The 144179-nt window shown below is 41.2% G+C and overlaps 2 protein-coding genes across 3 annotated transcripts; one reads left to right on the top strand and one right to left on the bottom strand.

The window, feature by feature from the left end:
- Positions 1-23720: 23720 nt before the first annotated feature.
- On the bottom strand, positions 23721-48029 carry gprc5ba (G protein-coupled receptor, class C, group 5, member Ba). Of its 2 annotated transcripts, none has more exons than XM_079455555.1 (5): positions 47599-48029; positions 43470-43518; positions 41742-42759; positions 40503-40615; positions 23721-25680 (listed from the first exon to the last, which is right to left on the bottom strand). In XM_079455555.1, exons 3-5 carry the CDS (start codon positions 42757-42759, stop codon positions 25636-25638), a joined length of 1176 nt encoding a protein of 391 aa, XP_079311681.1. In that variant the 5' UTR covers positions 43470-43518; positions 47599-48029; the 3' UTR covers positions 23721-25635. The 2 variants fall into 2 exon arrangements, with proteins under 2 accessions (XP_079311681.1, XP_079311682.1); XM_079455556.1 differs by lacking the exon at positions 23721-25680 and adding an exon at positions 39675-39904 and having other exon boundaries at positions 47599-47999.
- A 12742-nt stretch (positions 48030-60771) lies between these two features.
- Positions 60772-71524, top strand: LOC306894029 (uncharacterized protein; the record flags this gene model as incomplete). Its single annotated transcript, XM_079456248.1, has 5 exons — positions 60772-60838; positions 61909-62024; positions 70488-70641; positions 71049-71176; positions 71486-71524. 5 exons carry the CDS (start codon positions 60772-60774, stop codon positions 71522-71524), a joined length of 504 nt encoding a protein of 167 aa, XP_079312374.1.
- Between the last annotated feature and the right edge of the window lie 72655 nt (positions 71525-144179).

Genomic DNA, 144179 nt, shown 5'->3' with positions numbered 1-144179 from the left:
GTGTTTTATAGATGTGTGTGTGTGTGCAGAGTTTGTATGTATGTGCGAGTGTTTTATAGATGTGTGTGAGCAGAGTTTGTATGTATGTGCGAGTGTTTTATAGATGTGTGTGTGTGCAGAGTTTGTATGTATGTGCGAGTGTTTTATAGATGTGTGTGAGCAGAGTTTGTATGAATGTGCGAGTGTTTTATAGATGTGTGTGTGTGCAGAGTTTGTATGTATGTGCGAGTGTTTTATAGATGTGTGTGTGCAGAGTTTGTATGTATGTGCGAGTGTTTTATAGATGTGTGTGAGCAGAGTTTGTATGTATGTGCGAGTGTTTTATAGATGTGTGTGAGCAGAGTTTGTATGTATGTGCGAGTGTTTTATAGATGTGTGTGTGAGCAGAGTTTGTATGTATGTGCGAGTGTTTTATAGATGTGTGTGTGTGCAGAGTTTGTATGTATGTGCGAGTGTTTTATAGATGTGTGTGTGTGCAGAGTTTGTACGTATGTGGGAGTGTTTTATAGATGTGTGTGTTCAGAGTTTGTATGTATGTGCGAGTGTTTTATAGATGTGTGTGTGCAGAGTTTGTATGTATGTGCGAGTGTTTTATAGATGTGTGTGTGCAGAGTTTGTATGTATGTGCGAGTGTTTTATAGATGTGTGTGTGTGCAGAGTTTGTATGTATTTGCGAGTGTTTTATAGATGTGTGTGTGTGCAGAGTTTGTATGTATGTGCGAGTGTTTTATAGATGTGTGTGTGTGCAGAGTTTGTACGTATGTGGGAGTGTTTTATAGATGTGTGTGTTCAGAGTTTGTATGTATGTGCGAGTGTTTTATAGATGTGTGTGCGCAGAGTTTGTATGTATGTGCGAGTGTTTTATAGATGTGTGTGCGCAGAGTTTGTATGTATGTGCGAGTGTTTTATAGATGTGTGTGCGCAGAGTTTGTATGTATGTGCGAGTGTTTTATAGATGTGTGTGTTCAGAGTTTGTATGTATGTGCGAGTGTTTTATAGATGTGTGTGAGCAGAGTTTGTATGTATGTGCGAGTGTTTTATAGATGTGTGTGTGCAGAGTTTGTACGTATGTGGGAGTGTTTTATAGATGTGTGTGTTCAGAGTTTGTATGTATGTGCGAGTGTTTTATAGATGTGTGTGTGTGCAGAGTTTGTATGTATGTGCTAGTGTTTTATAGATGTGTGTGTGCAGAGTTTGTATGTATGTGCGAGTGTTTTATAGATGTGTGTGTGTGCAGAGTTTGTATGTATGTGCGAGTGTTTTATAGATGTGTGTGTGTGCAGAGTTTGTACGTATGTGGGAGTGTTTTATAGATGTGTGTGTGCAGAGTTTGTATGTATGTGCGAGTGTTTTATAGATGTGTGTGTGTGCAGAGTTTGTATGTATGTGCGAGTGTTTTATAGACGTGTGTGTGCAGAGTTTGTATGTATGTGCGAGTGTTTTATAGATGTGTGTGAGCAGAGTTTGTATGTATGTGCGAGTGTTTTATAGATGTGCGTGTGCAGAGTTTGTATGTATGTGCGAGTGTTTTATAGATGTGTGTGTGTGCAGAGTTTGTATGTATGTGCGAGTGTTTTATAGATGTGTGTGTGCAGAGTTTGTATGTATGTGCGAGTGTTTTATAGATGTGTGTGCGCAGAGTTTGTATGTATGTGCGAGTGTTTTATAGATGTGTGTGCGCAGAGTTTGTATGTATGTGCGAGTGTTTTATAGATGTGTGTGCGCAGAGTTTGTATGTATGTGCGAGTGTTTTATAGACGTGTGTGTGCAGAGTTTGTATGTATGTGCGAGTGTTTTATAGATGTGTGTGTTCAGAGTTTGTATGTATGTGCGAGTGTTTTATAGATGTGTGTGTGTGCAGAGTTTGTATGGATGTGCGAGTGTTTTTTAGATGTGTGTGTTCAGAGTTTGTATGTATGTGCGAGTGTTTTATAGATGTGTGTGTGTGCAGAGTTTGTATGTATGTGCGAATGTTTTATAGATGTGTGTGTGTGCAGAGTTTGTATGTATGTGCGAATGTTTTATAGATGTGTGTGTGCAGAGTTTGTATGTATGTGCGAGTGTTTTATAGATGTGTGTGTGTGCAGAGTTTGTATGTATGTGCGAATGTTTTATAGATGTGTGTGTGCAGAGTTTGTATGTATGTGCGAATGTTTTATAGATGTGTGTGTGTGCAGAGTTTGTATGTGTGTGCAGAGTTTGTATGTATGTGCGAGTGTTTTATAGATGTGTGTGTGCAGAGTTTGTATGGATGTGCGAGTGTTTTTTAGATGTGTGTGTTCAGAGTTTGTATGTATGTGCGTGTGTTTTATAGATGTGTGTGTGTGCAGAGTTTGTATGGATGTGCGAGTGTTTTATAGATGTGTGTGTTCAGAGTTTGTATGTATGTGCGAGTGTTTTATAGATGTGTGTGAGCAGAGTTTGTATGTATGTGCGAGTGTTTTATAGATGTGTGTGTGTGCAGAGTTTGTATGGATGTGCGAGTGTTTTATAGATGTGTGTGTGCAGAGTTTGTATGTATGTGCGAGTGTTTTATAGATGTGTGTGTGTGCAGAGTTTGTATGTATGTGCGAGTGTTTTATAGATGTGTGTGTGTGCAGAGTTTGTATGTATGTGCGAGTGTTTTATAGATGTGTGTGTGTGCAGAGTTTGTGTGTATGTGCGAGTGTTTTATAGATGTGTGTGTTCAGAGTTTGTATGTATGTGCGAGTGTTTTATAGATGTGTGTGAGCAGAGTTTGTATGTATGTGCGAGTGTTTTTTAGATGTGTGTGTTCAGAGTTTGTATGTATGTGCGAGTGTTTTATAGATGTGTGTGTGCAGAGTTTGTTTGTATGTGCGAGTGTTTTATAGATGTGTGTGTGTGCAGAGTTTGTATGTATGTGCGAGTGTTTTTTAGATGTGTGTGTTCAGAGTTTGTATGTATGTGCGAGTGTTTTATAGATGTGTGTGTGTGCAGAGTTTGTATGTATGTGCAAGTGTTTTATAGATGTGTGTGTGTGCAGAGTTTGTATGTATGTGCGAGTGTTTTATAGATGTGTGTGTGCAGAGTTTGTATGTATGTGCGAGTGTTTTATAGATGTGTGTGTGTGTGCAGAGTTTGTATGTATGTGCGAGTGTTTTATAGATGTGTGTGTTCAGAGTTTGCATGTATGTGCGAGTATTTTATAGATGTGTGTGTGCAGAGTTTGTATGTATGTGCGAGTGTTTTATAGATGTGTGTGTGTGTGCAGAGTTTGTATGTATGTGCGAGTGTTTTATAGATGTGTGTGTGCAGAGTTTGTATGTATGTGCGAGTGTTTTATAGATGTGTGTGTGTTTAGAGTTTGTATGTATGTGCGAGTGATTTATAGACGTGTGTGTGCAGAGTTTGTATGGATGTGCGAGTGTTTTTTAGATGTATGTGTTCAGACTTTGTATGTATGTGCGAGTGTTTTATAGATGTGTGTGTGTGCAGAGTTTGTATGTATGTGCGAGTGTTTTATAGATGTGTGTGAGCAGAGTTTGTATGTATGTGCGAGTGTTTTATAGATGTGTGTGTTCAGAGTTTGTATGTATGTGCGAGTGTTTTTTAGATGTGTGTGTTCAGAGTTTGTATGTATGTGCGAGTGTTTTATAGATGTGTGTGTGCAGAGTTTGTATGTATGTGCGAGTGTTTTATAGATGTGTGTGTGTGCAGAGTTTGTATGTATGTGCGAGTGTTTTATAGATGTGTGTGTGCAGAGTTTGTATGTATGTGCGAGTGTTTTATAGATGTGTGTGTGTGCAGAGTTTGTATGTATGTGCGAGTGTTTTATAGATGTGTGTGTGTGCAGAGTTTGTATGTATGTGCGAGTGTTTTATATATGTGTGTGTGCAGAGTTTGTATGTATGTGCGAGTGTTTTATAGATGTGTGTGTGTGCAGAGTTTGTATGTATGTGCGAGTGTTTTATAGATGTGTGTGTGTGCAGAGTTTGTATGTATGTGCGAGTGTTTTATAGATGTGTGTGTGCAGAGTTTGTATGTATGTGTGAGTGTTTTATAGATGTGTGTGCAGAGTTTGTATGTATGTGCGAGTGTTTTATAGATGTGTGTGTGTTCAGAGTTTGTATGTATGTGCGAGTGTTTTATAGATGTGTGTGTGTTCAGAGTTTGTATGTATGTGCGAGTGTTTTGTAGATGTGTGTGAGCAGAGTTTGTATGTATGTGCGAGTGTTTTATAGATGTGTGTGTGCAGAGTTTGTATGTATGTGCAAGTGTTTTATAGATGTGTGTGTGTGCAGAGTTTGTATGTATGTGCGAGTGTTTTATAGATGTGTGTGTGCAGAGTTTGTATGTATGTGCGAGTGTTTTATAGATGTGTGTGTGCAGAATTTGTATGTATGTGCGAGTGTTTTATAGATGTGTGTGTGTGCAGAGTTTGTATGTGTGTGCAGAGTTTGTATGTATGTGCGAGTGTTTTTAGATGTGTGTGTTCAGAGTTTGTATGTATGTGCGAGTGTTTTTTAGATGTGTGTGTTCAGAGTTTGTATGTATGTGCGAGTGTTTTATAGATGTGTGTGTGTTCAGAGTTTGTATGTATGTGCGAGTGTTTTATAGATGTGTGTGTGTGTGCAGAGTTCGTATGTATGTGCGAGTGTTTTATAGATGTGTGTGCAGAGTTTGTATGTATGTGCGAGTGTTTTATAGATGTGTGTGCAGAGTTTGTATGTATGTGCGAGTGTTTTATAGATGTGTGTGAGCAGAGTTTGTATGTATGTGCGAGTGTTTTATAGATGTGTGTGTGCAGAGTTTGTATGTATGTGCGAGTGTTTTATAGATGTGTGTGTTCAGAGTTTGTATGTATGTGCGAGTGTTTTATAGATGTGTGTGAGCAGAGTTTGTATGTATGTGCGAGTGTTTTATAGACGTGTGTGTGCAGAGTTTGTATGTATGTGCGACTGTTTTATAGATGTGTGTGTGCAGAGTTTGTATGTATGTGCGAGTGTTTTATAGATGTGTGTGAGCAGAGTTTGTATGTATGTGCGAGTGTTTTATAGATGTGTGTGTGCAGAGTTTGTATGTATGTGCGACTGTTTTATAGATGTGTGTGTGCAGAGTTTGTATGTATGTTCGAGTGTTTTATAGATGTGTGTGTGCAGAGTTTGTATGTATGTGCGACTGTTTTATAGATGTGTGTTTGCAGAGTTTGTATGTATGTGCGAGTGTTTTATAGATGTGTGTGTGTGCAGAGTTTGTATGTATGTGCGAGTGTTTTATAGATGTGTGTGTGCAGAGTTTGTATGTATGTGCGAGTGTTTTGTAGATGTGTGTGTGTGCAGAGTTTGTATGTATGTGCGAGTGTTTTGTAGATGTGTGTGAGCAGAGTTTGTATGTATGTGCGAGTGTTTTGTAGATGTGTGTGTGTGCAGAGTTTGTATGTATGTGCGAGTGTTTTATAGATGTGTGTGTGTGCAGAGTTTGTATGGATGTGCGAGTGTTTTATAGATGTGTGTGTGCAGAGTTTGTATGTATGTGCGAGTGTTTTATAGATGTGTGTGTGTGCAGAGTTTGTATGTATGTGCGAGTGTTTTATAGATGTGTGTGTGTGCAGAGTTTGTATGTATGTGCGAGTGTTTTGAAGATGTGTGTGTGTGCAGAGTTTGTGTGTATGTGCGAGTGTTTTATAGATGTGTGTGTTCAGAGTTTGTATGTATGTGCGAGTGTTTTATAGATGTGTGTGAGCAGAGTTTGTATGTATGTGCGAGTGTTTTTTAGATGTGTGTGTTCAGAGTTTGTATGTATGTGCGAGTGTTTTATAGATGTGTGTGTGCAGAGTTTGTTTGTATGTGCGAGTGTTTTATAGATGTGTGTGTGTGCAGAGTTTGTATGTATGTGCGAGTGTTTTTTAGATGTGTGTGTTCAGAGTTTGTATGTATGTGCGAGTGTTTTATAGATGTGTGTGTGTGCAGAGTTTGTATGTATGTGCAAGTGTTTTATAGATGTGTGTGTGTGCAGAGTTTGTATGTATGTGCGAGTGTTTTATAGATGTGTGTGTGCAGAGTTTGTATGTATGTGCGAGTGTTTTATAGATGTGTGTGTGTGTGCAGAGTTTGTATGTATTTGCGAGTGTTTTATAGATGTGTGTGTTCAGAGTTTGTACGTATGTGCGAGTGTTTTTTAGATGTGTGTGTTCAGAGTTTGCATGTATGTGCGAGTGTTTTATAGACGTGTGTGTGCAGAGTTTGTATGGATGTGCGAGTGTTTTATAGATGTGTGTGTGCAGAGTTTGCATGTATGTGCGAGTGTTTTATAGATGTGTGTGTGCAGAGTTTGTATGTATGTGCGAGTGTTTTATAGATGTGTGTGTGTGTGCAGAGTTTGTATGTATGTGCGAGTGTTTTATAGATGTGTGTGTGCAGAGTTTGTATGTATGTGCGAGTGTTTTATAGATGTGTGTGTGTGCAGAGTTTGTATGTATGTGCGAGTGTTTTATAGACGTGTGTGTGCAGAGTTTGTATGGATGTGCGAGTGTTTTTTAGATGTATGTGTTCAGAGTTTGTATGTATGTGCGAGTGTTTTATAGATGTGTGTGTGTGCAGAGTTTGTATGTATGTGCGAGTGTTTTATAGATGTGTGTGAGCAGAGTTTGTATGTATGTGCGAGTGTTTTATAGATGTGTGTGTTCAGAGTTTGTATGTATGTGCGAGTGTTTTTTAGATGTGTGTGTTCAGAGTTTGTATGTATGTGCGAGTGTTTTATAGATGTGTGTGTGCAGAGTTTGTATGTATGTGCGAGTGTTTTATAGATGTGTGTGTGTGCAGAGTTTGTATGTATGTGCGAGTGTTTTATAGATGTGTGTGTGCAGAGTTTGTATGTATGTGCGAGTGTTTTATAGATGTGTGTGTGTGCAGAGTTTGTATGTATGTGCGAGTGTTTTATAGATGTGTGTGTGCAGAGTTTGTATGTATGTGCGAGTGTTTTATATATGTGTGTGAGCAGAGTTTGTATGTATGTGCGAGTGTTTTATAGATGTGTGTGTGCAGAGTTTGTATGTATGTGCGAGTGTTTTATAGATGTGTGTGCAGAGTTTGTATGTATGTGCGAGTGTTTTATAGATGTGTGTGTGTTCAGAGTTTGTATGTATGTGCGAGTGTTTTATAGATGTGTGTGTGTTCAGAGTTTGTATGTATGTGCGAGTGTTTTGTAGATGTGTGTGAGCAGAGTTTGTATGTATGTGCGAGTGTTTTATAGATGTGTGTGTGCAGAGTTTGTATGTATGTGCAAGTGTTTTATAGATGTGTGTGTGTGCAGAGTTTGTATGTATGTGCGAGTGTTTTATAGATGTGTGTGTGCAGAGTTTGTATGTATGTGCGAGTGTTTTATAGATGTGTGTGTGTGCAGAGTTTGTATGTGTGTGCAGAGTTTGTATGTATGTGCGAGTGTTTTTAGATGTGTGTGTTCAGAGTTTGTATGTATGTGCGAGTGTTTTTTAGATGTGTGTGTTCAGAGTTTGTATGTATGTGCGAGTGTTTTATAGATGTGTGTGTGTGTGCAGAGTTCGTATGTATGTGCGAGTGTTTTATAGATGTGTGTGCAGAGTTTGTATGTATGTGCGAGTGTTTTATAGATGTGTGTGCAGAGTTTGTATGTATGTGCGAGTGTTTTATAGATGTGTGTGAGCAGAGTTTGTATGTATGTGCGAGTGTTTTATAGATGTGTGTGTGCAGAGTTTGTATGTATGTGCGAGTGTTTTATAGATGTGTGTGTTCAGAGTTTGTATGTATGTGCGAGTGTTTTATAGATGTGTGTGAGCAGAGTTTGTATGTATGTGCGAGTGTTTTATAGACGTGTGTGTTCAGAGTTTGTATGTATGTGCGAGTGTTTTATAGATGTGTGTGTGTGCAGAGTTTGCATGGATGTGCGAGTGTTTTATAGATGTGTGTGTTCAGAGTTTGTATGCATGTGCGAGTGTTTTATAGATGTGTGTGTGTGCAGAGTTTGTATGGATGTGCGAGTGTTTTATAGATGTGTGTGTTCAGAGTTTGTATGTATGTGCGAGTGTTTTATAGATGTGTGTGTGTGCAGAGTTTGTATGTATGTGCGAGTGTTTTATAGATGTGTGTGTGTGCAGAGTTTGTATGTATGTGCGAGTGTTTTATAGATGTGTGTGTGCAGAGTTTGTATGTATGTGCGAGTGTTTTTTAGATGTGTGTGTTCAGAGTTTGTATGTATGTGCGAGTGTTTTATAGATGTGTGTGTGTGCAGAGTTTGTATGTATGTGCGAGTGTTTTATAGATGTGTGTGTGAACAGAGTTTGTATGTATGTGCGAGTGTTTTATAGATGTGTGTGCGTGCAGAGTTTGTATGTATGTGCGAGTGTTTTATAGATGTGTGTGAGCAGAGTTTGTATGTATGTGCGAGTGTTTTATAGATGTGTGTGTGCAGAGTTTGTATGTATGTGCGAGTGTTTTATAGATGTGTGTGCGTGCAGAGTTTGTATGTATGTGCGAGTGTTTTATAGATGTGTGTGTGTGTGTGCAGAGTTTGTATGTATGTGCGAGTGTTTTATAGATGTGTGTGTGAGCAGAGTTTGTATGTATGTGCGAGTGTTTTATAGATGTGTGTGCGTGCAGAGTTTGTATGTATGTGCGAGTGTTTTATAGATGTGTGTGAGCAGAGTTTGTATGTATGTGCGAGTGTTTTATAGATGTGTGTGTGCAGAGTTTGTATGTATGTGCGAGTGTTTTATAGATGTGTGTGCGTGCAGAGTTTGTATGTATGTGCGAGTGTTTTATAGATGTGTGTGTGTGTGTGCAGAGTTTGTATGTATGTGTGAGTGTTTTATAGATGTGTGTGTGAGCAGAGTTTGTATGTATGTGCGAGTGTTTTATAGATGTGTGTGTGTGCAGGGTTTGTATGTATGTGCGAGTGTTTTATAGATGTGTGTGTGCAGAGTTTGTATGTATGTGCGAGTGTTTTATAGATGTGTGTGTGCAGAGTTTGTATGTATGTGCGAGTGTTTTATAGATGTGTGTGTGAACAGAGTTTGTATGTATGTGCGAGTGTTTTATAGATGTGTGTGCGTGCAGAGTTTGTATGTATGTGCGAGTGTTTTATAGATGTGTGTGTGCAGAGTTTGTATGTATGTGCGAGTGTTTTATAGATGTGTGTGTGTGCAGAGTTTGTATGTATGTGCGAGTGTTTTGTAGATGTGTGTGAGCAGAGTTTGTATGTATGTGCGAGTGTTTTATAGATGTGTGTGTGCAGAGTTTGTATGTATGTGCGAGTGTTTTATAGATGTGTGTGTTCAGAGTTTGTATGTATGTGCGAGTGTTTTATAGATGTGTGTGTGTGCAGAGTTTGTATGTATGTGCGAGTGTTTTATAGATGTGTGTGTGCAGAGTTTGTATGTATGTGCGAGTGTTTTATAGATGCGTGTGTGTGCAGAGTTTGTATGTATGTGCGAGTGTTTTATAGATGTGTGTGTGCAGAGTTTGTATGTATGTGCGAGTGTTTTATAGACGTGTGTGTGCAGAGTTTGTATGTATGTGCGAGTGTTTTATAGACGTGTGTGTGCAGAGTTTGTATGTATGTGCGAGTGTTTTATAGATGTGTGTGAGCAGAGTTTGTATGTATGTGCGAGTGTTTTATAGATGTGTGTGTTCAGAGTTTGTATGTATGTGCGAGTGTTTTATAGATGTGTGTGTGCAGAGTTTGTATGTATGTGCGAGTGTTTTATAGATGTGTGTGTGCAGAGTTTGTACGTATGTGCGAGTGTTTTATAGATGTGTGTGTGCAGAGTTTGTATGTATGTGCGAGTGTTTTATAGATGTGTGTGTGTGCAGAGTTTGTATGTATGTGCGAGTGTTTTATAGATGTGTTTGTGTGTGCAGATTTTGTATGTATGTGCGAGTGTTTTATAGACGTGTGTGTGCAGAGTTTGTATGTATGTGCGAGTGTTTTATAGATGTGTGTGTGTGCAGAGTTTGTATGTATGTGCGAGTGTTTTATAGATGTGTGTGTGCAGAGTTTGTATGTATGTGCGAGTGTTTTATAGACGTGTGTGTGCAGAGTTTGTATGTATGTGCGAGTGTTTTTTAGATGTGTGTGTGCAGAGTTTGTATGTATGTGCGAGTGTTTTATAGATGTGTGTGTGAACAGAGTTTGTATGTATGTGCGAGTGTTTTATAGATGTGTGTGCGTGCAGAGTTTGTATGTATGTGCGAGTGTTTTATAGATGTGTGTGTGCAGAGTTTGTATGTATGTGCGAGTGTTTTATAGATGTGTGTGTGAGCAGAGTTTGTATGTATGTGCGAGTGTTTTATAGATGTGTGTGTGAGCAGAGTTTGTATGTATGTGCGAGTGTTTTATAGATGTGTGTGTGTGCAGGGTTTGTATGTATGTGCGAGTGTTTTATAGATGTGTGTGTGCAGAGTTTGTATGTATGTGCGAGTGTTTTATAGATGTGTGTGTGCAGAGTTTGTATGTATGTGCGAGTGTTTTATAGATGTGTGTGTGAACAGAGTTTGTATGTATGTGCGAGTGTTTTATAGATGTGTGTGCGTGCAGAGTTTGTATGTATGTGCGAGTGTTTTATAGATGTGTGTGTGCAGAGTTTGTATGTATGTGCGAGTGTTTTATAGATGTGTGTGTGTGCAGAGTTTGTATGTATGTGCGAGTGTTTTGTAGATGTGTGTGAGCAGAGTTTGTATGTATGTGCGAGTGTTTTATAGATGTGTGTGTGCAGAGTTTGTATGTATGTGCGAGTGTTTTATAGATGTGTGTGTTCAGAGTTTGTATGTATGTGCGAGTGTTTTATAGATGTGTGTGTGTGCAGAGTTTGTATGTATGTGCGAGTGTTTTATAGATGTGTGTGTGCAGAGTTTGTATGTATGTGCGAGTGTTTTATAGATGCGTGTGTGTGCAGAGTTTGTATGTATGTGCGAGTGTTTTATAGATGTGTGTGTGCAGAGTTTGTATGTATGTGCGAGTGTTTTATAGACGTGTGTGTGCAGAGTTTGTATGTATGTGCGAGTGTTTTATAGATGTGTGTGAGCAGAGTTTGTATGTATGTGCGAGTGTTTTATAGATGTGTGTGTTCAGAGTTTGTATGTATGTGCGAGTGTTTTATAGATGTGTGTGTGCAGAGTTTGTATGTATGTGCGAGTGTTTTATAGATGTGTGTGTGCAGAGTTTGTACGTATGTGCGAGTGTTTTATAGATGTGTGTGTGCAGAGTTTGTATGTATGTGCGAGTGTTTTATAGATGTGTGTGTGTGCAGAGTTTGTATGTATGTGCGAGTGTTTTATAGATGTGTGTGTGTGTGCAGATTTTGTATGTATGTGCGAGTGTTTTATAGACGTGTGTGTGCAGAGTTTGTATGTATGTGCGAGTGTTTTATAGATGTGTGTGTGTGCAGAGTTTGTATGTATGTATGAGTGTTTTATAGATGTGTGTGTGCAGAGTTTGTATGTATGTGCGAGTGTTTTATAGACGTGTGTGTGCAGAGTTTGTATGTATGTGCGAGTGTTTTATAGATGTGTGTGTGCAGAGTTTGTATGTATGTGCGAGTGTTTTATAGATGTGTGTGTGAGCAGAGTTTGTATGTATGTGCGAGTGTTTTATAGATGTGTGTGAGCAGAGTTTGTATGTATGTGCGAGTGTTTTATAGATGTGTGTGTGTGCAGAGTTTGTATGTATGTGCGAGTGTTTTATAGACGTGTGTGAGCAGAGTTTGTATGAATGTGCGAGTGTTTTATAGACGTGTGTTTGCAGAGTTTGTATGTATGTGCGAGTGTTTTATAGATGTGTGTGTGCAGAGTTTGTATGTATGTGCAAGTGTTTTATAGATGTGTGTGTGTGCAGAGTTTGTATGTATGTGCGAGTGTTTTATAGATGTGTGTGTGCAGAGTTTGTATGTATGTGCGAGTGTTTTATAGATGTGTGTGTGCAGAATTTGTATGTATGTGCGAGTGTTTTATAGATGTGTGTGTGTGCAGAGTTTGTATGTGTGTGCAGAGTTTGTATGTATGTGCGAGTGTTTTATAGATGTGTGTGTGTGCAGAGTTTGTATGTATGTGCGAGTGTTTTATAGATGTGTGTGTGTGCAGAGTTTGTATGTATGTGCGAGTGTTTTATAGATGTGTGTGTGTGCAGAGTTTGTATGTATGTGCGAGTGTTTTATAGATGTGTGTGTGTGCAGAGTTTGTATGTATGTGCGAGTGTTTTATAGATGTGTGTGTGGAGAGTTTGTATGGATGTGCGAGTGTTTTTTAGATGTGTGTGTTCAGAGTTTGTATGTATGTGCGAGTGTTTTATAGATGTGTGTGTGTGCAGAGTTTGCATGGATGTGCGAGTGTTTTATAGATGTGTGTGTGTGCAGAGTTTGTATGTATGTGCGAGTGTTTTATAGATGTGTGTGTGCAGAGTTTGTATGGATGTGCGAGTGTTTTTTAGATGTGTGTGTTCAGAGTTTGTATGTATGTGCGAGTGTTTTATAGATGTGTGTGTGTGCAGAGTTTGCATGGATGTGCGAGTGTTTTATAGATGTGTGTGTTCAGAGTTTGTATGCATGTGCGAGTGTTTTATAGATGTGTGTGTGTGCAGAGTTTGTATGGATGTGCGAGTGTTTTATAGATGTGTGTGTTCAGAGTTTGTATGTATGTGCGAGTGTTTTATAGATGTGTGTGTGCAGAGTTTGTATGTATGTGCGAGTGTTTTATAGATGTGTGTGTGTGCAGAGTTTGTATGTATGTGCGAGTGTTTTATAGATGTGTGTGTGCAGAGTTTGTATGTATGTGCGAGTGTTTTTTAGATGTGTGTGTTCAGAGTTTGTATGTATGTGCGAGTGTTTTATAGATGTGTGTGTGTGCAGAGTTTGTATGTATGTGCGAGTGTTTTATAGATGTGTGTGTGAACAGAGTTTGTATGTATGTGCGAGTGTTTTATAGATGTGTGTGCGTGCAGAGTTTGTATGTATGTGCGAGTGTTTTATAGATGTGTGTGTGCAGAGTTTGTATGTATGTGCGAGTGTTTTATAGATGTGTGTGCGTGCAGAGTTTGTATGTATGTGCGAGTGTTTTATAGATGTGTGTGTGTGTGCAGAGTTTGTATGTATGTGCGAGTGTTTTATAGATGTGTGTGTTCAGAGTTTGTATGTATGTGCGAGTGTTTTATAGATGTGTGTGTGTGCAGAGTTTGTATGTATGTGCGAGTGTTTTATAGATGTGTGTGTGAACAGAGTTTGTATGTATGTGCGAGTGTTTTATAGATGTGTGTGCGTGCAGAGTTTGTATGTATGTGCGAGTGTTTTATAGATGTGTGTGTGCAGAGTTTGTATGTATGTGCGAGTGTTTTATAGATGTGTGTGTGAGCAGAGTTTGTATGTATGTGCGAGTGTTTTATAGATGTGTGTGAGCAGAGTTTGTATGTATGTGCGAGTGTTTTATAGATGTGTGTGTGTGCAGAGTTTGTATGTATGTGCGAGTGTTTTATAGATGTGTGTGTGCAGAGTTTGTATGTATGTGCGAGTGTTTTATAGATGTGTGTGTGAACAGAGTTTGTATGTATGTGTGAGAGTTGTTTAGGTGTGTGTGTGTGCAGAGTTTGTATGTATGTGCGAGTGTTTTATAGACGTGTGTGTGTTTTATAGATGTGAGCGTGCAGAGTTTGTATGTATGTGCGAGTGTTTTATAGATGTGTGTGTGCAGAGTTTGTATGTATGTGCGAGTGTTTTATAGATGTGTGTGTGCAGAGTTTGTATGTATGTGCGAGTGTTTTATAGATGTGTGTGTGTGCAGAGTTTGTATGTATGTGCGAGTGTTTTATAGATGTGTGTGAGCAGAGTTTGTATGTATGTGCGAGTATTTATATAGATGTGTGTGTGTGCAGAGTTTGTATGTATGTGCGAGTGTTTTATAGATGTGTGTGTGCAGAGTTTGTATGTATGTGCGAGTGTTTTATAGATGTGTGTGTGCAGAGTTTGTATGTATGTGCGAGTGTTTTATAGATGTGTGTGTGTGCAGAGTTTGTATGTATGTGCGAGTGTTTTGTAGATGTGTGTGAGCAGAGTTTGTATGTATGTGCGAGTGTTTTATAGATGTGTGTGTGTGCAGAGTTTGTATGTATGTGCGAGTGTTTTATAGATGTGTGTGTGTGCAGAGTTTGTATGTATGTGCGAGTGTTTTATAGATGTGTGTGTGTGCAGAGTTTGTATGTATGTGCGAGTGTTTTCTAGATGTGTGTGCAGAGTTTGTATGTATGTGCGAGTGTTTTATAGATGTGTGTGAGCAGAGTTTGTATGTATGTGCGAGTGTTTTATAGATGTGTGTGTGTGCAGAGTTTGTATGGATGTGCGAGTGTTTTTTAGATGTGTGTGTTCAGAGTTTGTATGTATGTGCGAGTGTTTTATAGATGTGTGTGTGTGCAGAGTTTGTATGTATGTGCGAGTGTTTTATAGATGTGTGTGCGTGCAGAGTTTGTATGTATGTGCGAGTGTTTTTTAGATGTGTGTGTTCAGAGTTTGTATATATGTGCGAGTGTTTTATAGATATGTGTGTGTGTGCAGAGTTTGTATGTATGTGCGAGTGTTTTATAGATGTGTGTGTTCAGAGTTTGTATGTATGTGCGAGTGTTTTTTAGATATGTGTGTTCAGAGTTTGTATGTATGTGCGAGTGTTTTATAGATGTGTGTGTGTGCAGAGTTTGTATGTATGTGCGAGTGTTTTATAGATGTGTGTGTTCAGAGTTTGTATGTATGTGCGAGTGTTTTTTAGATGTGTGTGTTCAGAGTTTGTATGTATGTGCGAGTGTTTTATAGATGTGTGTGTGCAGAGTTTGTATGTATGTGCGAGTGTTTTATAGATGTGTGTGTGTGCAGAGTTTGTATGTATGTGCGAGTGTTTTATAGATGTGTGTGTGTGCAGAGTTTGTATGTATGTGCGAATGTTTTATAGATGTGTGTGTGTGCAGAGTTTGTATGTATGTGCGAATGTTTTATAGATGTGTGTGTGCAGAGTTTGTATGTATGTGCGAGTGTTTTATAGATGTGTGTGTGTGCAGAGTTTGTATGTATGTGCGAATGTTTTATAGATGTGTGTGTGCAGAGTTTGTATGTATGTGCGAATGTTTTATAGATGTGTGTGTGTGTGCAGAGTTTGTATGTGTGTGCAGAGTTTGTATGTATGTGCGAGTGTTTTATAGATGTGTGTGTGTGCAGAGTTTGTACGTATGTGCGAGTGTTTTATAGATGTGTGTGTGTGCAGAGTTTGTATGTATGTGCGAGTGTTTTGTAGATGTGTGTGTGTGCAGAGTTTGTTTGTATGTGTGAGTGTTTTATAGATGTGTGTGTGCAGAGTTTGTATGTATGTGCGAGTGTTTTATAGATGTGTGTGTGTGCAGAGTTTGTATGTATGTGCGAGTGTTTTATAGATGTGTGTGTTCAGAGTTTGTATGTATGTGCGAGTGTTTTATAGATGTGTGTGTGTGTGTGCAGAGTTTGTATGTATGTGCGAGTGTTTTATAGACGTGTGTGTGCAGAGTTTGTATGTATGTGCGAGTGTTTTATAGATGTGTGTGTGTGCAGAGTTTGTATGTATGTGCGAGTGTTTTTTAGATGTGTGTGTTCTGAGTTTGTATGTATGTGCGAGTGTTTTATAGATGTGTGTGTGTGCAGAGTTTGTATGTATGTGCGAGTGTTTTATAGATGTGTGTGAGCAGAGTTTGTATGTATGTGCGAGTGTTTTATAGATGTGTGTGTGTGCAGAGTTTGTATGTATGTGCGAGTGTTTTATAGATGTGTGTGAGCAGAGTTTGTATGAATGTGCGAGTGTTTTATAGATGTGTGTGTGCAGAGTTTGTATGTATGTGCGAGTGTTTTATAGATGTGTGTGAGCAGAGTTTGTATGTATGTGCGAGTGTTTTATAGATGTGTGTGAGCAGAGTTTGTATGTATGTGCGAGTGTTTTATAGATGTGTGTGTGAGCAGAGTTTGTATGTATGTGCGAGTGTTTTATAGATGTGTGTGTGTGCAGAGTTTGTATGTATGTGCGAGTGTTTTATAGATGTGTGTGTGTGCAGAGTTTGCATGGATGTGCGAGTGTTTTATAGATGTGTGTGTGTGCAGAGTTTGTATGTATGTGCGAGTGTTTTATAGATGTGTGTGTGCAGAGTTTGTATGGATGTGCGAGTGTTTTTTAGATGTGTGTGTTCAGAGTTTGTATGTATGTGCGAGTGTTTTATAGATGTGTGTGTGTGCAGAGTTTGCATGGATGTGCGAGTGTTTTATAGATGTGTGTGTTCAGAGTTTGTATGCATGTGCGAGTGTTTTATAGATGTGTGTGTGTGCAGAGTTTGTATGGATGTGCGAGTGTTTTATAGATGTGTGTGTTCAGAGTTTGTATGTATGTGCGAGTGTTTTATAGATGTGTGTGTGCAGAGTTTGTATGTATGTGCGAGTGTTTTATAGATGTGTGTGTGTGCAGAGTTTGTATGTATGTGCGAGTGTTTTATAGATGTGTGTGTGCAGAGTTTGTATGTATGTGCGAGTGTTTTTTAGATGTGTGTGTTCAGAGTTTGTATGTATGTGCGAGTGTTTTATAGATGTGTGTGTGTGCAGAGTTTGTATGTATGTGCGAGTGTTTTATAGATGTGTGTGTGAACAGAGTTTGTATGTATGTGCGAGTGTTTTATAGATGTGTGTGCGTGCAGAGTTTGTATGTATGTGCGAGTGTTTTATAGATGTGTGTGTGCAGAGTTTGTATGTATGTGCGAGTGTTTTATAGATGTGTGTGCGTGCAGAGTTTGTATGTATGTGCGAGTGTTTTATAGATGTGTGTGTGTGTGCAGAGTTTGTATGTATGTGCGAGTGTTTTATAGATGTGTGTGTGAGCAGAGTTTGTATGTATGTGCGAGTGTTTTATAGATGTGTGTGTGTGCAGGGTTTGTATGTATGTGCGAGTGTTTTATAGATGTGTGTGTGCAGAGTTTGTATGTATGTGCGAGTGTTTTATAGATGTGTGTGTGCAGAGTTTGTATGTATGTGCGAGTGTTTTATAGATGTGTGTGTGAACAGAGTTTGTATGTATGTGCGAGTGTTTTATAGATGTGTGTGCGTGCAGAGTTTGTATGTATGTGCGAGTGTTTTATAGATGTGTGTGTGCAGAGTTTGTATGTATGTGCGAGTGTTTTATAGATGTGTGTGTGTGCAGAGTTTGTATGTATGTGCGAGTGTTTTGTAGATGTGTGTGAGCAGAGTTTGTATGTATGTGCGAGTGTTTTATAGATGTGTGTGAGCAGAGTTTGTATGTATGTGCGAGTGTTTTATAGATGTGTGTGTTCAGAGTTTGTATGTATGTGCGAGTGTTTTATAGATGTGTGTGTTCAGAGTTTGTATGGATGTGCGAGTGTTTTATAGATGTGTGTGTGCAGAGTTTGTATGTATGTGCGAGTGTTTTATAGATGTGTGTGTTCAGAGTTTGTATGTATGTGCGAGTGTTTTATAGATGTGTGTGTGTGCAGAGTTTGTATGTATGTGCGAGTGTTTTATAGATGTGTGTGTGCAGAGTTTGTATGTATGTGCGAGTGTTTTATAGATGCGTGTGTGTGCAGAGTTTGTATGTATGTGCGAGTGTTTTATAGATGTGTGTGTGCAGAGTTTGTATGTATGTGCGAGTGTTTTATAGACGTGTGTGTGCAGAGTTTGTATGTATGTGCGAGTGTTTTATAGATGTGTGTGAGCAGAGTTTGTATGTATGTGCGAGTGTTTTATAGATGTGTGTGTTCAGAGTTTGTATGTATGTGCGAGTGTTTTATAGATGTGTGTGTGCAGAGTTTGTATGTATGTGCGAGTGTTTTATAGATGTGTGTGTGCAGAGTTTGTACGTATGTGCGAGTGTTTTATAGATGTGTGTGTGCAGAGTTTGTATGTATGTGCGAGTGTTTTATAGATGTGTGTGTGTGCAGAGTTTGTATGTATGTGCGAGTGTTTTATAGATGTGTGTGTGCAGAGTTTGTATGTATGTGCGAGTGTTTTATAGATGTGTGTGTGCAGAGTTTGTACGTATGTGCGAGTGTTTTATAGATGTGTGTGTGCAGAGTTTGTATGTATGTGCGAGTGTTTTATAGATGTGTGTGTGTGTGCAGATTTTGTATGTATGTGCGAGTGTTTTATAGACGTGTGTGTGCAGAGTTTGTATGTATGTGCGAGTGTTTTATAGATGTGTGTGTGTGCAGAGTTTGTATGTATGTATGAGTGTTTTATAGATGTGTGTGTGCAGAGTTTGTATGTATGTGCGAGTGTTTTATAGACGTGTGTGTGCAGAGTTTGTATGTATGTGCGAGTGTTTTATAGATGTGTGTGTGCAGAGTTTGTATGTATGTGCGAGTGTTTTATAGATGTGTGTGTGAGCAGAGTTTGTATGTATGTGCGAGTGTTTTATAGATGTGTGTGAGCAGAGTTTGTATGTATGTGCGAGTGTTTTATAGATGTGTGTGTGAGCAGAGTTTGTATGAATGTGCGAGTGTTTTATAGACGTGTGTTTGCAGAGTTTGTATGTATGTGCGAGTGTTTTATAGATGTGTGTGTGCAGAGTTTGTATGTATGTGCAAGTGTTTTATAGATGTGTGTGTGTGCAGAGTTTGTATGTATGTGCGAGTGTTTTATAGATGTGTGTGTGCAGAGTTTGTATGTATGTGCGAGTGTTTTATAGATGTGTGTGTGCAGAATTTGTATGTATGTGCGAGTGTTTTATAGATGTGTGTGTGTGCAGAGTTTGTATGTGTGTGCAGAGTTTGTATGTATGTGCGAGTGTTTTATAGATGTGTGTGTGTGCAGAGTTTGTATGTATGTGCGAGTGTTTTATAGATGTGTGTGTGTGCAGAGTTTGTATGTATGTGCGAGTGTTTTATAGATGTGTGTGTGTGCAGAGTTTGTATGTATGTGCGAGTGTTTTATAGATGTGTGTGTGTGCAGAGTTTGTATGTATTAGCGAGTGTTTTATAGATGTGTGTGTGCAGAGTTTGTATGGATGTGCGAGTGTTTTTTAGATGTGTGTGTTCAGAGTTTGTATGTATGTGCGAGTGTTTTATAGATGTGTGTGTGTGCAGAGTTTGCATGGATGTGCGAGTGTTTTATAGATGTGTGTGTGTGCAGAGTTTGTATGTATGTGCGAGTGTTTTATAGATGTGTGTGTGCAGAGTTTGTATGGATGTGCGAGTGTTTTTTAGATGTGTGTGTTCAGAGTTTGTATGTATGTGCGAGTGTTTTATAGATGTGTGTGTGTGCAGAGTTTGCATGGATGTGCGAGTGTTTTATAGATGTGTGTGTTCAGAGTTTGTATGCATGTGCGAGTGTTTTATAGATGTGTGTGTGTGCAGAGTTTGTATGGATGTGCGAGTGTTTTATAGATGTGTGTGTTCAGAGTTTGTATGTATGTGCGAGTGTTTTATAGATGTGTGTGTGCAGAGTTTGTATGTATGTGCGAGTGTTTTATAGATGTGTGTGTGTGCAGAGTTTGTATGTATGTGCGAGTGTTTTATAGATGTGTGTGTGCAGAGTTTGTATGTATGTGCGAGTGTTTTTTAGATGTGTGTGTTCAGAGTTTGTATGTATGTGCGAGTGTTTTATAGATGTGTGTGTGTGCAGAGTTTGTATGTATGTGCGAGTGTTTTATAGATGTGTGTGTGAACAGAGTTTGTATGTATGTGCGAGTGTTTTATAGATGTGTGTGCGTGCAGAGTTTGTATGTATGTGCGAGTGTTTTATAGATGTGTGTGTGCAGAGTTTGTATGTATGTGCGAGTGTTTTATAGATGTGTGTGCGTGCAGAGTTTGTATGTATGTGCAAGTGTTTTATAGATGTGTGTGTGTGTGCAGAGTTTGTATGTATGTGCGAGTGTTTTATAGATGTGTGTGTGAGCAGAGTTTGTATGTATGTGCGAGTGTTTTATAGATGTGTGTGTGTGCAGGGTTTGTATGTATGTGCGAGTGTTTTATAGATGTGTGTGTGCAGAGTTTGTATGTATGTGCGAGTGTTTTATAGATGTGTGTGTGCAGAGTTTGTATGTATGTGCGAGTGTTTTATAGATGTGTGTGTGAACAGAGTTTGTATGTATGTGCGAGTGTTTTATAGATGTGTGTGCGTGCAGAGTTTGTATGTATGTGCGAGTGTTTTATAGATGTGTGTGTGCAGAGTTTGTATGTATGTGCGAGTGTTTTATAGATGTGTGTGTGTGCAGAGTTTGTATGTATGTGCGAGTGTTTTGTAGATGTGTGTGAGCAGAGTTTGTATGTATGTGCGAGTGTTTTATAGATGTGTGTGTGCAGAGTTTGTATGTATGTGCGAGTGTTTTATAGATGTGTGTGTTCAGAGTTTGTATGTATGTGCGAGTGTTTTATAGATGTGTGTGCAGAGTTTGTATGTATGTGCGAGTGTTTTATAGATGTGTGTGAGCAGAGTTTGTATGTATGTGCGAGTGTTTTATAGATGTGTGTGTGCAGAGTTTGTATGTATGTGCGAGTGTTTTATAGATGTGTGTGTTCAGAGTTTGTATGTATGTGCGAGTGTTTTATAGATGTGTGTGTGTGCAGAGTTTGTATGTATGTGCGAGTGTTTTATAGATGTGTGTGAGCAGAGTTTGTATGTATGTGCGAGTGTTTTATAGATGTGTGTGCAGAGTTTGTATGTATGTATGTGCGAGTGTTTTATAGATGTGTGTGCAGAGTTTGTATGTATGTATGTGCGAGTGTTTTATAGATGTATGCGTGCAGAGTTTGTATGTATGTATGTGCGAGTGTTTTATAGATGTGTGTGAGCAGAGTTTGTATGTATGTGCGAGTGTTTTATAGATGTGTGTGCAGAGTTTGTATGTATGTATGTGCGAGTGTTTTATAGATGTGTGTGCAGAGTTTGTATGTATGTATGTGCGAGTGTTTTATAGATGTATGCGTGCAGAGTTTGTATGTATGTATGTGCGAGTGTTTTATAGATGTGTGCGTGCAGAGTTTGTATGTATGTATGTGCGAGTGTTTTATAGATGTGTGTGCGTGCAGAGTTTGTATGTATGTGCGAGTGTTTTATAGATGTGTGCGTGCAGAGTTTGTATGTATGTATGTGCGAGTGTTTTATAGATGTATGCGTGCAGAGTTTGTATGTATGTGCGAGTGTTTTATAGATGTGTGTGTGCAGAGTTTGTATGTATGTGCGAGTGTTTTATAGATGTGTGTGTGCAGAGTTTGTATGTATGTGCGAGTGTTTTATAGATGTGTGTGTGTGCAGAGTTTGTATGTATGTGCAAGTGTTTTATAGATGTATGCGTGCAGAGTTTGTATGTATGTATGTGCGAGTGTTTTATAGATGTATGCGTGCAGAGTTTGTATGTATGTGCGAGTGTTTTATAGATGTGTGTGTTTAGAGTTTGTATGTATGTGCGAGTGTTTTATAGATGTGTGTGTGCAGAGTTTGTATGTATGTGCGAGTGTTTTATAGATGTGTGTGTGTGCAGAGTTTGTATGTATGTGCGAGTGTTTTATAGATGTGTGTGTGAGCAGAGTTTGTATGTATGTGCGAGTGTTTTATAGATGTGTGTGTGTGTGCAGAGTTTGTATGTATGTGCGAGTGTTTTATAGATGTGTGCGTGCAGAGTTTGTATGTATGTGCAAGTGTTGTTTAGGTTTGTTTACACGCATCGAGTGTAAATGTATGCGAGAAAAAGTGTACATGTATGCATTACTTACATAATATGTATTGGTAGGATTTCACATTAGTGCGCACATGTTTTTTATATGTGTTTGCTTGAACATCCAATACTATACATGTATATGTGAGCAATGTATATGTGTGTATGCACGCTTTTATATATGTATTCATAAGCGCAGTTTGATATAAACCCTATATGGCGCCTCATATCGTCGCTCCAGCCACTCACTCGCTCTGTTTGGTTTCATTACAGTGTGCTCCTTAGCACTGGGAGCTCCCTCTGCTGTCCATAAGGTGCTTTTGCGCACCAGCCATTTCAAACCCATCCTCCAGTATTTGGGCCACGCCTCCTAATTTGCATACACTCCTCAATCCTCAAATCCTCAGTCCTAAATGATTAAATGCCCAATCCTACACACAAAATACCCAATCCTATATACCAAATGCCCAATCATATATACCAAATTCATTTTCAACTTCGACTTTTAGTTTCAAATTTAGACTTTTAGTTTTGGTTTAAAACTTTTAGATTTAGACTTTTAGTTTATATTCTGACTGAAAAATCCCTCCATATCTGTTCAATCTGGTAGGATTTTCATCTTGCGGCCGTGATCAGGGAGGTTGATTACAATTCCATGAACCTTAAACTTCTTATTTTAGTATTTGTAACGGTTGTCACGGGAACATCAAGCTGTTTGTAGATGGTCTTGTATTCTTTACCTTTACCATGCTTGTCTATTATTTCCTCTCGGAGCTTCTCAGACAACTCTATCCTTTGCTTTCTCTGGTCCATATTCAGTGTGGGGCAACACAATGACACCAAACAGCAGTGTCTGCTTTTCTCCATTTGAATCAGCTGAATAACTGATTACAAGACTGGATCCATGTGTGATTCTAATTAAAGAAACTAATTAGTTTGAAATATCACTATACTCAATGATGTTTTATCTTTTCCAAGGGGTACCAACAAATGTGTCTAGGCCATTTTAGAATCTCTTTGTAGAATAAGTAATAATTCATCTCTTTTCATAGCTTCTTTGCTTTTCACACTTTAACAAATGTTTTGTACAGTTATTACATGTAACCACAAATTAATGTTTTGCTTCTTTACTTTTTTCTTATCTCTTTTGTGACTTTTTCTGTTTATTCCATTTCATAATTTCCTGTGTTTTATTATACATCACTACTTTTTGTATTTTGCTTTGCAACAATGGAAAATAACGAAAGTTGCTATAGCAATCAATTTGTATAAAATGTATTAATTGTGATAGTTTAGCTTGCTTACTAATCTTTTCTTAATATTTTCCTGGTAAGGTGAACACTAACTGTATATGTACAGGTGACTCAAAATCATTAAGTAGTTTAAAGTTAAAGTTGTATTACAAGTATTTCAAATGCAAAAACCAACCATGAGCAAAGTGACTATCTGACCATCCCAGATCAGGCAATTCCATCCCTGACCAAGAGCAAAGATGAACTACTTTTTTACGTCACATTTATGCTACATTTACAATACTCTGTTTTGAATGCTAAACTTACATCACATGACAGCAGTTTGAAGTTATAGCTGCACTCAGTGACATTATGCCATTACTATTTCCCTGCTAAAAACATTCATCTGTTGTCTGATATTGATCACAAAATCAGATCTAAACAGTTTCTACAAATGAAATTTCCTCAATCAAAACTAACAAGCTCTCCATGTTCCTCATAAACATTTACTCAGTAACTTTCAATCAAAGTCTCTGAGTGCAGCTTTCTTTATTAACACCATGCACTGTGCTGTGTTTGACCTTTCTGTTTTTGTTTTCATTTCTCCTGTAAAGCTGCATTGAAACAATGCTCATTGTGAAAAGCGCTCACAAACAGAAAAAGTCATTTCTGCTTAATCTGACTTTTACAAGTTTTTCCTGCTTTCAACATATTGAATCTGCTTCCATTGAGCATTAATGATCAGGTTTAAAACAACCCAAAACCTTTAAGCATGTGTTGAAAGACGGTATGTGTTATGTGTTAGGCCGGTGTGCACCTAAATCTGAGATTTAAAAAGAGAGTAAGAAAATCAGACAATTTTCAAGTAATTTACTATAGAAATACAGTGTTTTGAACATTTATCACTTTTATAGCACCACCTGTTGCCTCATCTCCAGAATATGATGCATGCAATGGGCTTGAGAATCATTGATGTGAAGATGTCCTGCTGCTGCTGAAGAATGATTGGTTGAAATGTTTTTTTATATTTTTAAGGAACAAAAAATAAACATATTCCTCAAATGTCTGGACTGGTTTCTTATTTTGAGACAATATTAAGTTATATATGTTATAGCCACTACATGGCTAAACTCTGCAATTTTGTGCATGTGACTTCAGATTAAAGTGTCAAGTTTGGTAAATGACAGACCCAGTTTAAAACTTCATTATGGCAAAAGATGTTTCTTTCAAATAAAGAAAACAAATCTGACCCAGTGAGCTCCCAGAAGCCTTCAGCTCCTCTCGTCTTTACAGTTGTCTACAGGTGCCATTAGGCATACTACAGGTGGTACAAATGTTGATGACACAAACCTATTGTGATTCTAAGCCAAAGAAAAGTCCAATGTGCAAATCATGGCTCGGACAAAAACAAACAAAAAATCACATTTGGTTGCATGAAAGCTACTGTTAAACTGTGTAATGTTTTTAGCACGATGCAAGTTCTACAAACATGAAATGTTAAATCACTTTTAGCTTTAGTACGTTGTCTCTTTCAGAAATTTACAGTGTTAGACAGGTCAAACAGCAACCACACACATTTTCACTTCATTTTAAAGAACACAACCGGCTAACAGCATCCCTCTCAAGAGAGAAAAAATGATATTTACATGTGTGTGAACTCTTTTCACTCTCTGACACAAATCCATGTACAGAAATAGTTCTGAATGTAATGAACACTAGACATGTGTGTCTGTTCTCCATGTGCCTCGTGTATAAAGCGGGAACGTTCATATTTATAAAAACGGTCTTTGACATGGAAAAGTGCTTGGCACCACGTCAGGCTCTGAGTTGATCTGTTCAGAAGAGCACAAATTCAAGATCATTTGCGATTTATAGATTTCACAATAGGCATTTAACCTTTATGGGGCGTAAGTTTGTTCTAGGAATCACACCTACGCACTTTGAGAAAGTTTTGCTAAATCTTTCTACGCAACATTTTAGAAATGAACCTCCAAACCCTAAAGACAGATGACTAAGAATTGTCAGAAAAGTTCCCTTAACGTTTGGCTGGTAACAAGTTAATGGATCCATCAAATCATTTTCAGCTGGCAATAGTGAGTGAATGTAGAAAACCTCTCTTGGCCTTATGTAGCACCTCCCAGAATGCGTCTCTCTAGGAAACACTTTAATCCATGTTTTAGATGAACACGTTAAATCATGATGTTTAAAACATTCGGGGGGGGGGGGGGTCCTGAGGACTGGGCAACACTGATATAGAGTTTTGCGCCTTTCGTCCTAACGTTCTTTATTTACTTGTTATGTAGATGTTTATTCTTTATATTTGTGACAAATAAACAGTAGATTAACAACTGTTTAAGTACCAGTTGTTTAAAGACACAATGTTTACTGTACTGACTATCATTGTCTTTCTATTTATGTTGCATTTTGTTATTAAGTTATAGTAGCAGCCAGCGATGAAATAAAGCACTGTTTCCATGAGGGATTTGACCTGTTATAGCATCCTCCTGTGACACAAGTCATATCTCGCTCGCTCACTCACTCACTCACTCACTCACTCACTCACTCACTCACTCACTCACTCACTCACTCACTCACTCACTCACTCACACACACAAACACACACACACACACAGAGAGAGAGAGAGAGAGCAGCATTCCTTTGAGTCACACTGCAGTGCTGGTGGACGATGACATTGTGCCTCAGTCCTCAATCACTTTTCTTCAGGATCCTGCAGCATGTTTCCATTCATCCTCTTTCAACTGTTTCTCTACCAGAGTTGTCGTCCTGTGTATGTGGGAGGGGCAGATGGAACCTGTAACAATGACATCATCATTAGATATGATTAATTTAAATACACCGTCTCTGTGATCCATGACAGCACTTTGACTCTGTTGAAACATAAGGTTTGACCTGAATCGCTTTCATTTTTACATCACAGACACCTGCTGGTTTATCACTGATGTGGATAAACTGTCTCAGTTTTTACATTAACACTAATGAAACACTTACACGAGTGTGTCTGACCCTGGTATAGTGAAGGCCATTCCAGAGTTTAGGTGCTACGTACTGTAGGAGATAGCTCGACCCCCTATGGTGGATTTATTTATTCTTCTTTCCCAAAGAATTCTAGGTGTTATCCAGAGTTTTAAGAGCATGATGGATTGTAGTGTGATAGAAGCTCTGTTAGGTAGGTAGGGGCTAAACCCTTTAAGGCTTTATGAGTGATTAAAAGAACTTTAAAGTCAATACGATACTTAATGGGTAGCCAGTGAAGGTTTGAAAACATTGGGGTTATGTGATGGTATTTTCTGGACCTGGTTAGAACTCTGGCAGCTGCGTTCTGAACTAACTGTAGTTTGTTTATTGATGATGCAGGACAAACACTAAGTAGCGCATTACAGTAGTCAAGTCTTGAGGTCATAAATGCATGAATAAGTTTCTCCGCATCAGCAACACACAGAATATTTCATCATTTCGTAACATTTTCTATGGAAAAAGGCTGTTTTTGTGACATTTGAGATATGATTTCGAAATGACAGGTTGCTGTCTAATATAACGCCTAGATATTTTACTGTATTTGTTGGAGTAACGGTACATCCTTCAACTTGCAGTTTATAATCAGAAATATTTGGTTTACGTGTCTTTGGTCCGATAAGTAATATTTCTGTTTTATTCGAATTGAACATTTTACATTTACATTTAGTCATTCGGCAGACTCTTTTATCCAAAGCGACTTACAGACGAGGATCCAGAGTATGGGAGAGTGACTTTTTTCCTTTTTGGGATGGTACCACTAGTCGTTGTTCCTTTGCAGACCGCAGGGATCTGGGAGGAACATAGGTCTGCATTAGCGAGTGAAGAAACGATGGTGCAGACCTGGTGGTGGTCTTGTAGGCCAGGAGCATAAAAGAAGGAAATTACAAGTCATCCAATGTTTTTTATCTTCGATGCGATCTGCTCATCTGGATAGCTGGAAGGAATCATCTGGTCTTGATGAGATATATAGCTGGGTAGCATCTGCATAGTAGTGGAAGCCAATTCCATGATTTTTAATAATGTTTTCGAGGGGCAGCATGTATATGGAGAATAGTAAGGGTCCTAGAACCGATCCCTGAGGTAATCCATAATTTACTTGCGTTAGATTTGATGATTCCCTGTTTAAATGGACAAATTGATGTCTGTCTGATAAGTAAGATCTGAACCATTGTAGTGCCTGTCCCTCAATACAGGTATAATTGTGTAAGCGATCTAGAAGTTTGTTATGGTCTACGGTATCAAACGCAGCACTAAGGTCAAGCAGGACCAGGAGTGAGATGTTACCTTTATCTGATGCTATAAGCAGGTCGTTTGTAATTTTAACGAGCGCAGTTTCAGTGCTATGATGCGATCTAAAGCCTGACTGAAATTTTTTGTGTATGTTGTTATTTTGTAAGAAAGAGCACAACTGAGTGCACACTACTTTTTCTAGTATTTCTGACAGGTAAGGGAGATTTGAAATCGCTCTATAGTTTCAAAGTTCATCGGGGTCTAAGTTTGGTTTCTTGATTAGAGGCTTAATGACGGCCATCTTTAAGTGTCCTGGGTCATGGCCTAGATTAATTGACGAGTTGATAATGTTATAAATGGGCTCAATTGCAACAGGTAGTAACTCTTTTAATAATTTAGTTGGTATGGGGTCTTATAAGCAAGTTGTAGGTTTAGATGTTGCAATAAGTTTAATTAAATCTTCCTGTTTTATAGGTGAAAAAGCTTTTCTTTTGGGGCGATGGTTGGTACTAATTCATAGGACAGACTTGGAGGTTGAGTTTTTACTATTTTGTCTCGTATGTTTTCGATTTTCTCTGTAAAGAATTTCATGAATTCATTGCTACCAATGGTGGAATAACCAGGTCAGGTGATGCTAAATAAAATCCTTGGATTGTTTATGTTATTTTGTATCATGTAACGGAGGTGCTCAGCCCTTTTAGTGACTTTGCTTTTAGTGACTTTTTTTATAACAGTTTGCACTCACTTTTCACACAATTTTAAAGACCTCTAATTTGGTTTGTTTCCATTTGCACTCCAGTTTACATGTTTTTCTTTTAAGGGCGCGAGCGGTGCTATTGTACCATGGTGCTATGTTTTTCTCATTAATCTTTTTTTACTTCATAGGAGCGACAGCTTTTAATGTGTTAGAGAAAATAGGAATCTGCTGATCGGGTTGTGCTGCACTTATACGTGGTTGGTGCTCTTGCCCAAATGACCATGCTCACAGGAGTGGGAGACAGGTCACTTCGGATCTCCTCGTCCCGTCCATAGTCCAGACATGGGGGTTTTGCCCCAACGAGGGTCGGGTCGTGACGGAGAGGCTGACGGCCTCCGTCTGCTACTTTGTCAAAAGACTCAAAAGTCTTCGGCGGTGTCACCAAGCAGCCCAAGCTGTGCTATGGGTGCATCAAGGAAGTGGACCCCAATCTGCGCAGAATTCAGCCAAAGGTGTTTCTTTCGGACAAGAGTGGACATCGTCGGACCCAGTGTGAGTGTCGTCACTTTGGTCGCCCGGAGAGAGAGGGCTGTGGCCGTGCGTAACCACTCCAACACCTAAGCCTGGTGGATCTGCAGGATGGCCATGGCGTGAAGGGTGTAGGCAGTGGACCCGCTGCAATGTAAGCCCTCGACATCAGTGATGGCGAGGACTAACACGCTTTGGAAGGGAGCCTTGGTCGGTGCCTCCAGGTGGCACGTCTGTGGACACAAGTGCACTTCTGCCACGAGAGCATGCTCTACCTGGGGTACCGACATAGCCAGAATCAATGGAAGTCACTTCGACCAAGCCCTTCTGCCAAAAACGCGCCAAAGGGGCGTTTTCGTGAGCTCGTCATGCACTGCCGGGAAATTGACACCGGGGCGGAACGCCGTCCCCCTGTGTTCCGTGTCCAGGTACCAGGAATCCGGCCGTGAACTACGGGGAAGGCACTGCACTGGGTCCATGTCGGCCTCATCCTGGGCTCGGCCGAGCTGCAGGGAGACCTCAGCATTTGCAACCAAAAATCATGTGACCGCAATGCCAGCTGTAGTCCTCATAAATATCTGATTGTGATTTACAGTGCTGTGTTGAGTTCCCTTTCTGTCGGTCTCTCGACGTTGTGTCGACAGAATGGGGTTTGACTTGAGAACCTACCTTCTCTGACTGACTTGAACAGGCCAATGAAAATTGGCGAATGAAATTTGCATGCCGGACTCCGCCCCCGGATATCCGGGTATAAAAGGGAGCCGGCGTGCCGCATTCATTCACCTTTTGTTCTTCGGAGCCTTCGCATCCTGATGCTGAAGACTCTGCAGATACTATCTACGTGTTGCTGGTCTTACGACGTGGTGCAGCGGACTGTCCCTTCTCCTGTGACTTCCCCTGGGCGTCTCGGCAACTGCCAAAGCGTCTCTCTAAAGAGCGAGCCCTTTTCAGGGCTTAATATATTCTTCAGCGCGGCATGTCCCGCTGTGCTCGTGGGTGCGGCGCACTCATCGAGGAAGGGGACGGACACGATGTCTGCCTCAGGTGTCTGGGATCCCAGCATGCTGAGGCAGCATTTGTGGATTCATCTTGCCCGCACTGCGGGCAGATGGTGATTCAGACGTTGCGGTCACGGGTAGCTGTGTTCTTGCGAGAATCAGCCGCCACCTCGAGTGCTTCCCGTTCTGCGGCAGCAGCGGCATCAGCCCTGCCGTCCGCTTCGGCGAGCACCGAGGGTGATCGGGGAATTACCGTGAGCCTCAATCCGTCAGCCACCGGCTCGCGGACCGTTCAAGCCCCGCCTCGCTCATCTGACCGTCCCGGAAAAGGCGGTATGCCGCCTTGTTCCTCCATCACGTACTCGGACATGGGGCGTGACGACGATGAGATGTCGCTCGCAGCATCGGAGGGCGACCTCCTGGCATCCGACCTCGACGATTCCTTGGAGCTTCCTCCCCCGGGGGGTCGAGCTCAGGATGAAGCGGACGTCGAGATGTCAGCCATGCTTTCCCGGGCCGCCGCGAGTATTAGGCTGCCAACGCTCGCGGTTGGATACGTGGTATCTTGGGGCCGGCCGTGACTCTAAGCCACGGTCAGCACCGGTACCATTCTTCCCGGAAGTGCATGAGGAGCTCAGTCGGACCTGGAACGCCCCCTTTTCGGTGCGTGCACGTCAGACTAGCTCGGTCGCCCTGACTTCCCTCGATGACGGGGCAGCTAAGGGCTATGTCGGCATCCCTCAGGTGGAACGTGCAGTCACGGTGCACCTGTGCCCGCAGACAGCTGCCACCTGGAGGGATCGACCAAGGCTCCCTTCCAAGGCTTGTGAGTTTTCGGCATCGCTGGTGTCGAAGGCTTACAACGCTGGGGGTCAAGCTGCCTCGGCTCTTCACGCCATGGCCATCAGGCCAAGGCGTTGAAGGAGTTGCACGAGGGAAAGTCCGACCCGGGGCTAATGCAGGAGCTCCGCACTGCCACTGACCGCGCTCTTCGGGCGACGAAGGTGACGGCGCGAGCCCTGGGTCGTACGATGTCCACACTGGTGGTCTAGGAGAGACACCTTTGGCTGAACCTTGCGCAGATGCGGGACGCTGAGAAGGTTCGCTTTCTCGATGCTCCCATCGCGCAGGTTGGGCTGTTTGGTGATACGGTCGAGGGCAGCAGTTCTCGACTGTACAGAAGCAGACGGAGGCGATCCTGCCCCGCCGCGACCCGGCCGCCTATCGTCCGTCGAGGTCCCGCGCGGCGTCTGCTTCCCAGCAGCCCCGCCCCTCTCCGACTCAGACTCCGGCTCCAGCGCCCCCTGCACAGGCGGCCCCCCGGGAAAGGATGTCGAAGAGGCGAGCACCATCCCGTCACCAACCTCCGCGGAAGCAGAAGTGTTCTGACGGGGTAAACCCAGGGAGATCGAGTTCACCGGGCCCGACGCAAGCAACTACATCGCTAGAGGGTCGGACTGGGACGGTGCCTGCCCCGTCCCAGCAACACCAGCCGGGCCCCTTTCAGGGCCTGGTGCCCACATTCTCGCAGAAAGAGCTTTCTCTCTCTCTGGGTCTTTCTCACAGCCGCTCTCACCCTCCGCAGGACGGTGCTCGGCAACCCCACGTTGTGCTCCGGCGAGACACATGGTTGGGTGTAACTCTCAGTGGCCACCAGCACCCTCAGTCAGACGGTGCGGTGTGCCGCGATATCGCCCGACAGGCACCTCGGCAGAGCCGCTCTCCTCCCCGGGGTCCCCCACGACGAGGGAGCCATACTGCCAGCCATCGAACCATCCCCCACGGGGGCAATGAATCAGATCGAACCTCTGGTCCCCCTGTCTCGGTACCTGGGAGCCTGGTTGGCTCTTCCCAGACCAGCGCGGTGGCTAGAGTGAACGATCTGTCTCAGCTATGCGATTCAGTTCGCCAAGCGCCCACCCAAGTTTCGGGGCATCCTCTTCACCTGAAGGGCAGATGCTCCCGTGCTTCGGGCCGAGGTCGCTACCCTTCTGGCGAAGGGGGCGATCGAGCTCGTCCCTCTGGCCGAGATGTACTCCGGGTTTTACAGCCCGTATTTCATTGTCCCCAAGAAAAGTGGCGGGCTGCGCCCCATCTTGGACCTGCGTACCCTGAACAAGCACCTACACAAGCTGCCGTTCAGGATGCTAACGCAGAAGCGCATTCTGATGTCCGTCAGGCGTCAGGATTGGTTCATGGCGATCGACCTGAAGGACGCATACTTCCATGTGTCCATCCTCCCTCGTCACCGGCCGTTCCTACGGTTCGCTTTCGAGGGACAGGCATATCAGTATCGCGTCCTCCCATTTGGTCTGTCCCTGTCTCCTCGAGTCTTTACGAAGGTCGTGGAGGCCGCCCTCACTCCCCTCAGGGAGCAGGGGGTGCGCATACTCAACTATCTCGACGGCTGGCTCATCTTGGCGCACTCGCGAGATCTGTTGTGTACACACAGGGACCTGGTGCTCCGGCACCTAGACCATTTGGGGTTACAGGTCAACTGAGAGAAGAGCAAGCTCTCCCCTGTGCAGAGCATCCTCTTCCTCGGTATGGAACTCGACTCTGTCTCCATGACTGCACGTCTTTCTTCCGAGCGTGCCCAGTCAGTGCTGACCTGCCGGTGGAACTTCAGGCAGCAGCCAGCGGTCCCGCTGAAACTTTTTCAGAGGCTCCTGGGACACATGGCGTCCTCGGCGGGGGTGGTCCCCCTCGGGTTGATGCACATGAGACTGCTACAGCACTGGCTACAGAGCAGAGTTCCTTGGAGTGCGTGGCACACCGGCAACAGGCGCGTCGCGATCACGCCCTTCTGCCGGCGCACCCTAACCCCGTGGTCTTCAATGACCTTTCTGCGGACAGGGGTCCCTCTTGGGCAGGTTTCGAGGCGCGTCGTGGTGACGACAGACGCCTCCCTGCAGGGTTGGGGTGCGGTGTGCAACGGGCACGCAGTGTCGGGTCTCTGGACGGGCCCTCGCCTGCGCTGGCATATCAATCGCCTAGAGTTGTTGGCGGTGCTGCTTGCACTGAGGAGGTTCCTTCCCCTCGTGCAGGACAAGCACGTGCTGGTCCGGTCGGACAGCATGACTGCCGTGGCATATATCAACCGACAGGGTGGTATTCGTTCACGGCAGCTATCGCAACTCGCCCGACGCCTCCTCCTGTGGAGCCAGCAGGTGACGAAGTCTCTGTTAGCCACTCACATCCCGGGCGATCTGAACCAGACAGCCGATGCGCTCTCTCGTCAGTCGACGCCCCGCGGAGAGTGGCGGCTCCACCCCCGCGCAGTCCAGCTCATTTGGGTGCAGTTCGGGCAGGCACAGGTGGACCTGTTCGCCTCCCTGGACACCACCCATTGCCCGCTTTGGTACTCCCTGACCGAGGCCCCCCTCGGCACGGATGCCTTGGCGCACAGCTGGCCGCGGGACAAGCGGAAGTACGCCTTCCCCCCAGTGAGCCTCATTGCACACGTCTTGTGCAAAGTCAGGGAAGAGGAGCATCAAGTGCTACTAGTTGCGCCTTACTGGCCCAACCGGACTTGGTTCTCGGAGCTAATGCTCCTGACGACAACTCCCCCCTGGCCGATTCCCCTGACGAACGACCTTCTTTCTCAGGGGAAGGGCGCGTTATGGCATCCGAGACCAGACCTCTGGAACCTCCATGTCTGGCTCCTGGACGGGACGAGGAGACCCTGAGTGGTCTACCCCCAGCGGTGGTGGAAACCATTACTCAGGCTAGGGCCCTGGCCACGAGGCGGTTATACGCATTGAAGTGGCCCCTCTTCTCGTCCTGGTGTTCTTCTCGTGGAGAAGACCCACGGATATGCTTGATCGGGAGCGTGCTGTCCTTCCGGCAGTCGAGACTCGAGAGCAATCTCTCCCCTTCCACGCTGAAGGTGTATGTAGCCGCTATTGCCGCTCATCACGGACCAGTTAGTGGGAAGTCTCTGGGACAGCACGACCTGGTCATTAGGTTCCTGAGGGGCGCGAGGAGGCTGAATTCAGCCCGTCCGCGCTCCGTTCCCTCTTGGGACCTCAATGTGGTCCTGGCGGGCCTCCAGAGGCCCCCCTTCGAGCCCCTCGGAGATGCCGCTCTTTCTCGTCTCTCGATGAAGACGGCTCTCCTAGTGGCGCTCCCATCAAGAGGGTAGGGGACCTACATGCATTTTTCGTGGCCACGGATTGCCTAGAGTTCGGGCCTGATCAATCTCACGTTATCCTGAGACCCCGGCCTGGCGACGTGCCCGAAGTTCCCACCACTCCCTTTCGGGACCAGGTGGTGAACCTGCAGGCGCTCCCTTCTGGGGAGGAAGACCCAACCCCTTCCGTGTTGTGTCCAGTGCGCGCGCTGCGCCTCTGCTTGGACCGCACGCAGAGCTTCAGGAGCTCTGAGCAGCTTTTTTGTCTGTTTTGGGAGGTCAGCACAAGGGGAGGGCTGTCTCCAAACAGAGGTTGGCGCACTGGATCGTGGACGCCATCAATGGCTTACTGATCACAGGATCTCCCGTGCCCGCTTGCAGTGAGGGCACACTCCACCAGCGGTGTGGCCTCCTCGTGGGCACTGGCTCAGAGCGCCCCTCTGGCAGACGTATGTAGAGCTGCGGGTTGGGCTACGCCCAGCACCTTCGCGAGGTTCTACAGCCTCCGCGTGGATCCGGTATCAGCCAGAGTCTTACGAAGCACCGCCAGGTAAGTCCGGCAGCCGGTGGGCGTACGCCTGCGATAGCGCCCCTCCATAGGTGAGATGCGGCGCTATCTAGCCTCCCCTCTTCCCCCCACGTGGGTGAAGAGTAGGCATTCCATCCATCACTAAGCACTCCTCGGCGGCGGGCCCGGCGGAGCGGCCCTGCCTCCCTTGGCCTGTTTCTGAGCTCTAGCAGTGACTCAAACAAGGCCTAGTGCTCCACACGTAGTAACCCCCCCACAGGGCGGTTCCGTCTGTTGTCTTTTCATGAATGGCTCTCAATCGATGGCCCATGACCTCTCCCAGGTGTACTTCACCTGCTCGCGACACCCTCTCGTGTCTGCATGTCTCCCGAGTGCTCTCCCCTATCCGGTGAGACCGTGTGTGAATCTCCACTAAAGCTCCTCCCTGTAGGAAGTGGTCTCCGTAGCGCGTTTTCCTCAGGGGGGAATGACGCTTCCCAGTGGCCCTTACGGTGCCGGGCGGCTTCTCGCTGTTTAGAGAACTAGGCCGCCGTCCGTGACGGCCGGTGGAAGGGGCTCCCATCTTTTTAGGAAAGCTCTGGACTCCTTCCCTTCCACTGGAAGGTTGCAATTCATGCTAAAGCGCTCACGTCTGACACGCCCAGGCCAGTCAGCGTCGCTTTGCGAGGAATTTTGACGCGGCACAGCGCTGTGGCGTTTTCCGAGGAACCCCATACTGTCGACACAACGTAGAGAGACCGACAGAAAGGGAACGTCTCGGTTACGTATGTAACCTCCGTTCCCTGATGGAGGGAACGAGACGTTGTGTCCTTCATGCCACAACACTGGCCGCCCGCTGCAGCAGTCGGGGCAAGATCCTCAGGCTCCTCAGCACAAAAGGTGAATGAATGCGGCACGCCGGCTCCCTTTTATACCCGGATATCCGGGGGCGGAGTCCGGCATGCAAATTTCATTCGCCAATTTTCATTGGCCTGTTCAAGTCAGTCAGAGAAGGTAGGTTCTCAAGTCAAACCCCATTCTGTCGACACAACGTCTCGTTCCCTCCATCAGGGAATGGAGGTTACATACGTAACCGAGACGTTTTATAATGGTTATACTGTGCATTATACTTATTTTAATGGAGAATTGCTCCAATCATGCATAAAATGTAATCATTAACGCACAGATTAAATCACAAATTAATTTAATCCTGCATGTGAGGGATGATTTTTTAAATAAATAACACGATTTGGTCATTAGGACGTGCTCATCTCGTCCCTGAAACGGTAATTGGCACGTCGTGGCAATGAATAAGGTCCGGTCCAGACACGTCATCACAACATAACTGTTAGCTGGGTATCTGGTTCGGGATCGCGTGTCTCAAATGCTGATAGGTACGGTCATTATACAGCATCTAACTATAGGCTATACAAACTATACACAAAGCCTTATCATCATGTCCGGAAAAGAAGTCGGTAAATTGGCGTAAAATCACAGGTTGTGCACCACATGAAATACAGATGTGGGGAGATCATTTCTTTTTTTTTTGTAATATATTTTATTGATTTTACATAACCAACAACCAAACAAACCCAGCTATTACCAACATACAAAACATGGGGAAATTATTCACACACACAAATTTCACAACACATGTTACATCACATAATCTACATTATTGTTTACAACAAAACACATACATGAAGAAAAATAAATAAAAATAAAATAAATAAAGGGGGAAATTGAACCAACTCGACTCTGAGCCCATTTAAATTCTCATGCAAACTGTTTTAGTTTGCTGTAGTAATAGTTTTAGAATATACAGTCTTCTGTATATGTATAATAAAACTTACTCAGTCCTTAGCGAACCGGCAGATGAGAATCACAGACCGGAGTCATCTTCTGACTCTATTTCAGCGTATTGAGAAAGTTTTCTGCACCTTTCTGCGTTTCAAATTTGTGCTGCGTGCCGTTGTGGTTCACGGTGAGTGTAGCCGGGAATCGCATGCTGAAACGGATACCCTTGTCAATAAGGGCTTGACATACGCTATTGAAGGCGCGTTGTCTCTCTCGAACCGCAGTAGACAGGTCCTGGTGAATAAGGATCTTCCTGCCTTCGTACTCCAGGTTCGGCTTCGCCCTCAGTGCTGCCATTATCCTGGGTTTGTCTCTGGAGTTGTGAAGCTTAATAATCACCGGACGTGGACGCGTGCCCGGTCGATCTTAATACGGCATTTAGTACCGGGGCTAGCCTCTAAGCCGAGTACAGTCGGGAGCCAAGATTCAAAGAACTGTATAGGACGTTTCCCCTCCGTGCCCACTTCCAGATTGAGGATACGGATATTGTCCCGCCTGTACCGGTTCTCCATATCATCCTGTTATCTGCCATTAACTTAATTTTCTTTTCTACTTCAGCGACTCTTAGCTCCAGCCCGGCCACTGTATCTTCCACATCCAAAACTCGCTGCTCCGCCGCGGTGATGCGTTTGGACTGGCTCTCCAAAGTTGAGGAATTTTTTTCTAGAGTCTTTGAGAATTTAGAGAGCTTTTCGTCCATGGCATTAGTAAAACTTTGAGTTACCTCGCGGATCAAAGTCGCGGTGTCCGCAATAGGCAGAGGCCCATCGTCTTGCAATGGAGAGTCGCTAGCTAAGCTAGCATTAGCAGCTGAAGTATTTGTCAACTTCCGTGACTGAATTTTCGTCTGTTTCGACATGGTTAATCGTCAGCAAAGTTCACTTTCCATCTTGGACTTTCCAAAAATCTTTTTGGACTTTCCAAAAATCACCTTGCTATTTTAAGCTAAAATGAGTGTAGTAAGTTGCAGGAAATCTAGTTAATATTGTGTGGGAGCGGGAGCTCAGCGAAAATACGTCCTCAGCCAGTCACAGTCACGTGCCCTCCTCGGGAGATCATTTCTAATCACCCCAGATAATACTAATCCCGTGTGAAATGGATTTATGCTGTGTGAACAGACTAAAGTCCGCGATTGGTCTCATCAGCAACAACGATGAGACTGCATACAGGGAGGAGGTCCGGCACCTGGCCACATGGTGCTCAGACAACAACCTGCTCCTAAACACCTCCAAGACAAAGGACATCATCGTGGACTTCAGGAAGGCGAAAGGAGGCACACACGACCCCATCCACATTAATGGGATGGCTGTTGAACGTGTTTCCAGTTTTAAGTTCCTGGGGACTCATATTCCGGAGGACCTGTCCTGGACCACCAACACCTCATGCCTGGTCAAGAAGGCTCACCAGCGTCTCTTCTTTCTGAGGACACTGAAGAAGAACCAACTGTCTTCAACTATCCTGGTGAACTTCTATCGCTGGACGATAGAGAGCATCCTGACCAACTGTGTCACAGTCTGGTACGGGATCTGTTCTGTTGCTGAGCGCAAGGCACTGCAGCGGGTGGTGAAAACAGCCCAGTGCATCACAGGGACTACACTTTCTCCCATTGAGGACATCCAGAAGAAACGCTGTTTGCGTCGAGCTCGCAGCATTCTCAAGGACTCCTCTCACCCCGCTCATAGACTGTTTACTCTCCTGCCTTCCTGTAGGCGCTTCCGGTGCCTCCGGACAAGAACCAGCAGACTAAGAAACAGCTTTTTTTCCCAGAGCTGTTTCATTATTGAAATCTGCCCCCCACTGATTCCACTACCTCTCTTATCTTTAACTACAATGCTGCTATAACATTGCCATGCATGACTGAACTGTACACACCAGTACTTCATGTTATCTGCTCTACCGGACTGTTTACACACACACAGCATCATAGCACTCTATACTGCTCACTTGCACACCAGAAATATTATACTGAATGCTCATTTGCACTAATGGTCCAATTTCATAACTGCATCTACTCATCTACTGCACTGTAACTTCAATTACTGCATTAACTAATCTACTGCACTGTAACCTTATTAACTGCATTAACTCACCCATTGCGCTGCAACTTTAATAGCTAATGTCTATAATGTATGCACACTTAAGTCACTTACACTATTGTTTAGTCTAAATTATTATCTGTTCATAGCCAACTGTAAAATATTTTCATAGTCCATGCCCACTGTATAATATTTTCCTAATATTGTCAGCTGTGGCCTGGTGGTTAGAGAGTTGGGCTTGTGATCAGAAGGTTGGAATCTCAGTGCCAGCAGGTCATGACAGAAGTGCCCTTGAGCAAGACACCTTACCCCTGATTGCTCTGCAGTAATGTGCCACTGTAAAAAACTACTTGTAAACCGCTTCGGATAAAAACGTCTGCCAAATGAATAAATGTAAATATTGTATTCTGTATTTATTCTAACTGTATATCCTGCACTTGCTAACTGCACTTCTGGTTAGACCTAAACTACATTTCGTTACACTGTACTTGTATATGTGTAATGACAATAAAGTTGAATCTAATCTAATCTAAAAATATCGACTGTATGACCAACATGATTAAGTGCCAAAAGCCAGAATTAAAGTCTTGTGTCAGACGTATGCCGTAGCCTGTTAACGTAGGTCGTTATACGATTTATACTATTGTCCCCATTAACAAGCAATGACCACTAGTCGTCAGTGTCCACATGTTGTAACCAAGACGAGAGCCGGAGGAGAAGCAGCTTGTTGTGTATGTTGACAGAGAAGCATTAGGAGTGATTAGTGACTTTTGTTGCGGCTTTGAGTTGTTAAATATCGAAGAACAAAGAATTGATTTAATTCATTCGGAAATACGTATGATTAAACTCAACACTTTTACAGTTTTTTGACGTGAGGGAGAAGTAAAAGCAGACCAATCACAGTGCTTGCAGCCCGTATAGAATTGGGTACTGCTTTGTTGAACTTGGGAGATCTTGTGCGTTAAGTTTTATGGAAAATCACAAAAACGTGAAAAAAAAATAAAAAAAGAAGACAGCCCACAGATGTTCCTTGGTTGTGCACAGTTTGTCATATTATTAAGTTGCCATTTTCTCACTGTCAGACGAAATCTGTACCCACAATGTGTTTGTGTCGCCCTCTATTGGCCAGCAATCACTGGAAAAATTCCTTTACAAAAAACAAAGCAAGTTGTTATTTTAACTGAAGAGTCGTGTTAAAAGGTGTATGAAAACAATGAAAAAATATGCAAGAAAAAACCAAGACGAGGCAGAAACATACTGAAACATATTTGATAGCAGAGTTGAGGAGAGATTCCTCATTGACAACATTTAGCTGTTTTGAAAGTGTACTGTAGCAAATCACGCCGTTAAAGTGACTTTTTTCATGTTCTGACTTGTTTGATTCTTGACCAACAGTTACTGAATTCCCATTGTAACTGCACTAAAGGCAAAAAAGATTGCGGTCTTCGATTAAACCTGGACACAGCACATGATCAAATAATAGACTTTATATAACTTGGACGTAGTGTCTGTGATGTCACCCATAGGTTTCTGAGGAGCTGTTTTGAAGCTTAAAGTGGGCGGAGCCGGCTGTCACCATCTTAGCACCGTGTCACTCTTAGATAATCGAAAATGGGCAAAGAGGTGGGGGACGTGGTTGGAGCTGAGGCGCCTGTTTGGCTGAAACACACTTGTCACTCAGGTGGCCACGCACCTAATTTTAAGGCTTAATATAAGCTTTTTATTCCTCCTCCTCAAAGTTGTCATGAAGGGTCAAATAACCTATATAGATTCAAATCATGTTTGTATCAGGCTGTAAACATGTTTATTTTTTTGCTGTAAGGTTAACCATTCTAACATGGGGCTCAATGAGATTGTGCTCTGTTTTGGAGCGGCCAGTCGATGAATTGCAGTTTCAGTCACTTCCTCTTCACGAGAGAGATATGACGGTTGCCGCTGGATTCAAGTGTGAGACCACAACAAGACAGAATTCACACTCCTCTTATTTCCACTGAACATCCTGAAGTTTCTGTCTCTGAAAGGTGAGGAAGTGAAGTAAAGAAGCATTTGTGTAGATGTACACTTTTGGACTAATAATAACTAGGCTAATATTGGATGTTGATTAGTGATGTGAATATGAATTCACACACAGTATAGTGTTTCACACCTGCTGCTCGATGAAACGCAAACCTCAAACAATGTCAACTGCTCTGTCAAGTGAACATACAAAATGTGAGCAATGTTTTAACTTACTGAAAGGCCCAACGCTTCTGAAGGAGCCAGTGAGGAAAGCACAGGTCAGGTCACACAACACACACTGTAACTGTGTTTTCGGTGGTTTTGCGCTGTGCTAAGCGTTACAGAAACACAAAGTGCAGTGAGACGGGCTGAAATATCGCTCTTGTTTGCGTGAACGTGAGCTGAGCTTTTTAAAGCCTCTGGCTGCAGAGCTGCATCGTTGACATGTTTTCTTCTATTTATAGATGAGGTCAAAGCAAAGATCTCATCTGTATGACATCATACAATTGGATTTCAGTGGAATGTTATGTTCTTGGGACATTTCTCTGGCGGTGAGCTAATGATCCACACAGAAGGCAGTACGCTTTCTTCATTAGGGCGGTTGATATACTCACTGCTCCTCCATTGAGTATCATGGTCATCTCAGTGGGCTGGTAGACATTACTTCTGAACGGGGCGCTGGGTCTGGCTCCTGTGCTGCCGTTATGATGACTGCCACTTCTCAACCCTACAGCACACAACACAGGTTACAGCATCTCATCTCAACTTATACATTTACATTCTAGTAAACTGGTCAGGAAACACAGCATGTTCTGAAGTTGTAACGGATACGGACCATCCGCAAGAATGTTGATGTGTGTGTGTGTGTGCGTGTGTGTGTGTGTGTGTGTGTGTGTGTGTGCTTTTAACAAAATAAACAAGCAATCTTTTGAATTATAATCTCATATGTTATTTATTTATTCGTAAGGGAGTAATGGTTTTAAGGCAAACCGGCCGCATGAGTCACAGACCTTCAAATTTTCAATAGATTCCAGACAGCTGTGTAATAACATACATTTTTATTTGGGAAAATTATTAGCACAATAATAATTAGAAAAATCAGACTTTTCGCAGCTAGAAAAATATTAAATTGGAGTTAAATAGGTTGTTTTTTCTAGTCCTTGAGTAAGATATGTGCACGCTCACCGCCATCACACACTTCCTGCTCTCCTGTTTAATCAGTGGCGCATCATTTAAAAATTAATGCTTGTTTTCTCACTGACTTCCAATAGTATTTATTCTCTTTCTTGATTTAAATGAGAAAATTAATCCAATAATGGAAATTAACAAAATAAATAAATTACAAATATGATTTCAATCATCCATATTGTGTGGGACGATGTGTTTAACTTATTTCAATTAAATTAGATAAACCATTATTTAGTGTGTCGCTGCAACAAATGTGGTCCAGTCCAGATGTGTTTTCAAAACATGCCAGTTTGGTCATTCCATCAATGTTCAATGTCACATCACCACGACAAATGTGTGACCCTGTCTGTGAAATCCCAGCTAAAGTCTTATAACTAACATATACTTATAATAATGCTGAGACAGCAAGCGTCAAAGTTTGATTTTAACAATTCCTTTCACTATAATTTCAATCTTTGAAGTGTCCTTACTCAGTCAATATTAAAGAAATCAAGATTATATTTACACAGGATGTTCTTTACATTGTATAGATGATGATGATTTTAGGTAGAAAACAGTCAATTTTCAGATGGGTTTTCACAAGCAGACTCGTAACGCTGCGATTGTTCAGTTCAGATACATCATCACCACCTAACTGTGTTAACTGGAATTGTGCCTGTGTTTACCTGCAGTGTTTTCATCAAAAGCGTATCCCTGGTTGTCCACAAACTGCCTGTGTGAAAGTGGGATGTCTTCTTCAAGATTGACCTCCCTCATGCGTGACGAATTCTGGGACGTGTCGAAATAATCTGGAGCCAGAGGTTGAGGTGGTGATCGCAGACAGGCATGGGCTTCAGGAGCAGCGTGACACAACAACAACAGCCATCCCTGTGCCACCAGCGCCACAGCCAGTGCTGGTTCATCCCAGTCCGGAGACTTGCCGAGCGCTTTGTTTCCATAGACGTAGAAGCCGACCCAAGCCACCCACAGTAGAATGGACATTAGGCAGGAGACCAGAAGCCACACAGCATTACACTGCCACTTTCGCGTTTTCCCGCACAGTGCTAATCCAGCACTTATTAGAGCGGCCAGCAGCAGTGCCAGCACGTAGGAACAGGCGAGCGTAAAGTCCAGAGGCTGGTATTGACATGCTGGGTGACCCTCCTGCTGCACCGTTAGGAGGAGCCACTCGGCAGCGATGATGCCCTGAACTGCTGTCAAGCCGAGAACTAATCCAGCCAAAGCGCACCCACCCGGGGTACGAGATTCACGAGCGAGCCTGCGCAGCCTAATACCTTGTGCCAACATGCAGGAGAAACAGAGGGAAAAAAGAATGCCCCACAGTATGCGCCGCACCACGCAAAGGCTCTCGTCGGGCTCAATAAGGTATCCGAAGCTTAGTCCAAACAGGCCGATGATGCCAAACAACAGCAGGAGAATCGAACCGATGCCGCTCCGCTTCTGTGCCTCACTCACAGAGTGCAGGCGACACAGCAACACCAACACCAGCAAAACAGCAGCTAACACACCAGACGCTGCTACGGCCTCCACCACCACGCCCCACATGACATCTAGGTCACATAAGAGAGTGTAGGGTCGTGTAAGACCAAGCCCACAGCCCCACGGAACAGACGGCTTCTCATCTTGAGACAAACTCATCTCCAGCCCAGCGAGGAGCATGAACAGCACATAAAATAATGACATCTAAATGAGAAAAAAAACAGCAAAAGAAAGTCATGTAATACACTCTGATGATTAATATAGATAATGAAAAGTAAAGGCCCCAAAACAGATCCCTGAGGAACAGCCCTTCTGCAATCTGAAAAGGTCCTATCCATTAACATCCGTTGTAAACTAAATGTACTGTTTAGCGTGTTGACAAAATGTTATATGCTCCCCTACTTCTTGTAAGTTGCTTTGGATAAAAGCATCTGCCAAATGAATAAATGTAAACATCCAGATACACACAGTCCCCCCAAAAACATTCAGACCCTTTAGTATACACACTGATGGTCACTGTTTTAGATCTAATGATGCATCTATTTTTGAATACTCAACATATTGTGCCATCTTTTCCGACCTTGAAAATTACGAGTCAAATGTTTAACAATCTTTCTATAATATAAATAACTATTGCTCTGATATTTTACTTTCCTAGTACAATGACTTTGAGATCATTTTTAAGTGTGATTTCAGTGACCCTTACAGTTTTGGGGGTAAAACATCCTTGTTAATCATAGCTGAAAAACTCCAATCCATTTGCACGCTACATGCAATATATTTTGGATTAGCCTGTTAATACAACATTTTCAATGGGGGATCAACTAGAACTCAGAAAAATGCTTCTTTTTAGGAAACTGTGTCCAATGTGATTTCTGTGCATGCAAAGTCAGAGTGCTAGGTTTACATCTTACCTTAGTGAGATATGTCCAGTGAAGGCAGCTGCTGTGTTCAATGTGGATTCTGCAGAGAAAATGTTAAATTCATGGTACATATCCAAGTCTGTAAACCTATGCTATACTTTTCATGCTACTGGTTAAATATGAAAAATCAAACAGATAGTGTTACGTGTTTTTATTTGTGACACATGTCAACACTTTAGAAAACGTTAGTTTTCTATGAATGCCAGCAAAAATGATTTTAATTCAAATGCAGACACAAGGGCTGAATGATATCCCATGAAATGTAATATCGCAATTTGATCAAATTCGATCAGCGTTTGACATCAAAGTACAATGAGGGCAATTCAAAAGCAGTCGGCTCTCTAAAACTGGAACTGTATCATTTCCATTTCCTGAATGAGTGATTCGGTGGCTTGACGTCAATGTGTCATGAAAATGTAACTTTTTAGAGTGAAGACAACATTTGTTTTGTTTTCTTTCTTTAGAGACTGGTCAGGATAAATTGAATAATCCAGTCAGGGCAGCCTGTTGAGTATTTTAACGTCAAACAGATTGGCTGTGTAATATTGCATCTTCAAATATCACATCATTTTCTATATTAGACAGTTGGCTTTATGTGCTTATTATTTGTAACATGTTGAACTGCAGGTTTTCTTAAATATTTCAGTTGTTTCACTACATGCTGTTAGGCCTGTCGCGATAACTACTTTTTGTTGTGCGATATATTGCAGCAAAATTTATTGCGATATGCGATATTATTGCCATTTTAAGATGTTTAATGCTACTGATTATATAATGACAGTATTACAATATAATAGCATACAAATGCAAGTACTCTTTCAAAGAACAAAGAACTTTTATTCTTAAGAATAAAACATTGAGTCTAGACATTGTCTAAAAATATTAATTAAAGAAACACAAATAAATAATAATAAATACACCCTTGTTTAAAAAAAGTGCAGTGCAGTTAACAAAAACTAGAACAAAACAGTGTTAAATGTTTAACAAAGTCAGTTTAGACTTTAAAGTGTCTCACAGAGGCAGAGATGCCTCAACAGGCCATATCTGCACATTTATTTATTATTGTCAGGCAGATTCTGAGAAAGAAATGGAGAGTTACGCTATCCGTGATTGTGCACAATTTCGCGCTGTCACGTTTGTATTTGCACTGACGGGAAAAGGCTGAAGATTGCGGCTTAGGCTTAGGGACTTGTTCTTCTTAACTGTCTGTAGTTGCCATGAAACATTTTACAACACAGTGGCTTCACTACTCTTCACCTGTCGCTTTCCGCTGACTCCGCCTCTCACGTGTGTGTGTGTTGATAGACGCGCGGCCTGAAGCCCCGCCTCCGCCACAGAGAGCAGCCGATGCAGCGCATTTGAGTAAAATGCTTGTGACATTTATGTAAAGAATAATATAATTATTATTTTAAAAATCAATCGCAATATATCGGAGCAACAAAAATTATCGCACTCATTTCCATATATTGTGGATACATTCGATATGTTGATATATTGACTATCACGACAGGCCTACATACTATTATTATTTTTTTTGTTATTTGACACAATTTGTATTTAAATGCACTTTCACTGTGCTTTACTTTTTCTACTACTAATGACATATTTGACGGTTGTCCGTGTTAACATTGTACATCAATATTTTGTCTAATTAACCTGCAGGAAAAAGTGACATGGATTGTTGATCCACAATAGTTTAAAAACAGGACTTGACATTAACACTTTTCCATTTATTCGGAACAAGTGACTATTCTGAACGAGAAAGTTTTGCATGGAAAAAGAGTCTGAAAATGTCAATGTAAAAAAATAAATCTAAATGCTTTATTTGTGTTTTAGCCTTTGTGAGATATAATCACACAGAGTCCAACACAGATTATGGAAAAATCAGAGAACATTTATCATTAAATTGGTCTGGTTGGGATATGAAAAAAGGATTGAGACAAGGGGATTTTTAGAAGGTTTTATAACTCTGTTAATGTAAACGTATAATGTCACATACATTTTCTAATTTCTGTCAGTACAACACATTAGTAAAGCAAAAATCTACCTCATAGTTCTAGACTACATCTAGACTAAAGACGCATCTTTTTAATCTCGCATACACTACACTATCATAATATATATATTTCAAAGGTTTAGGCTGCACTAGTTGCCCAGACATGACAAATGCTGTGATGATAGAGCTGGACAAAGGACGTGGCCACTCTACAAAATTTCAGCCGCAATTAGCTTTCTTGTAGCTCAGTGGTAAGAGCATTCCGTTAATAACACATACCTATGTATAAATGTATAGGATAATGCTATGTAAGTCACTTTGGATAAAAGCGTCTGCCAAATGCCTAAATTTAAATGTATATTATTAATGATAATCTGGAAAAAAAAGAAAAAAATTGTTGTTGTGCAAGCACTGTCGAGCTTGTGCAGAGGCAGCAGCTTTTGCCAGAGGGGAACTGGAATCCCCTGGTTAGGCCTGGTCTCCCTCTGAGGTTTATTTTCTCCTCCAATGGAGTTTTGGGTTCCTCGCCACCATTTGCCTGGCCGGGGGGGCTGCTAGAATTTTATAGTTTTATTCTATTAACACTTCATATAGGAATTTATTGTGTGTCTGATATTTGACCTGTGTTTTCACTTCCATAACCTTTTATGTTTTGCATATAGTTAATATTTTCAGTACAGCTGCTTTGTAACAATGAAAATTGTTAAAAGCGCTATATCAATAAAGCTGACTTGACTAGTTATAACGACACCCATACAGTGCTTCTGTGGGTCTATTTATACAAATATATAAGAATGGTTAGTCAAAGTGTTTAATTATCAAAATATCACAGCGTAAGAGCTTTAACAAACAGTGAATGACAAATTTACAAGTATATTATGACAACGTGTAATGCCCTGAACAAGTAATGTTGGCTATGGCTAGGCAGATTTCCAGCCTTATCAATATTTTTCAGTTACTCAGAATGTTGTTTTTATTTTTTTTCAGTTCTCTCAAACACAAGAGTGGATGTGTTGATAACAAGAGTTTCTGTCAAGTTCTTTTGTGGTGATGTTTTCCACACCGTGTGAAAGAGGCTAAAGCCAATGCCAAGCTTCATTGTGCACTCATTACCATGGTAACAGCACTAAAAAGCAACCAGACAGAATGAGGTTGGGGTGGTCTTTGGATGCCTGTTCACAGCACATCAACAACAACACATCCTCTACACAAATATTGTGTGTTTGATAGTGTCATGTCATGACAGAAAATGGATCCGATCATGTGATCTTGTGAGGACGACCCCCCCCCCCCCACCACCACGACCCCCGTCAGTGTGTTCCCACTCTTTTGTGCTGCTTCACTCTCTTTCTCTTACATAAGAAGATTCCAGCTCTTACCAGTTCTGCTGTGTGTGTGAGACAAGAACGAGAAGCTCTTTACTGTGGGAATCTTTGCTGTTTTATGCACGCAATCCTGTGAGATCAGGTTTAGATGTTTATGAATATTACATGAAAATGATTTTTGGGCTCTTTTTTATGTTGAGTCTAGTGAAAGTGTGCTGCTCTGTTTCACACAAACAAAACGTAAATGGCTGACAGTGTCCAGGTCATTTCGCTCATACGGCCTGTCTGCGCCCTCAGCGATGGGTTTAAGCTTAATATTTGAATGCTGCACGTGTAACGTTATACTGTGCTGATATCCGCAATAACTCACGCTGTGTATCTTCCCTTCATATCTGTCTGCTGCAGGAATGATTTACAAACACACATGAAGCAGATCTCATAATGACTGATGGAATACACTGAACGAACACGATCTCAAGACAAATGACTTCATGTGTGTCAGAGAATATGATCTCCTGTCACTGAAAATAAACATTTCATTTGATGCCCTGCCCTGTCCAACAATGCAAATCCCATGTGTATGACAAATGAAATGAAGCACAAATGTGTAGAGTTTAGTCCTGAATCACACCGTTTGGTGGTGATATGTGATCATTTGTGTTTTGGTCGATCTGTTCGTCAATCTAAACGCTACACACGTTTAAACACAATAAAGCAAAGGAGAGATCTTTTCATGAACGCATTGCATCATGTGTGATTTTGGCGTGTTTATCTAATGTTATGTGGTGCGAGCACGTACCGTGATGAGAGATCCGAGCGTCTGCTGTGCGCGTTCTTTCAATGCGCGTGTCTGAAATGTCACATTTCGTTTCGTCTCGTGCGGTCGCTGCAGGATTGTGGTGTCGAGCTGCTTGTAAGCGATTATTTCATTTGCTCCCAATTCTTCAGGTCAATGGAGCTGTGGCCAGATTTTCTCTTCATTTGAGTAGGAATGAGACCATCGTAGACAATAAGAAGAGTTATGAAGACAGTGTCAGTCTTCATCAAACCGTCATATCTCTTGTGATGATATATCTCTTCTTTGTTTTAACGGGTTTCTTCTGTCAGACAATCCGCTGCGTTATAATCCCTTCAGCCGCTCGCGCTCATTCTCAGCTGTTCGATTCCATCTATCTGCGCTCAGACCCCGCCCCCACTGTCACTCACACACAAGCCCCACCCACCCTAACTGTCTCTCACACACAAGCACCGCCCCTCACTGTCACTCAGCTCAGGCACGTTTTCTGCAGTGTTCGCTGCACTATGGTGGTCTCTACGGGTATATGACGGTTTCTATTGTTGGGATAGTAAATCTAAATGCCCAAAACGAACAACAAAAAATCATTTTAATGGAAAAAGATGATGGTTCCAGTATAACTTTTGTGATGGTTTCTGCTATTGTTTCAGAGCTGGCGCTGTGGTGGGGCATTAGAGGGCCGTGCCCCCCCCCTAGCGGTCATTGATGCCCCTCTTACAGGCCATGGCGTGGCCCAAAAAGAAATATCCGTTTCAGTTATTATTTTAATATGAAACTTTCAAACTGTAACTTAAATTCAATAAAGTAAAAAGAAAGGGGAAAATGCATAATTCTGGTTGTTCATGGCACGTTAGGCTTCGTCATGGTGAATGCTTATTGGTCGCCGGTTTGATTTGCAGCAAATCCATTTCAAGTTGAAGCACAGACGCACAATGCTACACGAGAGAAAGATCAGGTTTACTGCAGCTTGCATTCGAGAAAGACTTGACACGCAAATGCACAAGCGAATGGAAGGACACACAGTTCTTCAGTAGCAACACTCGTCGCCTGCAACTCTTCTGAGGGAAACTCCTTTAATTCACTTATTGAAGCCAGCCCTGGCTTTCACTGGCCTACTAAACAGGTGGATTGTTGATGAATGTTTGTGGGTTCTAACTGCATTTGTGTTTTATACTTGGCTGTCTGTAAAGATATATGGGCTTATGTCATTTCTGCTTGGTGCGTGCATAAACTGCTGGGAGGTGCGTAACCCAGGTTAAAAACAAGTATTAGCATAAAGTAATCACAGAATATACATGTATTTTTGTCCTTTATTTATTTTGTTTAGAAAATTAGTCCTTTAGAGTATTTAAAGTCCTTGAAACCCTGAGAAAAAACGGTGTTTAAAGAATTTATTTTATTTGTTGAAGCACATTTTGTATTTTCTGTATTTAATTTTTTCAATTTCATGCGTTTTATTTTATCTTAATTTATTTCTCAAGTTCTACTTAATTAGCATTCTACACACTAAAAAATGCTGGGTTATTTAATCTACCCAACCGCTGGGTTATGAAATGGTTTACCCAGATATAACCCAGATATAACATTTGGGTTATATTTATATAATATTGGGTTATTTTGTGCAACTCATGCGTTGAGTTAAAATCAATCAACCCAACATACATCGGTTGACCGGGACATTCTAAAACGCTTAACGTGAAAAACGCTTAATGTGTCTTAATGTACCTAAACCGCGATGAAGGAAAGCCAAATTATTGACAAACCTTCCTTGTAATAAACACTTGCTGCTGTCAAAAGAATGAGCGATTATTTTGCGGATAAAGTAAATAATATCACATTAAGCGTTTTCTCCCCCATAGAAGTCCATTATAAGGAAACAGCTTAATGTGTCTTAACGTACCTAAACCGCCATGAAGAAAAGCCAAATTCCGGTCAAACCTTCCTTGTAATAAACACTTGATGCTGTCAGAAGAACGAGCGATTATTTTTCCATTATAAGGAAACAGCTTAATGTGGACGCATCAACAAACTGAGAACATTTCTTTAGTGCAGTTGCATTTATTATAACCATGAAAGACAGGTTATTTCCTTAATATTTCATTATATCAGGCCTTTTCATAACAAAAAGGTGTCCTTCAAAAGTTGAATCACTGTTGTTTTATGTGAATTAGTAGAATGGTTTTCACATGTTTTATATCAAACTTTCTAGTCTACAACATTGACTACTCAAGTCTCATTCATTAATGTAGGATAGGCTAATTTACATATTGCATTGCAAATGTTTGTGCATAACACCATGATGACACTTTATCTCTAAAGAGGTTATGTCACATGACTACATTAAACCAATCAGCAACAAGTATGTAAATGGTTTAATTGCAAAAGGGTGTAATCATCTGAAATGTGTTAACTGATTGTTTTGAACATCACTATAAATTGACACACTACCAGGCAGCTTTTTAAGCACCATTTATTTTGTTGCTTGGCTTTAACAGCAGCTTGTTAATTAAGAACATTTACCTAAACATCCTTAAACGCAAACTGTGTACTACAACTATACATATAGCCTACTTTATATTATATACTGCTGAGTTTTATTTTTTATTTTAAACAGCAGGGCTGCAAAGTAGCCTATACACAAAGAAATTGCATTGGTGTTTGTGATGAAAGCAAAATGGCTTTAATGAAAAAAACACTGAGTTTACACTAAAGGAAGCAGAAGCAATTCTCAGTAATACTGAAGGCTACAAAGATTTTTTTTCTACAGAACCACCACTGCATCCAAAAGGTGGTGATGTCTTTCTTTTTAAAAGTGTTAAGGCTGATGACTGTAACATGGACTTTCGGTTTGACCAAATGCTGTGGAAACAAAAGGGTTCTAATCATTGCAATTTAAAAAAATATGGAGGAAAGGTTCTGAAGCGATACTACCAGATCAGAACTCCCCAATGTGATAAAGGGTCCCCAGTTTTCAAAAAGAGCATTTTAGGGATGACAAACCGTTAGCTGCAGATTTCTATTTAATCCATTACATTGGGGATGAAACTGCATATGTTCCACGTAAGCATGGAAATGCTAAAACAAATAGAACATTTATTCCAACCAAAAAACAGGTGATCTCAGACATACTCTTCCAGGACCAAGGGCAAGCTCCTTCTAACATTTATAAGGCTGTCCTTGCTAAAGCAAGCACCAATAATCAGGAGCAAATGTCAGTAAACTGCCCACGAAACTTAAAGCAAGTCCAAAACACTGTATATGCCCAGAGACGCAAAGAAAGAATTTCACACGATGAAATATTCAGTCTCCATGAATTGGCATACCAGTTGCCAGGTTTCATTTGGCATATTACAACTTTCCCGGACCTTCTTGTTTATGCAGGCATGCCAGAGATTGTTGATTTAGCATGTACCAATTTGGAGGAATCTGTGAAATTTGGATACCCTCAAATCATCAGCTATGACACAACATTTGAGATGGGGGATTTTTATGTGTCTGTTCTTGCTATGAGAAACACTGCACTGGTCAACAACCCTGTGTATCCAGTTGGCTTCATGCTACATGGACGCAAATTTATGCGAAATCACGAGATGTTTTTGATTGACATCTTAGGAAAGCTTGGAATGGACTCCACCAAATTAAAAAAAATACCAGTTACAGTTGACAGGGAAAAAGGAATTGTGGCTGCATTGAAGAAAAACTTTACCAGACTAAGCTTAGTGTTTTGCCACAACCACATCTTGCGAGATGTTGAACACTGGGTAAAGGCACATGGGGGGAAAAGGGATGATATAAAGGTCCTGAAAGACCATGTTGAACGGCTCATTGATTCCACCTCTCCAGGGGTATTTGAGGCCTGTTGCCTTTTCCCAAGGATGGTCGGAGGAATTCCTGTACTACTTTGATCAGCATCTGAAAGCAGATATTTGTAACAACACAGCTGCATATTACACAAAAGAGTTCATTGCATTCAAAGAGAAGACTCCAACAAACAACATAAGTGAGAGCATTAACAAAAAACCAAAATGAATGGAAGGAACTTCCAGTGGACGCCATGGTTCTCTCACTGTACTACTTGCAGTCATACTTCCTCTTTGAATTTCAAAGAGCTTGGGCAATTATGTGTCCAAGCTAAATGTATGTTCAGCAGTGACAGATTTACAAATGCCCTCTTTTCTTCCACTGGAGGATATTATCAAGAGGGTCAAGACTACAAAAGAAAATGACCCATGTAAGGTTGAAGGAGCTAAACTCCTGTTATCTCAGACATCGTTGGCCAAAACAGTTACTGAAATGGGTCTTGTAAGTCTGAATGCCCCATTAAGAGTTTTTGTTGTAAAAAGTCCCTCAGATGAAACAGTTCAGGTTGTTAGGAATACCTCAAATGGTGCATTATGCTCTTGTCCCAGCACTGGAAAATGCTACCACATACTTGCAGTAGAAATGGCCACTGGGCTTTATTTATCTACAAAACAAACATACAGCCTCTCAGTGATGAGAAAGAGAGGGAGAAGCAATGAGAGAAAATCTGGACGGAAAAAAGCACGAACAAAAGATTATGATTACTTGGTGACTCCGGCACCAGATTCCTACCTCTCCTCTATGCCTGACTGTTTGATGGACAACATTCCATCACTTTCCATAGATCTGGAAAAGGGGGTAGATAAAGAGAACAGTGACAGCTGTGATGTAATGGATCTGTATAAGTCTGACACTCACCTGTTTGACTATTCTGTTTGTGACACTCTATCACTTTCTATGGATCCTGAAAAGGAAGGGGACATAGAGGACAATGACTGCAATGATGTAATCGATCTGTCTAAGCCTAGTGCTACAAAAGATGATTACACTCACCAGTTTTCAAATACAGGTGGCCTGTCTGAAACATCACCACATCTTTCTGAAGGATCCACGGCAAACAAATCAGAGGTTCCATTTGCTCCTTGGATGAATACCCAAAGTATCATCCCTGACTGGTCTAAAGTCCCAACCAGAAGCCAGTGTCTGTCTCCAAAGATGTGGCTTGAAGGTGAAACAATTGAGCAGGCAGTTCTAGCTTTCATTCAGCAAGAAAATACATCAGACTCAATTTTATGTGTGCCCACATACCTTTATCAATTAGCTGCACTTGGAGACTTTGTTCCAGTTTTGCAGTTTTGTGCAGCAAACAGGGCTCTAAATTATGATGCAGTCATAATTCCTTTCAACACAGATATTTCAGGCTCTGGTTATCACTGGCTTCTAGCCATTGCAAATTTTAGAGAGCAAGAGATCTCTGTATTTAATTCTAATTATAGTCTTGAACATGTGAAACTTGCTGCCCCAACACTAATGCAGGTCATATCATGCATATATGTCTCAGCAGGAGAAAAATTTCTGGCTACAGGCTGGAGAGTTACCGATGTTGTTAATGCTCCACAGCAAGATAACGGATATGACTGTGGTGTATTTGTTGTTGGAAATGCATGTGCAGTCATTAGCCACTCACCATTGGGTCCAGTCAACAGCTTAAAGGCAAGACTGTGGATTCATTGCCTTATTTTGAAATATGAGCCACCAAAAAGGAAAAGGTCATGCCTTTCACAGGAAAAACTGCTAAGCTATAGTAAAAACGTTCAAACATATGAGACAATCATACAAAAAGTACCTGTAGACACAGAAGATTACACCACTATCCTGCAACGACTACAGATGATACGTACACACAGTAAGGAGTGGACACTCTGCTCCACAACTACATGTAAGGGTGACCCACAGTACAAGGATGAATATATCTTGTGTGTTATTTGCAGGTGTTGGTTCCACCTTAAGTGCACAAAGTCAGCTGTTCGGTTAGTTATTGCTTGCACTAATTATCATAAATGTTTTAAATGTTCTCACTAATCCAGGTAATATGGAATTGGCTGACAAATGTAATGAAATTAAAAGACAAAATAAGCATTTTCTTTAAGTATAAAAAAGGTGATTTTTTTGCGAAAAAGTTTTACTTTCCAGAAAAAAGGAAAAAAGAAAAGGAAAAATCAGGCCTATATCAGGCTGCTCACGCATGTTGTACCAGTCACTTGCTTACAATATTTTCATCCCAAGGCAAGATTTCTTAGTTTTACAAATAAGCAGTGACAGACTGAAGATTTGCTAGATTACATTTACATTATATTATATTACGTTTATTCATTTTGCAGATGCTTTTATCCAAAGCGACTTACAAGTAGTAGAGCATAAAACATTTTGTCAACAAGCTAAACCGATTCTAAGTAACATAACATTTACTTAAACTCCTCCTGACCGTACATTAAGATTGAATAAGTTTAAGTTGAATAATGCTTAAGACATTGAGTTAGCACTAGGTTTGATTCAGTTTATATAGGCTATATATTTTCAAGTGAGCCACCTTTCCAGTCAGACGATCTACAGTCAGGAACCTCAAAGACTTTACAGACTACCATACATACTGATTTAACCATACTCACTGTTGTGTGTGTCAGATTAAAGAATGTTCTACACTCATCGATGGTTGAACAAAACCTGAGGGCAAATGTTATTCCATTAAAAATATCGCAGTATAGGCTAGGTCCAAACCTAAAGCTATTGGCAACGCAGTTAGCCTACTGTTCTAAGTCCATATAGCCACGGGTCACGCGGCCATTCGTGCCACAAGAGCGTGCTGTATCATGTAATTTATATTTCTGTATACTTTTTTTCAGAGCAGTAACATTTGTGCTGTTTTGTTCTAGTTTGCTCCAGCTTGATGTAACACTGAAACCAGGACTTCCGTTCAGCTTCTTAATATTGGTTTCAGACAGGCTACGAGACTTTTTAATGCACGGCGGGGTTTCTTTTTACGGAAGGAATACAAATGACAGAAATTAGTTTAAGCCACGTTATGGACTTCTATGGGGAAGAAATCTCTTTATTATTCACTTCATAATCACAGAATAATCGCTCGTTCTTTTGACAGCAGCAAGTGTTTATTACAAGGAAGGTTTGTCAATAATTCGGCTTTCCTTCATCGCGGTTTAGGTACGTTAAGACACATTAAGCTGTTTCCTTATAATGGACTTCTATGGGGGAGAAAACGCTTAATGTCATATTATTTACTTTATCCGCAAAATAATCGCTCATTCTTTTGACAGCAGCAAGTGTTTATTACAAGGAAGGTTTGTCAATAATTTGGCTTTCCTTCATCTCGGTTTAGGTACGTTAAGACACATTAAGCTGTTTCCTTATAATGGACTTCTATGGGGGAGAAAACGCTTAATGTGATATTATTTACTTTATCCGCAAAATAATCGCTCATTCTTTTGACAGCAGCAAGTGTTTATTACAAGGAAGGTTTGTCAATAATTTGGCTTTCCTTCATCTCGGTTTAGGTACGTTAAGACACATTAAGCTGTTTCCTTATAATGGACTTCTATGGGGGAGAAAACGCTTAATGTGATATTATTTACTTTATCCGCAAAATAATCGCTCATTCTTTTGACAGCAGCAAGTGTTTATTACAAGGAAGGTTTGTCAATAATTTGGCTTTCCTTCATCTCGGTTTAGGTACATTAGGACACATTAAGCGTTTTTCACGTTAAGCGTTTTAGAATGTCCCTCGGTTGACCCAGCACTTGGGTTGTTTGTACTTCGAACATCATCACATCGTCTCCAGAGTCCTCACAGCAGACTGATCATCCAGCGAGGCAAATAAATAATAAAAGGTTTGTGTAACTTATACTATTCACATTGTCTGTGTTGCGTTACCTGTTAAAGTAGTATCTGTATATTGTCGAGGCTTTGGTTTGGCTAAAAACGTAGCCATTTAGCCGTTATCATGGATAGCCTAACGTTACAGCTTATCCGTTTGCTCTGAATTATATTAATGAATTAATTAAACAAGTTCATAATGCCCATGGGGATGTTAATTGAGCTCACCAGTCTAATTTGCCAGCTAGTTTCAAGCTAGCCACAGGGCCCGGTTTTTCAAAAGGTTTAATCCGGATAAAATTGATCCGGATTTAGTAATCCTTTTTTTGCGATCCGTGATCACGTGATCCATCTTACTTTTGGAGCCAGTTTTTTAAAGCAACATCGGATTGGATCAATCTGATCCGGATAGGAACTTTTCAGGATCACCAAATCTGGATAACCAGTGCTGGATAACCAGTGCTCAAACAGGATAGGAAATCACAATGTAGAACTATAGATATGTAAATAGCAACAAGTGGAATAGCCAATGTGGGGTCAATATAAGTTTATTTTTATTTGAAATGAAAACACACACATTTAAAAAAAAAACTAAAAACAAGAAAAACCCCGCCCCATCCTCTTCCTGCAGTCCGCTCATCTGAGACCTACAACACAAACACTGTACATTGAGGATATTTATAACAAGCATCAAGTATAGATATATTGAATTAAAAAAAAGACTTAATGTCAAATACTCCACAATAATTTCAGACTTCCTCATCTGATGTGGAGAGACCAGCTTGTCTGAGAGTAGCCTTTAGGAGGCGTATTGGAGTCAGTTGTTCCTCTGCCAGAACGAGCAAACAGGACGTGCAACAAGGGACGCAATAGTTAGACACTATTTCTGATTTGGTTTTGTATTGGATTTCAAAAATCAGTGATTGCCATTCTTTGCATTTTTTTGTTTCTTCTGTAATCCTTGCATGCATCACTAATAAATATTCTAAAAACAAAAATATTTTCGATTGTGATGAATATGTATATCAATTAGTGACAGAATAAAATGTATTGTTGTTGGTTTGGATAATTATTTTATGAGGCCAAACTCTTTCTACTTTGCTTTAGGCCTATACTGAAAGGCTGAATACGTTTAATCACTGTAGCCTGATGGATGAACAAATACAATTAAAACCTTAGGAATTAATAGGATATCTTGTAAAATACTGCATGATCCAAATATAGTATTATTTGATACATTTTTTAAGTTTTCATTACATTTTGGGCATGAAATCCACGCTGAATCCACCCTTCTGATGGGATCAGTTTAATCCAGATATTTTGGATCAAAGTGATCCAAATCCTACAAAAAAGTTCAGAAAAACCCAAACTAAAGGTTTGATACGGATCAAAACCAAGATTGGATTACGTGATCTAATCCGATTATGTAATCCGTTTTTTCTTTTGAAAAACACATTTTCAAGATTTGATCCAATCCGTTATCCAAAATCCTAGTGGATTACTTTTGAAAAACTGGGCCCAGGTGATTAGGCAGTTAACTAGTTTACTAGCCAACATGCTCTCAGTTAGTTGCTTTGCTAGCTATATTATTTTAACTAGCTATAAATGAGCGCGCCTTTTTACTGAAGCTTTTCATGTGAAGGCATAACACAGTGTTTGACTGATTAAAGTATGTAAAAAAACGGTGAGATAACCTGATATGTCTGACTTAATGCATTTATGTGCATTTATTTAAGTAACGTTAATGTAGTTAACGTAATTTGACCGACAATAGATAAGAACAAATTCTTATTTATAATGGCGGCCTGGCAAACGACAAGGGCCACTTGAGTGAGGGGTTAAGAAATATAGAAAAAAAAGTTTGGGAACCACTGCTGTAGCCACAAATATTCTTGTGAAGCAAAAACATAGACAATATACATGCATGCATTTTGTCATATGAATTGTATAAGGAGAAAGGGAGGATTGTTTTCTCTATATTTACATTTTGGGTCTTCATTGCTTTTGCATAGTGACATCTGAATAGTTAATACAATAGCAATTGTATTTTTGCTTAAGCTCTTTTTGTGTTTGTTTCAGATCAATGGACAGCTTTGTCATTAACATTTTGACAGAGTGGCAGCTGACAGACCTTGTCGACAAATTTAAAGGTGAGAAATATTTGTTTTCCCATCCACAGCATATCAAGTCTGATCAATAGATTTATTGCTTTTTAGGTCAATTCCAATCCAATCCAATCCACCTTTATTTATAAAGCACTTTAAAAACAACACTGTCGACCAAAGTGCTGAACACAGTCTCTAAATAAATAACAACATACAACAAAAGCACAACAAGAATAAAAACAATAGATAAGTTAGAAGACGAGCAGCTGCATTTTGGACTAGTTGTAATCGTGCCATCAGTGATTTACTAAAACCGGAGTACAGTGCATTACAATAATCTAAACGAGTGGTAATAAAAGCATGGATTAAAATTTCAAAGTCATGACGAGATAAAACCGGTTTTACTTTGGCCAGTTGCCTCAGCTGGAAGAAGCTGGTCTTCACCACTGCACTAATCTGGGCATCAAGTTTTAAACGACCGTCCAACTTGACTCCCAGGTCAGTAACCACAGGGCTGATATCACTGGTCAAACAACCTAGGTCAACAGGAACTGCAGCAGTTGAGTCATTTGGACCAAATAACACCAACTCAGTTTTACTGTCATTTAAATACAAAAAATTCGTAGCCATCCATGCTTTCACTTCATCTAGACATTCTAAAAGGGTCTTTGACTGGCTTAGCGGCACATAAATTTGGCAGTCGTCAGCATAAAAATGGAACGAAACATTATGACTTCTAAGGATCGACCCAAGGGGAAGCAAGTACATTGAAAAAAGTAGTGGCCCAAGGACAGACCCTTGAGGAACTCCGCACAACAGAGGAGCCGAAGAAGACACAGCGTCATTGATCTGAACTGAAAAACTTCTGCCTTCCAAATAGGACCTAATCCAGGCTAAGGCCAACCCCTTAATGCCCACAACATTTTCCAGCCGAGACAATAAAATTTGATGGTCGACTGTATCAAACGCAGCCGTAAAATCCAATAGCAGCAGAGCAACAGTCTCACCACCGTCTGAAGCCAAAAGAATGTCGTTAAAAACCCTCAGCAGAGCTGTCTCAGTGCTGTGGGCTGACTTAAACCCAGACTGGAAAATTTCAGTTATACAATTTTCATTTACAAAGTTGCTAATCTGCAAATAAACAACTTTCTCCATAATTTTGGAAAGCAACGGGAGCTTAGAGATAGGTCGATAATTAGAGAGTTCAAGTTGGTCCAAGCCAGGTTTCTTTAACAAGGGTTGAACAACTGCGTGTTTAAAACTCATAGGTACAACTCCTGTAGTCAAACTGACATTAACAATATCAAGTATGCAAGGAGCCACTGTAGAAAAAACCTCTATAAAAAGACGAGGGGGAATCACATCATTAGGGGAGCCAGTAATCTTCATTTGACCAATAGTCTTTTCTAAAAAAGGCAAGTTAACAGGATCAAACTGGTTCAAAACAGCAGAACAGGTTACAAAAATGCCAGGGTCATACAAAGGTGGACCAATAAGGGCCCTAATGCTCTCCACCTTGTAGATAAAAAAATTAAGAAACTCCTCGCACAATTTTGATGGGTTCTCAAAGTACTGTAGTTGTGGGACATTAAGAACGGTTTTGATGGTATTAAAAAGAACTCGAGGATTATGACCATTAGAAGAAATAATGTTAGAAAAATGCTTAAACTTTTCAGCTTTTACAATTCTTTGATAAGAATACCAACTCTCTCTAAGTATCTGAAATGACACTTGGAGTTTATCCCTCTTCCACTTTCTTTCCGCCCTTCTGCACTCGCGCCTGGCAGCGCGAGTAACATCGTTTAACCAAGGATCAGGTCTAGGTTTGGACAGCCTGGTTTTTACGGTGGCTACCATGTCCAATGCTGCATAACAAGCAGCATTAAAACCAACACACAGATCATCAACAGTTGTGTTAGGACAATGTGAAACACGATTTAAATTAAAAACAGAGGAAAACTGAGCAGCAGTGGAAGAGTTAACTATCCGACCACGGCGCACAGGAGCATACGATTTAGCTATGACGCAAGACAAGGAAATTTGAAATACAACAGGCATATGGTCAGAGAAAAATGCATCACAGACTTCAAGATTAAAAACATTTAAGCCATGAGTTAAAACCAGGTCAAGAGTGTGCCCACGTTCCTGCGTTGGGCCAACTACACACTGTACAAGATTAAAACAATCAATGACATTTAAAAAGGCTCTTGCCATTGGGTTTTCAGGACAGCAAACGTGAATGTTAAAATCCCCAACAATAAGGAGGCGGTCGTACATTGGCACAAACTCAGCCAAAGATTTAGAGAAGTCAGTGATGAAATCCTTGTTGTATTTGGGTGGCCTATATACGAGTGCGCACAGCACTGGAGATGCATCGCTCAGTTCAAACAACTTCACCTCAAAAGTGGCGAAGGATACAGCAAGTGCGAGCTGTTTACAATTGAGAACATATGATACAGATCAACGTTTTGAATTAGAGATGCACTGAATCTTTTCCAAATTAAATTCCAAGCTAACTAGACTTTATAATAAAACAATAATTTCTCTAGTGAGGACAAGGAAAATGGTCCACAATGTCTATATTTGAATTATTCTATAGTAGTCGGTAAACATTTGGTCCTTACTCACTCGCACTCTCTCACTTGCTCTTTTGTATTCTTTCTTTTTTAGCCTGGAATAAACATGGTGGAGTACCTCCATGAGGCCAAGGCATGTAAACCATACCCCCACATCCTGACGGTCTGGACACTTAAAGGTCGTCGTCTTAAGTTTAAGGCCCCTTTAAGCGACCATTTTGACTGACAGGTCAAGCAACCAATCACGTTTAGATTCATGCCGCTTCGTGTTTATGTTCGTGGAAATGTCTTTGTGACCACGTTTATGAGTTTATGCCTTGAACCTCGCATACTTTTATGAAATCCAATTTTAGTTGATTGTCATGAGTATTGTGCACACACACATCACTTCGGTTGACCAGGCACTAGCCACTAGCCTGCAACCTTTAGCCTATAAAACGTAACGGCTAATGCTAACTCTTCAGCGGAAATAAGGAAAATAGATGGGAATGGATATTGTTAGCAAATTCTTAGCGTTACAGACCCTTCTATCTCCCTTCTATAGTATCTCTGCTTGACATAGGAGCAGGTTTTGACAGAATACGCGATGTAATGACATCACACGGTGCGTCTTTCTGCAGTTCAGCTGCAGAACTTCTAAAAAAAACGGCCCTACGTCAAGCCCCCTTTTCACATCTAACCAAGCGAGTATCGTAGCGAGACTTGTCAATTCCTACATTGTAGTGTAAGTCCACACACATATATATATATATATATATATAATTAATGTGTTGTACTAATCGAGGTTAAACTTGTATTTTAGGTTAATGGATGCCTTTGTAAAGGAAAAATTGCAACAGTGGGGCCTCTGTGATTTAATAGAAAAATTTCAAGGTAAGCAATTGAATTACTAATTTAATGTAGTGATACATACAAGTTTTGAAAGACTTCTGTTTGTTGATGATGTAAATGAGCCAGATCGTTCGGTGCCTTCTCCTTTGGAGAGAAATGTATAGTATGTGTTCAGGGCGTCATGTGTATGGCGCGTCATGTAAAAATATGTGTTCTGCGCCTCACATATTCCTATGTGGATAGCACATCATGTCAAAATGTGTGCCTGCAGCAGACACTTATTTTGACATGATGCGGGATGCATATAGGTTCACGTGATGCGCAGAACATATATTTTCACATGTGAGCCCACAAACACAACAGAGAGGCTAAATACACATGTTTATCCGAGCTACTCATTACTGCTTCCCTGAAGAGGTGTCACAGATCACCATTGAGTCTATAAATTCCATGGTTAAGCCACCAAAATCTTTCCATGATATGGATCATTTTTCCACCACAGAAAGAACATGATCTGTTCTTTTCTGTTGAGGCCTTGTTCCCCAATTTCTTAACTTGGAAACATACTCTATATTTCCCAACATCTTTTTTTCACAAAACTGCTAATTAAAATAAACTAAGATCTGAACTAAAACAACTTTTTTAAAGGACTTAATTGCCTTTGAAGTGTCAGACATGTTGCCAATATAGCACAGCATACAATATAGCTTGACCTCCTACCAGAGAACATTGTCAGATTGCCCAGCCAATCCTGCTCTATGTAAGGGATAATGTACAGGCAGCCAGTTGTTATAAGCTTTTGTGTATTATTAAACTGTACTTGGCAAAATGATTTGCAGCATCCGGGTTACCGTGTGTTTGTGTTATTATTTTTGAACAGTTATCTTGGAATAACACACTTTTAAATGTCTTGACTGGCCAATTAGAATCAAGCATTCCAACAAGTCATGTAATAACTAAATATAAACATAACATGACAATCTATAAATCTGCATTTAAACAATATGCATTTTGAAAAAAGATATACGAATTAATATAACTGTATTTGACATTTAAAATATAATAGTTTAACTTTTATAGTCTAAATTTTTGTTTTTGCTTTTTTATTGCAGAGGAAGCAGTTGATGAAGAAAGCTTTATACTACTGGATGATGCCAGCATTGCTACATTAATTCCAAGAATTGGTCTCAGGGTTAAATACAAGAAATTCCATTCAGAGTTTTTGGGAGTAAGTTTACACTAGCTAAAGAAGGATTTTATTTTTTGATCACTTGTTTGTTGGTGTGTTTCAAATGCAGTCAGGCCATTCCAGGAGACACAAATAAACTTTTTACACATCTAAAATTGGTTCATGGCATGAACAGTGCAAGCACCTACTTCAGGTGCTGTGAAAATGGCTGTAACAGAACGTTCAATTACTTATGGTCATATAAGAGACATATATTAAAAGAACATATCTGTCAAACAGTATCATCAACAACAACAGATACAGATCTGCACAACCAACATATTCCAACACAGTCGTCATTAGAAAATGTGACAATATTGACAACAGCTAGAAATGACTGTGGGGGTGTTGAGGAAACCGAGGATTGGGATGATTTAGCAGAGGAAGATATAATGTACAGAGTGGCATGCTTCCTTGCAAAGCTAAAAGCCCAATCAAATCAAAGCTTTTCTGCAATTAATAACATGGTCAAGCAAACGTCGTCTTTGATCACTGATATTGTAGATAACTTGCAGAGCAAGACAATGGCTGTTTTTCATCGACTTGGTCACTCAAATCACCCTGATGTCAGTACCTTAAAGAATCACTTTAAGAGGGCAGCCGAACCGTTTATAGACTTGGATACAAACTATAAACGGATGAAATATTTTTCTGAAACAGGGTTTTTCATTAAGCCTGAGACTAAGAACTTCCCAGGTGTTTCATATATTCAGCGTTTGGATGCACTGACTGGCAGCGTGAGACAGGTCGCAGTCCAGGACACCTTTCAATATGTTCCTTTGCCAGCTGTCCTTAAAAAAATACTAGAAAGTCCAGGTACCATTGAAAAATGTATTTCTCAGAAGCCAAATAAAGATGGTGCCCTCACTGATTACATTGATGGTGACCAGTACAAAAATAGCCCCCTCTTTTCTAAAGAACTCTCCATTCCGCTTGCCCTCTATAATGATGATTGCGAAATTGTGAATCCACTTGGTTCGAAAACTTCAATTCACAAACTGGGGCTAGTTTACTTCCAGATTAGATCTTTACCATCTGTGCTGCTGTCTTCATTGTCAGCATGTTTTTTGTTGGCTGTGTACAAGTCAGATGATGTCAAGACCTATGGCATAGACTCTGTACTTGAATGTATAGTTCATGATGTGAAGGATTTGGAACAAAATGGCATTAAAGTTGAGACTGAACATTTCAGTGGTACAGTTAACTTTGGTGTTGCACAGGTATGTGGGGACAATCTTGCCCTAAATTCTCTTCTTGGTTTTTCAGAGAGTTTTGTTGCAAATAGCGTCTGTCATTTGTGCAAAATAAAAAAAACGGATCTTCACAGCCAGACAGCAGAGGACCCCAGTTTGCGTCGCAATGCTCTGAATTATCATCAGGATTTGCAGACTAACAATCCTACTGAAACTGGCCTCAAACGGAGATGTGTCCTAGTCGAGCTTGCATTCTTTAGTGTGGTTGACAATGTTACACCTGATATAATGCATGATGTTTTAGAGGGTGTTGGCCCTCTGGAGGTGAAACTAGTGCTGGCTAAACTTATAGCTGAAGGCCACATTAGCCTAGACACTGTTCAATTCAATTCAATTCAATTTTATTTATATAGCGCCTTTCACAATTTGCATTGTTCCAAAGCAGCTTTACAGGGGAAAAACGAAAAACCCAAGAAAGGGTAAAACACACTACATGGTGTTTTATATAATAAATCCAATTATTCTAATAAATAATATCTAATGTCAGCATCTCCTGGTGGTTTATTTAGCATATTTGCATTAAGTGAATGCTTGGCTGAAAAGATGCGTTTTTAATCTAGATTTAAATTGGGCGAGTGTGTCTGATCCTCGAATAATATCAGGAAGGCTATTCCAGAGTTTAGGTGCTACATATGAGAAAGCTCGACCCCCTTTGGTGGATTTAGTTATTCTAGGTATTATCAAAAGTCCTGCGTTTTGAGATCTTAGAGAGCGTGATGGGTTGTAGTATGATAGAAGCTCTGTTAGGTAGGTAGGGGCTAAACCCTTTAAGGCTTTATAAGTGATTAAAAGAACTTTAAAGTCAATACGATACTTAATGGGTAGCCAGTGAAGGGTTGATAAAATTGGGGTTATGTGATCATATTTTCTGGTCCTGGTTAGAACTCTGGCAGCTGCGTTCTGAACTAACTGTAGTTTGTTTATTGATGATGCAGGACAACCACTAAGTAGCGCATTACAGTAGTCAAGTCTTGAGGTCATAAATGCATGAATAAGCTTCTCTGCGTCAGCAACACACAGAATATTTCGTAACTTGGCAACATTTCTTAGGTGGAAAAAGGCTGTTTTTGTGACATTTGAGATGTGATTTCGAAATGACAGGTTGCTGTCTAATATAACGCCTAGATCTTTTACTGTATTTGTTGGAGTCACAGTACATCCTTCAACTTGCAGTTTATAATCAGAAATATTTGGTTTGCGTGTCTTAGGTCCGATAAGTAATATTTCTGTTTTATTAGAATTTAAAAGAAGGAAATTATAGGTCATCCAATGTTTTATATCTTCAATGCACTCTGCCAATTTGGGTAGCTGGGAGGAATCATCTGGTCTTGATGAGATATATAGCTGAGTATCATCTGCATAGCAGTGGAAGCTAATTCCATGTTTTTTAATAATGTTTCCAAGGGGAAGCATGTATATGGAGAACAGCACGGGTCCCAGAACCGATCCCTGAGGTAATCCATAATTTACTTGCGTTAAATAGGATGATTCCCCATTTAGATGGACAAATTGATGTCTGTCTGACAAGTAAGATCTAAACCATTGTAGTGCCTGTCCCTCAATACCGGTATAATTGTGTAAGCGATCTAGAAGTATGTTATGGTCAACGGTATCGAACGCAGCACTAAGGTCAAGCAGGACCAAGAGTGAGATGTTACCTTTATCTGATGCTATAAGCAGGTCGTTTGTAATTTTAACGAGCGCAGTTTCAGTGCTATGATGAGATCTAAAGCCTGACTGAAATTTTTCGTGCATGTCGTTATTTTGTAGGAAAGAGCACAACTGAGTGCACACTACTTTTTCTAGAATTTTAGACAGGTATGGGAGATTTGAAATCGGTCTATAGTTTCCTAGTTCATTTGGATCTAAGTTTGGTTTCTTGATTAGAGGCTTAATGACGGCCATCTTAAAGGGACCTGGGACATGGCATAGATTAATTGACGAGTTAATAATGTTATAAATGGGCTCAATTGCAACAGGTAGTAACTCTTTTAATAATTTAGTTGATATGGGGTCTAGTAAGCAAGTTGTAGGTTTAGAAGTTGCGATAAGTTGAATTAAATCTTCCTGTTTTATAGGTGAAAAACGCTGGAGCCTTTCTTTTGGAGCGATGGTTGGTGCTAATTCATAGGACAGATTTGGAGGTTGAGTTTTTACAATTTTGTCGCGAATGTTTTTGATTTTCTCTGTAAAAAATTTCATGGATTCATTGCTACCGAGGTGCGGCGGAATAACAAGGTCAGGTGGTGTCTGTTTATTTGTTAATTTAGCGACTGTGCTAAATAGAAACCTTGGATTGTTTTTGTTGGTTTCTATGAGGTTACGAAGGTGCTCAGCCTTTGCTGCTTTTAGTGCCTTTTTATAACAATTTGCACTCTCTTTCCATGCCATTTTAAAGACTTCTAATTGCGATTTTATCCATTTGCGCTCTAGTTTGCGTGTTTCTCTTTTAAGGGCGCGAGTGGTGCTATTGTACCAGGGTGCAATATTTTTCTCATTAATCTTTTTTGACTTCATAGGTGCAACAGCTTCTAATGTATTAGAGAAAATAGTGCCCAATTTCCTGGTCATGACGTCGAGCGATTCGTTATTTATTGGTCTGGTTATTAAAGGAGTCAGATCTGGCAAGCTCTTTGCGAAGCTATCTTTAGTAGCGGAGGTGATTGTTCTACCCTGTCGATAACGTGTTAAAGGGCTGATTCCAGACGTGCGCAAAGTACCCGTTATAAGATAATGATCGGTGACATCGTCGCTTTGAGGCATAATATCTATATTGGTTAGATCGGCTCCGTGAGATATAATCAGGTCTAGTGTATGATTAAATCGATGAGTTGGTCCTTTAATGTGTTGTATTACCCCAAAAGATTGTAGTAGTTCTGTAAACGCCACAGCTAATGCATCGTTAGCGCTATCTACGTGGATATTAAAATCTCAGACAATTAGTATTTTATCAACGTTAACCAATAGGTCCGATAGGAAGTCCGCAAACTCTTTCAGAAAATCAGTATAGGGACCAGGGGGTCTATACACCGTAGCCAATGTAAAAGAAAGCAATGGTTTTTTACTTTTGTTAGGAATAATTATGTTCAACGCAAGCACTTCAAATGATTTAAATTTATGTTCTGTTCTCTGAGATACAGTAAGAAAGTTTCTAAAGATTGTAGCGACGCCGCCACCCCGACCAACCGGACGTGGCTCATGCATATAACAGTAACTTGGTGGGGTACACTCATTTAGGCCGAAATAATCATTTGGTTTAAGCCAGGTCTCGGTAAGACAGAGTATATCAAAACTGTTGTCCGTGATCATTTCATTTACAATAACTGCCTTTGAATTTAGTGATCTAATATTAAGTAGGCCGAACTTTATAAATTGGTTTTGGTTGTTTATTACATTGTCTTCAGGTTTAATCACGATCAGATTTTTTCTCTGACTTTTGCCAAAATGTTTACTTTGTAGTATTATTCGGGGGACACATATAGTCTCTATATATTTGGAAACAGTAACATTTATAGCAGTTGGGGCGCACATACTATGGTTAAAGTTTTGACTTACCTGAGGGAGACTTACCTGAGGGAGACATAGTCAACCGGTGCGCAGCGCCTGCGAGATGTTGTCGGACAGGAGAGCCGCTCCGATACTGCTCGGATGCAGGCCGTCAGGGCGGAAGAGCCTAGGTCGCTCCCAGAACAGATCAAAATTATTTACAAAGAGCAGCTTCTGTTCAATACACCATGACATCAACCATTGATTAAGTGAAAAAAGTCTACTGAACTTATCATTCCCTCGTCGGTAGGTAGGCAGCGGTCCTGATACGATAATCCTCGCTGTGGGCGATGCGTTGCGTACCGTCTCGATCAGACTCCTAAAGTCCCTCTTCAGGATCTCCGACTGCCGCATCCTGACGTCGTTCACTCCCGCGTGCAGCACGACAGCTTCGGCGTTAGCGTTGTCCTTCAGGATCGCAGGTACCTGCGCAGACACATCAAGAACACGAGCACCGGGAAAACAGTGAGTGCGCACCTTACCTTTAGTAGATGTAGCGCGTATGTTCCGGACGATCGAGTCTCCGATGATCACAGCGTTGCATTCGGTCTCGCAGAGGGTGGCAAAGCGGTTCCTGGTCTGGATCTCGAAAACTGGTGGCGGCAGCTGAGTCATCTCACCGGTCCTGGCTAGCGCCTTTCGCCGTTGGTGTGCCGGTGCAGGAGTGAAGTTCATTTGGGCTGGTCGTGTTCTCTTAGCCTGGGCTCTGTGCAGAGAAACACGCGGAGTAGAAGTGGAAGAAGTGTTATAATCGCGATGAAAACTTACTTACCCGAGCTTCAGCACGGGATGTTTCCAGCGCCGTTATACGTTCTCGCAGCCGTGTTTGCTTCTCAAGTAAATCCTGGATCTGCTTCTCCACAGCCTCCAATTCCGACTGAAGCGCAAACGTTTCCTCATCTGCACTCAAAGGTACAAACACGTCTGAAGCATTAGCATTAGCCATTAGTGATGTAGTAATGAGAACAGCGAGTTAAGCAGTATGCAGGCGGATAATGCTAATAGCCTAAGGGCTAACACAGAATGATCCGATACAAATAATGTATCAGTACGTTTAGCAACGATTTTTGTTTATGCTATACTTAAGGATAGGTTTCACTCTCGCTTAATAACGATTTAAGAAACAATTCTTCAAGATGTAACAAGAATAATTAGATTTGAAAGAGCTCCCGCTCAAATCACGCGCTCTCAGTAAACTCTCAGCAAACTCTCAGCAAACAGCAAACAGCTGTTAACTACAGGATAACAAGCTTTGATGCAATAAGCCATCAGTCCTGTCAAGTCAAGAACTTAAAAACCCCAGCAGTTCCATGCGTCAGAGTGCAGCACAATTGTGGTGTCTGTTGCGATTTCTTCCTGTTCTAATAGGTGACTTAATACCACATGACAACAAGTACTGGGACCTGCTGCTTCTTTTGTTGTCTTGTATGGAAATTCTATTTTCCCCATCCATGACTCCTGAGGCCACAATATACCTCCGAAGTCTCATTCAGGACCATCATACACTCTTCCTGGAGTTGTTTCCTAATATGAATTTAAGACCGAAACACCATTTTATGGTTCATTATCCATGTACTTTTAGAAAGATAGGCCCTCTTGTGAACTTCTGGACAATGCGATACGAGGCTAAACATAGCTTTTTTAAAAGACTAAGCCATGTCACTTGTAATTTTAAAAATGTTGCAAAGACTATGGCATATAGGCATCAAATGATCCTGTGCTTTAAAATCATGACAGGCGGGTTGTTTAAAAAGGAAACTGAGATTGGTTCAGGTCACAGCACTCTTCTTCAGTCAGTCGAGGGAGTTCAAGATATTACTGGTAGCTTGGATGTCTTTCCCTGTTCCAGGGAGGTTTATGTTCCGTCATGGGTCAAGGTTAATGGCACAGTGTATAGGCCAGGGATGACTGTTTTCATGTCTTGTACGACAACTGGAGATGCCCAGTTTGGCTGTATTACGAAAATTTTAACTTTTGGTGACAAAGAAAAGCTAATAGTTCAGAAATGGATAACAGTTTGTTTCAGTCATCATTACTTTGCTTACGCTGTTGTTCCTGGCCAAGTTTTGGAAGCACTTACTGTGAGTGAACTGTATGATATTCACCCGTTACATGCAGTCAAGTCATTTGACTGTGATGATGATCATAGCTATATTCCATTACGATATCTGCGTTTTTAAGTGTTCCATGCACTAACTTTTTTTTTAACAAAACCGATATATTCACTTTCTGTTTAGTTTTCCTTTTCCCCCCAGACTCATGTACTGTACTACAGAATATGCTTGCAAACATACACCTCAGTATATACAGTTCTCACAAATGAGATACAATGGGTAGGTTAGACAAATACACTTGTATACAAATTGGAAAGGGTGAAACCAATTCTGCAGAGCTCCACCATGGAACTTCAGTACAGGTACAGGTAATTGTTATTGTGGGTGATTGCTGAAAATGGGTATATACTACTCCTGTTTTTGCTTTTTTTTAAAACAGTCCTTGGACCATAGCCATGTGAATAATCAGTCACATAAGAAATAATCAATCATAAGAAATGACCCACCAACCCCAACTGAGACAATAGTGGAAAGCTGCCAGACAAGAACAACAAGCAACTCGACCTTCGTAATAGCATGTCTTGTGATACACTTGAACTTAATTATTTTATTATATTTGTATATTGAATGGATTGTTTTAGTGTATGCATTCTGCTTTTTACAGGAAATAAGAGAAATACTCATAAACTCTGGAGGATCAGCATTAATAACATCCTTAGAAAAAGACAGACGAGTGACGAAATGATTGAGTGGCTAAAGAACAAAAAAAACCCTCAAAACCAAGTTGAAGATTTTATGAGATCTACAGCACCTCATCGAGCTGCATGGATTCGATCCTCTGGTACAAAAACTGTTGAGGAAATAAACAGAGAATACCCCAGACTTCATGATTTTCCTGGAATGGTGAGTGCATTAAGAATGTGCCATATACTGTCATGAGTCTGCCTAATCCTGTCATGTTCATTCTTAGTCTTGGCAGATTTTTGACGAAGTCTTATGTTTTATGTCAGAGAGAGATGTTGACCCTATCGGCCTTCGATGCTCTCTCTTTGGTCCTCATCTTTGTTCCCGCCTTCTCGTTCCTTGTTACCTTTCCATCAGTGTTTCATCCCCTACACCTGACCCTTGTTAATTATCCTTTGTCTGTCTCCCTTTATATTGCCTTCATGTCTCTTGTCCTGTGCTCCTTCGTTTCGTTTCCATGCCTTGTTGCGCAGTCGTTTTGTTTCCATGCCTTGTTGCGCAGTCGTGTCCTGTTTCGCTCGTGGAAAACCCTGTGGATTACCTTGCTACTTGTTTGGAAGTTTTTGTAGCAAGTCGTGTCCTAGTCTTTATAGCTTTAAGCATTTTGTCTTTTGTTATATCCCCCTCGTGGGTAGTCTTTATTTTTTTACCTTGCCTAAGATAAGTCCCCCTCCCCATCGTGGGTGTATTATTTGTCATTTATTAAAGTCTGTTTTGTTACCCGTACTGCTGTCTGCATTTGGGTTCTTCCCCACCAAATCCCTGAGATATACGATGCGATAAAGGCTTGTCGTTGAAACATAATTTAGATATGTGAAGTGCTTCAGGCTACTCAATTTTAAAATTAATTTCATGTTTTTATTTAGATATCACAGGACTTTGGAGTTTTATTCCCCGACAGTGCAGGCCGACTTTATGAATTTTGGACTTCTGTCTTCACTGACCAGATTTTACTTTTTGCGAGAAAAGAATCGAAGGCTGCTGACGTCCTTTTAGACAACCTGGAAACACTGACAACTGGTAAACCTAAACAGTACACATGTCAATTAGAGCTTTAGAGTTCTGATTGCATGCTTTATTCTGATTGATTGACTGGGGTTCTGCACATTTCAGAAACTGCACAGGTACACAATATTGATAACCCCTTACAGAAACTGTGAAAACGTGTATCATTTATAACCAAATATGAGAGATCATACAAAATTCATGTCGTTTTTTATTTTGTCCTCTCCTAAGATATTTTACATAAAATATGTTGACATATGTGACCCTGGACCAGAAAACAAGTTATAAGGGTCAACTTTTTAAAATACATTATCAGAAAGCTGAATACACATTCAAGAATAGATTGGGTGCAATATTAGTTTATTAATGTTTTTGTAAGCTATACGCTTAACTTTTATCACTCTGTAAACTTGTCATTAAAGATATTCGCGGTGAAATTGCCTTTAAAACCCTTCCTGCTGTCCTGCCATCATCACCATACCGCACAAAAGGGAAAATGGTGCATCCAACATATGCTGAAATGAAGAGGAGCTTCATTAATCTTCAACCTGTAAGTAAAACTAACACTGAAGATCACCTGTTAAAGAGAAATGTATGAGGCGTTCTCATGATTGGATGTCCAACTCGTTTTATGAAGAAAAAAGCCTTAAGTTTTCAGAAACATCTATACGAAAAAACTTTGTCTGATGGGCACATTCTTTTTAACTGATTCAGTGTTTTATTTTTGTCGTCGTAATTTGTTAATTATTTAAGTATAAAAAATATATAGCTATTTATTGTATGCCTATTTTATGTTTTTTATTTAGCCTATATTATAGTTATATTATTGTTTTCTGTCCTGTTCTGTTCTGTTGTTTAGGCTATCTGTTCTGGGCCGGGTTTCCCGATAACGATGTAGCCTAGCCTAATATAGCTCTTAAAAGCGCTCTCTACGTGCAAGGTTATGGATGTTAGCCGCAATTCCTCGCGCATTTCTCAAAAATGTAGGCTACTGAACTTGTAGAACGCGAGAATAGGTGCTACTTGAGTCGCTTTCCATTCGCAAAGTGCTGAACTAGGCTATACTAACCTTATATGGAATCGTATTCTGAACCTTTAACCTAACAATAGTCATCTGTTGTGTATTAGGAATCAAGGAATACACAAGGAAAAAAATATATATACATAATGACATTCTATATAGATAGATCATTGGAGCTAACATTCTAGGGTAGAATGTCATTCTATATAGATCATTGGAGCTAACGGACTCTTGCCGTATCTGGTCGGCAAAAAAGCTAATTTCAGCGCTGTCTTCTGTTCCTCTTTGAGATAAAAAGTCTAAATCGTTCATTGTCATTCTATATAGATCTTTCAGATTTAGGTCTGGATTTCCATGCTACTAAGATGTTGCCAATGCGTCAAAAAATATTTATCAAACGATAGTGCCCCCCCGCCGATGATCCAATGCCCCTGCAGTACATTTTCTCTCGCGATTCTGTATTGTTTCCACCAAGGATTCCATCCACATACATAAAACCAGTGGCGGTTCTAGACAAAATTTACTAGGGGGGCCAGTGTTTAACCAGAGGGGCACATTAAAAAATAGCAACAAATTATATTTAAAGATTACAATCTTTATTTTACTTTACATGTAAATAACCAGCAGTGATTTTAATTAATAAACAGGATTGAAATAATTTTCTGATATAACTTAATTCATATTAATATTAGTTATGTTTTTATTATAATTTGGATTGTTCCTTTACAATCTTTAAATTATCTAACCGATGGAGACTTTCATTTTGAAAGGCGGCTTGGCGAAGTGCACGGGGTATCTGTGCTCACACGAAAATCAAAAAAGGACACAAGAGATCGTGCAGAGACGTAGACGGTTCATGGAGTTAAATTAAAGTATTAAGGACACTTTAAAGTACATTTAGTCACCTAGTCGCTGTTTTTTATTCTACTTTGCAGTATTTAGTTTTTTATCTTTTGTTTAACACCTAGTTGGAAAGGAGAACAAGGTAGTTTAGAACATATATAAACTCAATTCATCGTGTCACTACGACTGTTTTATGTTTTGTTTCTGATCACGAGTAACTTTTTGTTGCCTTTGATAAATGTTAGTATTAATTTACCAATTTTGTTGATGTGTAATACAATGTTTGATTATCTGTTATTCTAGCTCTTACGGTGTTGTGCAGTTAAGAAGGGCAATAAAATCAAAGAAGACAGTACAACATCAGTGCATGAGTTAAATCCTTTATGCTTCAACCGGGCTGTTGCATTTCAATCATATAAACATTTATTTTGTACAGTAGCGCAAGAGTGAATGCAGGTGCAGCAGAGGCAGGGCCAATAAAAATAAAAAATGCATCCAGGGTACAATAATGTGTCATTTCCTATTGTGTACAGTTGAGTCCACTCTTAACTTGGCATAACAATGCTGGATCAATAAAAGTGGTTGGGAATATATTCAAGATGGGCTGAACTGGTACATCATTCATGGACTTGCTGATATCTGTAGAAAGATGTACAGTAAACACACATTTATTTACTTTTGCATGTATATTTCAAAATATAAGCCATATTGACAAAAAAGGAATTTACAGCAGAGAGCACCATTTTAAGGACACACAGTAGGCCAACAATGAAATTATAATTGCACTGTGCAAATATTAAAGACCTTCTTCATCACAAACCTGATGGTGCAGTACTTGATCCACATGGATCCACTTTCTGTCCCTCTGGCTGTTCCCTCTCTGTCCATGTATATTTTCTTCCTCCTCACCCTCTTCTTCATGCCACAGAGGTGGCCAGGGACATGTCTACAGAGGCACAGGCCCCCCTAGGCCTCCGTGTAGAACCGCCACTGCATAAAACGCATCCATGTGTAGATGTAACGTATGTTTAAATTCAAATTATTCGCCAACCTATACATGTTTGTTTGTCTGTGGGTACCCTTTCATCTTTACCACAGAGAGTATACTTGACCCCGATCTCTCTCACTGTATCTCTCTGGCTCTCGCCCGTCTCTCGCTCTCTCTCTCTCTCTGTGTGTGGAGTGGGAGCGTTGGCCTGTGGGCTGAGTGAGTTTTCTATTTTTTCTTTATATTTTTGCGAAGTTGTTGGTGTATATTTTGGAGGTATAAAGCTATTTAGGAAGTATAAAGCTGTTGATCAGCTTGTACTGATAAAAATGGCAGTGTCTGAAAATGTGACGCTTGATAAACAAAAGAAATCTTGTTATCAAACATTCCACCTTTCATAAAGGATGAAGTGATTGAAAGAGAATTGTCCAGACATGGGAAAGTTGTTTCGCAGATCAGAAAGATTACTTTAAGGTGTAAAACTGAAAAGCTAAAACATGTTTGTAATAAAGATCCATAGAAGGGAAGGAAGGAGGCGGACCCGGCGGACATTCAAACAATAAAACTTTAATTAAACAAACAATAAACACGGAAGTAAAGACCGGCAGCCACCTCACGGCCGACTGCCGGCCATAAAACAAACACAAACTTAACACAATGTCCGGGCCCGGTCCTCTCTCGTCAACAGTTCTGCCAGTCGTCCTTTTAAGCTCCCGATCTCCTCCGTGATAGATGCGGGACCGGTGTGCTCACAGCTGATTGCACTTATCACTCACGCCTCACGGCTCTCGTCCCGCCTTCCTCACCACAATGTTGTTTCTGTTCGAAGACAGGTGAATGATTCTTAAAAATGAGAGTGCAGATTTAAATCTTGCTTTAAAATGTAAGATTGACGAGTTTGATTATATGATTTATGCTACATCGGAAACAATGAAATGTTTCAAATGTGGACAGGGTGGACATCTTGTCAGTGGGTGCCCAGATAATGTAGAACATGAAGTAATTCAAGGCGATATTGAAAGAGAGAGACAAAAACATAAAGATTTAAGTGAAAACCAACCGGAAAACACCAGCATTGAAGAGAGAAACTAGAGGAAAGAGATGGGGGGAAAATCAAAGAAAGAACAGGTTCAGGAAAAAAAGATAAGAGAAAGGGAGGTTCAGGAAGATATGTGTAGCTGCCTGCAGAAACAGTTGCATAATTTAAGTTCCATAAAATAATATTTTATTTTATAAGTTTTATTTAATAAGTTTCCACGTTCAATATATCATAATATATTTGTATTTATCTGCATTTATTTTACTTTGAAATATATGTATGGGCTGACTGGTTTATGTAAGCTATTATAGCGGAACTATTGTTTTTTAAGAGTTTCGGTTGTTTCAGACGTCTCTCAATGTTACACCAGCTTCGTGATATAGACATCTCTGGTAGTCGGTAGCGCACATGGATATCGCATGCCGAGCTAACTTCGGCTCATTTTAGTATATGGTGATGTTATTATGTTTGTAAGTTTACCGAGAGTCACACGGAAGAGAAGTTGCCTCTGTTACCTGTGTTTTCACTCCCTTGGAGTTAACGCTGCCAATGAGGTATGCATAGGTTCATGTGTAATTATCAATGTAACGCATAACTGTGTGATTGTTATTAGCAGCCAATCTAACGTTGTGTTGTTTGTTGTTTAATATGCTATTCTCTGTGAGAATATTCTTATTTCTGTGACTTATGTGATTTTATGTTTGATTTAGTTCTCACGGCATGTTGGATGGCATCGATGATGACTAATAAATGCCCGTAAACAAGAACGCCTTGTGTCCGTGTCTGTTAACCGAAGGGAGTTACAATATGTCTGACCATTGTAATTCTGATGACTCTGTAACAGAAAGTGAGGCTGAATCAGTGAGCTCTGTTGACTAAGTCTTTCAAAGAAGATCTGGGAGGAGTGCTTATACCACTGAAAAGATTAAGACCTTCTTGCAGAATACAAAAGGAATGAAGGGAGTCCAAAAATATCAATTGAGTTGAAATCAAGTATACTGAATGATGTGGCCTAGTGGTTAGAGCGTTGGGCTTGTGATCAGAAGGTTCTAATCTCAGTGCCAGCAGGTCATGACTGAAGTGCCCTTGAGCATTACATTTACATTTAGTCATTTAGCAGACGCTTTTATCCAAAGCGACTTACAGATGAGGAAACATTGGAAGCAATTATAACAACATAGGCAACGAAAATACATAAGTGCATCAAACTAGTCCATTAAAGCCTAGCACAGTATAAAAGCTAAGAATAGTGAGGTTAGTAAGTTTTTTTTTTTTTCTTTTTTTTTTTTTTTTAAGAAGGAAAGGGAAGAGAATAAGGAAAAACTCAATCAGCAACGTGTTGACGGAAGAGATGCGTTTTTAGGTGTTTTTTAAAGATGGCAACCGAGTCTGCTGATCTTGTAGCAGCTGGTAGATCATTCCACCAATGTGGAACAGATCCAGTGAAGGTACGGGAGAGTGACTTTTTTCCTTTTTGGGATGGTACCACTAGTCGTTGTTCCTTTGCAGACCGCAGTGATCTGGCAGGAACATAGATCTGCATTAGCGAGTGGAGATACGATGGTGCAGATCCGGTGTTGGTCTTGTAGGCCAGGAGCAAAGCCTTGAACTTTATGCGGGCGGCAACAGGGAGCCAGTGTAACCTGATGAAGAGCGGAGTTACATGCGCTCTCTTCGGTTCATTGAAGACCACTCTTGCCGCCGCATTCTGGATCATCTGGAGAGGTTTGATTGTGCAAGCAGGAAGTCCAGCCAGAAGCGCATTGCAATAATCCAGTTTGGACAGGACAAGAGCCTGGACTAGGACTTGCGTAGAGTGCTCCGATAGGAATGGTCTAATTTTCCTAATGTTGTAGAGGATGAATCTACAGGACCGGGTGGTGCTGGCAACATGACTTGTGAGGTTAAGCCGATCATCGATTACCACTCCCAGGTTTCTGGCTGTGCTGGACGGTGTAATCGTTGATGAGCCTAGTTGAATGGCAAGGTTGTGGTGAATCTTTGGGTTGCCCGGGATCACAAGCAGTTCCGTTTTAGCAAGACACCTAACCCCTGATTGCTCTGCAGTAATGTGACACTGTAAAAAAAACTACTTGTAAGTCGCTTCGGATAAAAACGTCTGCCAAATGAATAAATGTAAATGTAAATTCAAGAAACACATAGTGACATGGATGATCGAATGGGAGGGAGATGTGATTATGAGTCATAAGACTAAGGAAAAACATTAATCCTTTTTCATGTGAAGTAGAACATGTTGTAGGGGGACAGTTGAAGTTTGAGCAGTTTACTGTTTTATTTATAAATCTGTATGCCCCAGTATTGGGAGGTGTAAGAGTCTTGTTTTTAAACAACGTTAGAGATATAGGAAACAGTTGTAAACCTGAAGACTATCTATTTATATATTTATTTTTAATTGTACTGAAAATGATAACCTTGATAGGAACCACAAAGAACCACATTTTTTGAATTTGATAGTCTTATTTAATTAACACTGCATATAAGAATTTATTGCGTGTCTGATATTTGACTTGCATAACCTTTTATGTTTTTCTTATAGTCAATGTTTTCTTGTACAGCTGCTTTGTAACAATGAAAATAGTCAAAAGCGCTATATAAATAAAGCTGACTTGACTTGACTTGACACAGCAGGTTTTTATGACAAACTATGAAAGAATATATTATATGATATTTGGAGGGTGTTGAATAAAACACAGAGACAGTATACTTGGACACAAGTGAGAGAACATTTTGTGACGATGGCTAGATTAGACGGGTGGTATTGTTTTAAACATCCAGAGGCGGTCTTAACATAGAGGCATAGGTAGGCGGCTGCTTGGGTGTACCAGTGGTCATAATAGGGGGGCCCCCAACCAACCTAAAAAATAAACAAAACCCTTATCATCATGAACACTTCAAAAGCATGTTAAATCGTATTAATATTCTTAAGAAATACGTTGAAACTTTGAAGTAGTAGTTAAAATGTCCTGTTCATGTTTATCTGTAACTACACACATACACCCCCTTCTTTCACAATGAAATGGACTAGTCCGTAACCGTGTGCGCTGCACGAAAGATAGACAGAGTGACAGGAGGACTGGGAATGTACACAAACAGAGACGAATCGAGAGGCATTTCCCGATTGCTAGAAGATCTAGAAAAAGAAATAATAGAAATACAAAATATATTGGAATCTGTTAGAGATAGAGAACATATTAAAGTTCTCAAAGATAAAAGGAAACAGGGACGTGCACAGGGGAGTTGCTCAGGTTGCCTCGGCAACTGCCCATATGCCCTTCTTGACTCACGTTGCCCTCCCGAGGTGGAAAATAAATAAATAAATCATGTACAATGAATGCAGAATTTCACATACGTCTAGATAAAAAAAACGCGAAAAGCCTCATTCACCTCCGTATTCGGGCAACGAAAGTGAAAGTCAGAAGAGGAAGGGCGTGTTTACATGGGTTCAGCGCTGCACGTGACCGGCACCTGAGCTGAGCCTGCATGAGCGGCCCTAGAAGGAGATTGTCGCGTTATCGGGTGATACGACTCAACGCCATACGTCTGGATTTCGGCCGGACAGTCCGGATTTTAAGCCCACTGTCATGCGTCCGTGGCAGCCTCAAACCGGACACTCATTTTTCCTTCTTTTGTGCTGGATTTGTGCGGAATCAGCCTAAACAAAACCCGCTTCAGAACATTTATTGGGACGCAGCAGCATAGCGTCTGACGCCGTAAGATCTCCGGTCAAACAAATGATTGGCTGAACGAGGTGTCAAATAAATATCTGATATATCATTGGTTAAGTGGAGTCCACGTGCTGGCTTCGTCACAGCTCGTCAGACCTCATTTATTCCGGAATGGACAAAAGAGCACAACTTTATATAAAAAGGCTGTAGAGACACTTTTCATGAATGTCGCTGTGAAGTGGACGTTTGTAGTCAAGGGACATCCGACATGCCAGCACAGAGAAACAAAAGTAACCGACGAGCTGCAGGTACATCTTCCCTTAAGCTTAAAATATTCATTGCCAGGCAATTTTTGAAAAAACAGTAGACTGTTTCAGAATCACTGTATCATGAGACCATCGCTATGATGCACAAAATTGTATTGTAGTTGCGAGAACACCAGAGTCCTATGCTATTATTCCTGCCTCACTTAATGCTGCAAAGTGTCCTCCTTTTTGGTGTTATGGAAATGGCCACCCTAACGTTGTCAGAAAAGGTGAGTTTGTGATGTATAACAAACGAACGATCATCATCAAGTTTTATGAAATGTATTCAAAACTTCATAAATCCAGGCCGAGTTTGCCACGTTTAGCCTAAATAATAAGACAGATAGCTTGCAGACAAGCAGCCTGCTACAATTTTTTGGGTAGGTAGGCATTAGGCAAACTAAGCTACATGTCTGCTGATAGTTAGTTTCTCACATTTCGTTTTAGCAAGAAGAATGATTGTTGGAAGTAATGCATCACATTAATTATTTTATTCTAAATGGTCTAAATGAAGTCCTATCACTATTTTGGGTATTGTTTGAAGCCAAGATGCCCACTGAAAAGAGGAGGATTCAGGAGAGATATTTCAGGGAGTTATGTTTTTCTGTGTTATTATTAGTACTAGTTAAGGTGATTGAGTGCTGTATTTCAGTGTTTTACTTCTTTATATAAATATTTATAAAGACCCTGTTATTCTCAGTCCTTCATATAGCCTGTGAGGTTTTTGTTGGGGGTGGGGGGGTTGCCCTTTTTTCAGGTCCGAGCAACTGCCCCTCAAAATCCCTGTGCACGTCCCTGAAAGGAAAGTTTTGGATGATCTGTTGGGTGTCAAAGCACAGGTTGCTCTGGTGCGCTTTTTTGTACTTGAAAAGAAGAACAGCCAAAATAGAAATATGCATTCTTCGATTTCTGAATCAGGAATGGAAATTATAGAAGCTAAAGAAATAAGAAGAATAGCGGTGGGTCTCTCCCAGGTGCCCAGTCCTGCCATGGTCCCCAGTCGCAGGCGTCCAGTCAAGTGTCCAGCCCTGCCCAGCCGCAGAGTGTGGATTGATTTTAAATTCTATAAGATGATGAAAGACAATTTGCTCAGTTGTAGAACTTTTTAATTTGTTTTGTCTGTTACAATGATTAGCACTAAAGTTCATTTGTTTTATTGTGGTGATTGTTATATTGGAATTGTTTTGAGTATATAAAAACTGTACAATAAATGTGTGGTAAAAAAATAAAATAATTATCTCTGTCTCTCTCTGTCCTTCACCCTCTCCGTCTCTCTCTCTGTCTCTCTCTCTCAAGATTCAAAAAAGCTGTATTGGCATGATAAAATAAATTTAACATTGCCAAAACAGGAGAAAGAAATATAAACTTTCTGTACAAAATAAAATAAAAGTATCCTACACTCTAAAAACTCCTGGGTTATTTCTTTAACCCATTTTCTGGGTTGTTTGTGTTAAAAAAATTATGGGTTCTTTTTTCAGAGAGTAACCATTTTCTGGGTTATAGGGCTAATATTTTGACCCAATTCCTGGGTTGTTTAGGTTTCTGGGTAATTTTTCAAAAAGTAACCCATGTTCTGGGTTCACGTCCCCCGCTGTTGTTCTGGAATTTTCTCACATGTTGAGAGGCTCCGTAAACTCGATTGTTTAGTTTGACGTGTAATGCAGTAGTTAAAGTTTTTTGGACTCATCATTTGTACCAGATCACATTTACAGGTTGTTGCGTTGGTTGTCACTCAAAATGGGAAAATCAGAGAAAAGAAAAGGTAAAGGACCTCAAATGGTTGCTAATGCTAACAAACCTGTTAACAAGGCATGTCAAGCTCGCCAAGAACTTCTGATGGACAACATGCATGACTACTTGAACCACGATGCTAACTCTGCAGAATTCATCCTGTGTGAGGAAGAATGCCCCTGTCTTCCAGAATCCCCGTGTAATCCCCCTGCAATCAAACAACGCAAGACGAGAGTGTTGACACAACTGCCATTCTCTCACAACTCAGAGAGCTTTCAAGGCTGATTAATAATCGCTCGGATGCTTTGGAAAAGATGATAAGGGAAAACTCGCATGTGATCGCTAGTATGAAAGAAGTGGTTAACGAGAACACCAGGCAGATTTCTGAAGTGAAAGATGTCATTGACTTTATTAGTGCTGAAGTTAAAGATTTGAAAGTCAAAGTTGGCGCGACTGAGTCACTAGCTAAAATAGTCGGCATGAACAGGAGAAACGGATTCTGCACCTTAAGGCTTACTCTCGTCGGTGGAGTCTCAGAGTTCATGGGGTACCTGAAAGTGAACGAAATAGGATCATCGATGTTTGCCAGCACCTTCTACCAGACGCCAAAGAAAAACTCCCAGATGCCGTGGACACCGTTCATCGCCTGGGTCGCAAACGTCAAGCCAAGAGGAATCATCATCCAGTTTACCTCCCGTTTTCAACGCGATGCGATCTGGCGCGCTGCTAAAGATTCAAATTTTCTAAAAAATAACAACCTGAAAATTTCCGAGGATCTGTCTCCAGCGGACAGAGAACGAAGAAGCAAGCTATGACTCGTCGTGGAAAAGGCGAGAAGAGAGAACAAGCGAGCTCACTTTGTGGGTGGAAGAGCTTTTGTAGAAGGGTCTGAAGTATTCCCTCCTGACTAATGGGTTTCTTGTTTATTCTGATCATCTTTTGACTTTAATACTGATTCCATCCTCTTAGCTGGTTGGCCCTTTTCGATGTTCTGGTCTATCATCAGTCAGTTCTGCCCAGGATACAGAAGACACTCGTCTGACGGTGCTACACTCTTGGTTATTGTAAGACATTTAAAATTTTGCCTTTTCACGTGGTTTAAATAGTTTTACTTTAGAACGTGTTACAGTTTCTTTCTTTTTTTATATATTGAAACGTTCTAGTATGTTTCAGACACTTGTGTTGTCTGGCCTGTATAATACTGTGAGTGTTTTGCTTGATTTGGCCTCTAGAGGTCCTCATGGTGCAATTACGTCATGCTTGTTCGGATTGTAATTGGTGTTATCGGATTCACATGTGTCTCGTTCTAATGTGTGTATTTAGGTCTCTCTGTCTCTTGGCCTCTTTGCTTGGTTTTTGGTAGTTCTCAGCCGGTTACTCAAGCAAGTCATCTCTAACTCAGAGATATTTAATTTCCTGTAGCCTGTGGACTATTCCTGTTTTATTTTTGTGGACTATTCCTGTTTTATTTTTGTGGACTTTCCTCCTCTGGAGTTTGTGCTTAATGTTTTTGGAAACCTTTTGAAATTTTTGTGAAAAGCTCTGTTGGACTGGTTTTGTTCCTGAGGATCACTTTTTGATCATTTTTTTGCTCCAGCTGTGAATTGAGTTGCTTGTACTTTTATTAAACCTAGTCCTGCATATCATCTGCCTCTGAGTGCTTCTTACTGTTGGGTAACAGTACTGTTGTCAAGTTTTGAGAGTCTGACTTTCACGCCAGAGACCTGAGTTCTAGTCCCGGCCCAGACAGAAAAACCAAGCCAACAAGATGAACCCAGAGATGCCCAGCACACAAGAACTCTTCACTACCGTGGCTAAGCATGAGTCCTCAGTCCAACGTCACGAAGCAGTGCTAGTCCAACAGGAGGCATTGATGGTAAGGCATTCAGAATTATTGTCTGATGTCATGAACTCTGTCCGTCATATCTTTGATCGGCTGCCTTCAACCCAAGCTACTGCATCAACTGCCGCTCCTGAACCTCAAATTCCAGTTCCCCTTGTAGAACCTCGCCTACCTCCACCACAACGATTCTCGGAGACCCCAGTGCTTGTTCTGGATTCCTCACTCAGTGTTCCCTTACACTTGAGCTACAGCCATCATCCTTCCCTTCAGACAGAGCCAAGATTGCATATATCATCACTCTTCTTTCGCCTGGGCAACGGCTGTCTGGAAAGCCAAGAGCCCCTTCTGCTCAAGTTATTCTGCATTTGAAGAGGAATTCAAACGGGTCTTTGATCATCCCATCAGTGGCCGTGAGGCGTCTAAACGATTGCTGTCCCTCCAGCAAGGTAGTCGTACTGCTGCAGAATATCCCATCCATTTTCGCACTAATGCAGCCGGGAGTGGTTGGAATGATGAGTCTCTCATGGTGTGCTTCCAGAATGGTCTTTCTGAGACCCTCAAGGATGACCTTGCAACACGAGAGCGTACCCGTGATCTCGAGACCCTCATTGACATGGCAATCCGACTGTATAATCGTCTGAGGGAGAGGAATTTGAGTCGCCAGTTTGTTTTCACACCCCATGTCAGTTTAGACCCCACCAAGAATTCACCTCCGTCCCAAGGATTTCCTGAACCGATGCAATTGGGTGGTACTCGGGTCTCCCCATCAGAACGTGACCGCCGCATGAGGGAGCGCTGTTGCCTATACTGTGGACTGCCTGGACATTTCCGTTCTTCCTGCCCAGAGCTCTCGGGAAACGCTTGTTCCCGTACAGGCAAGGAAGGACTGTGACGGGAAGTACTCTCACCGGCCCGGCTTCCAATTCAGGATTGATTCTCCCCATCACACTTTCTTGGGGAAATCAGAAACATCAACTTAAAGCCTTGGTGGATTCAGGTGCAGCCGGGAACTTTATGGATTTGTCTCTTGCAAGGAATCTCCAGATCCCAACTGACTCACTCGAATCTCCTCTAACAGTTACCGCACTGGATGGGAGACCTCTGGGCCCCGGGAAGGTAACCCTTCAAACCGTTCCTCTTCACCTCTCTATTTGTCAACACCAGGAGGAGCTGTATTTTCATCTGATACAATCCCCAGAGTTTCCTGTGATTCTCGGCCACCCCTGGCTTCTTCATCATAACCCCCATCTTGACTGGTCCACTGGTGCTATCTTCAGTTGGGGTCCCACTTGTCCTGTCACCTGTTTGAACCCAAATTCCCCCGACCCTACTCTCGAGACTCAAGAATCCCTAGACCTATCTCAGATCCCCACACAGTACCACAACCTCAAGGCAGTTTTCAGTAAAAAGAAAGCCACCTCTTTACCACCACACCGTCCTTATGACTGTGCCATTGAGCTGCTTCCAGGTAACTGTCCCCCCAGAGGCCGCATCTTCTCCTTATCGTCTCCCGAGCGTGCAGCTATGGACAAATACATTGAGGAAGCCCTCACGGCAGGGATTATCCGTCGGTCCACTTCCCCGGCTGGTGCTGTTTTTTTCTTTGTGGGTAAAAAGGATGGAGGCCTTCGACCCTGCATCGATTATCGAAGCCTCAACAAAATCACTATCCGGAACCGTTACCCATTGCCGCTTATGGCCACAGCTTTTGAGATACTGCAGGGAGCTTCCATATTCACCAAACTCGACTTACGCAATGCTTACCATCTTGTGCGCATTAGACAAGGGGATGAGTGGAAGACCGCATTCAACACTCCCACCGGGCACTATGAGTACCTAGTTATGCCCTCGGCCTCACCAACGCTCCTGCAGTTTTCCAAGCTCTGATAAATGATGTCCTTCGAGATATGCTCAATCAGTTTGTATTTGTCTACCTGGACAATATTCAAATTTTCTCAAGTTCCCTCAACGAACACATCCAGTATGTCAGGAAGGTTCTCAGATGCCTCCTCGATAATCACCTTTATGTTAAACCTGAAAAATGTGAATTCCATGTGACCCAAGTACAATTTCTGGGATTCATCATAAACCCCGGCCATATTCAAATGGATCCCAGAAGGTTCAAGCAGTCACAGATTGGCCCACTCCTGTGTCTGTGAAGGAGGTGCAGCGATTTCTTGGCTTTGCCAACTTTTACCGCAAATATATTTTGAAATTCAGCTCTGTGGTGGCTCCCATTTCTGCTCTCACTAAAGGGAATAATGCTGGGTTTTGCTGGAGTCCTGAAGCAGAGCTGGCTTTTAATGAACTCAAACACCGCTTTACTTCAGCTCCCATACTCTCTCTCCCAGACCCAGATAAACTCTTCGTTGTAGAGGTGGACGCTTCGGATGTGGGTGTTGGAGCAGTGCTTTCCCAGAGGGGGGAGGATAATAGACTTCGTCCGTGTGCATTCCTTTCACACCGTCTTACACCAACAGAAAGGAATCACCATGTGGGAGAACGTAAGTTACTGTTGGGTTCACCATTTTCAGTGGCTCAAGTATTGAGAGTCTGACTTTCACGCCAGAGATCCAAGTTCTAGTCCCGGCCCTGACAAATACAATACAGACTCGTATCGATCTGGTATAATTATGTTTTCAAATTTCATTAAAAGTATTGCTTAATTGTAATTTTCTACTGTATATCAATATCTTCTTCAGATTTTTGGAGCTACTGTTCTCATCATGCTCATTCCTTGACCGGTTTAAGCTCTTCACAAGAAGTTTTTTGTTTAGCTTATCTAGGTCTATTGAACTCTTTTTTTTTCAATTTCCTTTCATTTAGGTCATGTCTTTATCTGTTGTTTCTTTAAATGCTAGAGGGCTAAGAAATCATACTAAGCGAAAGGCTGTTTTCATATATATTTTCTATTTATATTTGTTAAACAATTCAAAACAGATTTTTGCTTCCTCCAAGAATGTCACTCAACTATAGAGGATCTTAATTTCTGGAGGTCACAATGGGGACTGGACATATGGATGTCTCATTAGATTAGATTAGATTCAACTTTATTGTCATTACACATACAAGTACAGTGTAACGAAATGTAGTTTAGGTCTAACCAGAATTGCAATTAGCAAGTGCAGGATATACAGTTAGAATAAATATAGAATACAATATTGAGAAAATATTATACAGTGGGCATGGATTATGAAAATATTTTACAGTAGGTATGTTCTATGAACAACATGACAGTAGGTATGTACTATGAACAATATATACTGATATCTATATACTATGAACATTAACACTATGAACATTAATGTACAGGTGGATATGAGCAGATAATAATGCTACGACACATTCAGCTGGTGTATGCATCTTAAAAAAACAGTTTAAAGGAAACCGGTCCCGCATCTTATCAAGGAGGAGATTGGGAGCTTAAAAGGATGTTCGGCAGGACTGTTGACGAGAGAGGACCGGGCCCGGACATATGTTTAGTTTGTGTATGTTTTATGGCCGGCAGTCGACCGTGAGGTGGCTGTCGGTCGGTTACTTCAGTGTTTATTGTTTATTTAATTAAAGTTTTATTGTTTGAATGAAAATCAGTACCTCCAAATCCGAGGCCATGGTCCTCAGTCGGAAAAGGGTGGCTTGCCCACTTCAGGTTGGTGGAGAGTTCCTTCCTCAAGTGGAGGAGTTTAAGTATCTCGGGGTCTTGTTCACGAGTGAGGGGAGGAGGGAACGGGAGATTGACAGACGGATCGGTGCAGCTTCTGCAGTAATGCGGTCGATGTACCGGTCCGTCCTGGTGAAGAAAGAGCTGAGCCGCAAGGCGAAGCTCTCAATTTACCGGTCAATCTACGTTCCTACTCTCACCTATGGTCATGAGCTTTGGGTCATGACCGAAAGGACAAGATCCCGGATACAGGCGGCTGAAATGAGCTTCCTCCGCAGGGTGGCTGGGTGATCCCTTAGAGATAGGGTGAGAAGCTCGGTCACCCGTGAGGAGCTCGGAGTAGAGCCGCTGCTCCTCCACATCGAGAGGGGTCAGCTGAGGTGGCTTGGGCATCTGTTACGGATGCCTACTGGACGCCTTCCTCGGAAGGTGTTCCGGGCCCGTCCGACCGGGAGGAGACCCCGGGGAAGACCTAGGACACGCTGGTGGGACTATGTCTCCCGGCTGGCCTGGGAACGCCTCGGTGTCCCCCCGGAAGAGCTGGAGGAAGTGTCTAGGGTGAGGGATGTCTGGGCATCTCTGCTTAGACTGCTGCCCCTGCGACCCGGTCCCGGATAAGCGGAAGAAAATGGATGGATGGATGGATGTTTGAATGTTCGCCGGTTCCCGCCTCCTTCCTTCCCTTCTATGGATCTTTATTACAGTGATCAAGATGGACGTTATGTCTGTCTCGTTACTGAAATATCAAATTTGATGTGTATTCTTGTTTGTGTTTATGGCTATAATCAGCAGAAAGAAAATGAAGCGTTTAGAGGATCAGGTGTTAAAGTTATTAACTTAATATCCAAATTCCATACTTATTTTTGGTGGAGATTTTAATGTTGCCTTAGATGGCAGCATAGACAGATGGCCTCCAAAACTCCATGACAATACTAGTTTATATTTGAAGATTGAAAGATTCTCTTTGATCGATAGTTGGAGAGTGTTACAACCCTCTCAGAAGATGTTCACATGGAGTAATAACTCTCTATCCTCGCAATCTAGAATTGACATGTGGCTTATCTCTAAAGAATTATGTAATACTTCTTCTGATATTTTGCCATCACCTTTTTCTGACCACAAGAGTATCTTTATTTGTACTCACTTTTCTGCCTCTGACAATATGCACACATTCTCTTCTTACTGGAAACTTAACAACTCCATTCTCTCTTACAGGGAAGTAGAAGATGAAATCAACAAGATAATTCACAAAAATTGGAATAAAGCAAGAGAGTAGAATAGTTACAGCAGCAATTGGGAATTTACTAAATATAAAATTGGCAAATATCTTAAGAAATTTTGTATTGATTTGGCAAAAAAGAAAAAAACTGATGAAAATTATATTATCTGCAAAATCACCAATCTTTTATCTAAAAACATGGATGATTTCCTTGACTGTGAAAAAGTTGAATTGGCTGATTTACAGTGCAAATTAGACAACATATATAAACAAAAAGCTGACGGGGCATCGTGCAGAAAATGGATTGAAGAGGGTGAACAAAACTCGGCATTTTTTTTCAGGTTGGAAAGACAGCAAGCTAAAAACAATCAAATTCAAAAACTAATGATTAATGGTAACATAAGTGATGACCCTAAAAGTATAGCAAAATTCTGTGCTGAATTTTATTAGGGTTCGAGCGCGAAGTGCTCGAAACCTATTGTATTTGTAGGTTTTATTCTTCTTCTTATTATTATTATTCTTATTCTTCCCTAAAACTGAATGGGCAGCCTAAACCGTAAGGCCGACAGAGCTGAGACTTGGTCAGATGGTAGTAGTCTTGCTCGCTACTCAGATACTGGTAGCCAGCTATGTCGGCCCATAGGTGGCGCTACAGCGATGCTGAACGCGTCTGCGCTCATAACCCCTAAACCTTTTGTTGCACACCCAAGTGTTGTATATTACTGTAACCATTGGCTCAAAACTAAAAAAACGTATATCTCCGATTTCCGGTCATTTTATGCAAAAATGACAAATTTGAACTAGTCCCTGGATTTTTGCCCAATCGGAACCAAACCAACGCTGATGAATTCTGTGGAGTGTGAATGTAAATAATTACGAAGTTGAAATTTTGATCCGTGGTGGCTGGGGGGCGACAAAACGTCTGCAAATTTTACTGTGTGTCTTTGGTTGCTTAAACAATTGTGTATCACGTGACATTTGACATATACCTAAACTATTTACATCATATGATAGCTCTCTTCATTCTGAACAACTTTGCCCCCAGTCCCACTTCTGTCAATTGAACGGTTCGTGAGTTATCGCCGATGATATCAAAAACCTACTTTCGCGAACTAGTCCTTGCTTTTTCGACTGATCGGAACCAAACCAATGCAGATGACTTCTGTGGAGTGTGAATGTAAATAACTATCGAAAAAAAGTTGAAATTTCCTTTCAAGGTCGAGAAGGGACGCACGACAAAAGTTCTAAATATGTGGAGCCTTTTACATTAAAATGGCCATAACTCAAGAACTAGCTCCGAGTTCACCTACTAAAAGCAGCGCCTTTTGGCCGCTAGTTCTCTTCATTCTGAACAATCTTGATGCTTTAGACTGCTCGAACCCGGGAATCGCTGCTTGCAGCTATATTAGTGATTTGTATACTTATAAATTTTCTCAAAAACATATGAATGATTTCTTTAAATCCTTACCTAATATAAACCAGTTGAGTGATTTAGATAAACACCTTTGTGACGCCTCTATCACATTGAAGGAAATATAGGAAGCTATTAACTGTTTAAAAACCAACAAATCTCCCGGAACAGACGGACTCAGCTCAGAGTTTTACAAGCTTTTTAATCACAGTATAGCACCATTCTTCTCTAGGAAAGTATAGAAAAAACTTTTACTTCCAGCCACATTAACTCAAGGATTAATAACTCTTATACCAAAATCAAATAAAGATCCCCTCTTAATTGACAATTGGCACCCAATTACACTATTAAATAATGATTATAAAATAATAGCTGCAGTCCTAGCAAAAAGATTAAAATCTGTTTTGAACTCTATAATTGACGAAACACAGTCAGGATTTATGCAGAAAAGACACATTTCTAATAATATACGGCTAGTGTTAGACTATTCAGAATTAATTGACAGTGATGGCTTCATTTTCTTTTTAGATTATTACAAAGCCTTCGACACATTGGAACACAAATTTTCATTTCAGGCTCTTCGAAAAATCGGCTTTGGCAATTTGTTCTGCAGGATGGTCCAAATGCTATACATAAACGGAAACAGCTCTATTAAGCTAAGTAATGGTACTTCACCTAGATTTGTATTAAAACGAGGAGTTAGACATACCTACCTATTCCTAATTGTAAAACAATTCCTTAGCGTACATATCAATTACAGTTCTTTAAAGGGTATCACAATTGGTAACACTAAAATAAAAATGAGTCAATAAAAAAAAAAAAATTGCTGGTTACAAAGGGACCTGTCCTTAAAAGGCAGAACGCTACTCACTAAAGCAGAGGGTCTGTCTCGACTAGCCTATGCAGCTCAGTCTCTTTTTGTGGACAAGATCACTACTAAATTAATTAATGAGGTTTTAATAAAATTCTTATGGAAAAATAAATCTCATTATATGAGAAAGTCAGTCGTATTAAACTCCTATAATAGTGGTGGTTTGAATTTTATTGATTTTGATTATCTTAATAATACATTTAAAAATAATTGGCTGAATCAGTACCTAGCCAAACCTTCTTCTATTTTGAATATTATCCCTCAACTTGTTTTTTCACAACTTGGTGGCATTCATTTCCTCTTAATGTGTAATTATGATGTATCCAAACTCCCTATCAAACTCTCCAACTTTCTGTCACGGTTTATGGGTTCACTGTCTCATCTAACACTGTCAAGCTGATTACTCACTGGGAACAGCTAATCAGCATGACCAGATTTAAGATCTCAGTTTTCTGTCCTTTGTTGTCAGGTCGTTTCAGTTCTTACCCGGTGGTAGTGGTGTCCAGTCACCTGCTTTGAGTCTGTGCAGACTATTGTGCGTCTGTCTGTCTGTCTGTCTGTCTGTCTCCGAGATTCTCCAGGAGTGTATTTCTACTCTCCCATGTTGGAGTGGACTGACTGGACTACACCCTATTCTTTGGGTTTCGACTATGGTTCGCTTCCTGTGCCTACACTGAGAAGGAATCACAACTGGGTCTGCTAAGCTACACTCAAGGACAGTCAATCAGTCTTGTATTACCTGACTTCGTTCCTGTCTGTTGAACTTGTTCACAATAAACATTTATTATTGCACTTGCAACTGAATTCCTATTCCTTGCCCTGACACTTTCATCGTCAGGTTCTCTTAGCATGGGCACTAATTTATGAACATAACTTTTTTCACCGCAGAGATGTTTTATTTGGAACAATAAGAACATTTTATCCAAGAACAAATCTTTATTTTACAATACTTGGTTCAGTAGGGGTTTATTTTTGGTCCCCTGGTTAGGCCTGGTTTCCCTCTGAGGTTTTTTATCTCCTCCAATGGAGTTTTGGGTTCCTCGCCACCGTTTGCATACTGTTTTGCACTGTTTGCCTGGCCAGGGGGGCTGCTAGAATTTGATAGTCTTATTTAATTAACGCTGCATATAGGAATTTATTTGTGTGTCTGATATTTGACCTGTGTTTTGACTTCCATAACCTCGAAAGTGCTTGCACAACAAGGCAAAATAAAAATAAATAGATTTAAGATTATCATTAATAATCTAATAGTAGCTGAAGTTTTGTAGAGTCGCCACATCCTTCGTCCAGCTCTAGTATCACTGCATTTGTCAGGTCTGGGTATGGATTGCATCCTGCCCACTCCGGTAACCTTGGACTGCATCCTGCCTGCTCCGGTAACCTTGGACTGCGTCCTGCCCGCTCTGGAACAATGAGATAAGACTGGCTGAGAGTAGAGTACTGTTCTGCACTCTTTGATGCAACAAATGCATCAGTTGTTATTGGAAGTGTTCCTTGTTCCTGTTGATCTAACTAGTGCAGCCTAAATCTTTGGAATATATATATTATGATAGTGTAGTGTATGCAAGATTAACAATATGCGTCTTTAGTCTAGATTTAAACTGACAGAGTGTGTCTGCCTCCCGGACAGTGCAGGTAAGACTGTTCCAAAGTTTAGGCGCTAGATAGGTAAAGGATCTTCCGCCTGCACTTGATTTTGAAATTCTAGGTATTACCAACCCAACTGACCGGACGCCTGAGAGCGTAGTGCATGTAAAGGACTGTAATATGTGAGAAGTTCACTCAAGTAGTGAGGAGCTAAACCGTGCAAGGTTGACAGAACCGGGCTAATATGCTCATACTTTTTTTGTACGTGTAAGAACTCGAGCTGCCGCATTTTGGACCAGTTGGAGTTTTTGTAATATGCCTGCAGGGAAACCACCTAATAGTGCATTACAGTAATCTAGTCTTGATGTCATAAAGGCATGAATTAGCTTCTCTGCATCTGATGGTGACAGCATATGACGTAGATTAGATATATTTTTAAGATGGAAAAATGCAATTTTTCAGGTGTTGGCGACCTGGTTCTCAAATGACAGAGCACAATTGAATAAAACGCCAAGATTCTTTTATTGAAGATGAGGGTTTTATAGAACATTCATCAATAGTTAAGCAGTATTCTTGGTTGTTACGTATGGTGGTTTTTGGTCCAATAAGTAATACTTCAGTTTTGTCAGAGTTCAGTAATAAAAAAATTGCTACTCAACCACTTTTTTATATCGACTATGCATTCCACTATTCGACGGAATTGCTGTGTAATATAAAGTTGCGTATCATCAGCATAACAGTGAAAGCTTACTCCGTGTTGCTTTATTATATCTCCTAGAGGTAGCATGTATAATGCGAAGAGCATAGGCCCTAAGACTGAGCCCTGTCGTACACCATACTGGACTTGCGATTTGCGTGATACCTCATTGTTAGGGAGCATTGTTGAGTTTAAAGTTGTGATGTTGGTTTTGTCGACTATGCCTTTTCTGGAATATCATAACTTTGGTCTTTTTAAGCTTCACTGATAGCGCCCATGTTTGACAGAAAGTGTGCAGGATGTGTAGCTGTTGCTGTAGACCCTCTTTTGTCTGTCACTTCACTGTCTAGTAGGATGGGACCGGGTTCTGGTGACTGTTCTAAAGCCCGAGATAATTCATTAATGTTGATGTTAAATAAAGTAGGAATCAGACTACAGCCCTGTCTTACTCCACGACTCTGGGAGAGGAAGTCTGTGTGCTTGTTGCCTATTTTAACTGCAAATTTGTTGTCCGCGTACATTGATTTGATGATGTCATAGGTTTTTCCTCCAATGCTGCATTGAATAAGCTGAAGTAAAAGCCCCTCATGCCAGATTGAGTCAAAAGCTTTTTTAAAGTCAACGAAGCATGAGAAGAGTTTTCCTTAATTTTGGTTAATTTCTTGGTCGATTAGAGTATGAAGGGTATAAATATGATCTGATGTGCGGTATTTTGGTTGGAAACCGATTTGGCATTTTCTCAGAATGTTTCTGTCATTTAGAAAGTTGGTGAGTCGGCTGTTTAGAATGTTACAGAAGAGTTTACCTAAATTGCTGTTTACGCATATTCCGCGGTAGTTATTTGGGTCGAATTTGTCTCCGCTTTTAGGGATTGAGGTAATAAGACCTCGGTTCCAGATTCTGGGAAATATACCTGAAACTGACACTGTCTTCAATGAAGTACGGTGACTCTGCAGGCGGGATGTAGGTTGCACACAGGAAGATTTTTCTCTTTTTAAGTAAGGACCTTGTTTAATTCTAACCATGTATAGAACTGGCAAGTTTTAATAGTTTTTATTAAGTGGGCGAGATCGGACTTATGCCAGATCAGCATTCCGCCTGACTGTCTGACTTGTGTGACTCCTGGTAGTTTGGTGGACGGGAGGATGAATTCTCTGTAGTTTGTAGGGCAACCAGTGGGTCTGTCTCCTCTGCTCCATGTCTCCTGCAGGATGATAATGTCTGAGTTTTTAGTTTCTGAGGTAAAGTCTATGTTTTTGCTTTTAAGACCAAAATGCAGATGACCTCAGGCCTGGAATATTCCAACATGATATAGTAAATGCTTTGTTATCCATAAGGTGTTAGTTAAATTAGCGTGTTTTGTTTTAAGAGAGTAGGTGTGATCAGATTAGGTTCAGTGTAACCCAGGTTACTAGGCCTTATTAGAAGTCCAGTTTATCAGTTAATTGATTTTATCAATACGTTAATAAATTCATATTTGTTTTGTGACAGATAAATAAACAGAGTTGATTTAAAATCTTACACAAGATGAATAAATAGAATTTAGGATTAAAATCTTAAATATGTCAGTAAATAGATTAATAGATTGTTAGCAATTAAAATAAACGGATAGTCTGTTTAAAAAGAATATTTTGTTTATTTCAAAATGTGGCGAATGTGCCTTTCTTAACTGTAAAAGATTCGGGTGACATGAGGAGTTCACGTGATGTAACGTAGCCTAACCAAGGAGACGCCGTCGAGGTGTACGTGCTGTCGTCGTTTTCTCTCTCTGCCGGACCAACGTCAAGGTGGCGTCATGCTAACCTGTTGCTGCAGATATTACGGTTTTGTGTAAAAGAGCCAGATATTCCAAGTCTGAATTATTTTTATCGTCGACGCAGAGAGTGAAGCTTTTTCTTGCCGTGGGTTTATTAGCGGACCGCGGGGTTTGTGACAGACGAAAGAGAACCGGAACCTGGACTGATGAGAGCTGTGCTTTTCTGTCTTGTACCCGGAGTGTGTGTGTATATATGTGCTTGAGCCTCTGGCTGGGTCCTTTTCTTTGTATGGATTCCTGGTTGAGATCTGCATGAAAACTTATTCTGCTGCTGGGATTCCTCCCATTTTGTAGAGGTAGAGGGGAACCTCAGTGGTAGTGGCGAGCCACCCAAAAACAGAGACTGTGATTTGTTCAGTGAAGGACTTTATTGAAACCTTTGTTGATATCTTGTGTGTTGCTGACAATTTAATTTTTGTTTTATTTATTTAATATATATTTTTTTCCTCTCAATACAATATAACACGCTTAAAACTTACCTATTGGTTGTGTGAATCCTTTACCCTGTTACTCGATGCATATGGCTAATACCCCTTTCTCCTGTAGCGATCTAGACTTCTGATTTTCTGGTCCAGGAGGTAATTAAGGCACTGATAAAATAAACATATCTGTATCTCCCAGTCTTTAGCCATCAACAGTTAGAGCTGAGGCAGGTTACATCAGCATCTGGTGGATGTCTTTCAGCTCGGCTGTCAGAGCTTGTGTGGATGTTGGTGTGGGGTTTCTGCTCACTGTCCGGGCATAGCTGAGGCTGCCCGGGGTCTGCTGCGTGTGCTGGGTGTAGGCAGCAGGGATGATGTTCTCGTCTGTTGATAGTTGTGATGGTAGATGAGAGTGTAGCGAGGTAGGCGGGACGAGAGCCGGGATGCGAGGCCGGTGCGTGAGTGTTAACGAGAGTCAGCTGTACGCGCACCGGTCTCGTATCACGGAGGAGATTGTGGAGCATATAAAAGGACGAACGACCAGACCGTCAGTGAGAGAGGACCAGGCCTGGATTTTATGGATTTTATGTTGTGGTGTGTGTTAATTTACATTTGATTTGATTTTATTTGAATTGATTAAAAGTTAGTTTATGTTCGCCAGTTCCCGTCTCTTTCCTTCCCTTCTATGGATCTTTATTACAGAGAGGTTGTGGTCTTTGGGTGTTTGTAGGTACTGTGTGGTTCATCCCTGTTCTAGGTGGATGCTGTCTTGCTCTGTTGTTTGAAGTAGTGGTGTTGGTGCTGCGGTTTAGAGTAACATTTTTTCGTCTCTTTGCAAAGACAGGGACAGTTGCTCTGTACAGGTGCACATGGTAATAAAGGCATGTGAGGTCCAGGGTAGGGTGATGTGCCATGTGCACTTGAGTTTTTAGTGGCAGGTTCTTGAGAGGGATGCATTTACTCGTTGAATTGTGTCTAAGTGGAAGTCTTTCCGTGGCAGCAGTGTGGACATTGTAACTTTTGCATTTGGGAAGGTGGATGTGGCTTTCTGGATCACTCTCTGCAGTGATGTGGCCACTCCTTCCTGTTGTGCTCTCAGGTCATTTGTGCCAGTGTGGATTATTATGTGTTTCGGTGATCCTAGTTTTTGCGGTGACGGTGATAATATCGATCGTTCGGCCTACTTAATATTAGATCACTAAATTCAAAGGCAGTAATTGTAAATGAAATGATCACGGACAACAGTTTTGATATACTCTGTCTTACCGAGACCTGGCTCAAACCAAATGAATATTTCGGCCTAAATGAGTGTACCCCACCAAGTTTCTGTTATATGCATGAGCCACGTCCGGTTGGTCGGGGTGGCGGCGTCGCTACAATATTTAGAAACTTTCTTACTGTAACTCAGAGAACAGAGCATAAATTTAAATCATTTGAAGTGCTTGCGTTGAACATAATTATTCCTTACAAAAGTAAAAAACCTTTGCTTTCTTTTACATTGGCTACGTTGTATAGACCCCCGGGTCCCTATACTGATTTTCTGAAAGAGTTTGCGGACTTCCTATCGGACCTATTGGTTACTAATACGATTTTAATATCCACATAGATAGCGCTAACGATGCATTAGCACTGGCGTTTACAGAACTACTACAATCTTTTGGGGTAATACAACACATTAAAGGACCCACTCATCAATTTAATCATACACTAGACCTGATTATATCTCACGGAGCCGATCTAACCAATATAGATATTATGCCTCAAAGCGACGATGTCACCAATCACTATCTTATAACGGGTACTTTGCGCACGTCAGGAATCAGCCCTTTAACACGTTATCGACAGGGTAGAACAATTACCTCCGCTACTAAAGATAGCTTCGCAAAGAGCTTGCCAGATCTGACTCCTTTAATAACCATACCAATAAATAAAGAATCGCTCGATGTCATGACCAGGAAATTGGGTACTATTTTCTCTAATACATTAGAAGCTGTTGCACCTACGAAGTCAAAAAAGATTAATGAGAAAAATATTGCACCATGGTACAATAGCACCACTCGCGCCCTTAAAAGAGAAACTCGCAAACTAGAGCGCAAATGGATAAAATCGCAATTAGAAGTCTTTAAAATGGCGTGGAAAGAGAGTGCAAATTGTTATAAAAAGGCACTAAAAGCAGCAAAGGCTGAGGACCTTCGTAACCTCATAGAAACCAACAAAAACAATCCACGGTTTCCATTTAGCACAGTCGCTAAATTAACAAATAAACAGACACCACCTGACCTGGCTATTCCGCCCCACCTCGGTAGCAATGAATTCATGATATTTTTTACAGAGAAAATCGAAAACATTCGTGACAAAATTGTAAAAACTCAACCTCCAAATCTGTCCTATGAATTAGCACCAACCATCGCTCCAAAAGAAAGGCTACAGCGTTTTTCACCTATAAAACAAATCAAACTTTGATCCAAATGAACTTGGAAACTATAGACCGATTTCAAATCTCCCATACCTGTCTAAAATACTAGAAAAAGTAGTGTGCACTCAGTTGTGCTCTTTCTTACAAAATAACAACATGCACGAAAAATTTCAGTCAGGCTTTAGATCGCATCATAGCACTGAAACTGCGCTCGTTAAAATTACAAACGACCTGCTTATAGCATCAGATAAAGGTAACATCTCACTCCTGGTCCTGCTTGACCTTAGTGCTGCGTTCGATACCGTAGACCATAACAAACTTCTAGATCGCTTACACAATTATACCGGTATTGAGGGACAGGCAGTACAGTGGTTCAGATCTTACTTGTCAGACAGACATCAATTTGTCCATTTAAATGGGGAATCATCCAATCTAACGCAAGTAAATTATGGATTACCTCAGGGATCGGTTCTGGGACCCGTGCTGTTCTCCATATACATGCTTCCCCTCGGAAACATTATTAAAAAACATGGAATTAGCTTCCATTGCTATGCAGATTATACTCAGCTATATATCTCATCAAGACCAGATGATTCCTCACAGCTATCCAAACTGGCAGAGTGCATTGTAGATATAAAACATTGGATGACCTGTAATTTCCTTCTTTTAAATTCTAATAAAACAGAAATATTACTTATCGGACCAAAGACACGCAAACCGAATATTTCTGATTATAAACTGCAAGTTGAAGGATGTACTGTTACTCCAACAAATACAGTAAAAGATCTAGACGTTATATTAGACAGCAACCTGTCATTTAGAAATCACATCTCAAATGTCACAAAAACGAAATATTACGAAATATTCTGTGTGTTGCTGATGCGGAGAAGCTTATTCATGCATTTATGACCTCAAGACTTGACTACTGTAATGCTCTACTTAGTGGTTGTCCTGCATCATCAATAAACAAGCTACAGTTAGTTCAGAACGCAGCTGCCAGAGTTCTAACCAGGTCCAGAAAATACCATCACATAACCCCAATTTTATCAACCCTTCACTGGCTACCCATTAAGTATCGTATTGACTTTAAAGTTCTTTTAATCACTTGTAAAGCCTTAAAGGGTTTAGCCCCTACCTACCTAACAGAGCTTCTATCACACTACAACCCATCACGCTCTCTAAGATCTCAAAATGCAGGACTTTTGATAATACCTAGAATATCTAAATCCACCAAAGGGGGTCGAGCTTTCTCATACGTAGCACCTAAACTCTGGAATAGCCTTCCTGACACTATTCGAGGATCAGACACACTGCCAATTTAAATCCAGATTAAAGACACATCTTTTCAGCCAAGCATTCACTTAAAGCAAATATGCTTAATAAACCAGCAGGAGATGCTGACATTAGATATTATTTACTAGAATAATTGGATTTATTATATAACACACCATGCAGTGTGTTTTACCCTTTCTTGGGTTTTTCGTTTTTCCCCTGTAAAGCTGCTTTGGAACAATGAAAATTGTGAAAAGCGCTATATAAATAAAATTGAATTTAATTGAATCATATCAATAAGGCAGAATCTCAGAGAGCTGAAGAACAGGATCAAAGAGTTACACAAGAAGTGAAGGGACTTCAAGAGGGGAGTGTCATTAATGTCAATACTGGCGGTGTGAAGAAACCTGAATGCATTATCTTGCCTGATAAAACTGGTGTGAGTGTTGGTAAGGTTAATGATAATGATCAGAGTAATGCTGAAGATTTATGTGAGAGCAGTGAATTCATACAGTCAGGTGTTTCTGAGGAAAATATCGCTGATGATACTGAGAGTTTGTCACAATACACTGATGATGGAATAAGAGATGATGAGCAATGGTCTGATGTGCTTAACAGGGTTGAGACAGATCTGTATAATATTGATCAGATAAATACTTTCCTTAATAAAACTAAAGGAAAATCAGGTGTTGAAGTGAGTAATCATTTCCCTGATATTGAGAAGTTTATTTCTTCTGTGATTAAAGCTAAGAAATTAACTAGCAATGATTAACTTTCACAAACAAAAAAGATATCGTTTAAATATCTTTCTACCTGTTCTGAGTACAGTTAGATATGTAAGTAAAGTGAAGGGGAAAATCTAAGATAGGATTTAGAGCACGTCACAGTACAGAGACTGGTCTGATTAGAGTTACAAATGATCTGCTTATGGCATCCGACCGAGGTTGTATCTCCTTATTGGTGCCGCTAGATCTTAGTGCTGCATTCAACACCATTGACCACAGCACGCTCCTACATAGACTCAAAAATGATGTCTGTATTAAGGAAATAGCTTTAAAATGTCTCAGATCTTATTTATGCGACCGTTTTCAATATGTAGCAATAAACAATGAGTGGGCCACATACGGCCTAGGGAGATGTCAAGTGGGCCGGACCATTAAAATTATACCATACTCTGCTATAAATAACCAAAATATCATGTCTTTCCTTTGTTTTGGTGTAAAGAAGCACAAGAACATTAGGAAAATATTGAAATTTAATGAACTATCCTTTTACAAAACATTTCATGAAACACCTCATATTTCCTTAGACAAATGTGCAATTTACTTTTATCATTCACAAATATGCATTGCAACTGATCCCACTGATTGTACAAAGGCACAAAACTTTAATTGGTACTGAAAAATATAGTAATGCACTTTAAGATTAAATGAGACTTTTAAAGAAAGGAATTTTTAAACCACTTACACATACGCATATAAAATCTAAATGTAATCCCTGCGTACACCTTACAAACTAAGGAGAGTGATTTTAAATGTGTAATGAAGAAAGTGTTCGCCTGTCCTGTAAATCTGTAAACTTCATACATGAAACATACATACACATACAATACATACTGAAAATTTATGGAGTTGAACAGTATGAACAGTAGAATTCCATCACACAACTTTTGTAACATTGTAACTAAGGCAACATTTTAAAGGTGTTAGTCTAGTCTGGACTTGTATTTGTTCCTGAAACTTGGCATCTTTTGGCCTGTACAAGTGCATCAACACCAGGTGTCATGTCCTGACTAGCTGTCACTTTCAGAATGTCATTTAAGTGCTTGTTTGTGAGCCTTGAACGCATTTTTGTTTTATTGATATTCATCACTGAGAAAATTTGTTCACCAAATACCTGAAAACGTTTCTCAAACTCCCGCAGTAGTCCTGCAATTTTGTCTTTGTACCGTTTCATGTCCGCATCAGGTCTGGTCACACACACATCTCTCAGACAGGGGAAATGAGCAGGGTTGCCATTTGCCAGTTGCATCTCCCACAAAGTCAGCTTCAACTTAAATGCATGTATGTTGTCAGAAAACTGTGTGACAACTTTTTTGCGGCCTTGCAACATTTTGTTCAGATTGTTCAAGTGTTCAGTAATATCAACCAAGAATGCAAGGTCCCGTAGCCATTCCTGAGATTGTAATTCAAACACCGGTTTTCCTTTTTTCTCCATGAACTGTCCGATTTCCTCTCGTAGATCAAAGAAATGCCTCAGCACAGCGCCTCGGCTTAACCATCTCACTTCAGTGTGGTATGGCAGGCTGTGGGTAATGTTGCTGTCGCTGAGAAGTTTGTCAAACTGACGATGGTTCAGACCTCTGGACCGGATGAAATTTACAGTGCGAACAACCACCTCCATGACGTGGTCCATTTTCAGCGACTTGCAACACAATGCCTCCTGGTGCAAAATACAGTGAAATGTCCAGAAACGATCTCCTCCATTAAGGGCTTGTACTTTGTCTTTGAACTTTGTCGCGACACCTGCTTTCTTTCCGACCATGGATGGCGCACCGTCTGTAGCCAGGCTGACAGCGCGGGACCAGTCCACTCCAACTCTGTCCAATGCAGCAACGACAGAGCCGAAAATGTCCTCGGCTGTTGTGGTGTCCATCATTGGCACCAACTCAAGAAACTCTTCAGTAACAGTCAATGTCTCATCAACTCCTCGAATAAATATGGCCAGTTGGGCCACGTCTGTGATGTCAGTGCTCTCGTCAATTGCCACGGAAAATGCAATAAATGACTTGACTCTCTGTTTCAATTGACTGTCTAAATCTGCCGATAGTTCCGAAATCCTCTCTGCTATAGTATTCCTCGTCAGGCTAATATTGGCAAAAGCTTGTCGCTTCTCGGGACATACAAGTTCAGCCGCCTTCATCATGCATCGTTTAATCAAGTCACCATCGGAATACGGCTTCGATGCTAATACTATTTCGCTAGCAATTAGGTAGCTGGCTTTTACCGCTGCTTCACTGACTTCTCGGCTCTTGATGAAAGTTGACTGCTGTTTCCTCAGACCCGCCAGCAATTCGTTAATCTTATCTCTTCTCAGTTGTCCTTGCAAGCCGTCATATTTTTCGCTGTGATGAGTCTCGTAGTGGCGTCGAATATTATATTCCTTCAATACCGAAACTTGTTGCAAACACACCAAGCACAAAGGTTTTTCGTACATCTCTGTAAATAAATAGGACGTGGTCCATTTTTCTTTGAAAATTCTACACTCCTTATCTACTTTTCTCCGTTTGGATAACGACATTTTGGCTAATGAGGGTGTGGCGGAGAGGTAGAGACCGAGGTATTAACAACGTCGTAACAAGCACATTGATACCGTCTGCTGTTTTCAGTCTGTCTCAGTGATGCGGCTTGTCTTCTACTCTGATGGAAAGAGTGCGCCCCTTAGCGGATAATCCATGAATTGCAGCGAATTAAAAATATTAATTCCATGTCTTTTATGCATTTTTTCCACTTTCAAATTATCCTGCGGGCCTGATCGAACCTCCTTGGGGGCCGGTTCCGGCCCGCGGGCCGTATGTTTGACACCCCTGCTCTAGGAGATATCATAAAGCCACACAGAGTTAGCTTTCACTGTTATGCTGATGATACGCAACTTTATATTTCCTCGAAGCCTCATGAAACACAGCAATTCCATCGAATAGTGGAATGCATAGTCGATATAAAAAAGTGGATGAGTAGCAATTCTTTATTACTGAACTCGGACAAAACTGAAGTGTTACTTATCGGACCGAAAACCGCCCTATGTAACAACCAAAAATACTGCTTAACTATTGATGGATGTTCCATAAAACTCTCATCATCTTCAGCAAAGAATCTTGGCTTTATATTCGATAGTACTCTGTCATTTGAGAACCAGGTCGCCAACACCTGTAAGATTGCGTTTTTCCATCTTAAAAATATATCTAAACTACGTCATATGCTGTCACCATCAGATGCAGAGAAGCTTATACATGCCTTTATATCATCAAGACTAGATTACTGTAATGCACTATTAGGTGGTTGCCCTGCAGGCCTATTACAAAAACTCCAACTGGTCCAAAATGCGGCAGCTCGAGTTCTTACACTTACAAAAAAGTATGAGCATATTAGCCCGGTTCTGTCAACCTTGCTCTGGTTACCTATAAAGCATCGCATAAACTTTAAAATCTTGCTTATTACCTATAAAGCCTTGCATGGTTTAGCTCCTCACTACTTGAGTGAACTTCTCACGTATTACAGTCCATCACGTGCACTATGCTCTATGCTTTTCTCTTCGCTCTCTCAACGGAGGCAGTCGCATTTTTCTTGCTCCTGTCCTCTCCTTTTTTTCCTGCTGATCTTGTGTCTTGTCTCGTATCATCTATTGAGAGATTCTCTCTGCACTGCTCTACAACTGAAATTATGGATCTGATCAACTGGTCTCTCAACGCTATTGACACGATCTTCTCGACGAGAAGCTTGGGTTCGGGGGAACCTGTCTGCCCTGACGGAACGTTTGTAGCTGGCTACACAATGGACGCCTGGGAGAGATGGCGGATCGTGTGTCTGGCTCCTCTTTCCGTGGAGGACATTGAAGATATCTACCTATTCGGAACCATGATAACAGGTATTATGCTTATTGGATTAGGCTGTGCCCTTAGTTATCGAGAATTTAAGAAAACGGTAACAGCTCTCAAAAGTCTCACAAGGCTGCCCGTTATGATGGAAGTCGTGGGAAGAGCGGTCGGCTCTGGAAATGAGACTAATAACCGCAATATGGATTCTATCACAGAGAAGCTCACGACTTTGCAAAGGAACATTTATATTTTGGAGACCAAAATGGACAAAGAGAGTAGCCATGGAAATGGAATGCGGTTGCTCGCCCCAAGACTAAACAATCAATCTTATCTTTTTCGACTCCCCCGTATCAGCCTTGGCCAAGGCTGGTGCTGGAATTCAACCCCGAGTGGAGCAGTACGGAGAGACGCTCTTGCGTCCCTCCCCCATTCTACTGAAACACCTGCACAGACTATCACACAGACTCTCACACACACACAAACATAGGCCGCACTCGAGGGCGGTCACCCATTCCCAGATCCATCGCCTCTGTCGCTTTGACCCGCCAGCCTGACAAGCGGGTCTGTATACGGCGCCACCATGGCAGCAGGATCAGATGGCTGCTTGTCGGAACTGGATTACTTATCCCTGTTGCAAGTCTTTTCTATGGTGTATTGTGTACATGTTTTTCTCCTCACCTCCCCATGTTATGCTTTATCTTCTTCTAAAAATACATTTCGTTGCACTGTACTTGTATGTGTGTAATGACAATAAATTGAATCCAATCCAATCCAAAATGCTCTCAGGCATCAGGTCAGTTGGTAATACCTAGAATTTCTAAATCAAGTGCAGGCGGCAGATCCTTTTCCTATCTAGCGCCTAAACTTTGGAACAGTCTTCCCTGCACTGTCCGGGAGGCAGACACACTCTGTCAGTTTAAATCTAGACTAAAGACGCATCTCTTTAATCTTGCATACACTACACTATCATAATATATATATTTAAAAGATCTAGGCTGCACTAGTTAGATCAACCGGAACCAGGAACACTTCCAATAACAACTGATGCATTTGTTGCAAGGTTACTAGAGCGGGCAGTATGCAGTCCAAGGTTACCGGAGCGGGCAGGGCGCAATCCATACCCAGACCTGACAAATTTTTTTATGATAAAGCTGGACGAAGGACGTGGCGACTCTACAAAACTTCAGCCGCTATTAGATTATTAAGGATAATTTTAAATCTAACTTTTGTTATTTTGCCTTGTTGTGCGCGCACTGTCAAGCTTGTGCAGAGGCTGCAGTTTTTTGCCAGAGAGGAACTGGAATCCCCTGGTTAGGCCTGGTTTCCCTCTGAGGATTTTTTTCTCCTCCAATGGAGTTTTGGGTTCCTCGCCACCGTTTGCATACTGTTTTGCACTGTTTGCCTGGCCGGGGGGGCTGCTCGAATTTGATAGTCTGATATTTGACCTTTGTTTTGACATCCATAACCTTTTATGTTTTACTTATAGTCAATGTTTTCTTGTACAGCTGCTTTGTGACAATGAATTTTTTTTAAAAAGCGCTATATAAATAAAGCTGACTTGACTTGACTTGCTTCATGATATGTTTATCTTTTTTCTTTTTGAGTTGTCATGTTTTTGTGCGTACGTGGCATACCACTTGGCCTTTGCCCTCGAGCAAAGACCAAGAAGTTCTGTTTAAGATAAGGAGTGCCACAGACGCGTTCTTGCTCAGGGGGAAAGGGAGGGGGGCAACAAAATACATAAGTCCATTAAAGCCTGGCACAGTATACAAAGCTAAGAATAGTGAGGTTAGTAATTTTTTTTTAAAGGAAAGGGAAGATTCATTCATTCATTCATTTTCTACCGCTTCTCCGGGGCCGGGTCGCGGGGGCAGCAGTCTAAGCAGAGATGCCCAGACATCCCTCACCCTAGACACTTCCTCCAGCTCTTCCGGGGGGACACCGAGGCATTTCCAGGCCAGCCGGGAGACATAGTCCCACCAGCGTGTCCTAGGTCGTCCAGTAGGCATCCGTAACAGATGCCCAAGCCACCTCAGCTGACCCCTCTCGATGTGGAGGAGCAGCGGCTCTACTCCGAGCTCCTCCTGGGTGACCGAGCTTCTCACCCTATCTCTAAGGGATCGCCCAGCCACCCTGCGGAGGAAGCTCATTTCAGCCGCCTGTATCCGGGATCTTGTCCTTTCGGTCATGACCCAAAGCTCATGACCATAGGTGAGAGTAGGAACGTAGATTGACCGGTAAATTGAGAGCTTCGCCTTGCGGCTCAGCTCTTTCTTCACCACGACGGACCGGTACATCGACCGCATTACTGAAGCAGAAGCTGCACCGATCCGTCTGTCAATCTCTCGTTCCATCCTTTCCTCACTCGTGAACAAGACCCCGAGATACTTAAACTCCTCCACTTGAGGAAGGAACTCTCCACCACCCTTTTCCGACTGAGGACCATGGCCTCGGATTTGGAGGTACTGATTTTCATTCCAGCCACTTCACTTACGACTTACTGCCGGCAATGCGAACCAAGCTCCTGCTTCGGCCGTACAGGGACCTGACAGCCCTTAGTAAAGGACCACAGACCCCATACTCCCGAAGCACCCTCCACAGGATGCCACGAGGGACACAGTCGAATGCCTTCTCCAAATCCACAAAACACATGTGGATTGGTTGCGCAAACTCCCATGAACCCTCCAGCACCCTGTAGAGGGTGTAGAGCTGGTCCAGCGTTCCACGGCCTGGACGAAAACCACACTGTTCCTCCTGAATCCGAGGTTCTACTATCGGCCGTATTCTCCTCTCCAGTTCCCTGGCATAGACTTTCCCGGGAAGGCTGAGAAGTGTGATCCCCCTGTAGTTGGAACACACCCTCCGGTCCCCCTTCTTAAAAAGAGGGACCACCACCCCGGTCTGCCATCCCAGAGGCACTGTCCCCGACCGCCACGCGACGCTGCAGAGGCGTGTCACCCAAGACAGCCCCACAACATCCAGAGACTTGAGGTACTCAGGGCGAATCTCATCCACCCCCGGTGCCTTGCCACTGAGGAGTTTCTTGACTACCTCAGTGACTTCGGCCTGGGTGATGGACGAGTCCACCTCTGAGCCCTCAACTTCTGCTTCCTCAATGGAGGACGTGACGGTGGGATTGAGGAGATCCTCGAAGTACTCCTTCCACCGTCCGACGACATCCCCAGTTGAGGTCAACAGCCTCCCACCTCCACTGTAAACAGCGTTGGTAGGGCACTGTTTCCCTCTCCTGAGGCGCCGGACGGTTTGCCAGAATCGCTTCGAGGCCAGTCGATAGTCCTCCATGGCCTCACCAAACTCCTCCCAGGCCCGAGTTTTTGCCTCCACAACCACCCGGGCAGCAGTCCGCTTGGCCTGCCGGTACCTGTCAGCTGCCTCAGGAGTTGGTTGGTTTGTGGGAAAGGGAAGAGAATTAGGATAAATCAATCAGCGATGTGTTGACGGAAGAGATGCGTTTTTAGGCATTTTTAAAGATGGCAACCGAGTCTGCTGATCTTGTAGCAGCTGGTTCGTCATTCCACCAATGTGGAACAGATCCAGAGAAGGTACGGGAGAGTGACTTTTTTCCTTTTTGGGATGGTACCACTAGTCGTTGTTCCTTTGCAGACCGCAGTGATCTGGCAGGAACATAGATCTGCATTAGCGAGTGGAGATACGATGGTGTAGGCCAGGAGCATAGCTTTGAACTTTATGCAACAGGGAGCCAGTGTAACCTGATGAAGAGCGGAGTTACATGCGCTCTCTTCGGTTCATTGAAGACAAGAGCCCGGACTAGGACTAGGAAAGGTCTAATTTTCTTAATGTTGTAGAGGATGAATCTACAGGACCGGGTGGTGCTGGCAACATGACTTGTGAGGTTAAGGTTGTCCAAGCAGGATGAAAGCGTGGAACACAGAGTGTCTGTGGCATTGTCTGTATTCAAAAGAGAGAGCTCATCAGAGGGGGGGAGTGCAGAGAAGACAGCAGAGGAAAAACAGGAGGGAGGGAGGAAGAGACCGCAGGTTGCGCCGGAAAGTCACCATCGGTAAGACATCTGCGATGTCCGGAGCAGTGAGGTCGAGGGTGATGAAGAAGTGATCAGACGTGTGCAGCAGGGTGACCTGAGAGTGATGAGTGGAGCAGTACCTTGTGAAGATCAGATCTAGATGGTTTCCAGACTTGTGGGTTGCTGATGTGGAAACCTGCTCGAGGAGAAATGATGCGGTCACGTTGACGAAGTCAGCAGCCTGTGGCTTTCCAATGTGGATGTTGAATTCACCTAGTACCACCAAAGGAGTACCATCCTCAGGGAAGGATGAAAGAAGCACATCCAGCTCCTCCAATAAATGTCCAAGCTGACCTGGGGGACGATATATAACTACAAAATTACTTTTAACAGGGTGGGTGATAGTAACAGCATGAAACATGAAAGGCGCAGTTGCTAGCAGTGATACATTGTGAAGATTATTAGCATTGCATCGCCTTCGGCATGCGTCAGGTGATTTACGTGTTGTGATAACAGAAAGGATTTTAAAAGAAGCAGAAAGAAAATAGGGAGAAACATTAAAGATAACAATAAAGGATTAAGTATTAATGCAAACAAGTAAGACAGAAAGTGCAAGTGTTAACACAAAACAAAATAGGTACAAAAGAAGTGCAATACTCAAGTGCCCTGTCGGTGTGTCCCTGCTCGGTGGAGTCGCGCGCAGGTAGAGTCAGCTTTTTATTTATATAGCACTTTTCATTGTTACAAAGCAGCTGTACAAGAAAACATTGACTATAAGTAAAACATAAAAGATTATGCAAGTCAAAACACAGGTCAAATATCAGACACACAATAAACTCCTATATGCAGTGTTAATTAAATATGTCGATGTCTTTACTCTCTTCGGTCTTGACGCGATGAGGGCTGCACGCGACCGATGCCGTGGTGGGTAGACGCTTTTTAAATACCCGTCTAATTACTTTAATTAAACAGGCCCCGCCCTCAGATGACACGCGCACACAAAGCGAACTAATTAAACTAGCCCGAGAACGAACGAAGGAACGATACTACACGCGGTTTCACCACGTGACAGAGCGGAAGTAAATACAAAGCGATTTCTCAGTTTAACACAGTACTAAAACTCAACAAGACACAATTTAAATACACTTACACATATCTGTACGCTTCTGCTGCTAAGTTGCTTCTCCTTGTCAAGTTTAGTGTTTTCCAAGCCTTGAACATCGACCGATAAAAAGCAGTAAGTCCATAAAAATCTACATTTTGAATATCCATCAGAAAAAGATGACGATCTAGCCCCATTCCACCTGCTTTTCTTAAGAGGGCACACGCAACACCAGACCAGCTCACACCAGACCTTCTTCCTATCCCTCATCCCATTAACATTTAAGGATCCCACACGCATCATCTTTAGAAATATATTAAAGAGGAAAAAAATTACAAAGAGAAAGACATAATAAATAAAAAACGAAAAATAAAAAGTTACAAATTTCTCCTCTTTAGATGTACTTTTATTCCTTTCTCCTGCCACCTCGAACTGACTCCACCTTCCACATCTGTAAAACAACATGTTCGTTGTGTGTGTGTGCTCCCTTTTCGTGTGCACATTCCTTCCCCCAAAAAGAAGATGCTTCTTGTTACACACACACATAAGCAGAACATGCTTTTCCCTTCAGTTCTGGGCCGTTTTTCTTTGGGAGCCGATCTGCGCTACCATCCTCCATCTCCAGGTAGCCTCTTCTCTTAGCAACCCCCACTTACTGACCACATTCCGATCTCTGAAAAACACATCTGGCAACTGGGGGAACTCTCAGAAACCAACCTTTGTTCACAAATTTAACAAAACATCATTTGGTTAGCACACAAACGGTTATATGATTAAAACATATCTATTAAACTTGAATCATGTAACGTAGAAAAATACATTTGATTAAAACAAAATTAATCATCCATTTTTATATTGATCTATATTGATCTTAAATCCCACATACCGCACAAACATTATACGTTTTCATGTTTTTATTGAATACAACATGTAAACATTCATAGTGCAGGGTGGAGAAAGTATGTGAAACCCTAGGCTAATGACTTGGAACCAGGAGCCAGGAGTCAGCCAACCTGGGGTCCAATCAATGTGATGAGATTGGATGTGTTCATTAAAGCTGCCCTGTCCAATGAAAAACACACACCAGTTTTGAGTTTGCTGTTCTGAAGAAGCATTGTCTGATGTGAACCATACCTCGCAAGTTCAGCACTGTTGCTACACTCCCTAGGCGTGGTTGTCCTGTAAAGATGACTGCAAGAGCACAGCGCAGAATGCTCAATGAGGTGAAGAAGAATCCTAGAGTGTCAGCTAAACACTTACAGAAATCTCTGGCACATGCTAACATTTTTGTTGACAAATCTACAATAAGGAAAACATTAAACAAGAATGGACTTCATGGGAGGACACCACAAAGGAAGCCACTGCTGTCCAAAAAAAACATTGCAGCACGTTTGAAGTTTGCAAAAGAGCACCTGGATGTTCCACAGCACTACTGGCAAAACATTCTGTGGACAGATGAAACCAAAATTGAGTTGTTTGGAAAGAACACACAACGCTATGTGTGGAGAACAAAAGGTACAGCACACCAACATCAAAACCTCATCCAAACTGTGAAATATGGTGGAGGGGCATCATGGTTTGGGGCTGCTTTGTTACCTCTGGCCCTAGACGGATTACTGTCATTGATGGAAAAATGAATTCCAAAGTTTATCAAGACATTTTGCAGGAAAACTTAAGACCATCTGTCCGCCAACTGAAGCTTACCAGAGGATGGACGATGCAACAGGACAACGACCCAAAGCATAGAAGTAAATCAACAACAGTATGGCTTCAACAGAAGAGAATATGCCTTCTGGAGTGGCCCAGTCAGAGTCCTGACCTCAACCTGATTGAGATGCAGTGGCATGACCTCAAGAGAGCGATTCACACCAGACATCCCAAGAATATTGCTGAACTGAAACACTTTTGTAAAGAGGAATGGTCCAAAATTTCTCCTGACCGTTGTGCAGGTCTGATCTGCAACTATAGGAAACGTTTGGTTGAGGTTATTGCTGCCAAAGGAGGGTCAACCAGTTATTAAACCCAAAGGTTCACATACTTTTTCCACCCTGCACTATGAATGTTTACATGTTGTGTTCAATAAAAACGTATATTAGTTTAAGCAGACTGTGTTTCTCTATTGTTGTGATTTAGATGAAGATCAGAACACATTTTACGACCAATTTATGAAGAAATCCAAGTAAGCCCAAAGGGTTCACATACTTTTTCTTTCAACTGTATGTGGATAAGCAAACCTTTTGTTGCCTAAATCTGCACATTCAAAACACTTGAAATGTTCGGTACTAGCATACAATGCGTATGAAGTTTCTTCATGACTCACACAAAAATTTGATATACATTTGATATAGTTATTTTAGTTGTTGGAGCCACAAAAGGAGTCACGGGCACAAACACTTCCTTAATCCAAATACCGTTTTCAGTTAGTTGATTCACTAGTTGTTCTGTTTTCACAAACACAACAATTGCCTTATTCATTCGTGATGCTGAGAGAATATCAAAGCTCAACTCTCCCACCACAAAGAGCACATCCTCCACACTAACCTTGTTCGGCCACAGACCTGCACCCATTCCGCATCGATATTTGCAAAGACGCCTGTACAAAATGAGATGCCATACCACACGCGACCAAAAGCCGCGAGCGGTTTCAAAGAAAAAGAAAAAATATGTATAATTTATTAAAGTTTAGCCAAAAAAATAAACTCCAAACACCACGATCCACAACACTCACGCATGTGCAGAGAGAGAGTGTGTGAGAGTGATAACAGCAACAAACAAGGAAAGACAAGTAAGAAACAACTTGGATTCATGTAAAGACTGATTTTAATTAGAGAAAATACTTTTTGATAGAAGAAAAGAAGACCAGAAGCTGTGGATTAGCATTCCGCTATCTGAAAATTTCCCTCCAAAACACTAAAGGATTATATGAAGGAACTACAGCTAAAAACATCATACAATTGTTGATCTTCAGCTAATGAACAGTAACAAGAACACAAACTATATATTTGATTAAATCCGTCATTACAAGCTAACAGCTAAAACCAGCAGCAGTCTGGTCACCATGGCAACCCTGTCACAGTCAGAGTGCATAGAGGTGTGTTACACAGAGAACTGTATAAGTGTAAAGGCCAAAAAAAAGCACAAAGACATTTACATTTAGGCATTTGGCAGAGGCTTTTATCCAAAGCAACTTACATTGCATTATACTATACATTTTTTACATAGGTATCTGCAATCCCCTGGGCTTGAACCCACAACCTAGCATTGTTAACATAAAGCTCTTACCACTGAGCTACAGGAAAGCGCAATGAAAGCTGGGACATCAACTCAATGAAAGCAAAATTAAAACTAACTTCAATACAGAATTGCCAAATATAAACTACGAGCTGCAATACGGAGAGCCAAGTATAGTTATGGAACAAATCTGGAACAACAATTTTCATCAAGCAGCTCAAGATCAATATGGAAAAATCTTAAGGATATGACAGACTACAAAAAACGCCCCGTATCTCCCGTTAACAGTGATCCAAGTTTCCCAGATACATTAAATAAGTTCTACGCAAGATTTGAAAAACCTACCTCACCAGTCATTCTGCCTGACCCCATTCCAACACCACCCTTCTGCGTTCAGGAGGATGAGGTGAGAACTATTTTTAAGAGGCTTAAGATCAGGAAAGCAGCAGGGCCGGATGGGATCAGTCCTGTTTTGCTTAGCCATTGTGCAGCTCAATTAGCGCCTGTTTTCTCCACCATTTTTAACATGTCTTTAAATCAATGTACAGTCCCACAATGCTTTAAATGCTCAATCATTATTCCTGTGCCAAAGTCCTCAAAGATCACCTGCCTCAATGACTTCAGACCAGTTGCCCTAACATCAGTGGTAATGAAAGCATTTGAACGGATTATTCTGGCATACTTGAAATCCTGCACTTCATTGACGATGGATTTATACCAATTAGCTTACCAAGCCAACCGGTCGGTAGAGGATGCAATCAGCTTAGCACTTCATCACACCTTCCAACATCTTGAATCACCAAACACCTATACACGCATGCTGTTCATAGACTTTAGTTCCGCTTTTAACACTATTAACCCACTCAAACTCCTTACAATACTTTTGGACATGAACATTGACCCAGCCATATGCTACTGGATAAGGAGCTTCCTGTGGAATAGAACACAGAAGGTGAAAGTTAATAACATAACCTCACATTCTCTCACCCTCAGTACAGGAGCTCCTCAGGGCTGTGTTCTCTCCCCCTGGCTTTTTTCCCTTTATACAGTATACCTTACATCTATGGACAGTTTCGTGAAAATAATAAAGTATGCGGACGACACAACGATTATAGGCCTTATTTCAGACAATGATGAAACACAGTACCGCATGGTGGTGGACCAAGCTGTAAACTGGTGTTTGAACAATGACCTCAAGCTTAACACAGACAAAACTCAGGAACTCATTGTTGATTTTAGACGTAGGCCGTCTTCCAAAACACCTATACAAATAAACGGCAATTCAATCAACATCACTGACTCTTTTAAATTCTTAGGAACACACATTAGCAATAACCTGAAGTGGACAGTTAACATTAATCGCATCATTGCAAAAGCTCAACAAAGACTTTATTTCATTAGGCAGCTTAAAAAATACCGGATCAAGCATCAGCTACTTGTTCTGTTCTATTCCGCTATTATCGAATCCATCATTACATCATCAATAACAGTATGGTATGGAAGCACTGATAGCCAAACAAAGAAAAAACTACAGCAGACTGTTAACAAGGCATCCAAGATCATAGGGAAACCACTGCCTTCAGTCGAGTCCCTCTATACAAAACGGACTGTAACGCGAGCAAAGAAAATCATCTCCGACCACTCACATCCTGCGAATCACCTCTTTCAGCTCCTTCCCTCAGGGAGGCGCTACAGGTCACTCACTACCAAGACCAAGCGCTTTACAAACAGCTTTTTCCCTATAGCTATCAGGACTCTGAACTCCTCTCTGTAGTTTAGTTGTCCTCGTATGGTCATTTACTTACTGTATCTTGTATTGTTACATGTTGTGAAGTGTATTGTCTTTTGTTGTTTGTTAAGTATGATGATGTAGAGCGGAAACAATGTACCGAAAACAAATTCCACCGGCACTGTCGTGTGGCTAAATAAACAATCAATCAATCAACAATCAATCAATCAATCAATCATTAACAATATGTGAAGATGAAATGCTGGACACAGACAAGCCCATTCTTACTATAACCTACTGTACTAAAGGCCCACTGAATCCTTCATCTTCACATCCTGATCAGCGACTGAGAGCCACTTTAGCCTTATTAGAACTGGACTTCACCGAATTTAAAGAACACACCCAAACCAAACACGTTCATACAAGATTAAGCATCAACTCCAACAGTTGAAAAAAGACTCCAGCTCATCCATCACTGAACTCATGAAAGCGCTACGAGAACAAAAAGAGGAAAATCAAGCTCTCCGCTCACAGATGGGCAAACTAGCAGAGGATGCAAAGAAAAAAGAAGAGAATTTCTCCAGATAGCTGCAAGAAAAAAGACAGCAGTTACAGAAAACCCTGAAAGACAACAATCCTCATGATAGTGCAGCTTCTACTACTATCCATTCAAACTACACACACACAAACAGCACGTCCACAGAGACTGGGGAATTGATGTTCCCAGATGTTCTTCTCCTAATGGAAAGTTCTTAGACCCACAGAAACTTTTCCCACTTCAGAAAGTCACTGCAAAGCAATGCAGCACAACAAGCCATGCTCAGAAAATCATCAAAGACTTAACAGGACAGCCTTCATGTATTATCATACACACCAGAACATATGACCTTCACTCTCTACGCAACAACACTGCCAATGATGTGAGGAAAATGGCAGAAATCACCAGCCAAAAGTTCCCAGAATCCTGCATTGTAAATCTCCACGCTTCTCCCACGACGAGACACACCACTGCACATCATCTACAGCATCAATGCTGACATTTCCCGTACATGTTCTGCGTTCCCTAATGTGCACCTGGCCCACCACCAACACAACAGCCTCCAACACCTATATGATGGACTCCACCTTCACAAAGATGTAGTCTCCACCGGCTCCACCCAACACCTCCACACCAGCCAATGAACTGAGCCAGATCAAAGAGATGCTTCACACACTGTGCAGCCAGCTCCTGAAGAGATAAGAATAAAAACGCATTCAGAAACTTAGAATACTGCTATTACACACTGTGGCGAGTCCACTATTTCGCAATCAGCATCGCCATGGAAACCGAGGCAATCAACACCGCTCAGCATGCCGATCGTTAGCACCTGAAGCTCATTTCAGGCTGCATAAGAGCAGATGGAGAGAGGAACAGGGTGAGCTACAACTCCCTACAAACTGATGCAAACTAACCGTGTATCTTTTTGTTCCAGTAGACTCCAGCGACTGACGACCGGCAGAGCACCCACGCACGAGCACTCTGAAACCACACCCGGAGACCATCACAAGACTCACAGACAACCGGACTACCTAAAGCTTTTTCCCCGCACACAACCCTTACCTAAAGCAGCCTCCTAGCTTTTTGGTTTAGCTACTTGTCTATGTTGTTACTGCGCCCGCCAACAGTTGGTGGAGAATGCGGGCATAGTAACCGAGTAGAACATGGCAGTAGTTAAAATCAGCGGCTTACTTGTTTTCAACGACTGTATGACCGGCCTGCCAAGCCCAGGGAGTTTCTACCGGGAGACCGAGTGCTGGTCCTCCTTCCTACGGCTACCTTCAAGTTCCTTGTCTCCTGGAGGGGCCCGAACACCATGGTCGAGAAAGTTGGGCCGGTCAACTAACGCATCCGCCATCCGGGGTGGCGCCGGGAGGAGCAGCTGTACCACATCTACCTTTTGAAGAAGTGGTTGGCCACCCCCCAACAGACGGTGGCCTTCGCCGAGCGAGAGCCCCCGCTGGTTCATATGGGGGAACAGCTGTCCCCGGCACAAAATACCAAACTCAGCGCCCTGGTCAGTGAGTTCAACAACGTCTTCTCAGAACGATCCGCACACCTCCTGGCATCGTAGTCCGACAACGGCCCTACTGGGTCCCAGAGACTTGTAGACTGGCTATTGAGGAAGAGATTGCCTGGATGAAACAGCTCCGTGTAGTCTAGGCATCCACTTGTCCGTGGTCCAGCCCCATAATCATGGTCTTGAAGCCAGACGGCACTCTCCGTTTCTGTAATGACTTCAGGTGACTGAATGAGGTCTCAAGCTTCGATGGGTACCCCATGCCCTGGGTCATGAAACATAAAGAGCCTTACAACACAAAACTAAGAAATGAACACTGCTTAAAATTAAAAGAATGAAAAAGCAACACTATCTGTCCAATAGCTTCAATGAAATAGAACAGTCAATAAACCAGTATTAGTTCTGGGATATGTGGAATAATCGGAGCACAATAAAACCACAAGATTTACCAATCCAAGACGGAGACATCTGGACAAAACATTTAGAAAATGTATATAAAGAAATTCCTCCAAAAAAACTTAATGAAAATTATGATCAGATCAAACTAAATCTTCAAACATATGAAAACCAAAACCCACTGGACTTCCCAATTACACACAAGGAATTGAGAAATACACTCAAAAGCCTCAAAAGTTAAAAATCTTGTGATCCGGACAATATTCTTGGTGAAATGCTGAAACACAGCACACTTCAGACGGCCATGCTCAAATTATTTAACCTCATACTTCATTCAGGCTACGTTCCTGACATCTGGAGCAAAGGACTTATTTCACCACTACATAAGAGTGGAAAAAATTAGATCCTTATCATTTTAGGGGCATTTGTGTTTTAGGGGCAGTATTTTGGGGAAATACTGTGAACACAATGTCCTGAGCCCATGCCATATAGGCTTCCTTCCAAATCATAGAACTACTGACCACATCTATAACCTTAACACCCTCATTGATAAACTGTCACGGTGTCGTGCCGGATCGAGACAGACGAGAATGCAGGCATACAAAAAACGGGAAACTTTTAATCACTAACACAGACTGGTACACAAAACGCAAGACAATCAATAACTGACAATGGGAAAAACGGAAACACAGAGTATAAATAGTCTTTGATAACGAACAATGATGGCTGGCAGGTGCGGGAACAGCGTGATCACAAATGACGGACAGGTGCGGGATAGTGAATATAAGTCCATGGGGAAAAACCGGCAGGGAAACGGACGGGAGTGTTACATAAACACTTTAAACATACCAAAAATGGAAAAATATTTGCGTGCTTTGTCGACTTAAAAAAGGCATTTGATTCTATTTGACACAATGGATTATATTTTAAACTCTTACAAAATGGTGTAGGTGGTAAAGTCTATGATATTATAAAATCAATGTATTCAAATAACAAATGTGCAATACAAATGTTCTGTTATGTAAGTTAAATATGTTTATACATGTATTTTGTGCTTTGGCAATATTGTAATATTTACGGTCATGCCAATTGAGCAAGAGACATACAGACAGAGAGAGTGATTTTTGATTTAGAAAAGCCTTTTATTATTACAAAAAACACACTTCACTGTACAGTTAACAAGTTTCAGAATTACCTGATATCACATAAGTACCAAGTAAATCATTACAACATACAAATAGATAAATTACACTAAATGTGTGAAAAATAAATCTTCTTCAACAACAGTGCATTAAGCTCCATTACCACACCATTTCATTTCAAATGTCAATAGATCCTTTGTAGACTTATAAAAACTAAAATCTATCCACACGTGATTTCAACAATTTTACAAACAGTATTATTACATCTTCACCTGAAAATCTTTCAACCTTATTTCTCCTGGTCATGTAAATGGCCAGTTTTGCCTGACCCAACACACAATTAAAGTAAACCTTTTACTTTGGACAAATTTAAAACCAAAAATAAAAATCCTCATGACTAAGAATTCACTAAAATAAATAAAAACATTTTCCAAGATTGAAAATAAAGATTTTAGTCTGTCACTTTCCATAAAAGCATTTAAAAACGGTATCTCTTTTGGAGCGAAAGGACAATAAGCAGTAACTTCACGATTAAGAACTGAAATAAAAGCATTAACAGCGATGGCACAGCGAAGAAGCCTCCACTGCATATCCCCTGCCCTTTTAGATAACGGTGGCCTATACAGTGACCTCCTCTCAGGTTTCACATTCTCTTCAACCCCCAACACTCTACGCCACGGCGTATCAACTTTATCATCCAGTACCTTTTTATTAAAAACTCTAATCTTTGCCAGTGGCTTTAAAAAAATCTGCACACAATGGTCTTTCATCATATAAAAAAGGTCCAATACAACCCTCGAACTTAGGTAACATGATAATCATGGGAAATTGTATCATGGGTGTATTAAGGATATTTACTTCCCCATGTCTAACCATTAGCACATCTTTTTCTTCAATACTGACCAACGACTTCCATTTATTTAGCATTTGCTCAACAGTCCGCAAAGAGCTGACCTTTAGACAAGTGACCTGTAACACTCTCGTCTGTTCCCCTGTTTGTTTCAATTGATTTTCCACGTTCCCACACCTGTTCGTCATTGGTAATCACATGATTTCCCGCACCTGCCAGTCATCACCAAAGACTACTTATACCCTGTGTTTCCTTTGTTCCCGGGTCGGATATTGAAAGTCTTACCTTACGTTTACCATGTCTGTCTTTTATTAAAAGTTTCCTGTTTTCTGTAAAGTCGTGGGACTCCTTGTTTGTGAAGCCGGTACGTGAGCGGTGACAGAATAACCGACCCGAAAGATGGATTACATCAACATCTCTCCAGTAGACAAGCTCGTGGGTCTTCGTCAAGAGGTATGTGGAGGAGTTTTTTGAGGTGTGTTACCGGGTGGGTTGGGACGATCCCACACTTAACCGTGTGTTTTTGACCGGTCTGGACGACTACATGCTCGCCGCCGTTCTAATTGTTCCAATTCACCTTTGCTGATGATAACATTTTAAAATATTCTAAAACTTTCATTAATATCTGCAAATCATTTTGCCCATTAATTAAAACCACCACATCATCAGCATAGGCAGACAAAAAAAACACTGTTTTTACAAATGGTTAAATTCAAACCAAAAATATTTTCTCTTAATTTTTGCAACAAAGGCTCTATAGCAATTGCATATAGCGTACCAGGCAAAGAACAACCCTGTCTAATACCGTTTATCTTGAGCACACTCTCAACATCACCATAAAGCACTTTTACTTTATCAATAAAATCTTGACAGAAACCAAAGGCTTCTAAAACTCTCCACAAATAAGAGTGTTCGACCCTATCAAAGGCCTTTTCTTGATCTAGTGAGATAAGCACCTTGGAGACATCCAAAACATCCAGAATAAGGGCAACATTGTCGAAAATGTACCTACCCGGGACACAATAAGTCTGATCTGGATGCACCACCTGATCCATAACTCTAGCTAACCTATTAGCTAAAACCTTTGAGAGCAATTTATAATCAGAGCAAAGGAGCGAAACAGGACGCCAATTCTTAATTTCTGAAAGATCTCCGTTTTTGGGGAGAAGAGTGATGACTGCTCTACAGCTACTCAATGGCAACCAGCCTGAGCCCAGACTGTCATTTAGCACCGCAAAAAAATCCTCCCCAAACTCTGTCCAAAAAGACGGGAAGGCCGTCAATTCCTGGCACTTTCCCGGAATCCATTCCTTGAAGGGCCTTGTGCAACTCCCCCAGGCTTAAAGCACCCGAGAGCTCTGCATTGGCGCCCTCTGACACTTGAGTCAAACTTTAAAAAAAACACAGAATCCCATCCTGATTCCAACTCATACTTCTATTAATTTCCATAAAAACCACAAGCTCTTTTCTGTATGACTAGATAAAATGACTCCTGCCTCAGTGCACAAAGCATGCAAGAAACTTTTTTGCCCATTTTTCTTTTCAAGGCTAAAAAAATATTTAGATGGTGCATCCATCTGTTCAATACTTAAAAAACGAGTACGAACCAGAGCTCCTTGTGTTTTCAACCCCAGTAGATCTGCTAGCGGGGTTTTCTTATTTGAGATCATCTTCATCAAGTTTGCAGACGATACAACAGTGATTGGTCTCATCAGCAACAACGATGAGACTGCATACAGGGAGGAGAATTATCAGTGCTGGTCCTACTCGACCTCAGTGCTGCATTTGACACGGTCGATCACAAAATACTTATAGACAGGCTGGAAAACTGGGTCTGGCTCTCTGGGATGGTCCTAAAATGGTTCAGGTCATACCTAGAAGCGAGAGGTTATTATGTGAGTATAGGTGACCATAAGTCTGAGTGGACATCCATGACATGCGGAGTCCCTCAAGGCTCAATTCTTGCGCCTCTCCTATTCAACCTGTACATGCTCCCAATGAGCCAAATAATGAGAAATAACCAAATTGCTTACCACAGCTATGCAGACGACACACATATTTACTTAGCCCTATCGCCTAATGATTACAGCCCCATTGACTCCCTGCTCAAATGCATTGATGAAATAAATAGTTGGATGTGCCAAAACTTTCTTCAGTTAAACAAAGACAAAACTGAAGTCATTGCGTTTGGAAATAAAGATGAAGTTCTCTAGGTGAATGCGTACCTTCACTCTAAAGGTCAAACAACAAAAAATCAAGTCAGGAATCTCGGTGTGTCTCTAGAGTCAGACCTTAGCTTCAGTAGTCATGTCAAAGCAATAACTAAATCAGCATATTATCATCTGAAAAATATTGCAAGAATTAGATGCTTTGTTTCCAGTCAAGATTTAGAGAAACTTGTGCATGCTTTCATCACCAGCAGGGTGGATTATTGTAATGGACTCCTAACTGGCCTCCCCAAAAAGACCATAAGACAGATGCAGCTCACACAGAACGCTGCGGCAAGGATTCTGAGCAGAACCAGAAAATATGATCATATCACACCAGTCCTCAGGTCTTTACACTGGCTACAAGTTACATATAGGATAGATTTTAAAGTTTTATTACTGGTATATAAATCGTTCAATGGCCTAGGACCTCAATACATTGCAGATATGCTCATTGAATACAGACCCAAAAGAACTCTCAGGTCATTACGATCGCATCAGCTGGAAATACCAAGGGTTCACTCTTAGCAAGGAGAGTCTGCATTTAGCTATTATGCGAGCCAGCTGTGCTTTATTTGTGCTGTGCTTTATTTGTGCTGTGCTTTATTTGATTTATTTTCTATTCTAAACTATTTTATTAAATTTTTTATTCTTAACTGGTTAAATTTAATTTTTCTTATTTCTTCACTGTTTTATCAAATGGATATTTTTAATTTCTTCTATGTAAAGCAATTTGAATTACCATTGTGTATGAAATGTGCTATATAAATAAACTTGCCTTGCCTTGCCTATACACATTTTGTATCATCAGTGTTCCATGGGGTCAATTTGACCCCATTTTTCAAAATTTCACACACAGTATGCGTTTGGTGATATTGTGGTCATTCTCCATACCATTTCATCATTTTCTTTATAATATTCCAAAATCTAACGTAACATAGTATTGCGAGAACCACTTATTGTTCACATGATGTGGGGGTGGGGGGAATCAGAATTTTCACAAGAACTTTGATATTTCCCCTGCCATGGGTGAGGGAAAAAACAAAATTCTTGCGAGAACTTTGATATTTCCTGTGCCATGGGTGCACGAAAAGCTAAATTTTTCCTGTGGTATGGGGGAGGGGAAAACATATAAAAGCTTGCACAGAAGACTTCTAAACCATTTGTTTTTGTGCTCCGTGGACACTCTTTATGCACTCAATTCAAATATGGTCTCTAAGCAAAGGTATTCTGTCAATTAGGGTTTGTCACAGGTTTTTGACAGTGAAAGTGACATAGAGGAGAATGTGTCTGAGGTAGATGATAATGTTGAGGAGGACCCTGATTATGAGGCATCCTCCTTAGATGAGAATTAGACTGCTAGTGTTGACCCTCCAGTTGTCTCTCAACCACCTGTAGACACAATAACTTTCCATTTTTGGAAGGTAATATGTTCCCGCTCCCCACTTGAAGGTCAGTGTAGACTTCGTGCTGCTAATGTCATCAAAATGGTTCCAGGGCCCACCAGATATGCTGTCAGCCATATACAAGATATAAAATCAGCATTTGAGCTGTTCATTACACCATCAATTGAAAGGGATATACTTGAAATGACAAACTTAGAGGGAAGGAAGGTGTATGGGGACAGCTGGAAAGACTTTGATGTGACTGACTTGCAAAGCCTACATTGGGTTGCTCATTTTGGCAGGAGTGTACAAGTCAAAAGGAGAATCAACAGCAAGCCTTTGGAACGCTGACACTGGAAGGTCAATATTTCCAGCCACTATGTCTCTAAAGACATTCCATGCTTTCTTCCGTGTTATACGCTTTGATGACAAAGAAACAAGACAGGGCCGACGAGAGCGTGACAAACTCGCAGCAATACAGGATGTATGGGGCGAGTGGGTCCAGCGATTAGCCTTTCTTTATAATCCAGGCCCCCAAATTAATGTGGATGAATTTTTGGTTCCATTTCGTGGGTGCTGTCCCTTCAGACAATACATCCCAAGCAAACCAGCCAAATATGGCATAAAAATATGGTCCGCATGTGATGCACAGTCCAGCGATGCCTGGAATATGCAGGTGTACACAGGTAAATCCCCTGGAGAAGCATCTGAAAAACATCAAGGCATGAGGGTGGTACTAGACATAGCTGAGGGACTGAATGGCCATAACATTACATGTGATAATTTTTTCACATCGTACGCCCTTGGTGAGGAACTGCTGGAAAGATAGGTTACCATGTTGGAGATTGTAAGAAAATATAAGCCAGAGCTTCTTGTGATGAAGAACAGAAAGGTAACATCTTCAATGTTTGCCTTCACTGAAAAAGCCACTATTGTCTCCTATTGCCCCAAGAAAGGGAAAAATGTCCTGCTAATGAGCCCCATGCACAAAGATGCTGCCCAGAGTGCCAGAGAAGACAGAAAACCACAAATGGTCCTGGACTACAATGAGACAAAAGGAGGGGTTGATAATTTAGACAAGGTTACAGCCACCTACAGCTGTTGACGCATGACTGCCCGTTGGCCACTTGTAATTTTCTTCAACATCATTGATGTGAGCATCTACAATGCCTTTTTGTTATGGAGAGAAATAAACACAGACTGGAACAGCGGAAAACTGAGTCGAAGAAGGATTTTCTTGGAGCAGCTGGGTTACGAGTTAGTGAAACCTCATATTGAGAGAAGACGGAGCATCAACGGCTGCTGCAACTGTTGTGAAGGACATCCAAATGCAGACACACACTCCAGTGGTTCAAACTGCAGGTAAAAAACGTGGCAGGTGCCAAGTCTGTCCTAACAGAAATGACTCCAAGACCAGCAACACCAGCAAAAAATACGTCTGCAAGGATCATGCACAAACTTTATGCACATCATGTGCACAGTGATAAAAGGCTGAAATGTACTGGCTGGTGGGCTGTTCATATTGCTGTTCAAATGCTGTTCATATTCTATCTAAGCTTTTTGTATTCTGTCAAACTCATATATTCATACTAAAAAGCACATACGTTTGCATAAAACAATTCCTGACACAATGCTCAAATGTGTTTTTATGTGTTTTATATGTCCATTCTTTCTCCCTTGTTAATGAATTATTATGTGTTCCTTAATTATGTAATAATGTTAATGAAGTTCTGTTTTAGAAATAATAAATTGACCACAAACAAAATTCGTGTTACATTATTTGTAATAGGTATTTTGGATGTACAAGGGGTGCGGAGTGGGGGTGGTGAGGTGTTGTGAGTTTATTTAAAGGTATTTTAAGGACTCACCAAAGATATATATTACCTGACACAAACCTTTTAGACAAATGTCCCATTCTGTAGGTTTAAATTGGTAAAATATTTTATCAGATTTTAGGGTAACAGGAGGGTTAACTTGATAAGAGACTGGACAAAAACCCTTTATAAATAAAATACCCACGCCTCCACAGAGTGTTGTGTTATGACTAAGGACAGAAATTCAATTTTTAACATCACTGTGTGTTTCTTGAATAAAAAGTACGTCTATTTTTTTGTGTTTAATGACTTCAAACAATTCAGCTCTTTTTTTACAATGTCTTGCACCATTCACATTCAATGATGCAAAACACATTTCAGCCATACTCAAAAATAAAAATAAAATCAGACTATAATTCATATTCGTTGATTTAAGCTTTTTCACTGCCATCATTTAAATCCATATTGACTTTTCGCACTATTTTCTTTAACCTGTACAACTTCTTGTTTGAAAAGCAGCCTTCAGCCATGAAAATCTAAATTTTTTCCAACGTCAACCTCCCGGACATCACCCATAACAATATCTGAATCTCTGTTAACGCTTGACTCACCTTTGTCTCCCTCGTTCTCAACATCTTTTTCTCTTTCAATTTCTTCCCCCACTAAAAAACAAAGCATCCTTCGCAGTCCCAGGGCTCTGAACTCCATCATGATCACTCGCCCGCACCACCGCGGACAGCCCCAGCTGAAACCTCAACGGTCTCATTGGACTTCTCAGCCTCACTGGCCAGCTGCACAGTGCCATTGGCTGCGCTTTCCACGTCAGCTAAGCTATTGTCTTCCTCCAGCTAAGCTATTGTTTGCTGGGACAATGGCCGACTTTACCACAGCCAAAACATTGGATTTTGTCAGTGGTAATGAAAACCACACGAAAATTCAGCGAGAAGTCTAGATCCGCATCGTTGTTTACGATCATGTAAACCGAGCGTCTGAAAGACACAACATGTTTCAGTAAGGGAGAAACACGGTCAAATAGAAAATTAACTAACGTATGAGCTTCCCTCCTAATGAAATGGACTGGCTTTAAAACTTCTCCTAATGTATGACACCACTCTGATTGATTGATTGAAGTCTTCCACATTTCAAAAACAAATGTAAAAACTGTTTCCTCCTCACTACAAAAAGAACACCCCTCCCCAGCTTGTGGGTCAATGTGGGCTCTGTATTTGTTTGTAGCTATAATCCCATGTATAATTCTCCACTGAAGATCTCCAGATCTTTTCTCAATGGGTAGTTTGTTCAGGGACCTCCAGCTTCCTTTGGGGGAGACACCTGACCCCAAAAAAACCTGCCATTTGGACTCTCGGACACTCTCTAGTGCATTAAGATTGCAAACTTTCAAACACGTAATATAAATAGCCTTCTTATCAGCATCACTAAAAGAGTTCAGGTGAGGAGTCTTAAAAGTTAATAGGCAGCCTTCATTTTCTTGCCAAAGTCCAGTCCCAGCTGAGAAACACAACTCTGGAAAATCTTTTTTCATCAAAGGTTTCTATTGCAAGTCTATAGTCCTGAGGCAGAGATTCTATTATCTGAGTCAACATGGTCTGTACCACCCTGATTGACTTGGTTCCTAATTTATCAGCAAGATTCTCAGGGTTTATCCATCCTTTTTTTATCTCTTAAATGTCCAATCTTTGTAATATTTGCTGCCGACATGGCTTTTCTGAGTGTCCGGTTGAAAAACAGTGACTCTTCATTCATCCACAATTGGAGGAACTTTCATCCGTGAAAAATTTAAAAGTGTCCATGAACTTAGAAGAGGCTCAGTCCACTCAAATCCAGTTATTTAATGTCCATGAGGAAAAGGTGGCGGTCCAGACCCATTATTCCTGCTCTTCTAAGGAGGACACAGGCTACTTCAGTCCAGCACACCTTCACTCCATAGAGCAGTCTCTTTGCCGTCCGAATCCTGAAGGCCTTCAGTCGCAATCTGATGTCAATCAGGTCCTGGCCTCCTTCAACCAATGATGTCCCAACCAAAAAAAAATTCTCTAATCGCTGTTGTATTCCTCTCACCAGATCCTCTGGTGGTTTAATTATTGTCATTTTATGCCATAATGAAGAGGCAACCAGGTTATTACAAATAAGAATGCTCCCCCTGTAGGACAACTGGGGTAGCAACCAGTTCCAGCGAGACAACCGAGCACATACTTTCTCCACAAGCCCCTCCCAATTTTTCTTCCTGTACTCTTCTGTCCCTATAAAAACAACCAAGTATTTAAAGCCTGTTTTTCCCCACTGTAGCTCACCAGGAAGTATTGGGCCTTTAAAATCTCTTCCACACCATTAAGCATCACTTTTACCCAATTAACTGCTGCTGAGGCTGCTTTTCCTTAACACTCTAGAGCCTCTGTAAGCAATTGAATATCACTTTGCTTTCGGATTAGAATTGTGACATCATCTGCATATGCAAATAGTTTGATTGAACAGTTAAAAGTATTTACACTCACCTAAAGGATTATTAGGAACACCATACTAGTACTGTTTGTTAAACATTCTGGTCTTTCCATTGTAGCACTTACAGAAACATGGATCAAACCAGAGGACTCCCGCTTCCCTCTACCATAACCACACTTTCTCCCACAGCCCTCGCATCACAGGAAGGGGTGGAGGCACCGGTCTACTTATCCCCAAAGACTGGAAATTCAAACAGCTTACACCCTTGTGTGACAACAGCTCCTTCAAGTTTCATGCTATTACTATCACCCACCCTGTTAAAAGTAATTTTGTAGTTATATATCGTCCCCCAGGCCATTGGAAATTTATTGGAGGAGCTGGATGTGCCTTTTTATCCTTCCCTGAGGATGGTACTCCTCTGGTGGTACTAGGAGACTTCAACATCCACATTGGAAAGCCACAGGCTGCTGACTTCATCAACCTGACCGCATAATTTCTCCTCAAGCAGGTTTCCACATCAGCAAGCCGGAAGCAAATCTGCTCCCTGGTTATCGGATGTACTGCGTGAGCATCGCGCCAGCCTCCGGTCAGCTGAGAGAAAATGGCGCAAGTCAAAAGACCCTGCTGACCTCTCTCTCTACCAATCTCTTCTCTCTTGACGTCACCTCTGCAAAAACTGATTACTACCACTCGAAGATCTGCAACTCTCCGGACTCTCACACGCTCTTCAAAACGTTCTCTGCTCTACTCTGTCCGCCTGCTCCCGCACCTTCATCGGAGTTAACAGCTGCTGATTTTGCATCGTTCTTCGTAAAGAAAACTACCGCCATCAGCAGCCAGTTTTCTACACCACCTGTCAAACCGTCCACATCCCTTATACGTGTGTGCTCCCCGCCTTTTCTCCTCTGTCTGAAGCTGATGTTTCCAAGGTCATTGGTTACAACCACCCTGCCCACTGGATCCCATCTCCTCCAGGCCATCTCTCCAACGGTTGTGCCTGCTCTGACCCACATCATCAACTCTTCGCACACCACTGGGACATTTCCCACAGCGTTCAAAGAGGCCCGCATCACACCGCTACTGAAAAAAACCACCCTCGACCCTACACTGCTAGAAAACTACAGGCCTGTTTCCCTTCTTCCCTTCATTGCCAAAGCTCTGGAGTGAGTTGTGTTCAACCAGCTCTCCATGTCAGTCATCGAAGCCCTGAGACTGGCAAAAGCATCGCTACTCTTTCCCCATTTACATGACATCCCTCGGCACGTTCATTCAGATGCATGGCTTCTCATATCACTGCTATGCGGACGACACACAACTCTACTTCATTTCAACCGGACGATCCGACCGTCGCTGCTCGCATCGCGGCATGTCTGAGTGACATCTCGCTTTAGATGAATATTATCACCTGCAGCTGAACCTTGCTAAAACAGAACTGCTTGTGATCCCAGCCAACCCATAGATTCACCACAACCTTGCCATTCAACTAGGCTCATCGACTATTACACCTTCCAGCACAGCCAGAAACCTGGGGGTGGTAATCGATGATCGGTTTAACCTCAAGTCATGTTGCCAGCACCACCTGGTCCTGTAGATTCATCCTCTACAACATTAGGAAAATTAGACCTTTCCTATCTAAGCACTCTACCTCTACTCTCTATCTAAGTCCTAGTCCAGGCTCTTGTCTTGTCTAAACTGGATTATTGAAATGTGCTTCTGCCAGGACTTCCTGCTTGCAAAATCAAACCTCTCCAGATGATCCAGAATGCGGCGGCAAGACTGGTCTTCAATCACCCGAAGAGAGTGAATGTAACTCCGCTCTTCATCTGGCTCCCTGTTGCCGCCCGCATATAGTTCATAGCTATACTCCTGGCCTACAAGACCACCACCGGGTCTGCACCATTGTATCTCCATTTGCTAATGCAGACCTTTGTTCCTGCCAGATCACTGCGGTCTCCAAAGGAACAACGACTAGTGGTACCATCACAAAAAGGAAAAAAGTCACTCTCCCGTACCTTCTCTGGATCTGTTCCACATTGGTGGAATGATCTACCTGCTGCTACAAGATCAGTAGATTCGGTTACCATCTTTAAAGAACGCATCTCTTCCGTCAACACGTCTCTGATTGATTTAACCTAATTATTTTCCCTTTCTTCTTTTTCAAAAAAAATATACTAACCTCACTATTCTTAGCTTTGAATACTGTGCTAGGCTTTAATGGACTAGTTTTGATGCACTTATATATTTTGTTGCCTATGTTGTTATAATTGCTTCCAATGTTTCCTCATCTGTAAATCGCTTTGGATGAAAGCGTCTGCTAAATGACTTAATGTAAATGTACTGTGTTTGACCCCCCTTTCGCCTTCAGAACTGCCTTAATTATGACATCAAGACTAGATTACTGTAATGCACTATTAGGTGGTTGCCCTGCAGGCCTATTACAAAAACTCCAACTGGTCCAAAATGCGGCAGCTCGAGTTCTTACACGTACAAAAAAGTATGAGCATATTAGCCCGGTTCTGTCAACCTTGCACTGGTTACCTATAAAGCATCGCATAAATTTAAAAATCTTGCTTATTACCTATAAAGCCTTGCATGGTTTAGCTCCTCACTACTTGAGAGAACTTCTTACGTATTATAGTCCATCACGTGCACTACGCTCTCAGGCGTCAGGTCAGTTGGTAATACCTAGAATTTCAAAATCAAGTGCAGGCAGCAGATCCTTTTCTTATCTAGCGCCTAAACTTTGGAACAGTCTTCCCTGCACTGTCCGGGAGGCGGACACACTCTGTCAGTTTAAATCTAGACTAAAGACGCATCTTTTTAATCTTGCATACACTACATTATCATAATATATGTATTTCAAAGATCTAGGCTGCACTAGTTAGATCAACCGGAACCAGGGACACTTCCAATAACAACTGATGCATTTGTTGCATCAAAGAGTGCAGAACAGTACTCTACTCTCAGCCAGTCTTGTCTCATTGTTCCAAGGTTACAAGAGCGGAGCGGGCAGGGCGCAATCCATTCCTAGACTGTTCCTAAATGCTGGACGAAGGAACTGACGTCCCTACAAAACTTCAGCCACTATTAGATTATTAATGATAATTTTAAATCTAATTTTTTTATTTTCGCCTTGTTGTGCAAGCACTGTTGAGCTTGTGCAGAGGCTGCAGTTTTTGCCAGAGGGGAACTGGAATCCCCTGGTTAGGCCTGGTTTCCCTCCGAGGTTTTTTTTCTCCTCCAATGGAGTTTTGGGTTCCTCGCCACCGTTTGCATACTGTTTTGCACTGTTTTGCCTGGCCGGGGGGGCTGCTAAAATGTGTTAGTCTTATTTAATTAACACTGCATATAGGAATTTATTGTGTGTCTGATATTTGACCTGTGTTTTGAATTCCATAACCTTTTATGTTTTACTTATAGTCATTTTTTCTTGTACAGCTGCTTTGTAACAATGAAAATTGTAAAAAGCGCTATATAAATAAAGCTGACTTGACTTGACTTGACTTAATTCTACGTGGCACTGATTCAACAAGGTGCTGAAAGCATTCTTTAGAATTGTTGGCTCATATTGATAGGATAGCATCTTGCAGTTGATGGAGATTATTGTCATGTTCAAAAAACCAATTTGAAATGATTCGAGCTTTGTGACATGGTGCATTATCCTACTGGAAGTAGCCATCAGAGTACATGGTGGTCATAAAGGGATGGACATGGTCAGAAAAGATGCTCATGTAGGGTTAGGGCATGCATTTACACGATGCCCAATGGGCACTAAGGGACCTAAAGTGTGCCAAGAAAACATCCCCCACACCATTACACCACCACCACCAGCCTTCACAGTGGTAACAAGGCATGATGGATCAATGTTCTCATTCTGTTTACGCCAAATTCTGACTTTACCATCTGAATGTCTCAAAAATGTCTGAAATCGAGACTCAGGTAACATATCAGACCAGGCAACATTTTCCAAGTCTTCAACTGTCCAATTTTGGTGAGCTTGTGCAAATTGTATCCTCTTTATCCTATTTGTAGTGGAGATGAGTGGTACCCGGTGGGGTCTTCTGCTGTTGTAGCCCATCCGCCTCAAGGTTGTGCATGTTGTGGCTTCACAAATGCTTTGCTGCACACCTCGGTTGTAGCGAGTGGATATTTCAGTCAAAGTTGCTCTTCTATCAGCTTGAATCAGTCGACCCATTCTCCTCTGACCTCTAGCATCAACAAGGTATTTTCGCCCACAGGACTGCCGTATACTGGATGTTTTTCCCTTTTCACACCATTCTTTGTAAACCCTAGAAATGGTTGTGCATGAAAATCCCAGTAACTGAGCAGATACTCAGACCGGCCCGTCTGGCACCAACCAATATGCCACGCTGAAAATAGCTTAAATCACCTTTCTTTCCCATTCTGATATTCAGTTTGGAGTTCAGGAGATTGTCTTGACCAGGACCACACCCCTAAATGCATTGAAGCAACTGCCATGTGATTGGTTGATTAGATAATTGCATTAATTAGAAATTGAACAGGTGTTCCTAATAATCCTTTAGGTGAGTGTATATACAGTCCAGTAAGCTCTCGCCTCAATTTGCACAGCAATGGTTCAATTGCAATGCTATACAGTTGTCTTGAAATTGGACAACCTTGACTTATCCCTCTTTTTATGTGTATGGGAATACTTAAACCTCCAGCCATTTTAATCATGCATGTTGCTTGAGTATACAGAAGTCTAATTTTAGAAATAAATTTCTCTCCAAAACCAAAAGTTAAGGTTTCAAGCAGAAAAACATGATCAACCCTGTCAAATGCCTTTTCCTGATCCAAAGAAACCAATCCCATATTGAGATCATTATAATGAGCAAAAACATCCCTCATCAAATTAAGATTGTCTGTAATTGATACATTTTTAACACAATATGACTGGTCGTTATGTACAATCTCATGCATTACATTATTTGGTCTGTTGGCTAAAACCTTTGACAAGATTTTATATCTCCCATTTTTGGGAGCACAGACAAAACAGCACATTGACAGCTGGTTGGGAGAATTCCTTTACTGCAACATTTTTGAAAAACTTTAAAATAGTAATTTCCAATGGTAGTCCAAAAAGTATTGTAAAACTCAGATGGTAGACCATCTAATCCAGGACTACTACCTGGTGAAAGTCCCTTAACAGCCAAAGTAACTTCTTCAAAAGAGATGTCATCCTCTAAGCACTTTTTTTCTTCTTCAGATAAAATGTGTAGGTCCTTTAGAAGTTCATTTCGACAATGTTCATCTAAAATTTCAGCAGCGTACAGGTTAGAATAAAATCCAACGGCAAGTCTTCGCATCTCCAGTGGGTCTGATGTAACATGTCCACTTCCTTCAATGAAAACATTTGTTTCTTTTGACCCACAAAAAGGCAGTAGGGGAATCCATATCCTTCAAAGATAAATAGCGGCTTCTTATCAGGGTTCCTTTAACTCTTTCGTTTAAAATTGAGCTCAGGTGATTTTACTTCTCACTCCAAGTATCTTTTAAATTAGCAGCATCATTTACAGTCATATTCATTTCAATGTTGGTAATCTCTGTTTCCAGCCACTTTAAAGTATTTTTTAAATGTACAGAGTAGTGAGCAGCATATTTCTGAGAGAAATCTCTTATGTGTGCTTTACCCACCACTGAACAATACTTTCAAAATGACTCTGTTCTGCTCTCCATGTCTCCCAAAAAGACTTCAAGGCATCACAAAAGAATGTATCAGTCACGCCAGGCACGGACGGATGAACACACCACAGGAGTACAGGATCCTAGTAGTCTCCGAGGCAAACAGATTGGGATGCATCTGAAAGTAAAGCTCACATTGTAGGCATAATCCGTTGCACTCCTCCACAGACCCAGAGAAACGCTGAGGAATGGCCATGGAACTAGGTACGTGGGACCCAGGGGGCTTGACGTGAGCATGTACGAAGTATCTCGACCAGGTGGACAAGAGGGATCCGTGGGTGTGGTAGGAGTTGTCGGTGAAGAGGGGCAGGCGGACTCCTGTGGTGCAGACATTGTGAATTGTTTGGTTTGGTGTACTGTCACGCCAGGCACCGATGGATGAACACACCACAGGAGTACAGGATGAGAAAATTGGGATTTAATTAGAGGAATAACCAAGGAACAAAAAGATCCCCGGAAAGTATACCAAAAATAAAGAATGTTTCTCCAAAACAGGTAAGTAACCAAAATCCATAACAGGTAAGTTTTCTCAAAAATAGGAAACGTATGAACTCCACAATCTGGTATATTCCTATAAAAACGGGTAACAATTAAATTCCACAACAAGTCAAGTCAAGTCAGCTTTATTTATATAGCGCTTTTTACAATTTTCATTGTTACAAAGCAGCTGTACAAGAAAACATTGACAATAAGTAAAACTGTGGTGAGGAAGGCGGGCCGAGAGCCGTGACGCAGGGCGTGAGTGATAAGTGCAACTAGCTGTGCGCGCACCGGTCCCGCATCTCGGACATTGTGTTAAGTTTGTGTTTGTTTTATGGCCGGCAGTCGACCGTGAGGTGGCTGCCGGTCTTTACTTCCGTGTTAGTTTATTTGATTTAATTAAAGTTTTATTGTTCAAACGTCCGCCGGTTCCCACCTCCTTCCTTCCCTTCTATGGATCTTTATTACAAAAACATAAAAGCAAAACACAGGTCAAATATCAGACACACAATAAATTCCTATATGCAGTGTTAATTAAATAAGACTATCAAATTCTTGCAGCCCCCCGGCCAGGCAAACAGTGCAAAACAGTATGCAAACGGTGGCGAGGAACCCAAAACTCCATTGGAGGAGAACAAAAACCTCATAAGGAAACAAGGCCTAACCAGGGGATTCCAGATCCCCTCTGGCAAAAACTGCAGCCTCTGCACAAGCTCGACATTGCGTGCACAACAAGGCAAAATAAAAAAGTTAGATAAAATTATCATTAATAATCTAATAGCTGAAGTTTTGTAGAGTCGCCACGTCCTTCGTCCAGCTTTATCATCACGGCATTTGTCAGGTCTGGGTATGGATTGCGCCCTGCCCGCTCCCGTAACCTTGGACTGCATCGTGCCCACTCTAGTAACCTTGGAACAATGAGACAAGACTGGCTGAGAGTAGAGTACTGTTCTGCACTCTTTGATGCAACAAATGCATCGGTGGTTATTGGAAGTGTTCCGGTTGATCTAACTAGTGCAGCCTAAACCTTTGAAATATATATATTATGATAATGTAGTGTATGCAAGATTAAAAAGATGCATCTTTAGTCTAGATTTAAACTGACAGAGTGTTTCTGCCTCCCGGACAGTGCAGGGAAGACTGTTCCAAAGTTTAGGCGCTAGATAGGAAAAGGATCTGCCGCCTGCACTTGATTTTGAAATTCTAGGTATTACCAACTGACCTGACGCCTGAGAGCGTAGTGCACATGATGGACTGTAATACGTGAGAAGTTCACTCAAGTGGAGCTAAACCATGCAAGGCTTTATAGGTAATAAGCAAGATTTTAAAGTTTATGCGATGCTTTATAGGTAACCAGTGCAAGGTTGACAGAACCGGGCTAATATGCTCATACTTTTTTGTACGTGTAAGAACTCGAGCTGCCGCATTTTTGACCTGTTGGAGTTTTTGTAATAGGCCTGCAGGGCAAACACCTAATAGTGCATTACAGTAATCTAGTCTTGATGTCATAAAGGCATGTATAAGCTTCTCCGCATCTGATGATGACAGCATATGACGTAATTTAGATATATTTTTAAGATGGAAAAACGCCATTTTACAGGTGTTGGCGACCTGGTTCTCAAATGACAGAGTACTATCGAATATAAAGCCAAGATTCTTAGCTGAAGATGAGGGTTTTATGGAAGATCCATCAATAGTTAAGCAGTATTCTTGGTTGTTACGTAGGGCGGTTTTCGGTCCGATAAGTAACACTTCAGTTTTGTCCGAGTTCAGTAATAAAAAATTGCTACTCATCCACTTTTTTATATCGACTATGCATTCCACTATTCGATGGAATTGCTGTTTCATGAGGCTTCGAGGAAATATAAAATTGCGTATCATCAGCATAACAGTGAAAGCTTACTCCGTTTCGCTTTATTATATCTCCTAGAGGTAGCATGTTTAATGCTAAGAGCATAGGCCCTAAGACTGAGCCCTGTGGTACACCGTACTGGACTTGCGATTTGCATGATACCTCATTGTTTATTGCTACATATTGAAAACGGTCACATAAATAAGATCTAAGCAATTTCAAAGCTAGTTCCTTGATACCGACATAGACTCGAAAATTATGTAGGAGCGTGCTGTGGTCAATGGTGTCTAATGCAGCACTAAGATCTAGCAGCACCAATAAGGAGATACAACCTCGGTCAGACGCCATAAGCAGATCATTTGTAACTCTAATCAGAGCAGTCTCTGTGTTGTGACGTGCTCTAAATCCAGACTGGAAATCTTCATTAATCTCATTCCTTTGGAGGAAAGAACATATTTGAGTTGAGACTACTTTTTCCAGAACTTTGGATAAGAAAGGTAGATTTCATCGTGATCTATAGTAGAAAATAAACGTAATTTCTCCTTACAGGCGCTGTAGTTAGTCGTTTGTTCAGCGGGTTTCACTTCTGGTTGCATAGTTATAATTTTTTCTTGAATATTTTGGATTTTATTAGTGAAAAAGTTCATAAATTAATCACTGCTATGATGCTATACAGAATCAATAGTCGCTGACGAATTATGTTTGGTTAATTTAGCCACTGTATCAAATAAAAACCTAGGGTTATGCTGGCTTTCTTCTATTAGTGATGAAAGGTAGGCGGATCTAGACATTTTTCGTGCTTTCCTGTATTTTCGAATACTATCCTTCCAGGCAGTACGGAATACCTCTAATTTAGTTTTCTTAAAGTTGCGCTCCATTTTTCGTGCCGCTTTCTTTAGAGCCTGAGTGAGTTCATTATTCCACGGTGTCGGTCTGTCATTTTGAATCTTCTTTAAGCGCAGAGGAGCAACTATGTCTAGTGTTTCCGAGAAGGTGGCATTAATATTTTCAATGGTAAAGTCAAGATCTTCAACGTTATTACTCATGCTAGAGATTTGAGACAATTCAGGCAAATTATCAAGAAACGCACCTTTTGTAGTCGAAGTTATTGTTCTACAATATTTGTATTATACCGTAAGACAAAATTAAATCTAAAGTATGATTACGAAGGTGAGTAGGTCCTGACACATGTTGACTAACGCCCATGGAGTTAAGAGTGCCTTTAAAAGCCATTCCTAAAGCATCTGTATCATTATCTACATGAATGTTAAAGTCACCAACAACAAGGACTCTGTCTGCAGCCAGTACTAGTTCTGATAAGAACCCACCAAATTCTTTAATAAAATCTGTGTGGTGCCCTGGAGGCCTATATACAATAGCCAGAATACATTTTGAAGATGTTTTGTCCTTAGTATTAGGTATTGATGCATCAAGTTATTGCAAGATGTTACTTTCTGTGAATATTTTGAAGCTTTTTGGAATCAATAGAAGACTTAAAGGGATGATTTTATAAATTTGAAACAACGGTGGGAAGTTGGAAAAGCTCACATTAGAATATGCTGCCAACAATATTCTGTATTTTCAACTACTACAGAAAGAGAAACCATTGAAGCCATTGAAAGAGACATAAACTCTATCGAGACTGAAATTATAAGAAGACCTGATTCAAAGCTGTTTCTTTTTTGCTTTAAAGTATTCATCAGCAAAGTTATTATATGAATGAAAAGGTAAAAGCAGCATTGGTGAGGTCACGTTTTGTATCAGTCGCTGAATTGGATGCTTCAAGCACTTACTTTTTTAATTTGGAAAAATCATTCGCACATCATAAACAGATGACATGTCTGTGTCTTCCTAATGGGAATATAACAAACGATGTTACAGAGATGCGTCGCCATGATGTGGAACTTTATTCTTGTTTTTATAAATTTGAACAATGCGCCTCCAATTGTGCTATAGAACTCTGTCAAGATCTACATTAAATAATTCACCAACACCAAACATATTGCATTCCAGGCAGATCAATAATAGCTAATCTTTTTTTGGTCAGAGCTATTTTGGATGTCTGTAAAATTCTGTATCAAAGTCGGATTATTAGCCCTAGACCAAGAAAAAGCTTTTGATCGTGTTGATCATAATTATCTTTTTGATCTTTTGGCCACATTTGTGACCCTGGATCACAAAACCAGTCTTAAGTAGCACGGGAACATTTTTAGTAAAAGCCAAAAATACATTGTGTGGGCCAAAATTATAGATTTTTCTTTTATGCCAAAAATCATTAGGATATTAAGTAAAGATCATTTTCCATAAAGATATTTGGTCATTTTCAACCCAAAATATATAAAAAATATTTTTGTGAGTGGATGGCCTGCTACAGTGCCTCGGATTAACAACTTCAAAGGTGATTTTCTCAATATTTCGATTTTTTTGCTCCCTTTACTTCCAGAGTTCTACACTCTTGTATCTCCACCAGATATTGTCCCATCTTAACAACCCATATATCAATAAAAAGCTTAACTATTCAGCTTTCAGTTGATGTAAAAATCTCAATTTCAAAAAATTGACCCATTCGTTGTCCAGGGTCACATTTGGTTTTGGTGAAAAATGTGTTAAATGGATACAGTTTTTATATTCTGGGGCCTCTTGCATGGTCAAGGTAGGGGGTGGTCTGAGTCGTCCTATAGCAGTTTTGTCACGAATATGGTAGGAAGAACCCAAGCGCAGGCAGCGGATGCAAGGGGTAACACCAGGACTTTAATATATATAAAACAGAAAACAGCTGGAAGGCCGGCTGGGCAGGACTTGACACCGGCTGGAAAGCCGGCCGGACCGGACTCGGGACCACCGGACTCTGAGCATCCCTCCGTTGCCTCTTCTTCTTCAGCCGATGTTGGACTTTTCATTCAGTCCTGCATGTTCAAAAATTTGAGGTATTGAAGAGACAATTTTTCACAAAAATAAGTGAAGTTTTTTATCAGATTTAAAAATACAACAGCTGCTGGGTGGGTACCTCCGACGCAAAGTCTTACACAAAGAACCTACGTCTCACAAAGGACAGACACAGAAAAACAATTTTACAGCCTATTTATAATATTTATGGTATCTTTTCTTAGCCGGGGGGTTGGGGAAGCCTGGGAACACGTCCAATCCGCTTTCTCTCCTTTGTTCTGCTCACCCAACTAGCTCACACTGCTTTTCCCGACCATCTGTGGAGCATCACACGAAACCCCACACCTCACCAAATTCCGACGAGCTCTGCGTAATCTGATTTTTACACACACATATTATTGTGGTACAGAAAGTTCACTCCAAATCAGCAATGTAAAAACACGTTTAAACCACAATAAAAATCACAATAAAAATCCTTCACCGAGCCACCCGCCTGGTGGCCGTCTGCAGGAACGACGAGAATGGGACGGGCGGCTCGGGATAGGAGGCCTCAGACGAGGACTCCTAGGATTCCCGTCTCCCTCGCTTGCTAGTGAGACTGGGTGGTTGTGGAGAGACTGCAGAGGTTGGAGAGTGGTGCGTGGCAATGCCCACAACCCCGATCTGCGAAGACGCCCTGTCCTGCGATGTCCAGGAACCTCTCCACATACTCATCCACAGTCTCACTTCCCTGGCGAAGGCTGCAGAGGCGGCGGGCCAGGCTAGACCGGCCAGTGTCCATGCTGCCGCTGGGTTCTGTTGGGGCTCGTTCGTTCTGTCACGAATATGGTAGGAAGAACCCAGGTGCAGGCAGCGGATGCAAGGGGTAACACCAGGACTTTAATATATATATAAAACAGAAAACAAAAACCCACGAGGGGGTAACAAAACAGAGTACACGATAACTTAACACACTCAACAAGAACTCAGATATAAAACACCAAGACTAAAACTAACACTCACAAAGACTAGGATATATTTAACAGTATCTCTCTGGATAAGAGCACTTAGAACAATGGACAAGGCTTCTATGACAAGGTAACAAGTACAGGCAAGGAAACATGTACAACGAACGAGCACAAGACAATAGACAAGAGGGCATTATATAGGGAGACTAACAAAAGATCTAACTATGGGCAGGTGTGGGTAATGAGACACAGGAGGAAAGCTATACTAGGAACGAGAGGTGCGGGGCCAAATGGTTTCCAGTAATTTAGTTGCTTGTGGCACAGGCTCACTGTGTTACAGCCACCAGCTGGACTGATTAAAGAGATTCAAAGCAAATTAGTGAAATTTTTTGTTTAGGACTACATTGGGTTCGCTCATCTGTCCCGTTTTTGCCAGTTCAAGAAGCAGGGCAAGGTCAAGTGGACATCAAATCTAGACTTATGGCATTTTGCCTACAAGCTGCTCAGAGATTGTTGCATAACAAGGAGATTGCTTGGTTCAACACTGCAGTTGTTCTGCTGAGAAAGACAGGCAACATGGGACTTGACAAACATCTGTTGCTGATGGACTTTAACAGACTTGACATCTTTTTATAGATCTGTGATGGAAGCTTGGAAAGTCTTTTCTGTGTCGAGACCATCTTAAGCATGTGCTGGGTCTTGGCTATTTGAATAACCACTGTTTTTAACTTCCCTTTGCGCTCTAGGCTTTTGTGTTCTGCAAGTTTGTCACTACAGCTGATAGCTGCAGGATGTGTGAAACTGGGCAATGTCATAGGCAATAATTTGAAAGTCTTGAGTGAAATAATAATAATAATTTTAGAAAATGACGCTGATTTGGACCTCACGTTTAAATACCGGATTAATGATTTTGATTATGTTGTCTATGCAATGGACGCTGCTGAAAGCGAACTTCAGAGAGATATAGAAAACGACAGTGATTCGGAATCTAGCATCACCCTTTCGCAGTGTGAAGGGTCAATTCATGGTTATGATTTGGAAGACATCAAACCGTTTCTCAAAAAAAAGAGGAGTTTGAGTAATTGAATACTTTCCTGATCTTAAACAATTAGTTGAGAAAACATGGGGTCTGATGACTGAAGGATTGTTTACCAATAAGGAAGTTTTTCGGTTGAAGAAATTAGTGAGTAGAGAGCTCTGGTTTTTTTTGCTCCCTTTCCTATTTATTATGGGTGAAGTTAGTGTTGCATCGGTAAACATAAATGGTGCAAGAGACATGAGAAAAAGAGCAATATTATATGAGGTGTTCAAGCAAACGAATATGTAATATTTCTTCAGGAAACTCATAGTTATTTAAATAATGCTGTTGAGTGGACGAGAGAACACTTCTGTAAGTGGAGGAGATGCAGTTTTATTTTTAAAAAGTTTTACACCAGTTTCTTACGAAATTTTAAAAGGTAGACTTTTGAAGGTTAAAGCTTTATTTTAATATCATGTCCTTGTTTTTATTTGTGTCTATGCTCCTACTTCAGGAGTTGAAAGAATGTTGTTTTTGAATAACCTTTATTTAATTTTGCTGAATTTTAGTAGTGAAGAGTTTTTATTTATAGGAGGAGACTTTAATTGTACTGAACAAAATCTTAATAGAAATCATATGGAGCCCCATGAACCCTACCCGTAAGAGACTTATCCAAGTTATCAAAACGCATGAACTGAGTGATATGTGGAGGTATTTTAATGGCAACACACTTGGTCTCATGCTGGTGACAATGTTTTGTCTTTAGCGAGATTAGACAGGTTTTATACTTTTAAACATCAATGTGTATTTTTAGTAAGTGTTTTATTGTTCCTGTAAATGTTTCTGATCACAGTATGGTGTGTTGTTATTTTATTTAGAATTCCATCAAACCAAAGAGTGCCTATTGGCATTTAAAAACCTCTTTGTTGTGTGATAAACATTTTGGAGACACATTTTCATTTGTTTGGAAAACTTTTAAAGCCACAAAGGATTCCTTCAAATAGTTGAAACAGTGGTTGGATTTTGGAAAAGTACAAATTAAACAGCTTTGTCAACAGCACACTCGAAATATCACTGTACAGATGTCAAGAGATATGAAAATTTTGGAGGCATCAATAGTAAAGCTTCAGGAATAAGTTGATTTAACTGGGAAGAATAGCTGTTTGGAAGCTCGGTCATTGAAAAAGACCCAACTTAGTGATCTTGTGGGTGGTAATGCACAAGGATATTTGATCCGGTCCCGTTTTTTAAAGTTTGATCAAATGGATTCTCCAACTACATTTTTCTTTAACTTGGAAAATAAGGCTGGACAGAAAAAACGAATTCATGCATGACCTTCTGAATCTGGCACGTTATTGACCTAACCTATTGATATTAGAAGGGGAGCTTGTTTGTTTTTTTATAAACTGTACACGTGTGATTGTAACGAAGAACCTGTTACTGACAATGTTTCTTTTGAAAACTTGTCAAGGGTGTCTGAAGAAGGCAACTCGAAACTCTACAAGGCCTTGAGCCTAGAGGAGTTGCACAATGCCCTGAAGGGTATGAAGTCGGGGAAGGCTCCAGGCATCGACGGTCTCCCAGTAGACTTATATAAGTCGTTTTGGTGAGTGTTGGGGGAGGATCTGCTTGCAGTGCTTAACGAAAGCTTTGCTGAAGGGCGGCTGACGTTGAGCTGCCTTAGAGCAGTTCTTACACTCCACCCAAAAAAGGGAGACTTGACAGACAAAACAAATTGACGCCCTGTGTCCCTACTGTGCACGGACTACAAAATGCTCTCCAAAACATTGGCAGACAGACTAAAAGAGGTAATGGAAAAAATTATTCACCCGGACCAGAGTTATTGCGTACTTAATAGGTCTATATTTAATAATATTTCTCTATTGCAAGATTTTATTGATGTTTCAAAGTTATTCAATTTGTATTGTGCTCTGATTTCTCTAGATCAAGAGAAAGCATTTGATCTGGTCGAACATAATTACCTGTGGAAAACTTTAAAGCATTTGGCTTCAGCCAAGAGCAAGATCAAAGTCCTGTACACTGATGTTGAGAGTCTGCTGAAAGTAAACAGTGGCTTGTGTACTCCTTTAAAGGCTGGCAAGAGGTTTCAGACAAGGGTGTCCTTTGTCTGGAATGCTTTATTCGATAGCAATAGAGCCTCGTTATTGTAATGGTCAATAATCAAAGTGATATAGAGATTAAATTAAAATTAATTGAGGATTTTAAAGTTTTACATGCCACTAAAGTGAATTGGAACAAAAGTGGCCTCACAACCCCAGCCGGCTGAGGCGCTTTCCGTGCCAGATGACTTGCCCGAGGGGAGACCGGGGCTGGTTACCTCAAATGACAGCCTAAAGGCTGCTGAGGAGCCGGCCGGGCAGAGACATATGCCTGCTGTCCCGTCTGCAAAGGTGAGCCGAGTGCTCTTGCAGCCTGTGCTCGAGACTGATTCAAAACTGAAAACTGATATCGAAACCACCGATGACTTATTAAAACAAAGTCAAGAGGATATCTTATCTTAGGAGCTAATGGATTTAGAGTCACAAAATTAAGATTTAGACAATGAATATCAGGATATTGAGACCACTGACAATGACGCGATGGATTCGGAATTGGCTTCTGGAGGTAAGATCATATATTACTCCGTACAGCAAATTAATACATTTCTTGAAGCTACGAAAGGGCATCGCAAACCTAAAATACAGTCACATTTTCCCAAATTAAAACTGTTTCTTGCGTCCTTTACTTTGGCTATGAAAAAGGCCACGTATGACGAGCTTGACAAACCCAAACAGTACCGTGTTAGAAGCTCTTTGAATTTACATGGTTAAAAAATATTTTCGGTATGTTTATTTCAGGCGTACTTCTGTGTATTGCCACTACTGAGTATTTATTTCATTTAATTTTTAATGGCACTGTTGAGACTTGACTCTTTTAACATCAATGGGTGTCGTGATGCAGTTAAACGGACCAGTCTTTTTGATTATGTAATGCTAAAGAGCATTAGTGTAGTTTTTCTAACATCACATTGATGTTAATAATCAGATACAGTTTTTATGAGGATCTTTATCGGGCTGAACCTTGTAACAAAGAAGATGGCTGACCTGCTCCTTCAGGATTTACCTTTAGCTTTTAAAAGTGGAGAAATCTAAGCTTGATAAACTGTTGACTTTTGATGAGGTATCTTTAGTTGCTCCAGAACGGTCATCTGGTAAAGCTCCGGGTTTGGATGGACTAAATGCAAGAGCACATCTACTTAGCATTATTAACTCATCTCTGACATTAGGACATGTGCCTAAAGCATATAAGGTGGCTGTTATAAGGCCCCTTGTCAAAAAAACCCATCTGGATCCTGGAGAACTGGTTCACTACAGACCTATTTCGAATCTACCTTTCTTACCTAAAGTTCTGGAAAAAGTAGTCTCAACTCAAATATGTTCCTTCCTCCAAAGGAATGAGATTAATGAAGATTTCCATCTTCAATTCAAACAATGAATTGTCTGGATTTAGAGCACATCACAGTACAGAGACTGCTCTGATTAGAGTTACAAATGATCTGCTTATGGCGTCTGACCGAGGTTGTATCTCCTTATTGGTGCTGCTAGATCTTAGTGCTGCATTCGACACCATCGACCACAGCATGCTCCTACATAGACTTGAAAATGATGTCGGTATTAAGGAAATAGCTTTGAAATGGCTTAGAACTTATTTATGCGACCGTTTCCAATATGTAAAAATAAACAATGAGGTATCACGCAAATCGCAAGTCCAGTACGGTGTACCACAGGGCTCAGTACTAGGGCCTATGCTCTTCGCATTATACATGTTACCCCTAGGAGATATAATAAAGCGACACGGAATAAGCTTTCACTGCTATGCTGATGATACGCAACTTTATATTTCCTCGAAGCCTCACGAAACACAGCAATTCCATCGAATAGTGGAATGCATAGTCGATATAAAAAAGTGGATGAGTAGCAATTTTTTATTACTGAACTCGGACAAAACTGAAGTGCTACTTATCGGACCGAAAACCGCCCTACGTAACAACCAAGAATACTGCTTAACTATTGATGGATGTTCCATAAAACCCTCATCTTCAGCTAAGAATCTTGGCTTTATATTCGATAGTACTCTGTCATTTGAGAACCAGGTCGCCAACACCTGTAAGATTGCGTTTTTCCATCTTAAAAATATATCTAAATTACGTCATATGCTGTCATCATCAGATGTGGAGAAGCTTATACATGCCTTTATGACATCAAGACTAGATTACTGTAATGCACTATTAGGTGGTTGCCCTGCAGGCCTATTACAAAAACTCCAACTGGTCCAAAATGCGGCAGCTCGAGTTCTTACACGTACAAAAAAGTATGAGCATATTAGCCCGGTTCTGTCAACCTTGCACTGGTTACCTATAAAGCATCGCATAAATTTTAAAATCTTGCTTATTACCTATAAAGCCTAGCATGGTTTAGCTCCTCACTACTTGAGAGAACTTCTTACGTATTATAGTCCATCACGTGCACTACGCTCTCAGGCGTCAGGTCAGTTGGTAATACCTAGAATTTCAAAATCAAGTGCAGGCGGCAGATCCTTTTCTTATCTAGCGCCTAAACTTTGGAACAGTCTTCCCTGCAATGTCCGGGAGGCGGACACACTCTGTCAGTTTAAATCTAGACTAAAGACGCATCTTTTTAATCTTGCATACACTACATGATCATAATACATGTATTTCAAAGATCTAGGCTGCACTAGTTAGATCAACCGGAACCAGGGACACTTCCAATAACAACTGATGTATTTGTTGCATCAAAGAGTGCAGAACAGTACTCTAGTCTCAGCCAGTCTTGTCTCATTGTTCCAAGGTTACAAGAGCGGAGCGGGCAGGGCGCAATCCATTCCTAGACCTGACAAATGCTGGACGAAGGAAGTGACGTCCCTACAAAACTTCAGCCACTATTGGATTATTAATGATAATTTTAAATCTAACTTTTTTATTTTTGCCTTGTTGTGCAAGCACTGTTGAGCTTGTGCAGAGGCTGCAGTTTTTGCCAGAGGGGAACTGGAATCCCCTGGTTAGGCCTGGTTTCCCTCCGAGGTTTTTTTTCTCCTCCAATGGAGTTTTGGGTTCCTCGCCACCGTTTGCATACTGTTTTGCACTGTTTTGCCTGGCCGGGGGGGCTGCTAGAATTTGGTAGTCTTATTTAATTAACACTGCATATAGGAATTTATTGTGTGTCTGATATTTGACCTGTGTTTTGAATTCCATAACCTTTTATGTTTTACTTAGTCATTTTTTCTTGTACAGCTGCTTTGTAACAATGAAAATTGTAAAAAGCGCTATATAAATAAAGCTGACTTGACTTGACTTGACATAAGCTCGACATTGGTTTTGTTTCCTTGGACCAAGAGAAGGCCTTTGATCGGGTTGATCATGACTTCCTTTTTAAGTGTCTTAAAGCGTTTGGTTTTGGTCCATCTTTTGGTTGTCAAACTGCTGTACACATATATTAATAGCATATAAAAAATTTATGACTCCCTTACGAGACAATTTTAAGTAAGTAAAGGAATACGACAAACGGGTGTGGTCTCTCAGGCATTTTGTATGGTGTTGCTATTGAACCACTATTGGTAGCTCTAAGAAACAAGCAAGTCACCTTTATTTATATAGCGCTTTTTACAATTTTCATTGTTACAAAGCAGCTGTACAAGAAAACATTGACTATAAGCAAAACATAAAAAGTTATGGAAGTCAAAACACAGGTCAAATATCAGACACACAATAAATTCCTATATACAGTGTTAATTAAATAAGACTAAAATTCACAGTTGGTGTATCAACTGTGTGCCCGTTCATCTCAGATTCAGTGACTTTGAGACTTAGTGGCTACGCTGATGATGTCACTGTCATTATCAGATCAGCTGAGGATGTTATGAGGATGTTATAAACTTGAGAGATTCTCTTGAGGTCTACCAGAAAGCCTCCTTCTCTCGGATAAACTGGCAAAAGAGTGCTTCTTTCTTGCTGGGTGAAGGTTGAGGTCCTCCTGTACGTCCTCAGCACTGCTCCTAGTGTTTAGAGGGGTTCAAAGTGTTGGGAGTTTTTCTTGGGATGGATCATTATAATCAGAAGAACTCGGAGGGTATTGTCTAAAAAGTGTCCAGACGTTTGCAGAGATGGAGATGGATTCTGTCTCAGCTATCATACAGGGAAAGGGTGCTTGTGGTTAATAACCTAGCAGCCTCTATGTTGTGGCATCGCTTAAATCAGAGAAAAAAATCCTCAGAGGGAAACCAGGCCTAACTAGGGGATTCCAGTTCCCCTCTGGCAAAAGCTGCAGCTTTTTTCTTCCACAACAAGGCAAAATAAAAAAAAAATTGATTTAAGATAATCATTAATAATTTTGTAGTCACCGCGTCCTTTGTCCAGCTCTATCATCACAGCATTTGTCAGGTCTGGGCATGGACCTTGGAACAATGAGACAAGACTGGCTGAGAGTAGAGTACTGTTCTGCACTCTTTGATGCCAAAAATGCATCAGTTGTTCTTGGAAGTGTTCCTGGTTCCGGCTGATTTAACTAGTGCAGTCTAAACCTTCGGAATATATATATATATATATTATGATAGTGTAGTGTATGCAAGATTAAAAAGATGCGTCCTTTAGTTTAGATTTAAACTGTGTGTCTGCCTCCCGGACAGTGCAGGGAAGACTGTTCCAAAGTTTAGGTGCTAAATAGGTAAAGGATCTGCCGCCTGCTCTTGATTTTGAAATCATAGGTATTAGCAACTGACCGGATGCCTGAGAGTGTAGTTCACGTGAAGGACTGTAATACAAGAGAAGTTCACTTAAGTAGTGAGGAGCTAAA

The sequence above is a fragment of the Barbatula barbatula genome (assembly GCF_947034865.1).
Source record: "Barbatula barbatula genome assembly, chromosome: 5".
NCBI classification, from domain to species: domain Eukaryota; kingdom Metazoa; phylum Chordata; class Actinopteri; order Cypriniformes; family Nemacheilidae; genus Barbatula; species Barbatula barbatula.
The sequence above is the reverse complement of the archived record's forward strand: the minus strand, read 5'-3'. Positions and strand labels throughout refer to the sequence as shown.

What these genes read in the sequence shown, in the direction of transcription:
- gprc5ba (XM_079455555.1), bottom strand. Translation starts at nt 42,759, where the DNA reads ATGTCATTATTTTATGTGCTGTTCATGCTCCTCGCTGGGCTGGAGATG. An exon ending in TTTTGATGAAAACACTGCAG is followed by an intron (nt 40,616 to 41,741) that starts GTAAACACAGGC and finishes TGTGTGCTGTAG; the next exon opens with GGTTGAGAAGTGGCAGTCAT. An exon ending in TGATACTCAATGGAGGAGCA is followed by an intron (nt 25,681 to 40,502) that starts GTGAGTATATCA and finishes TCATTGTTACAG; the next exon opens with GTTCCATCTGCCCCTCCCAC.